The 140481-nt window shown below is 56.4% G+C and overlaps 2 protein-coding genes across 5 annotated transcripts; one reads left to right on the plus strand and one right to left on the minus strand.

The window, feature by feature from the left end:
- Window positions 1–62170: 62170 nt before the first annotated feature.
- BCAR1 (BCAR1 scaffold protein, Cas family member) lies at window positions 62171–105078 on the plus strand. 4 transcript variants are annotated; one of them, XM_005313781.4, is made up of 7 exons: window positions 62171–62328; window positions 81091–81672; window positions 95999–96160; window positions 96982–97095; window positions 97982–99115; window positions 102254–102343; window positions 103657–105078. In XM_005313781.4, exons 1-7 carry the CDS (start codon window positions 62317–62319, stop codon window positions 104170–104172), a joined length of 2610 nt encoding a protein of 869 aa, XP_005313838.2. In that variant the 5' UTR covers window positions 62171–62316; the 3' UTR covers window positions 104173–105078. The 4 variants fall into 4 exon arrangements, with proteins under 4 accessions (XP_005313838.2, XP_042702878.2, XP_023969589.2 ...); XM_042846944.2 differs by lacking the exon at window positions 102254–102343; XM_024113821.3 differs by lacking the exon at window positions 96982–97095.
- A 4878-nt stretch (window positions 105079–109956) lies between these two features.
- On the minus strand, window positions 109957–117264 carry LOC101937265 (chymotrypsinogen A). The gene is made up of 7 exons (XM_042846945.2): window positions 117058–117264; window positions 114603–114706; window positions 113824–113909; window positions 113119–113197; window positions 112209–112389; window positions 110897–111030; window positions 109957–110255 (listed from the first exon to the last, which is right to left on the minus strand). The coding sequence occupies exons 1-7, from the start codon at window positions 117107–117109 to the stop codon at window positions 110094–110096; spliced, it is 798 nt and encodes a 265-aa protein (XP_042702879.1). The 5' UTR covers window positions 117110–117264; the 3' UTR covers window positions 109957–110093.
- Window positions 117265–140481: the final 23217 nt, after the last annotated feature.

Below are 140481 nucleotides of genomic sequence, written 5' to 3' on the forward strand. Positions count from 1 at the left end.
TGCTCCCCCTGGCTCCACCTGCAGGGGGGCAGCACCCCATGTTGCTGGTGGTGGTGCATTCCCCAGCTCTCTCCACGGCTTGGGAGGTATAAAGCCCACTGGCCGAGGTGGCTGGGGGCAATCTAAAGCCGTGGTCAAGTGTGTGCAAATAGTTGGGTAGCCAGGTGGTGTGGGGGCACTGCTGCCCGGCACACCGGGGCTGGTGACGCTGCCGCCCTGTGCACCTGGGCTGGCTGCACCACTAGGAGCACCCGGGCTGGGGCCTCGCCGCCCGGCCACCCAGTGCTGGGTACCTGTCAAGGCTGCTTCCCCACTTTGAACTTTAGGGTACAGATGTGGGGGCCTGCATGAAAACTTCTAAGCTTAACTACCAGCTTAGATCTGTTCCACTGCCACCACTCCCAATGGTGATTCCCTTCCCTGGGTAGCCTTGAGAGACCTTCACCAATTCCGTAGTGAATACAGATCCAAACCCCTTGGATCTTAAAACAAGGAGAAATTAACCATCCCCCCTCCTTCCTCCCACCAACTCCTGGTGGATCAAGATCCAATCCCCTTGGATCTAAAAACAAGGAAAAATCAATCAGGTTCTTAAAAAGAAGGCTTTTAATTAAAGAAAAAGGTAAAAAACATCTCTGTAAAATCAGGATGGAAAAATAACTTTACAGGGTAATCAAACTTAAAGAGCTCAGAGGACCCCCCTCTAGCCTTAGGTTCAAAGTACAGCAAACAGAGATAAACACTCTAGCAAAAGGTACATTTACAAGTTGAGAAAACAAAGATAAACTAACACGCCTTGCCTGGCTGTTTACTTACAAGTTTGAAATAGGAGAGACTTGTTCAGAAAGATTTGGAGAACCTGGATTGATGTCTGGTCCCTCTCAGTCCCAAGAGTGAACAACTTCCCAAACAAAGAGCACAAACAAAAGCCTCCCCCCACCCCCCAAGATTTGAAAGTATCTTGTCCCCTTATTGGTCCTTTGGGTCAGGTGTCAGCCAGGTTATCCGAGCTTCTTAACCCTTTACAGGGAAAAGAATTTTGGAGTCTCTGGCCAGGAGGGATTTTATAGTACTGTACACAGGACAGCTGTTACCCTTCCCTTTATAGTTATGACAGGACCGCAGTGGGGGTGCTCTGGGCGCCTGTGGGGGAGGTGGGCTATAGAGGGTGGGGGAGGCCTTGGGCACAAGGGGAGGGGCTGGGAGCTAGTCTCCCCTAACAGCCGGGTCACCCTTGGGAACTGGTCATGGTTCACACCCAGTTTGCATGGATGTAAGTGAGGGCAACAAGGAGCAGATCCTGGTGAACTAGACCTAGGTTAAACTATGGCAGGCTATTAACATTCACAGCCTGGAGATCCCAGCACAGCTTTTCTGTGCGTCGGGCGTAGTGAAGAGGAAAACAAGGCCAGATTTTGCCATGCCCTGTGGATCCCCTGTGCTGCTCTAATAAGGAACAGGTGTCCATCTTTATTCTTCATTGTTTTCCATGTGCATGAGCAGAGCGGGCAATCTCTGCAGAGTATGGTGGTATTTAAAGGCTCACTACCAGCGATTCTCCCTCTGCTACAGCTCAGAGACTCTCTTTGGCTTGTTTTATTTGGGAACTGTCAGCACGTCTGGAATTGAGGTTCTAACAGCATGGGCTGGATCTAGGCAGAAAGCAACGTTTCCCCCCTACAGCTCCCCTAACAGCGCCCCGCACCGTGTGACCTAGAGCAGCCACTGCTATTCCAGTCCTGAGCGTCCCCTCTCACCCAGGTCTGCTGATGCACCTCAGTCCTGACCCATAGTCCACTCTGCTGTGCCCGCCCTGGGCTCCTCACACGCACACAGCCCTCCTGATGCTCCTCAATTCCACCCCATGACGCACTTTGCTATTCCAGCCATGGCACCCCTATGCCCGCAGCCCCTCTGCTAATGTAGTCCTGGGTGCCCCACTGGTGCATGGGAATACAGAAACAGGCCACCTGGCATCACTCCGAGGTTTTTTGCCGCCCCAAGCAAAAAAATGTTCAGCTGCCCCCCACCCCAGCCCTGGTCTACCCCCCACAGCCCTCTGCCACCCCAGCCCTGGGCTCTCCCCCCCCCACCCACACCCCTCTGCCGCCCCAGCCCTGGGCTCCTCCCTTCCCCCCCAACAGTGCCCCCCACCCACATACATCCTGCCGCCCCAGCCCTGGGCTCTCCCCCCTCCACCCGCACCCCCTGCTGCCCCAGCCCTGGGCTCTCCCCTGCCAACTGCACCCTCCTTCCGCCCCACCCCTGGGTCACTGGTAACTCGCTCCCAGGGCGGGTCATTCAGCAGGAATTTTAGATGTGCACAGAACACAGACAGGATCGGTTCCCATATGGTTACAGAACTGCAGGAAAGTGGAACAATTTTCAGCTTGTGTGATTGGAGGATATCTGGATGCATATTATAAGACTGTCCTCCATAAATGAGGAAAAGTTGAGGTGCCTTTATTATTCTTTTGGTCCACTCTTTCTTTCTATGGGGAATTTGCCAATGCAATATCACTGTCTTCCTTTTAAACAAATAAAACTAAAAAAAAAAAAAAAATGGCAATGGCTGTTGAAAATAGCAATTCCAGTCCTAATAACCACTGGGAAGTATTTCTTGCTCAATTTTACCCTACTTTTTCTACAGCAAGTTCCAGTGGATCAGTATATTTGATTTGGGAGAAATGAAGTAACAGCTGCCCAAATTGAGCTTGAGCACTCCTGAATTTTGAGGTGTTCAAATCTGGAAGGCAGGTGCTAGATTCCCTTTCTGAATATTAGCTATATCTGGAAAGGAAAAGTCAATTTCTGCTTCCATGGCTCAGAAGTAGAAATCCTCCTACGTGCCTGGTACTGTATCTAAAGCTGCCCAGGTCCAGAACCTCCCCTCCCTTCCTTTTCATTTTAAATTCTAGTGGGATCCACATACCCCCCTTGCTAGGCTTCAGATAGAGAGGGGCACTGTCCATTTAGTCCACCCAATTCCTTCTTTGGGGGCTGCAAAGTGAGGTCACACCAGTATCCCTAATCCAGGCTGGGGATGTCTTCTGAAGGGGATATCTGGGGAAAAGCCTTCTACTCCTTGGGCATATTTGTTCCCCATTCTAGCAGTGAGCTCTCCATTCACAGCAAGCTGCAGCATGGCTCAGCTACCTCACTCCCTCCCCCTCCCTTTCCTGTTGATAGCGGCCAAGGGAATGCTGGGAAATGTAGTTCTTTCCCTGCTCCAGGGCTGGCTCTATAGGCAGGGAGCTAACCAAGGAACTACAGCTCCCAAGGCCCCCTGTTGGTTCTCAGCTCCCATGCTGGCTCTCTGCCGGTTGCCGCCCCTGCAAATGGGCTGCCTTGCTGGTGCCTAGAGCCGCCCCTGCTGAGGGCCACTTGCTGCTGTAAATCCGGGGTGACCCTGCTGAAGCAGCTGGCTTTGTGCTGGTTACTGGACATCCTGCAGAGGGGACTGGGGGCACTGCCACACTGCATTCTCATTCAGAGAGCCCCTGTGGATGAAATGAATGGGCCTAGGCTGGTACCGCAGAGCCTCCGAAAACAATTAGGGCCAAAGTAACATAGCAGCAGTTGCTTCCCGTGCAGGCTGACGTGGCAGCTGGTGGCGCACATTAGGTATTGATTAAATAAATCCCTCTGGCGGGCAGTGACAGTGGGAAATATGCTGGAGTCACCTGCAGCCCCGGCAGAAGTCGCACTAAATCTTCCTGCAAAGTGGCAGTAAATCTACCCCTGAAGTACAGCGGCTGCCCTGTGCTGGCAGAGCGGGCATGGTGCGGGCATAGCCAAGAGCCCCATGAAGGCATAGTGGGCACAGCCCAGATGCACTGGAAGCCACATGAAGGTAGAGCAGGCATGGCCCTGGAGCCCTGCGCTGGCCAAGCAGGCACCATGCTGGGACAGCCTGGGTATGCCAGGAGCCCCGCGCTGGCAGAGCAGGTACAGTCCCCATGCGCCAGGAGCCCTGCACTGGCAGAGTGGGTACAGCTAGCATGCTCTGCGCAGAGCTGGCATGCTCTGCATTACAGGCCGCAAACGAGGGGGGTTGTTTGGTGCCACACCATGAGTGTTCAGTTAAACCCACCTCCACGCTGCTGCCAACTGGGGGGAGCAGGGCAGGGATTCCCTTGGAGGCCGGCAGCCCTGATCTTAGACAGGGCAGAGCTGCTGGCTTAGACATGTGCCTGGTACAAGAGCCGGGGCGCCAATGCTCTAGGCCCTCCCGCCATGACTGGGAACCGGACGCACGCCTTCTAGGAGGTAGGGCAGAGCAATGGGCACTAGGCTGTGGGCCAGATGCCTGGCTGGTGGAAATCACACAAGCAGCAGAGCTGGCCCTTCAATTCCAGTCTGGCCTGGCAGCATTGAAGGGGCTTTTAGCTGCCGGCCTCCCCTTGCCCTCAGCAGAGCAGGCTCAAGGTCCCCAGGCCAACCCTGCCAAGCGCCCAGTGCAGACTGGCTGTGGATGGGATGCAGGAGAGTCAGGGGCCTGTCCCCAGGCAGGACCAGCAGCAGGAGCGGCTCTGTCTTGCCCTGGTCGGACAGACATAGAGCTCTGGCATGCTCACTCCTCTAGGGTTCTTCTGTCAGTGACCGGGCTGTGGACAGTCAGGGCTAGTGGCTAGAGCCAGAGTCAGGACCAGGAGTCAAGCCAAGCTCACTGTGCGCAGAGGTCCCCCTGGAGACTGAGCTAACTCATCCCACGCTCAGTGCTGAGACCCCGGGGACGTTGTCTGCTCTGCTCCCTCCTCGAGGCAGGGCAGTCCTGGCCCCACCCCCTCGGGTTCCCACATACCGAAGCAGGCCCTCGCGGCCCATTAACCCCACCACTATCGGAGAATGCTTTGGCACCCAAGAGACATTAGCAGGGTGAAGGCAGCAGGAGGTGGGGGGCGAGATGCCAGCTCCGTTCCTGCTCATCAGTGGTGCGGACACTGTCTGTTCTTCTCCTTTAAGCTGTCAGCTGGCACCAGCATCCAATGGCTTGAGCAAGCTCCTGGAGGGGCATACAGGATGGCCAGGGAGCCCCAAGACCAAGGGGAGAGATGATGGCCAGCCAGGAACATCCTGGGGGCTGCTGGCCTAGACCCCTCAGCCTTGGCCAAGCCCAGTCTGATAGCCATGAGTGATGATGCCCCTGGGAGGAGAGTGCTAGACGCTGGTGCTAACGAAGATACATGTTTGAAGAGTCACTGCATTGGCGTCTCCGCTGGGTGGGCCTGGAGACAGAGGGCCAGCGTCCCAGCGGAGGGAAGCAGGCGAGATGCAGTGGCCCATCTCACAGGCGGCACCTCTGCTATCTGAATGGGACAGCAGGACCAAGAACACACCTGCTCCAGCTATACTCTCCCCCGCCATCAGCAGTGCCGGGGCATCCCATTACGGCGCCGAGCTCCAGTGCGGTAGGGGCCATGCGGTTGCTAAGCCAGGATTGCTCAGCAGAGGTGCGGGCTGGAGGCAGAGCCCGAGCCGTGTTCCCAGCTGCATCCCTGCGACCAGATCGGGAAGCAGCATCGCACGGCTGCCTTTGTGCAGGGGATAATTATAATCAAGGCACTCAGCAGGCTGCCACTGCAGCAATTAGCTCCTAGCCACTGTGGAGTGGGGGGGCTGGGTCAGAGGGCAGCCCCCACCTTTGGACTATCATTGGCATCGGACAATCGGCAGCTGCCATGGCCCCCCTCCCCCATCCCTACCCCTGCAACCTGGCCTGGGTCAGAGTATTAGGGTGACCAGATGTCCCGATTTTATAGGGACAGTCCCGATTTTGGGGTCTTTTTCTTATATAGGATCCTATTACCCCCACCCCCTGTCCCGATTTTTCACACTTGCTGTCTGGTCACCCTACAGAGTATGCGCATCCAAGCCGCTAAGCCCTGTCTGAGCCTTGGGGCTGATTATCATCTAACTGACCCCAGCTTCAGCCTGGCATAATTCTATGAGCATCAAGGGAGTGACTCTTGATTGCCACCGGGGCAGACTAGGATCAGCCTTCCCCACGCTGAGATGCTGCTGCTGACTCCCATCAGTTAGAATGGTAGAATTATATGACTGGAAGGGACCTCGAGAGGTCATCTAGTCTAGTCCCTGCACTCATGGCAGGACTAAGTATTATCTAGACCAGGGGTCGGCAACCTTTCAGAAGGAGTGTGCCGAGTCTTCATTTATTCACTTTAATTTAAGGTTTCACATGCCAGTAATACATTTTAATGCTTTTAGAAGGTCTCTCTATAAGTCTATATATTATATAAGTAAACTATTGTTGTATTGTAAAATAAACAAGGTTTTCAAAATGTTTAAGAAGCTTCATTTAAAATTAAATTAAAATATTGATCTACGCCGCCGGCCCGCTCAGCCCGCTGCTGGTCTGGGGTTCTGTTCACCTAGGCCGGCAGTGGGCTGAGCGGGGACTGCGTCCGGGAAGCCTGGCTGGCAAGGGTCCGGCAGCCACAACCCCAGACCGGCAGTGGGCTGTGCAGGGCTCAGCTCGCTGCTGTTCAGGGGTTCCATCTGCCGGCTTCTGCCGGCTCCTGCCAGCCGGGATCCCGGCTGCTGGACCTGCTCAGCCTGCTGCCGGTCTGGGGTCCTGGCCCTGCCCACATACAGTGGGTACCTACCTTCTCCCTGGTTCTGGCCCATTCTCTTCCTCTCTCTCTGCACTGAGCTGAGGGTGGGAGTGCACTGAGCACAGGGCTGGGGGTGAAGGAGCAGGCTGGGAGTTGGGGTGTAGGCCAGGAGCTAAAATGAGGGAGTAGGCTCAGGGTTGGGGCAGGAGGTTTGGGTGTGGAGCGCTTGCCTGGGCAGCTCCCATTTGGTGCAAGGGGTGCAGGTGGGAATGTGGGTGGTGGTGCAGGAGCTCCCGTTTGGTGCTCAGGGTGGGGGTGGGGGGTGCAAGAGTCAGGATGTGGATGTGGGGGGTGCAAGGGTTAGGGCAGAGGGCTGGGGGCATATGATGGGGGTGCAGGTGTCAGGGCCTCGGGGGCCTGGGTATGTGTGGGGGTGCCAGAGTCAGGGCTGGGGTTGTAGGGGATTGAAGGAGTCAAGCAGAGGGCTGGGTGTATGTGAGGGGGTACAGGGCTCAGGACAGGGGCCTGGGGTGTGTGCAGGGCGCAGGCCTGGGGGGGGAGGGGGCTTCAGGACTCAGGGCAGAGGGCTGGGTGTGTGTGGGGGGGAATACAGGACTGGAGGGGGGGAGGGGAGCGCATGAAGAAAAGCGGGCCAGGCCAGGCTGGGCAAGATTTTTAATGGCATGCTGCTGCCTGCCGGGACTCCGGCAGGCAGCAGCGTGCCATTAAAAATCGGCTCCCGTGCTGGCTATGGAACGTGTGCCATTGGTTGCCGACCCCTGATCTAGACCATCCCTGACAGGTGTTTGTCCAATCTGCTCTTAAAAATTTCTAATGATGGCGATTCCACAGCCTCCCTAGGCAATTTATTCCAGTGCTTAACCACCCTGACAGTTAGGAAGTTTTTCCTAATGTCCAACCTAAATTGCCCTTGCTGCAATTTAAGCACATTGCTTCTTGTCCTATCCTCAGAGGTTAAGAACAACAGTTTTTCTCCCTCCTCCTTGTAACAACCTTTTATGTACTTGAAAACTGTTAGGTCCCCTCTCAGTCTTCTCTTCTCCAGACTAAGGGCTTACATTTTACTTACATTTACTTTACTTACATTTTATAGCGCTCTAACTTGAAAAATCACCTCCCTGAGTGCAGCAAGTCTGAGCGCTTTAAAGCACTAGTGTAGACAGGCTCTCAGCGCTTGGAGATAGTCCCCTCATGGAGGTGGATTACCAGGAGCGCTGGGTTCATAGCACTGCTATGGGAGCGTTCCTGCGGCAGCGCTTTGAAGTTTCCAGTGTAGACATACCCTAAACAAACCCAATTTTGTGGCGCCCAGAAATGGATATAATACTCCAGCTGAGGCCTATCAGCGTAGAGTAGAGCGGAAGAATTACTTCTCACGTCTTGCTTGCAACATTCCTGCTAATATCTCTCAGAATGATGTTTGCTTTTTTTGCAACACTGTTCACTCATATTTAGCTTGTTATCCACAACAGTCCCCAGATCCCTTTCTGCTGTACTCCTTCCTAGGCAGCCACTTCCCATTTTGTATGTGTGCAACTGATTGTTCCTTCCTAAATGGAGTACGTTGCATTTGTCCTTAGTGAATTTCATCTTATTTACTTCAGACCATTTCAACCATTTCCAAAAGGTTCCCCCCCCCTCCATTCCCCATCTCATCCGAGCCACAAGGGAACATGAATGATGTGAATATAGCCACAGCTGTGTCTCTATCAATATGGGCTGGAGGCAGACCCCTCCCATTTATTGCCACCGCTTTGCTCATTTGAAAACAAAGAAGTAACCAACATGGCCCAAAGAGAAGCCACTGAAATCCCTGATGGGAAGGATGGCCAGGCACAAATGGGACCTCTCCTGGAGCAGCACAAAGTGAGCTGATGAATTATTAGAGTTCGAGTTAAGACCTATTGATTTTGTATTGTTCTAATTTCTCAAGCAACAGGGCACAGGCTAAAGGGATTAAACCCAGGCTAACTGACAGGTCTCCACATATAATTGGAAAGGAGGAAGCAGCATCCAGCAGGTGTTTTTCTAGTGGGATCCCGCAGGAGCCTTCCACTATTTAATGATTATCAACTACCTTGAGAAAAAAAAAAAAACACATAAAATGATCAGTGGTAAAGTCTGCAGATGACACACAGATTGTGGGGAGTGGTAATTAATGGAAAGGACAGGCCACTGGTGCAGAGCGATCTGGTTCATTCAGTAAGCTGGGTGCACGCTGGATTTTAAGGTAAGGTTGTGCATCTAGGAACAAAGGAGTAGGCCATACTTACAGGGCGGGGGACTCTACCCTGGGAAGCAGTGACTCTGAAAAAGATTTGGGGGTCATGGTGGATAATCAGCTGAACATGAGTTCCCAGTGCGATGGTGTGGCCAAAAGAGCTCATGCCATCCTAGGATGGCTAAACAGGGGAATCTCAAACAGGAGTAGAACACCTCTATATTTGGTGCGGGTGCAACCGCTGCTGGAATCCTTTGTCCAGTTCTGGTGCCCACAATTCAAGAAGGATGTTGATAAACTGGAGAGGGGCCAGAGAAGAGCCACGAGAATGCTTAAAGGATCAGAAAACCTGCCATATAGTGAGAGACTCAGGGAATCTATATAATATAACAAGGGAAGGTGAAGGAGTGACTTGATCCTGCCTATAAGGGTATGCCTTCACTACCCGCCGTATCGGCGGGTAGCAATCGATTTATCCGGGATCGAAATATCGTGTCTCATTAAGACACAATATATCAATCACCGAACGCGCTCACCGTCGACTCCGGAACTCCACCAGAGCGAGCGGCGGTAGCGCAGTTGACAGGGGAGCCGCGGCCATCGATCCCGCGCCGTGTGGACCCCAGGTAATTCGATCGAAGATACTTAGACTTTAGCTATGCTATTAGCGTAGCTGAAGTTGCGTATCTTAGATCAATTCCCCCCCCCCCCAGTGTAGACCAGCCCTAAGTATCTACATGGGGAACAGAAATTTTATACTAGAGGGCTCTTCAATCTAGCAGAGAAAGGTCCAACCCAGGGGTCTCAAACACGGGGGTGCGGCCCGCGGGGCTATTTCCTGCGGCCCGCACGCCCCCACGGCCTACCTCCAGGCCAGGGGTGGGCAAACTACACCCGCGGGATTGCCCCCCCTCGAGCCCTGTGCCGCTCCCTGAAGCGGTTGGCATCACATCCCTGCGGCGGGGGGGGGGGGGGGGGGCGGGAGGAGGGAGCAGCAGAGGGCTCCCTGTGTTGCCCTGGTTTCCAGGCACCGCCCCCCCCCCCCCCCGCAGCTCCCATTGGCTGGGAACAGGGAACCGCGGCCAATGGGAGCTTCGGGGGAGATACCTGGAGGAGCGGCAAGCAGCGCAGGGAGCCCTGCGTCCTCCCTCCCCCAGGGGCTGCAGGGACATGGTTCCAGCTGCTTTGCGGAGCAGGGCCAGGGCCAGGGCAGGCAGCCAGCCTGTCCTGGCCCCAGTGTGCGCCGCTGCCACCCTGGAGCCCTGCCACCCTGGAGCCAGAGCCCGAACCCCTCCTGCACTCCCTGCCCTGAGCCCCCTGCCTGCTGCACCCCAACCCCCTGCCCTGAGCCCCCTGCCTGCACCCCAATCCCCTGCCCTGAGCCCCTGCCACACCCCACATCCCTCCTGCACCCTGCCTCCTAACTCCCTGCTCTGAGCCCCCTGCCTTGAGCCCCCTGCCTGCTGCACCCCAACCCCCTGCCTCACCCCAACCCCCTGCCCTGAGCCCCCTGCTTCACCCTGACCCCCTGCCACACCCCTCACCCCTCCTGCACCCCAAACTACAACCCCCTGCCCTGAGCCCCCTGCACCCCATACCCCAACTCCTGCCCTGAGCCCTCTGTCGCACCCTGCACCTCAACTCCCTGCCCTGAGCCCCCACCACACCTCTGGGGGCAGGGAGGGGGCAGGGCTGGGGGCAGCGAGGGGGGGTGTCAGTGATGCAGCCCTTGGGCCAATGAACTCGTTCTCATGTGGCCCTCCTGGTCATTTGAGTTTGAGACCCCTGGTCTAACCTAAGCCAATGGCTGGAAGTTGAAGTGACAAATTCAGCATGGAAATACGGTGCAAATTTTGAACAGTGAGAGTTAACCACTATTGGAACAACTTACCAGGGGTCATGGTGGATTCTCCATCGCTGGCCATTTTTAAAATCAAGAGAGAAGGTTTCTCTAAAAGATCTGCTCAAGTTTACCCACAGCTAGTGCTGCAAGAATTACACCAGGGCAGCCCCATGGTCTGTGCTCTGCAGGAGATCAGATGAGTTGATCACACTTGTCCCATCCAGCCTTGGGGTCTCTGAATTGTTATTTTGGCAGTGCCTAGAGACCACCCAAGAGCAGACCCCATTGTGCTGGGTGCTGTACAAACACTGAGCAGAAGCCAGACCCTGCTTTATAAGCCTGAATTTAGAGACACAACATTTCTCAGAGTGTAGAAAGACATGAATGACTCTTGGGAAACAATCACCACCACCAAGGAGATCTTTTCATCCTGAAGGATTCCAAAGAGATTTTTAAATGTTCGACATCCAGGAATCATTTCCCCCACTGAAATGCAGCCACCTCTGAGGTGCGTGGGGCAGCTGTTGAACAACACCCAGTCACCAGCACAAGACTTTGGGGATGGAAGGTCACCTGCCTGACTCAGTTTTGCTGAGATCTTTAACAGCAGCAGGCCCCAACTCTGCAGCTCCTCTGATGGACACTGCCTCCAGCAGTGCTTGGGCATCCCTGACTGAGCAAGCTCCCTACCACACCCCCATGGCCCCATTTTGCAGCTCCTGGACTTTACCATCCATACGCAGACCAGCCTGCCCCTGTGCATGACAGTGAAATGTTCAGAACTGAGCCAACCTTGCTGCACTCCCCTGGGGGGTTTGTACCTACAGGGCCGGGGATGACAGAGGGGTAATGAGAGCCACCAGCTGGCTGCAGCCCTCCCAGTGAGCTGGCTCATCCCTAACCCAGGGAGAATCAGTGGGGAATGACAGACCCATGGCCCAGCCAAGATACTTCCCTCCCCATGCCGAGGGCGCTCTCCCATCCTGCCCTGCGGCATGGCACTGGGGCTGAGCTGTGAGGCCCCAGAGATGGAGGGGCTTGGCAAAGGATTGGAGTACAACACTCACTGTGCCAGAGCGCCCCCTGGGGGCGAGGGCTGGTGCTGCAGCACCTCTGCCTCAATTTCCCCACAGTGATCCTCTGCCTCTTCCCACCGTAGAGATGACTCTGCCCCCAGTTGAGTCCCTTTAAAGCATCCAACCCTTTCCGAGCTAACAGTGCCCTTCAGACAATGGCCAAGGAAAGCACAGAACAGACCAGTCTCCGGCCCCACGGGGCTCAGCCTGCCGCACCCTTCCCTGCAGAAAGGCTCTCAGCGGCAGGGAAGTTGCTGGGCCAGAGCTGGGAGGCCCGTGCAGGGCACAGGCTGACCTGTACCAGGCAGGGAGGATGTGGGAGCATGGCTGGAACTGTGGATGGAACCTGGTGTCAGGCATCTTCTCCAACTGGTTTCTCCTCTGGCGGTGGCTCCATTTCCTTCCTGGCTCAGATCAGCACCGGGGCAGATGGTGCTGGAGCGAGGGATGGGCAGGATGGTACTGGGTGAGCCTTTGCCCCATCTGTCTGCCAACGCTCCTCAGGCTGACCTGTTGGGCCAGCCCCCAGCATCCCTGTGCCACTCGCTCACACGAACAGACTGGCACTGTGGGCCACCCTCCGGTGACTGGGTTGAGGCCAGGAAACTCATCTCACTTGGGATCCCACTTGGCCACGGTCAAAGGCTGGGTGGCTCTGCCCAATGGCAGACCACAAGCCAGGTTACCCCACCAGCCATGACAGGGCCCAGCTCCCGGTGCACAGCAGCGCCTCGAGTCCAGGCGCAATGTGGCAGCTGACACAAGGGCATGCAGACCTCCACAGCGGGAGCAACGCACAGTCTGCTCCAGCGAGGGCCCCATAGTGCGGCTCTGGGAGATGTACCTCCTTAGGCCAGGCAGATCTCAGGCTGCCAGCAAAGGGATCCAGGACTGGGCATTGAGGGATCTGTGCCTGGTGGAATGGCTCCGCAAATAGTTGCGCTGCTGCAGGGAAAGCGCTGGAGCCCTTTGGCACTATGGCCGGGCAGCTTGCTGCCCAGAGAGCACTGCGAGGAGGCTGGCACATGTCATGCAGCCAGCACCATGGCATAGCGTCGCGTATGGGTGTCTGGAACCAGCGCCCCAGCTCACTGCGCAGGGAGGCCTGCGGGGAGCGCCAAGCTCAACCCATTGCTCTGGTGGGGCTCCAGGGAGCAGAACAGGGATGCTGCCAAGAGGGGGAGCCGCACGGGGGGTGAGGGCGCAGCAGCTGCAGGTACATAAGCAAATTACAGGGACCAGAGGGCTGGTACCTGGGGGGGATGGATAGGGACCTGGGCATGGGAAGGAGATGGGAGCCAGGGCGGGGGGATGGGCAGGGGATACAGGCCAGGGCAGGGAGCTGGTACCAAGGGTGAGACCATCAGGAAGCCCCACAGTAAGCTGGCATGGAGGCGTGATACAGTGCCCTGGGCCCCCCATGTCAGTGCAGCTCCCGGCATAGAGGAAGTGAGGCTGACAGCACTGGCATGACTCACCTCAGTCCCTGGAAAAAAAATCAAGGAAACCATTTTGAAGCACTTTGAGGAGAGGAAGGTGATCAGGAAGAGTCAAAATGGATTCACCAAGGACAAGTCGTGCCTTACCATCCTGATTGGCTCTGTGGATATGGGGAAAGCCGTGGATGTGACTTTAGGAAAGCTTTTGATACAGTCTCCCGCAGTATTCTTGCCAGTGTAAGCAGAGTCAGGATGAGCTCTACCCTCCAAGTTACAAAAGTATGGATTGGATGAATGGACCATAAGGTGGATAGAAAGCTGGCTAGATTTTCGGGCTCAACGGGTAGTGATCAATGGCTCCATGTCTAGTTGGCAGCCGATCAAGCGGAGTGCCCCAGGGTCGGTCCTGGGGGCTGGGGCTGGTTTTGTTCAACATAGAATCATAGAAGATTAGGGTTGGAAGAGACCTCAGGTGGTCATCTAGTCCAACCCCCTGCTCAAAGCAGAAGCAACCCCAACTAAATTATCCCAGCCAGGGCTTTGTCAAGCCAGGCCTTAAAAACCTCTCAGGAAGGAGATTCGACCACCTCCCTAGGGAACCCATTCCAGTGCTTCACCACCCTCCTAGTGAAATAGTGTTTCCTGATATCCAACCTAAACCTCCCCAACTGCAACTTGAGACTATTGCTCCTTGTTCTGTCATCTGCAACCACTGAGAACAGCCGAGCTACATCCTCTTTGGAACCCCCTTTCAGGTAGTTGATCATCCAGATCTTTATTAATAATCTGGATGGCGTGGACTGTACCCTCAGCAAGTTTGCAGATGACACTAAGCTGTGGGGAGAGGTAGGTACACTGGAGGGTAGGGATAGGGTCCAGAGTGATCTAGACAAATTGGAGGATTGGGCCAAAAGAAATCTGGTTCAACAAAGACAAGTGCAGAATCCTTAGGACGGAAGAATCCCATGCAGCACTACAGGCTGGGGACCAACTAGCTAAGCAGTGGATGAGAAGCTGGATATGAGTCAGCAGGGTGCCCTTGTTGCTAAGAAGGCTAACAGCATATTAGGCTGCATTAGTAGAAGCATTGCCAGCAGAGAGAGGGAAGTGATTATTCCCCTCTATTCGGCACTGGTGAGGCCACAGCTGGATTATTGCATCCAGTTTTGGGCACCCCACTACAGAAGGGATGTGGACAAATTGGAGAGAGTCCAGCAGAGAGCAACAAAAATGATTAGGGGGCTGGGTCACATGACTTACAAGGAGAGGCTGAGGGAACTGGGCTTGTTTAGTCTGCAGAAGAGAAAAGTGAGGGGTGATTTGATAGCAGCCTTCAACTTCCTTGTGTCACCCAGAGAAGCCAGCATTAGCTGATGAATTCTATCTGTTACGGGGTTTATTCCTTCTCACATGAACAGAGAGCAACAATACCCGAACTTCAAAGGCGCAAACAATTCAATGTTTATTGGGGGTGAACTTCTAGCAAGCATGATTCCAGTTTCCTTCCTCAGTGTCCCCCTTCCCAGCTCTGACACCACAGAGCCTTGCCTATCTCTCTGTTCCCATTTCCCCCCCTCCACTTAGCAAAACATGATTCCAGTTCCCCCACGCGCAGTCCCTGTTCCCATCCCCCCCTTACTTCCTGATTGACTGCAGACTATATAGTAAAACTTGAGTTCTGCTTAGCTATACCTTAACCAATCATTTTACTGAAATGTAACTAACCAATCCTGACACATTGTAACATGGTTATTTAACCAATTATATCCCACCAACTTAATTGGTTTACACCCAACAAAATTAATTATACAGCAGACAGAAACAATCACAGAACCAGACAGAGATTATACAGACAAACAATAGGGAAGTGGAGACTACAGTGATAGAACAATACAGAAATGAGGATTTCACATCCCAGTTATTGATAAATGAGTTCTTGCCAGCCAGGATGCTATAAAACTAAGTTTCCTTTTACATCTTCTAGGCTCTTCCCTTTCTCTGGAGGTGATAGATCGGATCACCTTCCTAACAGCCCCAGAGCACCTTATTTCCATGGGACTAGTTGGAATGTGAGGATGTGACCGTACACTTCCCAGCTTATGGCTGCCTCTGCTGCTTAGCGGAAGGCCTTAGCCTAAGAACAGGGCCTCCGACTGTCCCTTACACATACAGAGAGTGATTTTGATTCTCTTTTATACCTCTATAACTAGCTAAGTGATAAGAATACACCTAAATTCTTAAAGTATAGGCCTTTGCAGACAGGCCTGAATATCTATATCCTAAAACCATCCCCACTGGGAAGAAGTTTCCATGTACAGGTGGGAAACTGAGGCACGGACCCTGCCCAGTGACTTGGCCAATGTCACCCAGGCTCCCACCCATTAATCACTGGGTACCACTTTGCTCCCAAAGCCAGGACAAGAACCCAGGAGTTCTGACTCCCTGCCCCCACCTGCTCTACCCACTAGACCCCTGCCTCCTGGTTTCACAGGGGCCACGTGGTTGGGTTTGTGGTGCTGAGGAAGGGGAAAGCTCTTGTTCGTAGCCAGCCGGGTGTCAGTGGAGCCGCTCCCAGCAGGGCCCAGCGGTGGCTGGGTGCATGTGCCTGCCAGGGTGCCAAGGAGCAGGCTGCAGCTGGGGGGGTGGGGCAGAGGGTGTGTGGCATGACAGCCCTGGGAGAGGGCACCCGGTGCTGGTGTCAATCACCCCCCTGCAGAGCTGGCAGGGGGGTGATTACAGATCTCGGCAGGCTCCCCTTTACCTGGGCAGCGGGGGCCGTATGGGCCATTCCCAGGCCCAGGGTAGTAATTTATGGAGTGGTGCAGTGGGCTCTGGGCTCCATTGCTCTGGAAACGATCCTCCCTGGGCCCAGCCTCGCTGGTAATGACTATGCTGGATTCCAGAGCACTGGCTCGTCGCTGAGCCGCAACAGCGGGGGCGGGAGGAGGCAGCGCTTCCCCACAGTGCCAGGCTACTGCCCTGCTGGGGAGGGGAGGGCAGCCCCAAAAGGACGTGCTGGGGACTGGGGGAGATGTGGCTGCCTCCCCTTGGTGCAGCTTGGGGGGGGGGTGTCTCTGAGCCCCCACACTATTCCCTTCTCATGCAGGCTCCGGGAGACCCAAGCTAATCCATCCTCTGGCCAGGGCAGGCCCCGATCATACACCTGGATACCACTGAGCACCCAACTTGCCCCATTGGCTCCAGGAAGCTGCTGCTGAAGCAGGGTCCCTGTGGGTCTGGCCAAAGCCCGCGGGAGCCCAGTCCCAGCCTCGGTAGGTGACCAGAGAGCAAGTGTGAAAAATCGGGACGGGGGTGGGGGGTAATAGGCACCCATAGAAGACAAAGCCTCAAATATCAGGAATGTCCTTATAAAATTGGGATATCTGGTCACCCTACAGCCTTGGTGACAGCTGGGCTTCCCTGCCTCACCCCAGTGGCTTTGGCATTAACCCCTCTTAATATAGCCAGTAGCTACTCTGAGACGTAGAACAAGATGGGTTTGTCCCTGGGGCGTGGCCTCCTGCTGGCCAGTTCGCTATAATGGCTACTGCGGCCCAGGATAGGGGGCAGGGAAGGGGACGGCAGCTTGTGGGAACAGGCCAGGGCCTGGCTCATCACTCATGCCTGCACGGCGACTCCCGCGGAGCGCTGGAGCTCTGCTGATGCGCTCAGCTCGCCAGCAGGCATGTGGCACAAAGGGGTCCAGCCCCTTGCCATGGAGTTTCTCTGCTCCACGGAGCCTGGCGCCACACAACAGCCCCTGAGCCAGCAGCCCCAGCTGCTCTGGCCCATTTCCCGCCCCCCAGCTGCCAGGACTGCAGGGTTGGGATTCACCACTTCCCCAAGCCCCCCTGCTCATCTCCCCAGTGTGGGGAAATGCAGAGCCCTCTCGGGTGGCGGCTGTCATGGCGCATTGCCCCTGGGGCTGCTCTCCGGGCCAGCGGGTGTTTCCTTAGGAACCCAGCTTTGGGGGCGGGGGGCCATGGTCCCTGCACACTATTCCGCCTATCCAGGCCATGCCGGGGGCAGGGGAAAACAGGAGCCAGGGAGCTGCCTCTTTGGGGTGATGTCCCAGCTCCCCCAGGTCCAGGGTATGGGGCTCCAAGCTGTGCCATAGGAGGGCAAGCCAGCTGTCAGCTGCTGATGCCAGGGATCAAACAGGGACCTCCACAGCTAACAGCATAAGGCAGCTGCAGCTAGAGAGCCAAGCTGCGGGCACACCAGGCTGGAACGGCGCAGACCCTCCATGGACTGGCACGGGGTGGTGGTGTCTGTAATGCATGCTCACCAGTGAACTACGTCAGCACTGCTGCTGCACCGCAGCCAGAGCCAGGCTCCCACTCCCTCACGGTGCCTCCCCTGGCTCCCTGTGCCCGCCCTCCAGAGGGGCACCGCTGAAACAGCACTGACACCGCTGGGCACCAATGCTGCTGTCCCTCCCACTGTACTGGATTGTTTAGCATGGGGAGCATGTCCCTGCCCCCAGTGCCACAGTGTGGGGGATGTAATGAGAAGATGCCAGCAGCAGAGTGGGCGGTGCCCACTGTGAATGGAGAACCCCACTTGGAAATCTTCAGTCCCTGGTTGCCAGCAGCTCGCATTACCCTGACTACCTTAGTCTGTGACTGTTTGATTCCCCCCCACCCCTGGTCAGTGGAGTTGGGGCCCCTCTGCATCCCCTTGGTGTTGCCCCCCTCCAGCACTGCCCCTCCTGCTGAGACACTCTGGAGCAAATGGGGCCCAGCAAACGGGCTGTCTGGAACTTGTGGGCACTGTATGCATTAGGCAGTGACATGCAGCGTCTGCTCACACATCTGGGACCACATCACCCCTGGCAGAACTGGCACAGCCATGCCACGTGCTCAGCCCAGGAAGTTGAGCCTGCGGCTGCTCCCTGGTACCAGGGGACAATCCCGGGCTGCCTCCATCCCAGAGTTTTCTGTGCACCTGGGTGACTCCATTTTCAGGGGGGCCTTAGCCAGGCCAGCTTCCACATGCGGGTGGAGCATGAACTCCAAGCCCCAGGCCTGGGCGCTGCCTGCACATTGTTTGTGCTTCCCATACAGGGACAGTGGGACCCAGCCGGCCAGAGGCCAGGAATTGTTTCCCTCTGTGCCTGCCAGGGGCAAAGGCCATTTCCACAGTATTTAGTCATGATGTGGGAATGATTTCCAGATGTTAGCACAGTAATAAGCATTGCCATGATCACCCCTCACAGAGACGCCCCCCCCCACCTAGCCAGAACCAGACGCTCACAGTAACGCTCCGAACTGGGTCTTTGGCGACCTGCGTTCTAGACCCAGCTTTGCCTCTCAGCTGCTGGGTGACCTGGGGAAAGTCACTTCCTAGCTCCATGCCTTAGTTCCCCCTACCAGCTGCAAAGGGAGCCTGAATGAAGCTTGTCAAGTGCTGTGAGCCAGAGATGTGCAAAGCGTCACAAGGACATTTAAAAGACTTGAAGCTCCCAGTTCACTAGAAGCTTCCTACATCTGATTTCATTTGCTTTTCAGTTTTTCTTTTGATATTCTGCTTGGTTAGGGGACCCCCCGCCCTTTGTCTTCTTTCTAAAGCCCTGTGAATCTTCATCCAAGAGGTTAAATAGCATTACGAGGAGAGCTGGTTGGATATTTTCCAACAGAGCAGTTCTCCAGCGGAAAACGCTGATTTGACTACATTGAAATTTTTCGTGGCAACAGGTCAATTGTGTTTAAAAACATTTTGTTAATTTCCCACAAAAATTTCTAGTTTCAACTTTTAGCTTTAATGTAATATAAAATAATACAAATACTGTGTCCCAGTTTGGTTAAACTCTGCCCACACTAGAGAAGTAGACACACAGCTTAATCCGGTGTTGCCTACTCTCATGATAATTATTGTTTTCCTTAAAGCCCCAGCTCCTGGAGTCAAGTGATGAGTTCAGCCTTCATTCTTAAAGAAAAATAAGTTTCTAGCCCTCATGGCTGTGGAGGCTTCAAAATGCAACCCCAGTGCACCCAAAAGGTTAAAAAAGCAGAAGGCAAATAAAAAGATCCCCAAATCTTTTATTTGTACATAATCATAGAATCATAGAATATCAGAGTTGGAAGGGACCTCAAGAGGTCATCTAGTCCAACCCCCTGCACCACCTCCCTAGGTAACGCATTCCAGTGTTTCACCACCCTCCTAGTGAAATAGTTTTTCCTGATATCCAACCTGGACCTCCCCCACCGCAACTTGAGACCATTGCTCCTTGTTCTGTCATCTGCCACCACTGAGAACAGCCGAGCTCCATCCTCTTTGGAACCCCCCTTCAGGTAGTTGAAGGCTGCTATCAAATCCCCCCTCATTCTTCTCTTCTGGAGACTAAACAATCCCAGTTCTCTCAGCCTCTCCTCATAAGTCATGTGCTCCAGAGACCCCTAATCATTTTTGTTGCCCTCCGCTGGACTCTTTCCAATTTTTCCACATCCTTCTTGTAGTGTGGGGCCCAAAACTGGACACAGTATTCCAGATGAGGCCTCACCAATGTCGAATAAAGGGGAACGATCACGTTCCTCGATCTGCTGGCAATGCCCCTACTTATACAGCCCAAAATGCCGTTAGCCTTCTTGGCAACAAGAGCACACTGTTGACTCATATCCAGCTTCTCGTCCACTGTGACCCCTAGGTCCTTTTCAGCAGAACTGCTACCTAGCCATTCGGTCCCTAGTCTGTAGCAGTGCATGGGATTCTTCCGTCCTAAGTGCAGGACTCTGCACTTGTCCTTGTTGAACCTCATCAGGTTTTTTTCTGCCCAATCCTCTAATTTGTCTAGGTCCCTCTGTATCCGATCCCTACCCTCTAGTGTATCTACCACGCCTCCTAGTTTAGTGTCATCTGCAAACTTGCTGAGAGTGCAGTCCACACCATCCTCCAGATCATTAATAAAGATATTAAACAAAACCGGCCCCAGGACCGACCCTTGGGGCACTCCACTTGAAACCGGCTGCCAACTAGACATGGAGCCATTGATCACTACCCATTGAGCCCGACGATCTAGCCAGCTTTCTATCCACCTTACAGTCCATTCATCCAGCCCATACTTCTTTAACTTGGTGGCAAGAATACTGTGGGAGACAGTATCAAAAGCTTTGCTAAAGTCAAGAAATAACACATCCACTGCTTTCCCCTCATCCACAGAGCCAGTTATCTCATCATAGAAGGCAATTAGGTTAGTCAGGCACGACTTCCCCTTCGTGAATCCATGCTGACTGTTCCTGATCACTTTCCTTTCCTCTAAATGTTTCATAATTGATTCCTTGAGGACCTGCTCCATAATTTTTCCAGGGACTGAGGTGAGGCTGACTGGCCTGTAGTTCCCCGGATCCTCCTTCTTCCCTTTTTTAAAGATGGGCACTACATTAGCCTTTTTCCAGTCATCTGGGACCTCCCCCGATCGCCATGAGTTTTCAAAAATAATGGCTAATGGCTCTGCAATCTCACCCGCCAACTCCTTTAGCACCCTCGGATGCAGCGCATCCGGCCCCATGGACTTGTGCACGTCCAGTTTTTCTAAATAGTCCCGAACCACTTCTTTCTCCACAGAGGGCTGGTCACCTTCTCCCCATGCTGTACTGCCCAGTGCAGCAATCTGGGAGCTGACCTTGTGCGTGAAGACAGAGGCAAAAAAATCATTGAGTACATTAGCTTTTTCCATATCCTCGGTCACTAGGTTGCCTCCCTCATTCAGTAAGGGGCCCACACTTTCCTTGATTTTCTTCTTGTTGCTAACATACCTGAAGAAACCCTTCTTGTTACTCTTAACATCTCTTGCTAACTGCAACTCCAAGTGTGATTTGGCCTTCCTGATTTCACTCCTGCACGCCTGAGCAATATTTTTATACTCCTCCCTGGTCATTTGTCCAATCTTCCACTTCTTATAAGCCTCTTTTTTGCGTTTAAGATCAGCAAGGATTTCACTGTTTAGCCAAGCTGGTCGCCTGCCATATTTACTATTCTTTCTACACATCGGGATGGTTTGTTCCTGCAACCTCAATAAGGATTCTTTAAAATACAGCCAGCTCTCCTGGACCCCTTTGCCCTTCATGTTATTCTCCCAGGGGATCCTGCCCATCTGTTCCCTGAGGGAGTCAAAGTCTGCTTTTCTGAAGTCCAGGGTCCGTATTCTGCTGCTCTCCTTTCTTCCTTGTGTCAGGATCCTGAACTCGACCATCTCATGGTCACTGCCTCCCAGGTTCCCATCCACTTTTGCTTCCCCTACTAGTTCTTCCCTGTTTGTGAGCAGCAGGTCAAGAAAAGCTTTGCCCCTAGTTGGTTCCTCCAGCACTTGCACCAGGAAATTGTCCCCTACACTTTCCAAAAATTTCCTGGATTGCCTGTGCACCGCTGTATTGCTCTCCCAGCAGATATCAGGGTGATTAAAGTCTCCCATGAGAACCAGGGCCTGCGATCTAGCAACTTCTGCTAGTTGCCAGAAGAAAGCCTCGTCCACCTCATCCCCCTGGTCTGGTGGTCTATAGCAGACTCCAACCACGACATCACCCTTGTTGCTCCCACTTCTCAACTTTATCCAGAGACTCTCAGGTTTTTCTGCAGTTTCATACCGGAGCTCTGAGCAGTCATACTCCTCTCTTACATACAACGCAACTCCCCCACCTTTTCTGCCCTGCCTGTCCTTCCTGAACAGTTTATATCCATCCATGACAGTACTCTAGTCATGTGAGTTATCCCACCAAGTCTCTGTTATTCCAATCACATCATAGTTCCCTGACTGTGCCAGGACTTCCAGTTCTCCCTGCTTGTTTCCCAGGCTTCTTGCATTTGTGTATAGGCACTTAAGATAACTCAATGATCGTCCCTCTTTCTCAGCATGAGACAGGAGTCCTCCCCTCTTGCGCTCTCCTGTTTGTGCTTCCTCCCAGGATCCCATTTCCCCACTTACCTCAGGGCTTTGGTCTCCTTCCCCCGGTGAACCTAGTTTAAAGCCCTCCTCACTAGGTTAGCCAGCCTGCTGGCGAAGATGCTCTTCCCTCTCTTCGTTAGGTGGAGCCCGTCTCTGCCTAGCACTCCTTCTTCTTGGAACACCATCCCATGGTCGAAGAATCCAAAGCCTTCTCTCCGACACCACCTGCGTAGCCATTTGTTGACTTCCACGATTCGACGGTCTCTACCCCGGCCTTTTCCTTGCACAGGGAGGATGGACGAGAACACCACTTGCGCCTCAAACTCCTTTATCCTTCTTCCCAGAGCCACGTAGTCTGCAGTGATCCGCTCAAGGTCATTCTTGGCAGTATCATTGGTGCCCACATGGAGAAGCAGGAAGGGGTAGCGATCCGAGGGCTTGATGAGTCTCGGCAGTCTCTCCGTCACATCGTGTATCCTAGCTCCTGGCAAGCAGCAGACCTCTCGGTTTTCCCGGTCAGGGCGGCAGATAGATGACTCAGTCCCCCTGAGGAGGGAGTCCCCGACCACCACCACCCTCCTCCTCCTCTTGGGAGTGGTGGTCGTGGAACCCCCATCCCTAGGACAGTGCATCTTTTGCCTTCCAATCGGTGGAGTCTCCTTCTGCTCCCTTCCCTCAGATGGGCCATCTAGTCCACTCTCCGCATTAGCACCTGTAGAGAGAACATGGAAACGATTGCTCACCTGTATCTCCATTACTGGTACATGGACGCTCCTCTTTCTTCTTCTGGAGGTCACATACTGCCAAACCTCCTCACAATCCTTCTGTCCCTGCTGCGCCTGCTCTGAATCTTCAGAACATTGTGGCCGTAGAAGCATCTCCTGACGTCTGTCCAGGAAATCTTCATTTTCCCTTATGCAACGCAGAGTCTTGTTTCTCCAGCCCTCGAACCTTCTCCTCCAATATGGAGACCAGCTTGCACTTTGTACAGACAAAGTCACTTCTGTCCTGCGGAAGAAAGACAAACATGGCACAACCTGTGCAGGTTACAACAGCTGATCGCTCACCTTCCATATCACCATCCTCTTAGGAGCTTCCTCAACTGTTGCAGGAACTACTCGGAGAAACCTGCAGATGAAAGCCTCAGTGCGCTCTCCCCACGCGAACTCCCAGGCAAACTCCCGCTGTTAGCCTCTGCTGTTCGCCGCTCCTCATGATTTTAAAGCTAATCTCATGATTTGGTTGAGTCAGACACATGATTTGTGAACATTTGCTGTTGGCAATGCTGTTAATCATACCATGAGAATTATCCCGCTGTTAGCCTCTGCTGTTCGCCGCTCCTCATGATTTTAACGCTAATCTCATGATTTGGTTGAGTCAGACACATGATTTGTGAACATTTGCTGTTGGCAATGCTGTTAATCATACCATGAGAATTATCCCAAGCACACTGAAGCCTACAAAACTATGGTTACATGATAGGGGGGTGCTCTACTCACCACTGGATGGCGCTGCCTCCTGGCACTTCTGGGGATGTGCTGACGCCCCTTCCAGCAGCTACACCCCATCCGTTTCTCCTCTGCAGCCCTTCCCTTGCTCTCAGGAGCCACAGCACCCTCTTTGTGACACACCGCCCTGGGCAGGTCACTAGTGTGGTTCCCCTTACGGGGGGGCAGTGCATCAAGGTTCCTGCTCTTCAGTCATCTGTCTGGTACGCGGTCTCACCAGTGCCCCTTCCCCAGTGGCAGGTAGGGGAACCTGGGCACACGCCCTCTACTCTGGGTTCTAGCCCAGGGACACTCAGCCCAGCAGTTCTGGGCTTTCCTCTCCCAGCCCCCATGGCTCCTTCCCTGGACTGCTTCCAGTTCCTACCACTCCTAGTTTCCCCCCTTTTGCTGGGTGTACCAGCCCAAGTGCCCACCACACAGTGAGCAACAGCCCTGTCCCAGGGATGGCCCCTTCTGGCTTATATAGGCCCTGCCTGTTCCTGCCTTTCTCCAGCCTAAAGCTCTTCTGTTTGCAGCCTAATTGGCTGATTGGGCCCACCTGGCCTAATTCAGCTCTTGCAGGGCCAGGTGGGAAGCTCACCCCATCACAGATTGGGGCGGCCGGAGCGCAGGTGCAGGGGGACTCCCTGCGCTGCAGACGTGCCCCAGCTAGCGGGGGGGGGGGGGGGAGGGAGAGAGAGAAGGGGGGCGGCCAGGGCTTCAGCGGGGCGCTCACCATGCGGCCTTGACTGCTGCACCGCCTGCCGGGAGGGCTCCGCGCCGCTCCGGTCGGCGGGCAGGTAAGGACGTGGACTGCCCTGCCGGGCTTGCTGCAGACCTGGCACCGGTTGGGGCAGACAGAGCACGCAGCCCGCTCCCAGCAGGGTGCTCCCCTCCTCCGCGCCACCGCCCCCTACAGGGCGGCCAGATCGGCGAACGGAAAAAAAAAAGTGGCCGTGCCGCCCTAGGATTGGGTGGAATGCTGCTCCGTAGAATCTGCCGCCCCAAGCCTGAGCTTGCTCGGCTGGTGCCTGGAGCCGGCCCTGGGGGCCCTGGCCTGCAGCTCTAAAGCCCCTTTCGGAAAATCTTGGTTTAATTATTAATAATATTTTTAGTGAGAGCAATGTGATTGAATATGCTTCATTATTTTCAGAAATAAGCAAAAAGCAAAAAGGTTTTTTGTACCGTTAATAAATAAAATAAAAAAATATTTTAAAAATATTGTTTATTTCATCTTTATCTCATCCTTTTTTAATTTCTATTTTTTTTGTATGTTTTATAATGTACATAACATATTAGTACAGTATATGAATATAATTTATACATAAATAAATATACATATATTGGGGGGGTGCTCAAAAATTTTTTACTGATAGGGGTGCACGATCAGAAAAGTTTGGAGACCACTGATCTAGCGATTACAGCACAGGATGGGAGCTGGGTGATTTGGATTCTGCTCCCGGCTCTGCACTATGGGCACTGGAGATGGGGGCCCCGCTTCTGAGTAATGGTAGTGCAGGGCCTCCCACCATCCGGAGCTGGGTGGCATAACAGCTGAGCCCCTTCCCTTGGCCTGGCTGCCTCTCCATCATGATGGAGGGGTGATCGGGCCAAAGCTGAGTGATATTGTGGCCCTGTGCACCCGGTCGCAGCACCACTCCCTCAGAGCCATCTCCAGCCTGGCAGCCCCTCTGCTCAAGGCTGGATTACAAGCCAGGGAGGTGGCCGTAGGTGTACACCTCCAGACCTCAGGTGTGTGGGGCCAGGTGCAGAACAGTTGTGCTGGGTAACAATGCAGCTGAAATTTGCCCTGCGCATAACAGAGTTGCGGCTATGCTGCACAACTAGGCTGCAGCAGGGCTACCGCGGAGAGCCCCCGCGCTCACCCAGCCATTGGGATGCCAGAGCACTCACCAGAGAGCTGCAGATGGAGCCTTCTCAGCAGCCGGCCGTAACACAGGGTGCTGCGGCCCAGAGCAGCTGAGGAGAGCCGCAAAGCTGCCAGCCCACAGCTGCCCTCTTAGCAATGGCCCCACGCCCCCACACCACGGATTCCATCAGACACACGCCCACCCAGCATGGCCCACCTAAGCTCAGAACAGGGAGAAAATCACACTGGGGACAGGAGCTCAGATTTGGGCAACCTACGCACTCCCGAGCAGGGGCAGAAGAGAGGGGGAGGCCAGTTGTCAGGACAGGACCAGCGCTAGAGCAGGGGCAACCTGCCAAAAGCACCAGGCAGCTGGGAGGATCCCCAGCAAGGCCATGATGTTGAGCCGACTGCAGTGGCTGCTTTCATGAGGAGCCAGTAGACCTGCCTTGGGGTTACCCGGTTAGGCCCTTGGTGGATGGGCTGGGTCCTTAGGAGTCGCAGGTTGTTACCAGGGATGGCTCATCAGGTTCAGAACACCCCTCGCATCAATCCTGTGCAGACTCTCTGTCCTTCTGAGGCCTTGTCTTCCTCACGGTTACCACGTGTTATAGCTCGATGGCTGACCCGGCCCTCAGCCACACACAAACTCCTGTGCAGTGGTGGAATGACCAGGGTCAAAGGGCAGAACTTGTCAGCTGCTAACATGACTTGGACACAGGCTGGCGCCACGATACAAGGCTCAAGGGCCGCTAGTCCTCCAGGGCCTTCCCAGAACTCCCTGGGAGCCCTTTCCCAGCAGTCTTTTCTAGCCATCTTCCAGATTGGAAGTTGCCAACCCATATAATTCATATAGACCCCTTCAGTGTTTGAACCCCACATCCGCCAACTGGAGGGGCTTGAATACGGTGATCCAGCAATGGACCTGGCTCAGACAGCTACCTGGATTAGACTGGTCATGCCTCCACCCTGGGGTGTGCAAGACCCAAGCCTGGGTCTTGACCCAAACGTTGGTGTTTTGCTTTATAATGGGCCCATTCCAACTCGTCCTGGCACGTAGCAGGCACTGGGCCGAGTTACGCGCTGGAGGTAGTGAGGTCTGCCTGCCTGCCATGCTGTGGATATTGCAACAGTTCACACCCCTGCCAGCAAACAGGATGGGCCTGAGCAGCCCAGGGAGGGAACTAGATTTGCTGGAGCTGTGCCTGTTTGCACCAGCTGAGCATCTGGCCCCTCTGGCTTTCTGTGATTCCAGCTTGACCATCTACTGCCTGCAGCCTTGGGTCACAGGTTTGCAGAGCAGCAACTCGCCCCATCCTCTGAATGAGACCCTCCTCGGCATTGTCCATGTGGCTCTTTCATCTGATCCCAGACTCCAGGGGCCCTAAGTGCTCTGCCCGGGATTCGACTTTCTCCTGGCTGTTGAGGACTCTGGACTGAGGTTAGCTTAGGCGCCCGAAACAATGTGTCTGCACCCAGCTCTTTGTGATCCTGCTGTCAGAATATGCCAAGAAAAGAACAGGAGTACTTGTGGCACCTTGGAGACTAACACATTTATTAGAGCATAAGCTTTTGTGGGCTACGAAATATGCCAAGGGAGGCGAAATGCTGAAAACTAGAGATGCCCCACCCAAATCAGTCTGCCTGAATCTCCTTCCATGGTGATCTCCATCCTTGGTGTCAGATCCTGCTCCCTGCATTTCCTGCTGCTGCTGGGGGCGGGGGGGGGGGGGGGGGGGGGAAGCTGGATCAAGCCCGTCGCCTCTCATCTGCTTAGCAGCAAGTTCCATGAGGAATCTACCGTCTTTAGGGAGCACAGGGTGCGAACGCTGATGCTCAGTGCTGCCGCAGGGGGCCCCCCTATTCTCCCGGTGCTGAACAAAGCAGGGGTAGGGTCATTATCCCCCTTGCACAGCTGGGGGCCGAGGGGCAGGGGCAGGTGCCTCACCCAAGGTGACACAGCGAGCTATAGCAGAGCCAGGGCAGAGCTCACATCTCCGAACAGTCTCCAGAGGCCGATCCACCAGAGCACACAGCCAGCATGGAACATGATCACAGCACAACAGGGGACACAGCATCATGAGGGGGCTGTGACAGGCCGGAGATGCTGGGTTCTAATTTTAATTTTCAGGCCCTGCTGAGCAGTCGCAGGAGCATCTCTGAAGATCTGGACTGAAAAGGCCCTCTCAGTTTACGTCCTGGGTTTCCCCTTCCTTCTCCTCTGCAGTACAGGACTGAATTACCGAGCGGGCAGTATGGGCACGGCTAGGGAGACAGGACATGCTACTACAACTGGGCAATTCCAAAAAACGGAAACAAAGATTTGTTCCATGTTGAGCTGAAGATGAAATTGTTCAAAACTGTCAGCAAAGCAAAACATCCAACCCAATTTCATTTACGGTTGGCTGAACCATTTCTCTTCCATGCTTCATTTTGAGTTTGAGGGATTTTTTTAAAACATTTGTTTAAAAACTAAAATGGAAAGAAATTACGAAGCAAAAAAAGTCACTTTGAGTAGGAGAATCTCAACCTTTCAACTTCTCCAAAAAACAATTTGACTCAGCGAAACACACACAAACTCATGGAATGTTTCAGTGGGGCTGAAGCTGCGTTTTCCGTCCCCCAAAATTTTGGCTGAAAAATTTCACCCCACAGGATCTATCGCATCAGGGACCCGTCCAGAGGCAGTGCTCTGTATCCCCAGTGGAGCAACATCCCCTTTGAGTCTCACCCCTCTTCCCTCCCAATAGAGCATCCAGGGACCAACCAAGCTAGTGATTGTGGTTTCCTTCCCTGTACAGCGCAAATAGGGTGACTAGATGTCCCGATTTTATAGGGACAGTCCCAATTTTTGGGTCTTTTTCTTATATAGGCTCCTATTACCCCCCACCCCCGTCCCGATTTTTAACACTTGCTGTCTGGTCACTGTGACGTTATTGACATAAACTGGGACTGTATAGATCATTGTTGCAACCAAGGTCCTGTAGTGGCATGCAAATCTTGTATAAAGGGGGTCAAATGGGGTGTCTAGGACAAGGTTATGGTTTGCTGGTAATGATTATGCTGTTTATATGTGTGTATCAGTTTTGTAGTCGAAGTTATGAATATTGGCTCTATACTGTCTGTATGGCAAACTTATGCTATGCTTCTGGGTGACATCCCAGACAAGCTGAGATTAGCTCTGCCTAGCCTGCTTGATGGCCCATTAAGGACCATCAGCTAAACAATGGACCCATTGAGAGAAGGCAGATACGCCTTGTAACTCAGCAAAGTATGCAGGGACTGGCCCATGTGACTCCAGACTCCATTTTGCTGTAATTTTCCACAGTAAGAACAAAGAGGTGTTCTTACACCTGGAGAAGACTATATAAGGCTGATGCCTCATCTCCATCTGGTCTTCAATCCTGCTTCATACCTCTGGAGGAACTTTGCTACAAGCTGAAGCTTTGAACAAAGGACTGAGGACCCATCCCAGTGGGGGATGTATTCCAGAGACTTGATTTGAACCTGCAGTTTATTCCATCGCTGCTGCAAGCCTGAACCAAGAACTTTGCCATTACTGTATGTAATTGATTCCATTTAACCAATTCTAACTCTCATCTCTATCTTTTTCCTTTTATGAATAAACCTTTAGATTTTAGATTCTAAAGGATTGGCAACAGCGTGATTTGTGGGTAAGATCTGATTTGTATATTGACCTGGGTCTGGGGCTTGGTCCTTTGGGATCAGGAGAACCTTTTTCTTTTACTGGGGTATTGGTTTTCATAACCATTTGCCCCATAACGAGTGGCACTGGTGGTAATACTGGGAAACTGGAGTGTCTAAGGAGATTGCTTGTGAGACTTGCGGTTAGCCAGTGGGGTGAGACTGAAGTCCTCTTAGTCTGGCTGGTTTGGTTTGCCTTAGAGGTGGAAAAAACCCCAGCCTTGGGCTGTAACTGCCCTATTTGAGCAATTTGTTCTGAGTTGGCACTCTCAGTTGGGTTCCGCCAGAACCGCATTGTCACAGTGGCGTAGTCGTGCTTGGATCCACAGAACCAGGTCAATTAAGCTTTGGATCAGAACCCCACGTTATCCAAATTTGAATTTTGGGGTTGAGAGTTTGGTTGGTTAAAGAGCAATTGCAATGGGTGAGCAAAGAGCATATGAGGGCCTTGACAAAAAAGCCCTGAAAGATTTGTGTTCAGAAAAGGGGATAAGCTTTAGAAAGAAAGCTACAAATCAAGAACTGAGAGATCTGTTAATGGCCAGTGATCAGAAGGCAGAAGCAATTGAAAAGCAAAAGGCAGCAAGTAAACTTCAACTTGAACATGAACAAAGACTGGCAGAAATTCGATTGCAGGAACTAGAAGCTGAGGCAAAAGTGCAAAGATTTCAGCTCCAAGTCAAAAAAGCAAGGGAAGAAAAGCAGAAATTGTATCCTCTTGAAAGTCCGGTTTATAACAATGTTGGTATGTTGTATAACTCTGAGCAGTTGCCTGGGTATAACCAAATGTACCCCAATTCTGCCACCTTTTATGTAAATGCTTTTACTGTGTGTTCAGTAAAGGGTGACTCCATAACTTGTGCCAATGCTCTGTATGGGAGTGGTAATGAAAGATTCACAGAGAATGTAAAAGTCAATGGTAAAAGCTGTGTAGGGCAAATTATGGCTTCTAACATCACTCCTGTTAAAGCAGATCTTGTCAAAGAGGAAGATTATTTACCAAATCAGAGTGTGAATGTTGTAGTCCTCTATGAGTTTACTGTCCGTGTGCCTTTAGCCAGAATCCACCTTGAATGGAATGGTGCTAAGCATGAGGTTATAGCTGGTGTAAGGAAGTTATTGCCTAAGGATCTTTTGATTGGGGAAAATGTTAAAGCTTTGTTCAGTCCAGGTGGTCAGTCACAGGACAGGAATGATCTTAAACCTGTGTCTATTGTGGGCAATGATTTGCCTGGGGAGGGTTGCTCCAAAGGTTTGTCTGAGAAGAGCTATTTGTCGGTAAATGAAGTTTCTGAATGTCGGTCTAGTGTCTCAGAAGTGAATCTGGAGTTAAATCAAGAGCAGCAAAATCTTATTGGGCAGGAAAATGTTTCTCTGGAGCAGACTAAAGAGGATGGAAAGGGTGGATTTTTGATGGGTGATGCATTGGTGGCTAGTACAGCTTGTAAAAGTGAATCTGAAAAGGGTAACTGTGATTTGCTGGCAGTGGCTCAGTGTAGTAAAAAGAGCAGTTTATCTGCTGGGAGTGGCAAGGTGCCTGGTAAGGAAGCTGCCCCACTCTCCCAGTCTTTGTCTGTAATCAGCCCTGTGTGCTGGGACAAAGGAGAGGAAGGCAGGAAAAGTTTGGAGGAGCCAAGGCAGCCTTGTGAGCTGATGGCTTTGTCTAGTCAGCAGTTTGGGAAGGCAGGGATAGTGGAAGATGAATGTCCCTATACCTTACCTGTTTCCTGTGTGGAGAACAGTGACAGTGAAGGAAATGTGCCTGTGTCTGTCAGGGGTATTGACTTGCCTATGGAGGAAGCTACCCTGTTTCCCCGAAAATAAGACAGTGTCTTATATTAATTTTTGCTCCCAAAGATGCGCTAGGTCTTATTTTCAGGGGATGTCTTATTTTTCAGAAATGAAAAATGCCTTATTATCGGTGGATGCCTTATTATCGGGGAGGTCTTATTATCGGGGGGATGCCTTATATTACAACGAGAGGCAAAACTGTAAGTAGGCCTTATTTTCGGAGGATGTCTTATTTTCGGGGAAACAGGGTACCTCAGTCTCCAAGCAGTTGTCTGTGAACAGCCCTGTGTGCTGGGACAAGGGAAATGAAATCCCGAGCTATGTGTCTGGTAAAAAAGGTGTCTCCAGCTCTTCTTTGTCTGTGGAGCAGACAGAAGGTGCCTTTCGGCCTGTGATGGTTGAGGTTAATGCAGTTGTCTCAAAGTTGGTTCTGAATTCAACTAAAGCCCAGGAAGGGAATGGTCCTAAGTCTGTGTCTTCTGGGGAGAATGGCATTGTAACTAGGTTGCATCCAGTTAGTGTCTTAGCAAAATCCCAGAGACCAGACAATTCTGGTGCTTGTATTTTGCCTATTGCTAGTGTGTGGTTGGTAAAGGGTGTAGCAACTCTGTCTAATCAGGGTAATACCCTAGCCGGGGCACACGGAGAGCATGCAGGTGATTTGGTTGTGTTACCTACTGATGGTGTGGAAACTTGTAGCAAGAAGGAAAGGATTCCTAAACTTGTGTGTGGCAAAGGAAAGGGAAATGTTTCTAACCTTTCATCTAGGAAGTCTATGGGTTTGCCTGAAAGGGGATTGTGTAGAAATCTGCCTGATGGGCCAAAGGAGATCCTGGATGTAAGTAAGACCCAGAAAAAGTCTGTTGTTGCTCAGGAAAGTGTTCCTTTAGAGCAAGCCCTAGGTGAAGAGGGTAAGGGCAGAATTTCTGTGAGGGGTGATTTGCTGCTTAAAAAAGCTCCTGGGGAAAGGAATCCTCATGGTAATTTGTGCAAGCAGTTCCCTGCAAATGAAGGGTGTGAGAGTAATTTAATCAAGGAAGTTTCAGTTCCTAACAGCCAGAAATTTTCTGTTGTGAATGGATCCACTGACTTTCCTTTCGAAAGATCCAGTGTGGGTAGCTTTGAGAAGGTCTCAGATGGAGTAAGAGCTGTTAAGAAAGTTGAGCAGCCCTATAACCGAGTGGCTGTGTGTGGCCAGCTTGTTGGGAAGACAATGGTGTTGGAACAGGAATGTCTCCATTCTAATTCTTTAAGTGAGCAGTCTGTGCTTCAGGGTCTCAGGACAGATTTGGTTACTGGTGTTTCAAAGCAGAACAGTTTTATGGCTAAATGCTTGAGGATGCAGGGGAGAGCAAGCAAACTCTCACCCTCAAACTCTTTGGATTTGTGTGGTATCTCTTTAAGACAGAGTCCAGCCTTGAAAATAATAGCAGTTAAGGATATGAAAACTGGTGGACTGGCTCCTGTCTGTGATAATGCAAATTACTTGTCTAGCTGGGAGGGGAAGGACTTGCTAATAGCTGTTAGCACAGAGGGCCCACCCCATCAGCCAGTGAATTCTGTTAAGCAAGAGAAATCAGGGTTTGATGCTGCAGGACAAGGAGGAAAGAGAAAACTGAATTTTGCAAAGGGAAGCCACAGGTTAACCCTAAAATGCCCAAACTCCAATGGTATTGAGCCAAAGGTGTGGCATAACAAACATGACTGTAGATGGACACTTGCAATGAACTTGTTGTTATTGCTAAATTTTGTAATGAATGTGTTGCTATTGCCACAAACTTTAAATTGTACAATGTGCCTAATCTTTTGGAGAATCCCTTGAACATGTTAAAAGGAATACATGAGAACACACGTTATGTTAAAAGGCCTTGTTACACTGGGGTTTCACAGTTCATGCCTATAAACAATATGGGAACTTTTCACAGAGGAAAAGACATTCCAGACCTAATGTGCTGTATGAAAAGGAAAACTGAGGCACACTACCATATTGCTTTCATGGCTAAATGCCAAGATTCCTGTACTATGAAGAACATTAATATCTGCATTTATTCGATGTTAATTGGGTTCCAAACATTTGCCCGAGCTTGTATGGATAAAGTAGCGATTTTCTTTAGCTCTGGGCAAGATCACATGAGACATACAGGAACGATGCTGCCAGAGCAGATCCAATCCACTATTGTTCTAACTAAGTTTTACCTTGAGTTTGTAAAGAGGTTCAATCATGTGGTTGAACATGATTTTAATAAACCATTTCTTTGTTATGCACTGGTACGGCTTCTAACCCAATACTAGCTGTAGTGAGACAGAACCCAGGATGGGGAGCTCTTGGGATGCAGTCAGTGATGTTTGTGTCATCCCTTCCTGCATCAATTTTGCGTTGGGGTTGTGACGTTATTGACATAAACTGGGACTGTATAGATCATTGTTGCAACCAAGGTCCTGTAGTGGCATGCAAATCTTGTATAAAGGGGGTCAAATGGGGTGTCTAGGACAAGGTTATGGTTTGCTGGTTATGATTATGCTGTTTATATGTGTGTATCAGTTTTGTAGTCGAAGTTATGAATATTGGCTCTATACTGTTTGTATGGCAAACTTATGCTATGCTTCTGGGTGACATCCCAGACAAGCTGAGATTAGCTCTGCCTAGCCTGCTTGATGGCCCTTTAAGGACCATCAGCTATACAATGGACCCATTGAGAGAAGGCAGATACGCCTTGTAACTCAGCAAAGTATGCAGGGACTGGCCCATGTGACTCCAGACTCCATTTTGCTGTAATTTTCCACAGTAAGAACAAAGAGGTGTTCTTACACCTGGAAAAGACTATATAAGGCTGATGCCTCATCTCCATCTGGTCTTCAATCCTGCTTCATACCTCTGGAGGAACTTTGCTACAAGCTGAAGCTTTGAACAAAGGACTGAGGACCCATCCCAGTGGGGGATGTATTCCAGAGACTTGATTTGAACCTGCAGTTTATTCCATCGCTGCTGCAAGCCTGAACCAAGAACTTTGCCATTACTGTATGTAATTGATTCCATTTAACCAATTCTAACTCTCATCTCTATCTTTTTCCTTTTATGAATAAACCTTTAGATTTTAGATTCTAAAGGATTGGCAACAGCGTGATTTGTGGGTAAGATCTGATTTGTATATTGACCTGGGTCTGGGGCTTGGTCCTTTGGGATCAGGAGAACCTTTTTCTTTTACTGGGGTATTGGTTTTCATAACCATTTGTCCCCATAACGAGTGGCACTGGTGGTAATACTGGGAAACTGGAGTGTCTAAGGAGATTGCTTGTGAGACTTGCGGTTAGCCAGTGGGGTGAGACTGAAGTCCTCTTAGTCTGGCTGGTTTGGTTTGCCTTAGAGGTGGAAAAAACCCCAGCCTTGGGCTGTAACTGCCCTATTTGAGCAATTTGTCCTGAGTTGGCACTCTCAGTTGGGTTCCGCCAGAACCGCATTGTCACAGTCACCCTAAGCGCAAATGACCTGTTCTTTCCCTGTAGCTTCCTTTTAATCAGCGCTGGAACCTAGGGCTAAGAGGGGCCCCAGCTGGGGGCGTGTGGGGGAGATCAAATAGAGCTGCCTGCTGCTTTGAAAACCACTTTGTGCAAATTCTCTGATCCTGCTGGCGGTAAGAATTTGAGGAATCAGGCAGCTGTCGCAGGGCCTGGGAACGGCCATCCCTGCTCTGAATGAAGGGAAGTTGGTAATTCCAGCAAGGCGTAGTGTGTGCTATATGCAGCCTGCCACACCATGGGCCTGATGAACTAGGAGACTGGGCTATGATCAAATAATTGCACATTGCAGTTAAACCCCTGGCTGTCCCTGTGCAGCACAGCACGGCCATGTGAACATCACTGCAACAGCAAGGAGAGAATCCAGATGCCCTGCTTCATGAGCCCGTCTCCCTTGAACTACAGGGAGAAATTTTTCTGCCCGTTTTTTTGTTCAGAACAACAAAAAGGCAGATTCAGCTACACAGAAACGCTTCCTGAATTCATGGGGGTTTCGCCAAATCATTTGTGTCAAGAAAAAAGTGCCAAACATTTTTTTTGTTTTGAAAAAGTGAGAGCGTTTGGTTTCAACACATTTTGACTCTTCAATTCAAATGAAGAGCCCTTCAATTTATTTACATTTTAATGTAAAAAAACTGCTCAAAGTTGAAATTAAACATTTCATTTGACCCACAATTTTTTTTTTTTACTTTTGATTTGCTGAAAATTTCTGAAAAAGGTCATTTCAGATTGACCCAAAATGAGATTTCCCCCCCCCCCCTAATTTTTTGGAACTGTCAGTGAACCAAACAAATCACCTATTTGTAGAGCTATACTCTCCATCAGCTACTAGCTATATAGGGCCTATGACACACCTGTGCAGTCCAGATTCTTTTCAATGACTCCAATGAGCTCTCTCAGGACAGGACTCTCTATCTAGCTGTAGACAACAGCATCAAACCTTCATTTCCCAGGGCATACAATAAATCCCTCATACAATTTTTTAAAATTGATATATTCTCTGGAGGGGTAGGAGTGCCATTTCCTCCAGCTATTAGAAACCTGCAAGAAAATACTCAGTGGAGCGACGCTGATTGACCCTAGCTGAGGATCTGGCCTTGTTTCTCCCTTAAAGAAAATATTATTTCTCCATCGCAAGAATATATCCAGTAGGGAGATTAATACACTTTACACTGGTTATGTTAGTCACTATATTCATTGCAGCTTCACAAGGTGTGGAGAATTATGATGTGCTGAAAGGAAAATGAAATAATGGGAAGTAAAGACAGCACTGCACAGTTCCCACCTTGCACACCTCCCCAACACACATACAGAGCCGCAGCTCCATGCAGCACACGCTCAGATTTCTGGCAATGTTGCAAGCAGGTGATATTCTCTCATGACAGTGGAGATTTTAGTCCTGCACCAGCTGTGATGACTGTGGCTGTCACAGCAGATCTGTGCAGTTGCTTCCCTAGCTTCGCCAGGCCCAGGGTTCCTTGCTGCTTTAAAACCCAGTGCCGTAAATATGCCTCCAGAGAGCTGTAAATTGCTAGTGGTGTAAATCCCAGATGGGTTTCAGTGTGACAATGGGGTGAACAAAATGTTTCTATGGGGCATAACTACAGGACTCACTGCCTTTGCAGAGAGGCCTAAAATGCAACCCGCAAGCCCCTGGAGATCTACAGCCTGATCCCTGGCTGCCCTCATCTGGAATGTGGGGGTGCAGCCCTGGCACAGCACAGATCTCCCCATTCAGGGTTCTTCTTCAGCCAAGCAGCCTGAATGTTAGGCTCAAGAAGGAACACTGCATTGTGGGAATTGTAGTCTTCAGGGGCAGCACCTCCATCTCAAAGTCTGTTGCACTTTAGTTAGGGCTAGTGGCAGATTTCCTTGTTGGATGGAAAGGAGCATTTTCCATTAGGCATAAATATCCCCAAAGCATCTGCTGCCCATGGGAAATAAATTTTATTAATAAATAGATTTTATTTTTCTGGAAAATAAATGCCCCAAAACTGAAATATCAGGTCAATAGAGGGAGACTGTGGAGCATCATGGGAATGTAAAAGGCTCAGCTCCCCACTGGAGTGCCTCCTTGTGGCCAGGAATGGTATGGCAGCTCTCTTCCTGTCTGGCATCCCCTGCCAACAGCCCGCTGGACCTCTGCCTGCTATGTCTCTGAGTCACCTGTAATCCCCCTTTCTGAAGTCCGATGTCCTTGTTTTGCTGTTCTCATGTCCTCCTTTCCATAGGATCTTGAATTCTATCAGAACACGATCACTTCCTCCCAAGTTCCTGACCACCTTCACATTTGTTCATAACTAATTCATCCCTGTTGGTCAAAAATGGACAACGCCCTAATTGTTTCCTCAACTTTCTGACTCTTTAGATGATTCATAGACTCCAAGGCCAAAAAGGACCACTGTGATCATCTAGGCTGGCCTCCTATATAACACAGGCCAGAGACCTGCCCCAAAATAACTCCTAGAGCAGAGCTTTTAGAGAAACAGCCCATCTTGATTGACAAATTGTCAGTGATGGAGAATCCAACACAACTGTAAGTTGTTCCAATGGTTAATTATACTCATTGTTAAACATGGACACCTCCTCTCCGGTCTAAATTTGTCTAGCTTCAGCTGGATCATGTTAGACTTTCTCTGCTAGACTGAAGAGTCCATTGTTATATATTTGTTCCCCATGTAGGTATTTATAAACTGTAAACAAGTCACCCCAAACCTTCTCTTTGTTAGCTGAACTAGATAGACTCAAGGAGTTCAATCACTTTCAGGCAGGTTTTCTAACCTTCTAATCAGTCTCGTGGCTCTTCTCTGACCCCTCTCCAACTGATCAACAGCTGAATAGTGTTTCCCATTCTGCCAAGTGGCTGCTGTGGCCATGGATCACTGAGGGCATAAAGGGACGCGTGAGTTCAGCTGGAGGGGGGACAGGCAGAGAGAGCAGACGGGGACTGCCACCACTATGAGAGAGAAGGCTGGGAAATCCTGGTACTTAGCAGAGCTACCAGAGGAAAGGGAAGAGTTTAAATTTGTATCGTTTTGGATTTTGAGTGCCCCCAAGGGATACAACTGTGGGACCTAGCCAGAGGGCTAAGTCTCTGCAACCCAGAAGGCACTGGGGGCTGGGCAGAGCAGCAGAAGACCGGCTGGGAAACTGAGGCTGAGTGGTTGGTGCTCCACACTATGAAAGAAGGGGGCGCTCTGGAAAGGACGTGCTATAACAGAGGGTTCTCTGGAGAGAACTGCCACCTGTGTTTTCCTTAAACATTTCCAGCCTCCTCTATGGCTTTCCTGTATGAAGATTTTGCCTCTGCTGAGCTTTTTGTACAGAGCATCTTGACACTCTCTTCCCATCCTATTCCTGATGCCTTTTGGGTTCATCTTTGAATACCGTTGGGGGGAAATTTACATGCATTATCTTTTCTCATCAAAAAATGCAAATTCCAGTCAGCCGAACCAATTCACAAATCTGAGTAGACTTCAGCTAACTGTGTTGGTTAAAAAACCCCAAACTGAACCCTTGCGACATTTCCAAACCAAAATGTTTCAATGTCTTATTTCATTTGGGAATTTCCCTCCCTTGGATTTTAAAAAAAAGTTTTAAAATGTTTATAAAAAAATCCCTTGAAATGGAAACAAAATGCTTCCGTCAGCATAAAATGAATTTTTTTTGACGTTTCATTTTGTCAAAAAATTGGAAACCTTTTGATTCAGGTTGACCTAACATTATTTTTTCATCTCCCCCCATTTTGGGGTTCAGTCACTGACCTGAAAAATGGGTTATTTGCACAGCTCTGGCTCTGTGGTCTAAGTGTGTCAGCGTCGGGATTCAGAGGCTTGTTACAACCCCCCAGCTCCTGGAGTTGCTCATTCATGCTCTTGGATTTTGGGGGACTCTCAGAAGACCCTTGGAGGGTGGAAATCTATTAGCAATGTCGCCCTGTCTGATTTCCTATGCTGGTAAATCATCTCAACCTGCTTGGCTTAATGTCCTGACTTCATGAGGGCATCTGGCATGGGACACACTGCTCCTGCTTTGTAAACTCAGAGAACAGTGAGTGGAGACCCCTCCCCTAGGACAAGGCTCCCCAAATCAGCATCCCCCAGGAGGCCCACCTGGATTGATCCCCTCCTAGCTGGCAATTCCCTCCTCACCTCCCCTAGTGACATGTCCTGAGACCCCCCACCCCAATCCTTCCCCCATGCCCAGGGTCGGTGCTACCATTTAGGCAAACCAGGCGGTTGCCTAAGGCACCAAGATTTGGGGGCGCCAAAAAGCGGTGCCCCCAATTTTTTTTACAGCCCCCTCCCCGAGCGCGCTGTCGCCGCTCCACTTCTCCCGCCTCCCAGGCTTGCGGCGCCAATCAGCTGTTTGGCGCCGCAAGCCTGGGAGGGGAGGAGAATTAGAGCGGGGGCGGTGTGCTCGGGGAGGATGCGGAGCAGAGGTGAGCTGGGGTGGGGAGCTGCCGCACGGCTCCCCGGGCTGGGGGGGGTGGGGAGATGCCGCGGGGGTGCCTCAGGGCAGGGGGGGGAGCTGCCGCAGGGCTCCCCACCCCAGCTCACCTCTGCTACGCCCCCTCCCTGAGCACGCCGTCGCTGCTCCACTTCTCCCGCCTCCCAGGCTTGCAGTGCAAATCAGCTGTTTGGCGCCGCAAGCCTGATAGGGGAGGAGAATTAGAGCGGGGGCGGCGTGCTCGGGGAGGAGGCGGAGCAGAAGTGAGTTGGGGTGGGGAGCTGCCACATGGCTTCCCTGGGGGGTTGGGAGCTGCCACTGGGGGGGGGGGGCGTGTCAGGGCAGGAGGGGGAGCTGCCGCTGCGGGGGGCACCTCAGGGCGGAGGTGGTGGTGGGGAGCTGCCACAGAGCGGGGGGGCGCAAGGTGGAAGTTTCGCCTAGGGCGCAAAACTTCCTTGCACCAGCCCTGCCCATGCCCACTGTGACAACAGGGACGGTGCCCTGGTTGTCAGTTGTACCCACCCTGCTGCCATGGTCCCTAGCTGGGGAGCATCCGATGCCCCTGCAGGTGCCGTCTGGCCCTTCGGGAGTTGGGACTTAGTTGCTTCTTTATGGTGCTTTTGATCACTCATTAGCCAGATGCGTGCTCCTGCTTTCCTGTGGGTGAAGCTGCCGGCTGGGGATGGGCCAGTTGCTGAGCCCTCTCCCTGTTCTGCTCCAGTTGCCAGGCAACCCAGAGCCAAATGTGTGGGCACAAAGACTTTCTTCCCTTCAGGAGGAAATGGATGCCTGGGCTTGACATAGTATGTAGCTCAGGAGCCACGTTCTCCAAAGCGTGCATGTTACATTGCACATGCCCTGTTGTGCCTGATGTACATGAGGCAAGCCCCAGTGCACACGCCTGGCGGGATTCTCACCTGTGCAGTTTGGGGCTGGGCTTACAGAATATGCAGCTACAATGTAGGTGCCTAACGTTAGGCAGCTAAATCTGTCTTTAGGCATGTCAGGCAGTGGGCTGATTTTCGGAGGTGCTGAGGCAGTGCGACCTGCGGGTTCACTCAGCACCCTCCGATAATCCAGCTGCTCATGGTGGCGCCTAAATCTGGATTTGGCTGCCTAAATTCAGGTGCGGAAACATTGGCCCCTTAGCTGACACTTATGCCGGTTCTGATTGTGTAAAAGCCCCTGGCTGCCTGGCTGGATACTTGGAAGGAAATTAAATAAACAAGTGAATTGATTAATTGAATTCAAACTCACAGTGCCCTATAGGAAGAAGAATCAATGGGGCAAAGAGGATCTTTAAAGGGCTAGGGTCAGTGTGGCGAGGGAGTGGGGCCTCCCTCGGAGATTGACAAGGAGGGATGGCCACACCCCTCCAATGGGTGGAACCAGGAAGTCCATGCCTGCCCTGCCGGAAGCAGAGGGGTGGGATAGGAACAGGAAATATAAAAGGCAGGCCCTGCAGCTCAGCTGGGCTGGAGCCACCAAGGGAGACAGATGCATCCCTATCCACTGCTGGAGTGAGAAGCTGAAGAGAACCACTGCTGCACCGAGAACTTGCCAGGCATAGCAGAGCTGACCGGTACCGAGGAGCTGCTGGGATTACTGTTGGCGGTGTATCCCAAGCAGGGCCGGCTCCGGGCACCAGTTTACCAAGCAGGTGCTTGGGGTGGCCATTTTGGAGAGGGGTGGCATGTCCAGCTGTTCTGCGGCAATTCAGTGGATGGTCCCTCGCTCCTTTGTTTTGCTTTTTGTTTTGTTTGGCTGCTTGGGGTGACCAAAACCCTGGAGCCGGCCCTGATCCCAGGGGACAGAGGATGACCTCTGGATGCAGGTACACCCCAAGGGGAGCGGAGGAAGTAGCCCAGGGACAACTAGGGTGACCAGATGTCCCGATTTTATAGGGACAGTCCTAATTTTTGGATCTTTTTCTTATATAGGCTCCTATTACCCCCCCACCCCCTGTCCCGGTTTTTCATATTTGCTGTCTGGTCACCCTAGGGACAACTGCATTGCTACCTGAACCCAGGTCAGTGTGTTTCCCCACTGACCCAGTGGCGGAACACTCTGCCACTATTAGGGTCCTGCGCTGGGACCTGGTGGAGCCAGGTGGGCCTGGGTTCCCATACCCCCTGCCACCCTACCCCAGGGGTGGCAGCCTCCCCACCTTAGGCCAGGGGGCCTATGTTAGCCTACTGTCTGCCAGATCTAGGACACTAGACCCTTTAATGCTCTGGCCTGCTGGAAGGCTGGAGTCTTAGACTGTGTGGTGCCCTGCCCTGCCTGAGGGCCAGAGTCCCCTAAACTGTTTGGGGCTCTACCGTACCTGGGGGCTTGAGCCCCTGAGACTGATTACTGCCCAGCCCAACTCAGAGGGCCTGGACATCAGAGACCGCTAATTTCCCCTTTACCAGATTACATTTCTAGGAAGAAGCCAGCGAGAGGGCGTGGCCTCACTTTGTGATTGACAGGGAGGGACGGCCATGCACTCCTACAGTCAGCGTCTGTCTAACTGCATCTTCTCTGTCAGTACTAGCACGAGCTGTGCCCGGGATTCTGTTGCTCAGGGCATGGGGATGATATTTCCTTTCTCCAGATCTTTGATACTTGCTTGGATTTGTTTTATTTGTACTTTTCCCTCTGTGTGTCTTCTGTTCCTTGCCCAAGTGGCTCAGCTCCTCTTGGTTCTGAATGCCTGAGCCTTGTGCAGACTTGCGTAGGTTATCAGATTAGATTGGCTTGATTGCACTATCCACAAGATGAGACAAACTAGTCAGCTTTAAAGGGAATTTTGGGCCTTATTGAAAGCCCATTGGGCAAAGACAAGATAACCAAAATACAGTCACTCCCCGGGAGTGTGTTACAAGCCGTTTTTAGGATCAAAGAGGCTGAGACTGACTCATAATTTATGGGGTGTGGAGCATGCACAAGTGATCTGAATTCTCTTGCCCCCAAGATAACTCTGCAATGCTGAGAATCAGAGAGTGGCTTCACCTGTGGGTTCAGCCCGGCTTCCATACAAGGATCTCCACACAGCAGATTGTGGGGGACAGGGCTGGTCAGCAAGACCAAGTGCTGGGTCTGCACAGCTCCCTGGCCAGGCTTATGGCAATCCGGGCCTTGGTAATTGCTAGCCCAAGTTCTATTGGGGTAGCAGTGACCTTTGGGCCAGATCCCAGCTGGTATAAATGGGCACAAGATCCTCTGAAGTCCGAGGCGGGAATTGAAGTCAATGGTACTGCTGAGGCATGTCCGCCTATCACCTCCATCTTCCACAACCCGCTAGTGCGGAGCAGCAGGGCCGGATCAGCTGCTGAGCTAGGGCAATGCCAAGCCATCCCAGGGCTGCCTTGGCCAGTATCCACAGCCCACTGCAGGAGCTCATCACAGAGCCACTCAGGGTGCAGAGACCCAGCAGTCAGAGGAGGGGGGCAGAATTAATGTGGTTTTACCATCTTAAAGCTCTGGTCCTAACACTGCACTGCAAATCTCTGCTGAGGGCCTGCTTCGAAAGCAAGTCAGAGCCACCTCACCAGCCTGCAGGTCCCTCCTCCCCCTGCTGCACTGACTTCGCTGGAAGCAAACCGGCTAGGAAGTAGAGGGGGGACTCCATGCATGGACAAAAGCCACCCTCTGTAAGGGTTCGACTATGTCAGCAAGAGCAGGCTAGGTCATGGCATGTCCAGAAATCCCATAACCCTAAGGCCTGTAACATGGGCATGCATTGACAGAACCAGCTTGTGCCCATTTTCGAGGTACCTGGGGCACCTTGGTACCCCCTGCCTTGCTTGTGCCTGGCTGGGTGGGAGCTCCCTGACACCACCAGCCAGTCAGCCACTCCAGCCCTCTTCTCAGGGCTGTGCTAGCCCTTCCCTTGCCTTGCAGGTTAACAAGAGGTGCACCCTGCTCCCTGAGTCCCTTTGAAGCGTTCCCCTGTGACACCCAGCCCCTGACACCGGCTACTCACAGGACTGCCAGCTCTGCTGTTTCCAAAGGCACAGAACTACCCAGCTCAGAAGATTCAAGTGTGGTTCATGTGCACTTTGCTTAATGTCACAGCACTGAGATACATTGACAGCGACAACAAGGATACGATTCAAGAGATGGTGAGTCAGAATACTGGAAAGAAATGGTTGCATATCCAACACAACCCTAATGCACTTTCTAGAGACTAGACTTAACTATCAGGTTAACCTGCTATCTAAAGAAGCTTGTCTTACCCAAAGTTCTCACCAATATTTTCAAGCAAGGTTGGCTGAGATCCTGTTTTTATGAATGTAAACATACTGTCTGTTTACTTCCCAGGTGCAGGGCCGCCCAGAGGATTCAGGGGGCCTGGGGCAAAGCAATTTCGGGGCCCATTCCATAAAAAAAAGTTGCAATATTATAGAATACTATATTCTCGTGGGGGCCCTGCAGGGCCCGGGGCAAACTGCCCCACTTGTCCCCCGCTCTGGGTGGCCCTGCCCAGGTGCAGAATGAGAGGGTGTCTCCTTTGCCTTCCAGATATACCCCCAAAGTTCATTGTCTTTGCTCACAGACAGGATAACCACACATGGCTGGTTTGCTTGCTTGTTCTTGTTCCTTTTCTGTGTGCTGCTTCCCAGTTAACTTTCCATCTCTTCATTAATGTCTGACTTTGTATGCAAAGAGGCATCCACCGTGTTAACATACAATGCTTACCTTACCTCCCACCAGAGAGAGGGGTGAATCAATCTCTCTGGTCTGACAGAAAACATCTGATGGTGGCTCAGCCTGGGTACAGATGCTAGGAACGTATTCCCAGTATAGGTACAGAACTCCTCACGAAGTGTCTGCTTGTATGTTTCACAACAATATTAATGGCTGGTGTGACACATTGGAGGCCTCACCTGACATCCTTTGGTGAACCAGAGTGTACTTACCAGAATCAGGACAGTCATGTAACACCGTCTCCCTTGCCACTTGGCATCAGGAGGTTCCTGATCACACAGTTAGAGGTGTAGCTGTGTGTCTCGTATGTATCATGGAGAGCCCTCAGATGAGCTGGGGATAGTGCTGCGGGAGGGAGGTCTGTATCAGACAGTGCCACCAGATCACCTGGGCCTATAGAGGGGTGTGTCTGTATTAGCCTGTCTCCCCAGCTCACAGATAGCAACTCCTCTGTATCTCCTGTGGAGAATCCCACACACTTCGGGGTGCCATGAAATAAGGAGATCAGCAGAGCCCCATAGACTACCAAGGAGCAACCCCAGAAGGCTGCCAGCTCAGCTAGACTTGCCACATATTTAAACAAGTCCCAGTTCAGTCCAGAGGGCAAGAGGCCTAGTGTCAGGGCTGGACTTCTATGGAGACTTGACTTGATATTGATGTCAGTGGAGATGAACATCAAGTTTGATTGTGTTGAGAGGTTGCTATTGACCAAGCCAGAGGTGTATATTGGTCCCTGGAGGGGTACTAGATTTTGATGTTCGCTGACATAAAAACTAGGGGTCGCCCAATGAAATTAACAGACAGCAGGTTTAACACAAACGTAAGGAAATATTTCTTCCCACAGCGCACACTCAACCTGTGAAACTCATTGCCACGGCATGCTGTGAAGGCCAAAAGTATAACAGGGTTCAGAAAAGAATTAGCTAAGTTCATGGAGAATCGGTCCATCAATGACTATTAACCAGGATGGGCAGGGACACAACCCCATGCTCCAGGTGTCCCTAAACCTCTGAGCGCCAGAAACTGGGACTGGATGACAGGGGCTGGATCACTCAGTGAGTGCATGCTCTGCTAATTCCCTCTGAAGCACCTGGCCCCGGCCGCTGTCGGAAGACAGGATACTGGGCAAGATGGACCTTTGGTCTGCCCCACTGTGGCTGTTCTCATGAAGTCCATCGCCACATTATTACGTGCATTCTGGGGGTTTGCACTGGCTTGAGCTTAGTTTGGAGATCTCTGCCTTGTGGCTTGGGATTTCAAGGGTGGGACAGCCCTTCAGTGGGCTTTTGAAAAGGGAAGTGGAGCCAGGTCTAGAAATCCCTAGTCTTCTTTTCTCCAGAGGGATGTGTATTCCTTTATGCTTGTAATTACTGGCCTGCCAAGTGCCACAAACACACCAAAGGGACGGTGTCTGCCCCAAAGAGCTGCCAGTTTACGTTACAACGCAATTGCCAAGCTGACCCAGTCCCTCTCTGGGCTGATGCTGGTGCGGTCTGCTGGAGTCGATCCCGTGGGGACATCTTTAGCTCCCGGCAATGGCCCGGCACAAGGACCGTGTTTGAATTGGACCTGTGCTCTTCACACCTGCTCTCCCTGTGACCCCTCTCTGGCCTGGCTACACAACTGCAGGTGCCCCTCCCTCCTGCCAGATCTTTGCACCACTTAGTGTGGAATCCTGAATTCCATTCAGTGCCCCCCGCCCACCCTTCACCTGCCTTTTCCTGTAGAAATTACCTTTCCACCCAGAGGAGGGAAGCAGCACTTGTTGTCCCAGCCTATCCTCTCAAAGCAAGGCCCGATCCTAGCTTGAACTCCTCATATGACAGCTTCTCCATCACGCTTGGAGTGGCTGGTGGGGCCATTGCACAAAAAAGGTGCATGGCCATCATATGCCGTATAACCGCAGGCCCAGGTGCCTTTGTAGGGCCACATGGGATTGCCAGGTGTCCAGTTTACGACCAGAACGCCCGGTCGAAAAGGGATCCTGGCAGCTCCAGTCAGCACTGCTGACCGGGCCGTTAAAAGTCCGGTTGGTGGCGCTGCCGGCACAGCGGGGCTGGCAGGCTCCCTATCCAGTTCGGTGCGGCTCCCAGGAAGCAGCCATCATGACCCTCCAGCTCCTAGGCATAGGGGCGGCCACTGGGGCTCCGCACACAGCCCCTGCCTTGAGCGCCAACTCCGCAGCTCCCATGGGTTGGGAACTGCGGCCCATGGGAGTTGCAAGGGTGGTGCCTGCAGGCGGGGGCAGCATGCAGAGCCCCCTGGCCACCCCTACACCTAGGAGCTGGAGGGATGTGAAGCTGCTTCCCAGAGCTGCCTGAGGTAAGCGCTGCCTGGAGCCCGCACCCCTCACCCCCTCCCATGCCCCAACCCCCTGCCCCAGCCCTGATCCCCCTCCCGCACCCAAACTCCCTCCTAGAGCCCGCACCCCCTGCCACACCCCAACCCCCTGCTCCAGCCTTGAGCCCCCTCCCACACTCCAAACCCCTCGGCCTCCACCCAGAGCCCCCTCCTGCACCTCAAGCCCTCAACCCCACCCTGTAGCCCAGACCCCCATCCTGCACCCCAAACCCCCCTTTCCTGGCCCCCCCCAGAGCCCGCACCCCCAGCTGGAACCCTAACCCCCTCCCGCACCCCAACCCCCTGCCCCAGCCCGGTGAAAATGAGTGAGTGAGGGTTGGGGAGAGCCAGCAACGGAGGGAGGGGGAATGGAGTGAGCAGAGGCGGGGCCTCAGATAAGGGGCAAGGGCGGAGAAGGGGGTGGATGGGGCAGGGGTGTTCATTTTTCTGCAGTTAGAAAGTTGGCAACCCTAGGGCTGCATGACCTAGTGGCCTTTTCCACCCTCTGTTTACTCCCCCAGCAGTCACCAGGCTGACATATGGGGTAACAAGGCCGTACCACTGGGTAAGGTGCCTGGCACAGAAGTGATGGCAGCTGGGCCACGGGAGCTCTCCATGCCCACTCACAGCATGCGCTCTCCACTGGGTGCCAAAGGGCAGGCGAGAGGACCCTTCTGCACCATAGATACCTGAGTACAGGGGGCCTTTACGCCAAGTGCCAAGCCAGATCATCAAGGCCCTGACAAGGGCCCCTGGCACAGAGGGCATTGTGGGTTGAGCTGGGGCGGAGTGGGGCTGGGACAGAGCAGGGAGGGGTTCATACACACCCACGCCCTGGCCCATGCTCTCAGTGAGGCCGTGCAGGGCTGGCCGCTTTCCCACCGAGAGGCAGGACTAACCTTTCCCCCATTTCTGACAGGCCTGTCTGCAAGTGTTTTGCTGGAGGGGCTGCTGCCAAGTTGGCGGAGCCTTGATCCTGGCTCTATTTATTTACTCCAAATGGCCTGCCCATGTGTAAAATCCCCGTCCCCTTGGCAGCCCCCAGGTGCTGAAAACCAGCAAGACTCTGAGTCTCTCTCTGGGGTGTCCCTGTGCATTCCCTGCACAACGGATGGTGTCCTCTCCCCCGCCAGCCGGCTTCCCACTATTGTTCTCCACTGCAAACACAGATGTGAAAGCACTATGGGTCCAGATCTCCCAAAGCCCGCATTGTTCTCAGGGCAGTGGAGCCAGCCACCTTCTCCCCCCCTACCCCCCAACATTCAAACATCACAAGTCAGGGCTCAAACATCAGGAGCTTGGCTTAAAAAATTATGAGATTTTATTTCACAAATAATGCACCTCGGGGTCGTTTCCTTCGTGTTCTGCTTTTGGAGCCTTGAAGTGTCACGTTTCCAAGCGTTTATCTGAAACCACAAGGGCGGGAAGCTTTGTTTTTATTTTAAAGGCAAGCTGAGAGTCTCACATCCTCAGAGGACTCCAGGAACTTCTCAAATATTGCAAGACACATGATAAAACCCGGAGAACTGGCAGCCCTGTCAGCGGGCGTGGAGCCCATATAAAAATCTGGCCCCGAAGATCCAACTTCAAATCCTACAGTGTGTTCCCTAGCAGAGAGCAAACCTGGGGTCCCGACCTCCTTGAGGCTGTCTCTTTAAGATACACATCGCTAGCGTGTGGGTAAGAACCTTCAGACTAACATCTTAGGTCCCAGCTCTGACTGGGAGCAGCACAGCCTGCCTCTCTGGGAGAGCTCCAAGGACCGGGCAGCCTACAGGAATCCGGTTGGGATGGGCAGGGTCCAATGACAGGAGGAGCTCTGGCCACCGGGCTCCTGAAGATAAGAAGGGAAGGGACATCCCTGCAGGGCAGGGCCCTGGGAAATTAAATCCTGTCCAGAAGGAAAGCTCCAGGGAACTCAGCACGGCAAGGCACAGAGGAACACATCCTGCTTAGAGGGTCAGCTCGGCCCTGCCCAAGCTCTGTTCCTGCCCCATGATTCATGGGACCAGCCCAACTGACTCCAAGGAACGAGGGATACGAGGCTGGCCACCTGCTTTGTATGGAGCAGAGCAGATTGCTGCAGATGCCTCTCCTGTTAGGCAGCCAGGCACAATGCAGAGACCATTGTCTTATCTAGTTCTTTTCTGAACCCTGTTATAGTCTTGGCCTTCACAACATCCTGTGGCAAGGAGTTCCACAGGTTGACTGTGCATTGTGTGAAAAAATACTTCCTTTTTGTTTTAAACCTGCTGCTTATTAATTTCATTTGGTGATCCCTAGTTCTTGTGTTATGAGAAGGGGTAAATATCACTTCCTTATTTACTTTCTTCACACCAGTCATGATGTTATAGACCTCTATCATATCCCCCTTAGTCATCTCTCTTCCAAGCTAAGAAGTCCCAGTCTTATTAATCTCTCCTCATACGGCAGCCGTTCCATATCCCTAATAATTTTTGTTGCCCTTTTCTGAACCTTTTCCAATTCCAATGTATCTTTTTTGAGATGGGGCGACCACATCTGCACGCAGTATCAAGATGTGGGCATACCATGGATTTATATAGAGGCAATATGATATTTTCTGTCTCATCTATCCCTTTCTTAATGATTCCCAATATTCTATTTGCTTTTTTGACTGCCGCTGCACATTGAGTGAATGTTTTCAGAGAACTATCCACAATGACTCCAAGATCTCTTTCATGAGCATGAATAATGGGCTGGTTTCTTTGTGCCTGCAGCACGCTGGGGGTTCCAGCCGTGTGGAAAGGGCCAGCCCCTCCCTGAGGTGCTCGTGGTCTAAGGCTGGCAGACAGACAGACAGCTCTGGGAAAGGGGGCCAGCCCAGATTACCTAGGGAGGTGGTGGAGTCTCCTTCCTTGGAGGTTTTTAAGGCCCGGCTTGACAAAGCCCTGGCTGGGATGATTTAGCTGGGAATTGGTCCTGCTTTGAGCAGGGGGTTGGACTAGATGACCTCTTGAGGTCCCTTCCAACTCTGATATTCTATGATTCTATGATTCTATGATTTCTGATGCCACTCAGCCAGGTTTGCACCTTGGAGGAGGTGCCCAGCTGTTCACATTGGATGCAATGGCAGCTGGGAGCCAGAGAGTAGGGATGCCGTCCTGGGCAGGTGGGGCATCTGCATCTGCCCAAGAATGGAGCGGCGGGGAGGCCAGAAGGGAACCTTGTCCTGTCACCCCACCTCCCTTCCTGCTCCGGCCTCCCCCTCACTGCCCATCTCCATTGACCCTCCGAGCCCAAAGGGGGCCAGTTCTAGGCAAGGATGTTCCCTTCCCAGAGGCCTCCCTGTGACGGCCTGAGGGGGATCCAGCCACATCCACTGATGACGCTGGCGCAGCAGGAACACTCACTAAGGTGCACTTGGCTGCACCCCTCCCTGGTCCCTGACTAATTGCGCAGTGGGGTCAGGCTGCCCTTCCAGCCAGGGGGCAGGTGGAAGAAACCCTCCCTGAATGCAGGGATGGAAGCCGGCGCTGACAAATTCAGACTAGAAATCAGGTGCTCGCTTGGAACAACGCACCTAGGATCATGATTCCCCACTACTTTAAAGGAAGGCAGTGTTGCCTAGTATCAGGGGGTAGCCGTGTTAGTCTGTATCTACAAAAACAACAAGGAGTCTGGTGGCACCTTAAAGACTAACAGATTTATCTGGGCATAAGCTTTTGTGAGTAAAAACCTCACTTCTTCGGATGCGAAGTGTTGCCTAGTTACTAGCTCACTGGCCTGGGGCTCAGGGAACTTGGGTTCTATTTGCGGCTCTGGGTTACCTTGGGTGGGTCACTTCCCTCCCTAGCGCCTTAGTTTCCCTGCCTGTAATGGGAATAACGACACCGACCTCTTCTGTAAAGCACTTTGAGAGCCCCTCATGCTCTATTAGAGCCAGGTGGTGGTCTCATTCAATGCAAGATTGGCGTCTCTTTCACTGCTGTAGCGAGGCTCCAGGCACAAGGCAGAAATTACTGCACCAGCCAGGGCTGACCAGAGGATCGCACCAGTCCCTTCCGGCCTGGGGATCTTGGACTTGACCCACACAGGTCTGTTTTGATAAAGCGCTTGAACTCGTCAGCGAACACTCGGACCGGAGAGGAAGTTGTGGCTCACTCGGCCTGGCTTCTGCGGTTTACCAGCTTGACCGTGGGCCTGCACAGCAGGGGATGTGGGTTCTATTCTGGGACAGGAACTCGCCAGGTCATCTCAACCAAGGCCCTGTGCCTCCCTTTGCATGCTTATAGCGCAGGGAGCTCTGTGGAGGCCAAGCAGGGGCGTTTGGAAGCCACTGGGGTGAGGTTATTTTGGTCATCCCACCTTGGCCAGTTAACAGGGTGGAGCAGCACCTGGAGGCCATAAAGAAAAGGGTGGGAGAGCCAGTGAGAAGGAGCCCAGGTGACTGGGGCCTGAAAGTGAGCCAGGGAGAGGGCAGAGAGGGCAGATCTGGGGAGCAGGGAGACTGGCCAGGTGCAAGTCATCCCCTGGGAGCGACTGCCAGAGGCCGGGAGCGGGAACCTGCCGGGCAAGACCAGTGAGTCGGAGCAGACTTGGTCAGTCAGGATCAGGGGAGAGCTGCCCCATGCCAGGGAGACTGGAGGAGTCTGGGGAGGGAGCAGAAGGTGGCTCCTGGGAGAAGGCAGGAGAGCAGCACGAGGGGTTTGGTGGCTGGCGTTCCTGAGCCGGAGCCAGGCCTGCAGAGAGCTGAAGGCCGGAGGAGCGACAAAGGGAGATGTCAGCTGGCCCTGGGCCGGAGAGCGCTGAAGGCAGAGGAGCAGCAAAGAAGCTCCCCTGCTGATGGGAGCTGGCCAGGAGGACCCATGTGAGGGCTGGGGGAGCGAGGGGCGCGCCCCTGGTACAAACGATCTCCCAGGAGCCAGGCTTGTGGGAGCAGGGGAAGGGCTGTGCCCTGGTTGGAAGGGCTGGGGCAGCTGTCACGGCATGAGGACAGGAGAGGACTGACAGAGTCCGGGTGTGGGCAAAGGTGATTGGTATGTGGGGCAGCAAGGGACGAGCTGTCTTGAGTTGTAATGACTGCGCCCACTGGACTGAGCAATGGACAGTGTGTCAGACTTTCGTTAGGTGCTCTCTGGACTGGGTCGTAATACAGCAGCCCCTAGGAGGGGGAGTGTGGAGACAGGAAAGCCTGAAGTGAAGTAATGGGGTCACCTGAGAGGGGAAATTGAGGCAGACGGGCCTGTCACGCTGCGGCCTGCTGTGGGAGGGCGCTCCCAGTGGAGCATTCTGACAGCTAGTGTAAGAATCCTCCAAGCCAAGGGGAAGGCGGGCAGCGGGTGTTGATGCAGCATAGGGAATCACGGCATTGCCAAGGGCTTCCTCTCAGCCCACATGCGTGGTCCCGGCAGACTTTGCGGCCAGCAAAGTCTTCCCATGGCTGCGTTGGGCTGGAGCTGTGCCACCAGGCAGCTGAGTGCAGGAGGAGGGGTCAGGAGCCGGGTCAGGCCCTGCGTGAGGCAGTGATGTCAGCCTGGCTGTGGGGGGAGGGGAGGGGAAACCATGTGTTAGCAATTTTGCCTCTTGCTAGCAGCTGGCTGGCACATAGCAAAGGTAACCCCCAAGGGGGAGATTTCCAGAGAGGAAATGCCATTGCAGGGGAGTGCACGGCTGCAGGACAAGGGGGAAAGGGGCACATTCCTGAGATGCCTGCACCAGCGCTTCTGCTGTCACACACAGCACTCGCACACACGCAGCTTGCACACACGGATCTCACAATGGCTCTTTAACATGCGCACAGTTCTCATGCATACACATCTCTCACAGAGCTCTCACATGGCTCTTACACACACATTCACACATGCAGCTTTCATGCTCACAGAGCTCACACATGGATCTCACACACTTGGATCTCAGGCTCACATGCAGATCTCACACTCACTGCACTCACCACATGACTTTCACACACACACACACACACATACACATTAACCACACAACACACCAATTTCACACTCAGTACTCCCACACACACATGTGCTCTCTCTCTCTCTCTCACACACACACACACACGGAGCTTACACACCACAGATCCTACCCCCACACACACACAGGTCTAGGACACTTATAGCATTCATCACACATACAGATAGCTCTCACACATGTGGATCTTACACACTCAGTGCTCACTGTCCCCCCCCGCCACAACTGTCACATGTGGATCTTACACACACACACAACTCACACACCTAGTGCTAACCAAATACAGACAGCTCTCTCACATGCCCTGATCTCACTCAGCACCCCTCATGCACATGCCTGGTTCTCACACGTATACAGCACTCACCACATCCCTACCTCTCACACCCCCAGATCTTACACTGACACCCGGTGCTCGACACATGCACCCAGTACTCACAACACACATAGAGTGCGCATCCACACCCAAGTCTCTCTTGCACACAGCTCACACAGGTGGTTTGGATCCCTGGTTCATGCACAAGTTCTCACACAAACGGTTCTCGACTATGCACCCAGAGACAAAGGACTGGGTCAAGCCAATCCGGAGCCCTAGGTATGCACTCACATGTCCCTGTTCCTGTCCCTGCCCTTCCATGGGGTATCATTGGCAGGAGCTGCCCATCCACCCAAAAGCGGTATGCAGGGCTTGCCTGCAAGGACTCCCTGCATACAGAGCCCTTGTATGAGGAACTGTTGTTAGGTTTCAGAGTTAACTGCCCGATGAAACGCATGGGGCAGTGCCCCATCAGAGCTATTGCTGAGGCTCTCTGCAGACTCAGGCAGATGTCCCTGCATCAGCGACCCCCCCCCACCTCATGTTTTCATGGCTTTGTTCACAGCCATGAGGGCTAGAGCTGTATTGTTTTTCAGTGAAAGCGAAGGTTCTGTGTGATCTGGGACTCCAGGCGCTGGGCCCGAGGCACGGCTCTGTTGTGCTTAGGAGAGTGAGGAAGAGGCACCTATCTTCAGCTCCCAGCCACTAGCTCCTCTTCTACCTTGGCCTGCCAGATGAAAGAGCCCTTGGAAGCATCAGACCCCTTCTCCCCTGCAGGTACCAGCATCCCCTGAGCTTAAACCTGCTGCCAGGGGCTGCTAAGGTACAGTGACCTGCCCCTGCCATTCGCATGCCAGAGCCAAGTGCTGTTTGTAAGAGAGGCAAGTCGCAATCTCCTTTCATCCCCCAACAAGCCGCATTGGCCTTCAGCTAGGGAGCAGGTTTGCTTGGCTGGTGGTGTGAAAAATACCAAGGCAGCAGATGTGAACCTAGCATCCTAAACTCCGTGGCAGGGGTTGGCTGCCCAGCACTCCCCTAGGGTGCCATGCCCTGATGTCCAAGTACTGCCAAGGAACTGTAGTTTTTCTTTAAGGGGACAGCATGTGCAATTAGGGGAATGACCCGGCGCCAAGCCACAGGCACCACTCGGCAGGGGCAGATGTGTGGTGGGTTCTGGCAGGACCGGGGCAGGCCCTGTCTAGAGAGGAGCAAGCACTGTGCTAACCTCTGGTCCAAGCCCTCCTATGCATGCAGGAAGGTGAGGGGCCAACCAGTGTACAGTGCTGCAGCCTTTAAGAGCAACTGCTGCTCCTGGGTGTGGGCTGGAGGGTTTCTATCCTGCTTTCGTCCTGTGGAACTGGCTGATGGAGTTAGGCACCAAGGAAGGGAATTTCTCTGGCATGCACCCCAGACCTCCCTGGGGCAGTGAGGGCTTTGTGATGCACACAGACCTTGTGTGTTTGCTGGGAAAGTCAAACGCCTTCACAAGACAAGTGCTGAGCTCAGTCATGCAGGCAGGGGAAGGCTGGCCTGGCCTAGTGGGTAAGACACAGCCTGGGACCCTTGCACTGTCTTCTGGGCTCTGACCTTAGGCAAGTCACTCCGCTTCCACATACTCAGTTCTCTTGTCTGTGAAATGGGGATACCAATGCTGCTAACCAAATACAGACAACTCTCTCACACACCGTGATCTCACACACAGCCAATGCTGATGCCTGCCTTTGCCTATTTCTCCAGGATCTGCCGCTGTGCTAGTGAAATACAGTGGGCAGCTTACCCCGTTTCTCTTGAGCACAGGGATTTTCTATGCGGGTGAGAATTAACAAACTACGCTCCCAGTGGCCCCGCAGAGCCATGCTCACATGCTGCGCTTCCTCTGGGACCTAGAATCTGTGTGATCATGCAGAAAGTGCAGCGGCTGGCAGGAGCTAGACCAGCGGAAGAGAGGGAAAGTTTTGTACTCAGAGCTCTGCAAACCTAAATTGTGCTGGCACCTGAGAAGTGCAAAGTGAAACTGACTAGACACAGAAGAGTGAAACTGACCAGCCAGGCGTGACTGTCTCAGCAGAGAGCAGCCAGCAGGGAAAGGAGCTGCAGAAGCCAGGATGAGGGATGAGCCTGCTGTGTTCTATAAAACTCCGTCACGTTCCCGGGACAGAGAGAATCCGCTGCCTGGGGGAGAGCCAGCAGCTCAGGAGGAGCCCAAGTCCATTTTAACGACTTGCTGGCCCGCACTTAGCAATCCTGCCGGGATTTGTTCTGCAACAAGAAAATGAAACTTTCTTCCACTTGGGTGCCATTGTAAACACCCCTGCGCAGCACCAGCCAGTGCTGATTTACCCACTCGGCCTGCTCTGGCATGCGTTTCCTCCTTGGCCTTTACCCCCGTGGCTAAATGCAGAAGCTGTGAGACTGGGTGGTCTGTGGTGAGGACCCAGCATGCACACTAGGTACTCTGGCTAGATCCACACTGCGAATTTCTGCTGGCGCTCTGTCGGTCAGGGCTGTGATGTGGTGCCAGCTGTACCGGCAAATGCCTCTAGGGCAGAGACAACTCTACTGGCTGCACTTCTACCAACAGAGAGGCTGGTTTGACTATCCCAGTGCACAACGCACAACCTCCATCCTTAGAGGTTTTGAAGGTTAGGCTTGACAAAGCCCTGGCTGGGATGATTTAGTTGGGGTTGGTCCTGCTTTGAGCAGGAGGTTGGACTAGATACCTCCTGAGGTCTCTTCCAACCCTGATAGTCTATGATTCGAACACAGCTTTGCTGGTATAGTATACTGGTATCGCTAGCCTGGTAAAGAGCTCCCAGACATCGCCTCTGTCTCTATACAGAACCTAGCACAATAGGACCATTTTGGTTGCAGCCTCTGAGCACTGTAATAATAAAGTGGAAGGCTAGGACAGAACAGTGTGTGACCCTGTTCTCTTGGGTTGGATATGCATCTTTGAACTGCTGGACAAGTGACCTTAAAATAAAAAATGTTCCTTGTTTGTGAGATAAGTCCAGCTCTTTTAAACCCTGCGATTCCGATCTTGACAGCATCCCCTTTTGAAACCCTTTGCCAGCTGTTTCTTAACAGCGTGCAGTATTGTTAGAACACGTCTCGGCTCCAGAGATAAGAACTCTTTCTTACAGGCACCTTGTGCGTCCTCCCGACCGAGCGCCCCCTTCTCATCCGGCCCTCGCAGGATCCATTTGTTGTACAGAGCGGAGTTTAGGAGACTGTTAAAACCAGGTCTTGGGGATTTTGCTGGGAGCCAGACCTCTCGGCAGAGGTCAGGACTGCTGTGTCTCGGGGCTGTTGGCGTGGCTTGCTGCAGCCAGCTCTGGGATTTCATTCCCACTTTCCCCAGCCTTGCAGGGGGATGGTGGCATCACTGACCAAGTTCCTGGGGATCTGATTTATAGATGGCAGAGGTTCTGCGCTGGGGATGCTAGCTTCCTGCTCGGTATCCAGATATCACTCAGCCTCACCTGGTCCCCTAGCAGCGCTGAGGCCTTCTTTTTAACCGTCCCACCAACACTCTCAGCCCAAAACATGACTGTAACTGTAACCCACATTTAAACAGGCTGGGCCTGAATCTCCTCTCACTGCAGCATAACCCACATCACTGGAGATACCCACTAGTGTCAGTGACAGGAGACTGCTGCTTTCCAAGGACTTTATAGGTCCAGGGCTGTGGGGAACATCCTAGTGGAGGCTAGGCACACAGCTCCTCCTGATCTGAAAGCTGAGGCCTCTGCCACTTCAGCAATTGGTAGAAGAATCCCCAGTAACAGCCAGCAGTAGAGGACCTATGACATACAGATGAGCTGTAGGGCACAGACACACCAAGTAGGTCTTTACAACAGGAAGGAAAGAATCTCGAGCAAATTGCTCTCCCAGAGGGTTAGCCAGGGACAGGCTGCCATGGGCATTTCGCCCTGGGGAGGATCAAACAAGGAGGTTGCAGAGAGGAAGAGAGAGAGAGAGAAATGAATGCTGGATGGAGGGGGTGGTCTGTCCTACCCCAGGCTGCAGACCTCATGATCAGTACAGCAGCCCTGTGGCTGCACTCTCCCACCCCCATGGGGGAAAAGACTGGGGGAGCTTCTCCCCCACTGCTGAGGCATGTGGGGCTTTCAGAGATTTCCTCTTCGGGGGCCACAGACCTTCAAGGAGCTCCCGAGATCTCCCCCTTTCTATGCTCCAGTTCTGCTGCAAGCAGGAGGTGGCATGAGCGCAGTGCTGTGTCCGTGGCTGTAGTCAGAGATCTCCTCGAGGGTGAGACCAGGAGCTTCCACCTAGCAGGGCTGTAGCAAGACACCCAAACCAGGCCTGCTCATTCACAGGGGGCTGCCGCAGGCAGGGCCGGCTCTAGGTTTTTTGCTGCCCCAAGCAAAAAAAATGTTTGGCTGCCCCCCACCCCAGCCCTGGTCTACCCCCCACAGCCCTCTGCCACCCCAGCCCTGGGCTCTCCCCCGCCACCCGCACCCCTCTGCTGCCCCCAGCCCTGGGCTCTCCCCTCCCACCCGCACCCCCTGCTGCCCTAACTCTGGGCTCCCCCTTTCCCCCCCACCAGGGCCCCCCCACACAAACACACCCTGCCGCCCCAGCCCTGGGCTCTCCCCCCTCCCCCCGCACCCCCTGCTGCCCCAGCCCTGGGCTCTCCCCTGCCAACTGCACCCTCCTTCCGCCCCAGCCCTGGGTCACTGGTAACTCGCTCATTCAGCAGGAATTTTAGATGTGCACAGAACACAGACAGGATTGGTTCCCATATGGTTACAGAACTGCAGTAAAGTGGAACAATTTTCAGCTTGTGTGATTGGAGGATATCTGGATGCATATTATAAGACTGTCCTCTATAAATGAGGAAAAGTTGAGGTGCCTTTATTATTCTTTTGTTCCACTCTTTCTTTCTATGGGGAATTTGCCAATGCAATATCACTGTCTTCCTTTTAAACAAATAAAACTAAAAAAAAAAAAAAAATGGCAATGGCTGTTGAAAATAGCAATTCCAGTCCTAATAACCACTGGGAGGCATTTCTTGCTCAATTTTACCCTACTTTTTCTACAGCAAGTTACAGTGGATCAGTATATTTGATTTGGGAGAAATGAAGTAACAGCCGCCCAAATTGAGCTTGAGCACTCCTGAATTTTGAGGTGTTCAAATCTGGAAGGCAGGTGCTAGATTCCCTTTCTGAATATTAGCTATATCTGGAAAGGAAAAGTCAATTTCTGCTTCCATGGCTCAGAAATGGAAATCCTCCTACGTGCCTGGTACTGTATCTAAAGCTGCCCAGGTCCTCTAGCAGAGCCTCCCCTCCCTTACTTTTCATTTTAAATTCTAGTGGGATCCACATACCTCCCTTGCTAGGCTTCAGATAGAGAGGGGCACTGTCCATTTAGTCCACCCAATTCTTTCTTTGGGGGCTGCCAGGTGAGGTCACACCAGTATCCCTAATCCAGGCTGGGGAAGTCTTCTGAAGGGGATATCTGGGGCAAAGCCTTCTACTCCTTGGGCATACTTGTTCCCCGTTCTAGCAGTGAGCTCTCCATTCACAGCAAGCTGCAGCATGGCTCAGCTACCTCACTCCCTCCCCCTCCCTTTCCTGTTGACAGCGGCCAACAGAATGCTGGGAAATGTAGTTCTTTCCCTGCTCCAGGGCTGGCTCTATAGGCAGGGAGCTAACCAAGGAACTACAGCTCCCAGGGCCCCCTGTTGGTTCTCAGCTCCCATGCTGGCTCTCTGCCAGCTGCCGCCCCTACAAATGGGCTGCTCCAAGCACCTGCTTGCTTTGCTGGTGCTGAGAGCTGCCCCTGGCCGCAGGGCCAGACGAAGAAAAGCCCCTCCCAGGCACGCCCCTGGGAGACTGCAGGCAGATCACCACTAGCTGTTGCATGTGGCCTGTTGACTATGTCCTGAGGGGGGGAGTCATGGCCAAGCGCAGGGAACCTGGGCCATGTTGCTGGATGTTATCATTCTTCTCTGCTGGGACTGTCTCTGTTCACAATCCAACGCCTTGCTATCTGGGCACCAGCATATACATCTTTCATCTAAGGATCTTGGTATTCTTTACAGACATGCGTTGCTGCTGTTAAGCCTCCCACCACCCCCACAGTGTTCTTAGAGCCATAGGACAGATGGGTCGAAACTGAGCTGTGCAGAGATTTGCCCAAGGTCCCCCAGTGGCAGAGTTGTGAATAGAAAGGACCCAGAAATCCTGACTCTCAGGCGCCCTTCTCTCATCACTAGACAACGTTACAGTGTTCGCTCCTGTTCCCAGAAGCTGGATTCTCTCATGCAATTGTTTACAGCCATGCAATGTGGCTGTAGAATTACCACGGACCCAGTGGCATTTCACGCCCACATTGCACGACTGTGAATGACTGCACAAGGAGCAGGGGAGCCGTGAATGCGGCCCCCCATTCTTTAGGAAGTGGTTTGATTCAAGGAAAACCCACCAACTCTCCCCCACCCCCGCCCCAGGCTGAACACATCCTCCTGTTCGCGGAGGAATCAACTCCACGGCGTGTTTTACCCAGAGATCTCGCAGCACTGCAGGAGGGCGCAGGAGGATCGTCCCCCCATTTTACAGATGGGGAACCTGAGACACAGCTTTGCCCAGGGTCACACAGTAAGTCACAGAACCATTCTGGCCTCCTTGATGCCCACAAAGCCCCATGCCAGCTGGTGCAACGTGCAGCTGCTAAGATAAGCGCTTTGCTTTTCATACAGCCTGCGCCAACCCCTCTTTGCATCTTTATGCTGGCTCCTTCTCTTGTGCTGCACCCCATTCCAGCTTCCTGTCTTTGTCTTACAGGCCCTTCATAGCTGTGTTGTCCTTCCTTACGTGTCCTCATTTCTTTCCACATCATCCCCTCCGCTCTGCCAGTGACACTTGCTCCTCTGCTCCTCTGCACCCTTTCCTCTCTGCCGCTTGGCACACCCTTCCTGCAGTGCCCACATAGCCTCTGCCCTCTGTGCATTCAGACCTTCCTCAAGTCCCATAGCCACTGGGATGCCTACAAGGAACTAGCCATCAAAGCTTGGGGAGGTGGAGGCAGTGCTGGAGGACTGCATATAATTCTAATATAAATTAAAAACCAACGGAACTGTCAAGCATTGAGTGGTCTCGCCCAGTATTATTTCTTACAGATGGTCAAAAAAATTTCCATTAGAACATTTCTCCCCTTCTCCCCTGAAAATGTTTGTGGACAAAAAATCTGGTTTCATCAACAAAAAAAAATCAGATTTTTGTTTTAAAAAAAGCAGCATCAGCACACATTTTTTTCTTCTGGTTTCAGTTGCCATCCCTCCCTCCCCCTCCCCCCCCGCCTCCAAAGTCAGCTTTGGGAGTGGCGGGGGGACAAAAACCCAAATAATTTTGACAAATGTGAAAATAGTTTCATTTACATCACAAATTTTCATGGAGAAAAAAGATTCCCAGAGGGCTGCATTATGTATATTCTGGTAGCACCTAGAATCAGGGCCCAGGAGGAACACGCAATAAGACAGTCCCTGCCCCAAAGAAATCAATCAAAACAGCCGAGACAGACAAAGCATAGGCGGGAAAAGAACTTGCCCAGGGTCACACAGCAGGAAGAGAAGCCAGGTCTCCTGATGCCAGTCCAGAGCACTATTCTGTCTGCCGGGCGACCTTCCCTTTCTTGATTGTACCCTTACCCTTACCCTTTCAAGCTCTTCAGGGCATGGGCCATGCATTCCTTCATGTTTGTACAGCACCGAGCACGCTGTAGACATGACTGTAATACAATTAATAAGAGCTAGGCGTACAGCCCACTTATCCTGTCTACTGGTTCCTCTCTCCTCTGGGCCGTGCTTTCCCACGCTCATCGTCACTCATATGCATCTTTCAATATGGTCTCAGGGCCCTAACTTAGGTCTTGATCCCATCATGCTGGGCACAAAATGTGAATAGAAAGAGCCAGTCTCTGCCCCTAAGAGACAGGGTAGACACAGGCTGGGAGAAAGAATGGATTATCCCCATTTTACGGATGGGGCAAGGATGCCAGGAGTAGCTGTAAGCACACATTGAAGCCAAGGAGATTACTCCCATGTTTCAAGTGATGCCCGTGTGTAAATGGTTTGCTGAACTGAAGCCGGACATTCAGCCTCATTCAGTTCCCAGTGAGCACCACAATAAGAGGCCAATTTTTCCTAAGAGGCATCAAATCTGTCCCCAAGTGTCCCAGTAGAAACTTTGGGAAATCCAGCTCTGATTTCAGAGCTGAGCTCTGGAAAATCCAGCCGCAGATGCCAATCTGGCCCAAAGGGCTTACATGCACCAGAAAGTACAAACTCCAACTAATGTGGCCACAATTAGACTGGTATACAGGTGAGCGATTCCTGTATGAATCACACTGGTATAAGGCCCCTTATATGGGTAAAACTGGGTCCACCCCAGGGGCTTTTACCAGTCTTATTATTGCTGTAACCCACCTCTGACATTGTTATAGCAGTAAAACTTTGTGAGCCAACGAGGCCAGAATGACTTGCCCAGGGTTACACAGGCAGTGTGTATCAGATCCAAGAATCAAAGACAGATCTCCTGAGTCCTAGTCATAGAATCATAGAATCATAGAATATCAGGGTTGGAAGGGACCTCAAGAGGTTATCTAGTCCAACCCCCTACTCAAAGCAGGACCAATTCCCAGCTAAATCATCCCAGCCAGGGCTTTGTCAAGCCGGGCCTTAAAAACCTCCAAGGAAGGAGACTCCACCACCTCCCTAGGTAACGCATTCCAGTGCTTCACCACCCTCCTAGTGAAATAGTGTTTCCTGATATCCAACCTGGACCTCCCCCACTGCAACTTGAGACCATTGCTCCTTGTTCTGTCATCTGCCAACAACACTGAGAACAACCAAGCTCCATCCTCTTTGGAACCCCCCTTCAGGTAGTTGAAGGCTGCTATCAAATCCCCCCTCATTCTTCTTTTTTGCAGACTAAACAATCCCAGTTCCCTCAGCCTCTCCTCATAAGTCATGTGCTCCAGACCCCTAATCATTTTTGTTGCCCTCCGCTGGACTCTTTCCAATTTTTCCACATACTTCTTGTCGTGTGGGGCCCAAAACTGGACACAGTATTCCAGATGAGGCCTCACCAATGTCGAATAAAGGGGAACGATCACGTTCCTCGATCTGCTGGCAATGCCCCTACTTATACAGCCCAAAATGCCGTTAGCCTTCTTGGCAACAAGAGCACACTGTTGACTCATATCCAGCTTCTCGTCCACTGTGACCCCTAGGTCCTTTTCTGCAGAACTGCTACCTAGCCATTCGGTCCCTAGTCTGTAGCAGTGCATGGGATTCTTCCGTCCTAAGTGCAGGACTCTGCACTTGTCCTTGTTGAACCTCATCAGATTTCTTTTGGCCCAATCCTCTAATTTGTCTAGGTCCCTCTGTATCCGATACCTATCCTCTAGTGTATCTACCACGCCTCCTAGTTTAGTGTCATCTGCAAACTTGCTGAGAGTGCAGTCCACACCATCCTCCAGATCATTAATAAAGATATTAAACAATATCCCTGTCACACACACATCCTACCTATCTCACACACACAGCCCGTCTCGCTCTCTCACACACACACACAGAGTCCATCTCTCTCTCGCACATACAACCCGTCTCACACACACACACATACACACCACGCATCACTCCACACACACAGCCCATCTTTCTCTCTCTCTCTCTCTCACACACACACACACACATACACAGCCCGTCTCTCTCTCGCTCACCCATACACCACCCATCACTCACACTCACACACAGCCCATGTAAATCATATACACACAAACCCCGCCCCGTCACACACACACCCAGCCGGTCCCTCTCTCACACACACACGCTTGCTCCCCCCGCGTTCTCTCCCCGGGCCGGCTCCCCGCTCTGGGCTCGGCCCGGCTCGGCACCGCCCCCTGCTGTCCCGGCCGCGGCCGGCGGTGGGCGGTGCTGGAGGCGGGCTGTTCCCTAGCCAGCCCGGCGCTAGCGGCCAGTCGGCCGAGGGAGCGCTGGGGTGCGGAGTTGCCGAGCCGTGCCGTGCCGTGCCGCCTGGGCCCGCGGGACGATGCGTTGACGGACAGCTTGCGCCGGGATCGCGGCTGTGCAGCCGGCGGGGCCCTGCTGGGGCCTCCCGAGGAAGATGAACTACCTGGTAAGTGCCTGGGCCGGCCGGAGCCCCCCGCTTTGCAGCCGGGGGGAGCAGACCGGAGCCCGGCTGGAGCTGGCTCTGGGGTCAGTGGCGGGGGGTGCCTGGAGTGGGGAGCTGGGCCCCTCTGCCCGCCCGCCGGGCCCATCCCCGCCGCCTCCCGGCGCCACCAGAGCGTCCGCGGCGGCCCGAGGGGTGTCGTTCCCGGGGGCGCTCCACGGAGCCGGGCGGCTGGAGCTCGGTCCGGGAACGCCGCCCGGCGGTGGCGGATTCCCAGCCCCCTCCCGCCCCAGGGAGCCGGACCCAGCTGGCAGGGACGTGCCCGGGCCTGGGAGTTGCCGGGCGCCGCCCCCTGCGCCCCCAGCGGAGACAATGCGGAGCCCTCCCGGCGCTGGGAAGCCCGAGGCCGCGGCGAGTTTCCTGCTCCCGGCTCGCCCGCTGGCCGGGGTCCCCAGGCTGTGTCCGGGGAGCCGAGCGCCCCGTGCCCGCGGGGCCGGCCGGGCTGTGCCGCCGGGGTTAGGCGCATGTCCCCAGCCCGCTGCGATCCGGGACCTTCCCGGGCTCTGCCGGCCCGGGATCATGCCCCTCTCGACGTGGCACAAACCGTTCCGCGTGGCTCCTGGGGATCCTGATCTGGCCCCGGGCCGCGCCCCTGGTGAAGCCAGGGACCAGGGCGGGCGCCTGGGTGGCAGCCATCTATAGCTGGTACTAGCCCGGGCGTGCGGGTGGCTGGGTTTTTCTCGGGAGCTCTGAGGGGCAGGGCTGCGGTGTAGTTGTCACAGCTACGGACAGTGGCTGGTTTCTGTGCCCGGGTCAGGATCTGACCCAGCAGTCCCGGAGGGATGGGGGACAGTGTTTCCAAGGTGTGGAGCAGTGCCTTTGTCCTTTGAAGGAGATCTGAAACAGAAACCAGTGGCTAAATCCCCTGGGTCAGGCTGTTGAGCGCCCTGTGGCTGCTCACAGACCCCCCTGTAACGAGTTTGTTGGGTCTTAGGCCAGTTCCTGGAGGGCCGGGCATGGCCTGCTATAGAGCCCACCAGCGCTCTTGGCGCTCCCTTTGCTGGCAGGAGAGGCTGCGGCGGTGAGCTCCTCTCCGCCCAGTGTCAGGGCAGGCGCGCTGGAGTTACCTGTTGCTCTGCGCTAGGATCCTCTGAGCTGGCTACCGTGGCAGCAGTGGGTGCAGGCTTGCCTGGCGCTGCCCCTGCCCTAGGGGTGTGCTGGGAAGGGAAGCCCCAGGGCTATCTGCACAACATTGCAGTTCCCTTCTGTGGATGTGGGTTTAGAGCCTGAGTGCCTGTCGCAGGGGAAGGTGACCTGGCTGTGACATGGGCGATTAGTTGGGCTAAGGTGGGAGGCTAGAGGGCTTATTTCCCACATAGGATCCGCTCCCCCAGCAGCAGCATGGATCATTGCCCTGCCCCAGGCTAACATTGGCACCTAGCACCTGCCAGCCCAGGATCTCAAAGCTCTTAACGAGGTGATGGCCGCCATCTTGGCTGACAGGTCAGGGCTCGATCTGGTCACCTCCAGGGCTAACTGCATGAGGTAGCCCATGGCACGTGTTCGCCTGTGACACTCGGTACCTTCGTCTCCCCCATAGGGAGGGTCAGGGTTGGCATCCCTGGTTTACAGATTGGGAACTGGGGCTCTGAGAGGAAGTGATCTGCCCGGAGGTTGTGCAGCACACCCGGCTGAGTGCCTTACTTCCAGGCCCTGCTCCCTCCCTGACTCGGCCCCATCTGGGATGGCACAAGACTCTAAGCAGGGGGCATTGCTCCCTCCTCCCACCCTGCTGGCATGGTCCTGAGTCACCCTTCAAACTCTGCCCCCCCCTTTTCTCTCTGCCCCCGAGGAGCCATTGATGCCCTCCGCACCACTGTCAGCACCCTGTCATTGGGCTGCGAGTGCCCTCTGGTGCTCAGCACCACCCCATAATCAGCCAGGAGTGGGCGCCACGAGGCACTCCCAGCCCCTTCTGTTGCTGGCCAGGAGCAAGGGCCCAGGCCCAGCAGCACCCAGACCCTCACAGGGCCACCCAGGCTGGCTTCCCTCAGGGACCGAGCAGGCGGGCCTAGAACCAGGCAAGCTGAGCTGGGAGTCTGGGCTCTAGAAGCATTTTACCATCTAAAACTGGGTGTAGCGGTGGCCTGGGACTGTCAAGGAGGCGTGCTGGATTTCCCCCTCCCCAGGCGGGGTTTGCCATTGGTAACTGAAGGAGGAGGGAGGGAGCTGCTCCTGGGAGGAGGCTACATGGTGCCATGAGGCTGGCTGGGGTGAATAACTGGCATGGCTGGTGGTTAGTGTGCGAGCGTAAGTGCCCTGGGGCTGGCCCCAGAGCATGTTGTTAATGATTCACCCAGCGATAATCAGCAATCTCCAGGTCTGGCTAATCCGGCTGTGTGAGTACAGTACAGGGCCGGGGGAGGGGAGCGACTCCTTTCATGTCAGATTACAGCATAGTGGCAGTGCTGGGTGGGGCAGCCAGAGCAGGGACCCCCGGCGTGAAGGCAAGCTGTAAGCACGCCCCATGCGGCGCTAGCAACCCAAGAGAGGAGATGTGCCCCTGCGTCTCCCCTGGTATTCAGGCAGCACACCCCTTGGGGCAGCGCCTGGACCTCTGGCTGGTGCTGAGCCATGCAAACCCACATGGGTCAGGGCTCCTGAGGGGGCTCTTCCCCCAGGGCGGTGGGTGGTATTTACGCTCCCTTGTCAATCGCGCTCTTGTGACAGTGCACGCTGGGGGATCTCACCCATTCTGCGCTCTGGGAGTTCGTGGCTAATACACTGGCTGGTCCCCTTGCTCTATTTAGCAGTTCTCTGTTTAATCCTTTCACACCCAGATTTGCCCAAGATTTGCTTGAGCAAGAAGGATCAAACGAGTAGCACCTAGTGAGTGGAAAGGTGGGGTGGGCTGGTGGAGGGGGTGGGAGCCTGGGTCTGCTCCTGGCTCTGCCAGCGGCCTTGGGTGGCTATGTGCCCTCTCTGGGCCCGTTTCTCCTCCCATGTTTTGCCTTGTTCAGATTGCAGGCTCTGTGGGGCCGGGACTGTCTGTCACCAGGGGTACGCCCAGCGCGACCGAGCCCCGAATGCGATTGTTACTGTAATACACACCAATAATGAAGGGGGAGTTTGGGGCCTGTTGAGTTGATGGTGGCGGTCCCCCAAATGGCATCCATTCTCCTACCTTGGCAGAGGGCACGTGTTGGCTGCTTAGAACATAAGAGCTGCCAGACTGGGGAAGACCAATGGCCCACCTAGCTCAGTTTCCTGTCGTCTGACAGTGGACAGTGCCAGGTGCTTCAGAGGGCATGAACAGAACAGGGCCATTGAGTGATCTGTTGTCCAGTCCCACCATCTGGTAGTCGGAGATTTAGGCACACCCAGAGCATGGGGTACAGTACAGGGGATGGGAGGGACTCCTTTCATGTCAGATGACCATCTTGGCTAAAAGCCATTGCTGGACGCATCCTCCGTGCTGTACTAGCCCGCTCCAGCTGCCGGCAGCCGCGTGTGAAGTGAGCCTGTAAAAGCAGGTGGCGTGTGGGGTAGTTCCAGGAACAGGACATGGCGAGTGTGCGAAGCTGAGCTTATCTGTCTCTTTACCTTTCGCTTTCTGGGAAAGTGTTGCTCCCAGGACCTGGCTCTCCTGGCTGCCCTAAGGGAGGGTGAGGCGATGCTGGGCGTGGGGCTGAAGCACAGCGCAGGCTGGGGAGGGACCTGCCGTTTATATGCCCCCAGGGTCCAGCTGCTGCACAAGAGCCTAAAATTGCTGGCGTGGGGCCCTGGGCAGGTCCTGACTGGTGGCTGAACAGCACCGGCTTGGTTGCATTGGTTCCCCTGCGCAGCTCCTGGTGGGGCTTGCTTCCAATCCCTGGGCAGGGTTCATGGCAGACCCCTCCGAGAAGGCAATCAGTGTGGCTAGTCTTCACCAGATGGCCGGAGAGAGCCAGTCTTGGTGAGGAAGAACAGCACGGTGGCTTAGGGCCCCAGACAGGGACTTGGAAGACCCGGGTTGAAATCCCTACTCTGCTACAGACTACCTGGATGACCCTGGTCAAGTCACTTAGCTGCTCTGTGCCTCAGTTTCCCCATCTGGACAATGAGAGTAATGGCATGGCCCTGCCTTCCAGGGCTTTGGGAGATTAAATATGGGCTTGGGTGCTGTGGTAGTAGGGACCAGATAAATACCATAGATAAGTGAGCACTTGAGGGTTTATGTGCTGTGTTGGACCCTCACCCGGTCGCTTACCAGAGGTGGTGGAGCACAGCTGAGCTGAGGCCATCGCGGGGTACTTTGGGCCAGTCTCATAAGGCAGGAGGTCACCTGATGAGGGCAGGCTCTGCTGTGGTCTGGGGGGGAGGGGCAATGGCTGAAGGGCAGGTGTGGGGAGGCGGAGCTCAGTGTCTGCCATGGTGCGGGATGGGACACCCAGGCTAGTGCGAGATGGGCCTTAGTGGACCCAGTGCTGGGGGCAGAGGGTGAAGAGACCCAGATACCAAGGCCTGAGAGCTGGAGAGGTGAATGAGGCTTGCACTGCCATGGAGCAAGGGGCAGAGCAGCTCCTGGGACTGCTCCATCCTCAGGGGCAGGGCGAGGGAGAGGAGGAGGAGGCAGCCCACTCAGCTCACAAGCCTCTTTGTGCAAGACCTCCACTGCAGCCTCCTTGTATGTGCTGCTTCTGCACTGACAAGCCCCAGCTGGATGGCAACATGCCTAGTTCTGGGGGGAGCACTGTGCCCCATGCATACAGCAGTTGGCTAGGGTGCCTGGAGGCTGCCCGCTCCCATCCCCAAGAGGAACATATGCTGATGGCGAGCAGACTCCAGGCCGGGTTGCCTCAGCCCTGGAGGGGGAAGGGGGGAGCAGCCTTTCCTAAACAAGTGTCCCGCCCTAGGGCAGCGGTGTCTGAACAAAGCCCAGGGCTCCTGGAGGGTTCAGCTCCAGGCGGTGAATGTGGCTGTGGGTGTGAGCAATGGGTGATCAGGGCTGTGTGCGGCAGCTGGAACTGGGTGCTGCTGAGGTGGGGGCAAATGGTACCTGGGCAAGCCGCCCCGGCAGACCCCCCACAGCCAAACTGCAGCCACGAGGGAGCAGAGAATCCAGGGGGATCCCAGAGCAGGAGCTGCCGAGGCCCTTCCCGCCTGGCGCTGGACTACACGGTGCCCATGGTGGGCACTGGGACCTGGCTGCCCAGGCTCCATGTGCTTCTAGCCTGCAGGGGCAGGGCGGGGCATGTCTGCAGGAACGGTTCCTGCCGCAGCTGGTGCGCTGAGCTCCAGGGTTGTGTCTGGGCAGGACAGGCCGCTGGAAGGGGGGGGGGGGGGCGGCGCTCCCATCCGGCTGCCTCCCCGCTTGCATCAGCTGGGCGCACCTGGAGCTGGGCAAGCTCAGCCTGCAGTGCCCACTGGATGGCGCTCTCGTGCGGGAGTCCCAGCCATGCAGATGCTCTGGGTGGGGGGCCTATGCAGGTAGTTCTGGTGGCAGGTGTTTGTATGGGGGGGGGGTGAGGAGGTGAGTGCATTAAGGAGGCGGGTTTGATGGCAGCCGAAGGGGGAAGGACAATAAATCTGCAGCAGCAGCAGCTGCTCTGCTGGACTCTTGCCGCCAGTCAGATGTAGAAAGGGCTGGGGAGGAGTGAATACAACGCTGTGTCTACATGGAGAGTGGGGCCCAGGCGGTTCTGGGAGCAAGGCGTCCGAACTTCGGCCTCCGCCTGGCTGCTGCACAGAGGCGAGGGGCCCTGCATGGGGCTGGGATGGTTCCCCAGCTGCCGTGGGAAGAGCATGTGGCTTGGCTGCTGTGATCAGCACCGTGGGGCGCTGCTGGGGCCCGTCTACCCAGGGTGGGCTGGGTTAGACAGTGAGCCCCTGAGCCAGTGGCAGATTAATGATTTTGCTGCCCCAGGCCCTGAAATAATTGCCGCCCCTGGCCCCATATGAACTTGTTTTCGTTTTTTTACAAATTCGTTTGAACTAAAATAAATCTAAATATCATTAAAATAATTGAACATTTACAAGTTTTATTATAAATAAAATTACAAGTACAGCGGACCCTCACTTGAATACACGTCTGTATAGCGCGATTTCGCTTATAGCCCGGGACCGCGCGTGGATCCAAAACTGAGAACCGCTCAATTTCTTCCTTCCAGTCATATTATTAACGTTTAGGATTCTCGCAGTATGTTTACTAAATGGCGTCGCGCCGTCATTGGTGGTTTCAATACGCGCTATGATTAGTAGAATCGCGGCCTCACTGATGCTGCAATTACAAAAATGCTGCTATTATAAATTTGCCGCCCCTGCAAATTTGCCGCCCTAGACCTAGGCCTTGTCTGCCTAGGTGATAATATGCTGCTGCCTTGAGCTGTGCGGCTGGCTTGCAGACTGCTCCTGGATCCCACTGGGTGAAACGCGGAGGCTGCCTTGCAGCAGGAGGTGGCATCGTGACTGTGGATCTCCCAGTGGACTAGCAGCTGGAGCCAGCCTGGTGTCTGGGGGGGTACCCATCCTCAGCTGCCCCCAGGGAGACAATCAGGGCTTGGAGCAACCCATGATCAGACCCAGCGCATTGTTAGATCCCATCCCTAGAGCTGAGTCAGGGGAGCTGCTTACAACACAGAGAAACACTAGTGTAGATGGGACCTGGCCACGTTGCCAGCATTAGGCCAGCTTGGTCCTCAGGACATGGTTAGGTCCACATGTATCCCCACTGTGAGCAGGCGAGGGCACCAGTGGGTGTTCACAGGAGTAATGAGGCCTGGCACCTTGCAGCGGGTAGCCCCCGGACACCAGCTCCTGAAGGGGGCAGATCAGTCACCAGGGTTTGGAATTATTTGGGCCTCACTTGTGGTCATTGCAGAGCAAGACGTGCGTGAACGAACCTGCCAATGGGCGCCCCACGCATGCACCCAACTGGGGTCCTTCAGCAGGATCGGCTCCAGGGTTTTTGCCGCCCCAAGTGGCGGGGAAAAAAAAAAGGCCACGATTGCAATTGCAGGTGCTTCCCTCCAAGCAGGACCCACCGCCGAATTGCCGCCGAACAGCCCGATGTGCCGCCCCTTCCCCTTGGTCACCCCAAACACCTGCTTGCTGGGCTGGTGCCTGGAGCCGGCCCTGTCCTTCAGCACACGTGTGGGGGCTAGGCGGGCTAAGCGCAGCCCGAGTCACCGTTTCTCTGAGTTTCCCTCCGCTCAAGCCTGCCTGTGAGATGGACCCAGAGCCTCTGCTGCCGCCCCTAGACGGCACAATAGGCTCTTCAGTCTTTCCTGCCTGCATGCTGTGAGCAGCCTGAGGGGGCAGGGACATCACCTGGGCGTGGTCAGCAAAGGGGTTCTCTTCAGCTCAGTGCCTGAAGGAAGGGACCGGCTGCAGGAGTGGTAGAGCTGGGGCGGGAGAGAAGCTCCTGGGAAGCTCCCGGATACGGCTACTGTGTTCAGGGCCTGCAGCCCTGTCCTGTGCGGGGAAGGGGATGGCAGAGGCCCTGGGTTACCCTCATTAGGTTGGGACCAGCCCAGGGGTGTTGCTTGAGTTCAGAGGTGTGTAGGGGGGTCCCCCAGCAGAGGGGCTGGCTGGCTTAGCAGGTGGAGGATTTACAGCCTGTGACATTTGTCCCTGCTCTGAGCCAGCCAGCAGTGTTCGGGTGGCCATGTGGCCCAGCCAGCCAGGAGCCCAGGGTGCAACACGCTGGCTCCTCTGAGGCAAAGGAGGTCAGGAATGAGGCTTCCCGGCCTCAGCTCTGCCTTTGACTCACCTGTGACCTTGAGCAAGTCTCTGAGCATGTGAACTGGGCCTTGCCAACACTGGCCTCCTGTGTGGCTCTGTCCCAGGGAGGGGCATGGTATTGTGCCTGCTGAGCATTGGCTGTGGGAGTGAAGGACTTGGTTCTGTGTCTGTTAGTGCTGGAATCTCTGAGAATTGGGGTGGATCCCATGGACATTGCCTCCAAACAGAGGCGAGGCTTGGGAGGCACACGGGGTCACATGCCACTGCCCCCCTTTCTGTGAGTGCAGAGCTGCCCAGCTGAAAAAAGAGGGGGCTGCTCAGCTCCGCTGACTTTGCAGCTGGACCCCACCTTCTGGAGCAGTGGAGAAGGAAGGGAGTGGGATGGGGACGGGATGGAGCAGTGGGGAAGGAAGGGGGTGGGATGGGAGGGGATGGAGCAGAGGGGAAGGGGCAGAGGGTAGAGGAAGTGGGAGCCCGGCATGCAGCATCCCCTGCAGAGTCCCACTGCCCCTGCACCTGGAACCCCCCAACAAGCCCCTGTGCATCCAGATCCCCCACTGAGCTGCCTGCACCCAGATTGCCCCACACAGAAATCTCTTGATCCCCACCTGGATCCCCCCACACTAAGTCCCCCTGCACTTGGATCCTGCTGCTGGGCTGAGTGTGTCTGTCCATATCTGGTGCAGAGGGGCAGGGCTCCAGGGTGTTTCTGGGGCAGGCCTGGCCCGTTAGCTTGGTCAGGGTCGGGTGCAGCCTCATTGCTGAGTCCCTGTCCCGGGGTGGGGATAGGCTGTAGGGTGATCTCCCACCTCCATGCAGGCAGTGGCCTGTGCTCCCCACTGCCAGGCTGTAGCTTCCACATGTATTGGCAAAAAAAATTGCGGAATTTTAAAATATGTGCATTATTTTTAATTTTTTGATGCAGAATTCCCTCATGGGGTGCTGTGCAGCTGTGAGGGGGGGGTGTTGGGCAGTGCGGGGGGCGCTGGGCAGGCAGTGTGGTGTGCAGGGCGCTGTACAGTTGTGGTCAGAGGCCAGCAGGGAAGGTCTCAGTGAGGGTGTGCTGGGCATAGGGATCTGTGGTGGAGGTCTCTGGGCGAGAGGGTGCTGGGCATAAGGGCAGAGCACTGGGCGGGGGGGCACCCTGGCAGCACAGGGCTGGGCGGGCCAGTGTGCGTCTGTGGCTGTTGGTATGTAAATGGTTCCCTCATGCTGGGCTGAGTGGAGCGGGGCCACTCCTGCCATGTGGTGGCCTGCTTCATGGCCCCCGGCTGGCCCCTCACTCTGGGGACCAAGCCCTCCCTGCCGTGCCGTGCCCTATTGCTCCCATGGGGGCCCACAAATATGTTTGGCGCCGGGTCCACAAAAAGTTGATCCAGCCCTGCAGTTGGCCCCGACTCCCTGCAGTGACTCCAAGAGTCTGGCTGCCTTCGGCCCGGCTATGTCTGGGAGTGACACCAGTTCGGTTTGGGTCGGCAACATGGGGAATCATCAAAACTGCTTAGCAAACAGCCCCGTGGGGCTCAGACGTGCCGTGGGCCTCGCCTGATGCAGCGATCCGTCAGAGCTTGCAGCTTCTCTGAGACCTGAGCTTCAGCCCAGCGGCGTTCTGCACCAGGCTTGTACTGGGCCAGGGAATGAATGCACCTCCAAGCAAGGAGGAAGGGGTGGGGGATTTCCCTGTAGGACTGCTGATGCTCCTCTCTTGAGAGCTACTGGACGATCCCTGTGGCACAAACAGACCAGCTGGCTGAAGCAGGCTGGTTGCTGGTCCAGCTTGCCATGGAGAGGGGTTTCTATGGGGCCAGCCAAGGGCTGGGGAGTTGAGCTGCGTAGTGAACATCTGGCACTGCCCCAGGTGGAGCTCCGCACCCAGTTTTGCTGGGTGCTGTCTCTGGGTCAGGTAGGACCATCCCTGTCAGAACTGGCCAGACCTCTGGGGCAGGCTGACTTGGCGGGATTGGGATTCCGGACGTAAAGAGCGGCTGGCTGGGCCAGAGCTGCAGAAAGGTGTTGAATTGCCCGCGTCCCCCCCGCTTCCTCTGGACAGCAGCATGCACCCCTCCAAGGTGCCCCATGGGTCAGGCCTCACCCACTCCAATTGCTGTTGAGGAGCAGACGTGTGCTCCCCTCCCTGGGGCTCATGCAGCAGGGAGGCGACAGGCCCAGGCTTGTGCCCTGCTGTGCCTGGCGCCTGGGGGCGGCTGGCTTGTTGCAGGGCGGTGAGGCCCTAAAGAAGCCGTGATGGGGAGCTTTAATAACACGCACATGGGTCCTGCGCCTGGAGGCCCCCGCAATGACATATGGGGGACATGATGGGCAGTGGGGTGCAATTAGCGGGGGGAGAGCTCCGGCGTGACCCCGGCGTTGGCAGCGCCAGGGCTGGTGTTAGGGGCGTGCCAGTGGTGTCAGTCTCCGCAGGGCTCTAATGCCAGCAGTGCCACTCCGCGTGGCGACTGCACTGCTGGCTCCGGGGAACAGTCTCGGAGCTGATCCCCGGCACAAACGGGCATTGTTCCACGGGGCTGCGAGCAGGAGGGTCCCCCCCACCTGGGCTTGGGCCTTGTGCCAGCAAAATGCCCTCAATTAATCCTGGGCTGGATTTTTTCCTTTCCAAGGGACCTGTGAATGGTCAGGGGGAAGCTGAAGGACTGGCAGGTTGGGGGTACCATCGCCGAGGCTGGTGTCATGCCAACAGCCTCCACCACAGAGGGCAGCGTGGGGTGTGTTTGAGTCTTCCAGTCCGGTAACCCTGGCGCAAATCCAGGGGTTTGGCTGATGTGCTGCATTCCAGCAGCCTTTAGGAGTGGTTGCCTTTGCTGTGTGGGATGCCAGCAGGATCGGGCAGGGGTGCGGTGGCCGTGGGGAACGGAGGGGGACATGCTTCGGACAGCTGGTGGGGGGGGAGGATGAAATTCCGCCCATGCGGCACCTGGAGACCGCTCTGGGCAGCCATGGGAAGTCCAATTCCACTGGGAAACCGTTGTCCTCTGTGACCTCGACCAAGTCGCTTTCCCTTGCCGTGCCTCAGTTTCTCCGTCTGTTACATAGAGGTATGACTCTTTCCTGGGGCCCAGCAGTGAACGTGAGGCTGGATTCAGTGATGGCTGAGTGGTGCTTTGAGATAACTGGGGCTCATCCCTTCCCCCCTCTCCCACCGTCTCCTTGGCAGAGCATCAGGTCATCCAGTTGGACATGGATTTCTGTTTCCATCTGTTTTCATACCAGGATGCACCCAGGGCAAGCTGCTGCTGCTGGTGACCACCGGCTGGCATGGAGCCTGCTGCGGGTCCTAGCTCCGGCTCTGGCGGGTGCGCTGCTGGGAAGTCAGGCTGAGCAGTGGTGGGGGAGCTGGCGAGGCGCGGGATGCCCTCCTGGTGAGTGGCTTGCTCATTGTGAAATGCCTGAGTGGGGGACAGACGGGGCGTCTAGCAGGTTCCTTCGCAGCTGCCTCTTCCCAGTTTTCCGTCTCGTGCCTGCCATTCTCCAGAGAGGTTCTAGCCCAGCTGTCACTGGCTTTTCCAGCGATCAGGGCTGGTACTGAGCCATACTGTGCTATCGGTCTTTGGGGGGGTCTTAAAGCCCCAGCTCGCGGGAGCATGTGATTCCGAGAGGCCATTAACTGTCCCATCTTCGTGGTGACAGAGAGAGTGGGAGCTGTGACGGCTCCGAGACAAGACAAATGAAAAGAACCCGGCATTTCTTATAGTCTAAAATGGAATGATTTGTATGCCTGGTTTGGGGGGCCAATTTGTGGATTTTGGTTGGTGATACAGTGACCCCAGGGGCGAAAGGTGTTTCTGTATGGGGATGAACGCTGGCCTGCACACCCTGCTCAGGTTCCTGGGTTGCCATCAAAAGCCAGCTGGACTAGTTCTGGGAGACTCCAGTGCCCCAAGCGCTACTCCCACTCGGCCACCCGCCCTACCTCCCTTGCCCACCATGCTGCCATCCCTGCTGACCAGCTTTCCGGCTGCCCCTCCCACTGTACTGTGCCGTGCTGTCCGTGGGGGAAGCGCTTGGCACCTGTACAGGCCACCTTGCCAGGAGGTTCCCAAGGTGCTTTGCCAGCATGAGTGAAGCCTCTGTATCTGTGCAGTCTATAGACAGGGAAACTAAGGGGCGGCGTGAAGCAGTGTCCTGTCCAGGGTCCCAGAGAGTTGGCAGCAGAGCCCAGGAGTCCCAGCCCCTTGTTCTCTGCTCTAACCATTAGACACCAGTGCCTAGAGCTGTGCGCTGCTAGTGAATACAGTGCAGTCAGCCTTAGAGAGTTACTGGGGAAGATATTGGAGACACCCCCACCCCAAAGGGCACAGGACAGGGGCAAGCAGCCAGGGGCCAGGTAGGGTCCATCAGCTAGGACCTCTGTTCTGCTCTCAATCACATGGGCACAATGCCTTGGAGAGTCAGTAAGACCAACACCAGAATCGGGCCCTTCCAACAGGAAGTCATGGGGACTGGGAGTCAGGATTCTGGGGCTCTATGATTCTGGGGCTCAAGTGCTCCCCCAGTGCCTCAGTTTCCCCATCTGTAGCAGAGGAAGAATTATCCCAGCCTGGTTTTCTCAAGTGCCTCCTGTTTGAGGGGATTGAGAGGTCAGTGTTGCCAGTGGCCCCCCCATCCATGACCCGCCCCAGCCCCTGCTCTTCCTGCCTGTGCCCCGTTCCCAGGGCAAGTGGCTGCTTTCTGCCCCCAGCAGGGAGGCTGCTTCATGGCTCTGTGGGTCTGCAGTCTCCCCAAAGCTGCCACCAGTCCCCGATGCTGTCTGCCCCCCTCTCAGGTGACTCGGGCGATGTACGGCCTGGCACAGGGGCTACTCCCAGCAAGTTGTCAGTACCATGGCCTTTGTGCCCCCCAGCCCTGGGGATGGCATTGCTGGGGGAAAGGGGGAGCTGGCAGGGTGCTCCAGTGGTCCCCACGGCTGCTGGCAGCTGGTGTGATTCTCAGCAGCCTTCAGGAGGTTGGCACGACCCAGCCAGCCTCGGGTCTGGGGCATGAAATGGGCTTGGAGCCTCCTTCTCCCCCCTTTCCCCCCCATGGGCCGTGCCCAGGCTGCTAACGCAAGGAGCAAGGTAGTGGAAATCGAGCCCCAATTCTCAAAGGGCCAGGCCCAGTGCACATGCTGCCAGCCCCGGCCTTTGACCACGTTTGATCTTCCCTCAGGATGCTGAGGCATTGCCCCCCCCCCCCCCCCCACCGCACCCCTTCTGGCACCATGGGCGGATGGCAGCCTAATGGGTCCCAGACGGGGTGAGCCGCGGGCCCCATTCCCGACCAGAGCCTGGCTTGGTGCGAGCAGGCTGTGTTCTCTGGGGATGCTTAACCAAGGGTCAGCTTGCTGGCTGGGCTGGAGCCGGGGACGCTGACTCACTGCGCTGGCACTTCCTGTCCAGCGGGCAGGGGGAGGGGGAGGGGGAGCCAGGCACCTGAAATGGAAGCACAAGCCGGGTGGGAGCGTGACGCGAGGGGCCCAGCCTGCCGCCGGGCAGCCCAGCCCCTTCCCCTTCCCAGCTCCCTTCTCCGCAGGCAGATCTGGGCAGGATGCGAGCTCTTCCGAGCAGGAAAAGCAGGCGAAAGGCCATATTAGGGAAAGCTCTGTCCTGGCCCACTCCCCTGAGCCAGGCCCCCGGCTCCCACGGCAGCCACTGTGGGGGGAGCTCAGCAGCGCTGTAATGACTCAGTTCTCCCCAGCGGGCTGGGATCGAAGTTTACACCTTCACCCCGGGGCAAATGAGCGACTCTGTCTCCATACGGTCCCCCCAACCCAACGCAGCATTGGCAGCCCTGGGCTCGGAGCCTCCCGGGGATCACGAGATGGGCTTTCCAATGGGGAATTTCGGTTGGTTTGTTGCCTGGGGTTTTTTGTGGTTAAGCATCTGGCTTTGACGGCCGGCTATGTGTGGGTCACGTTTCCGAGCTTTTCTCCGCCGTGATAGATAGAGACCGGCTGGAAATAAACCAGAGCTGAGATCCTGTCATCGTCACAGAACTCCTGGAGCCGGGGCTTGGGGACTTATATCCCAAACGGCGCTAAATGTGTGAGAGCCAGGCCCACCTGCCTTTGCTCTCCCTCTTCGGGGCCCGTTGGGCCTGGCTCTGGGGGTGGGTTTGAAGCCAGTGGGAATGGGATGTCCCAGCTGTCGGCTTTGCTTCGGTCGTCACTTCCCATTGGCTTTACACCAGTGTCATTCCAGTGGGGTCACACCTGACGGGCCCGTCCCGCTAGGTGCTCAGCTGCCGGGGGAGGCGCTCAGCAGGGTAGGACCCTCGGTCCGGTGTCGATTCTGATCTCGCGCTAGCCGCTCCCACGTGGGGATGGGGCCTGCAGTTCACCACACTCAACGCCCGCCCAGCCATACATGGTGCCAGGGGTGGGCTCAGCGCCTTGCGGGGAGTGAGAGCAGTATCAGACCCCTCTCTGGGCAGCCCTGGAGTGAAGGGGCCTTTTCCTGGCTCACTTCAAATGCTGTGAACTAGCCATGCTGCAGGAGGTGGTTGGCCACGGCTGGGCGCTGTCCCTGCTGCTTCCTCTGCTGTGTGCCTGGGCCTCTCCCTGCCCCCCTCAACGGGCCTTCGCAGCAGGAGGAATGGCTGACCCCTGGCGTCTGGCTTCCTCTGGGACTGGCTGGAGCTGCCCACCGGTCCCTGATTCCCAGCATGGCTGAGCCCTATCATTCCTGCTCTGGGGGGGAGCCCTCGGCTGCTGGGAACCCCCCTCTGTCTGGGGCAGGTGGGAAATAGAGCTGGAGAGTCCAGTGCTGAGCAGTTGGGCTCTCAGGAGAGTGCAGGGAAACCACCCGCTTCCAGCCTGGACAGGGCAGAAAGGAGCTGGGTGCCACAGACAGCCCTGCCAGTGCCCCCCAATCCCAACCCACAGCCCCCTGCTCTCTCAGCCCCGGGCTCCCCCCAGAGAGCCCGGCCAGTGCCCCCCGATCCTAGCCCACAGCCCCTGGCTCCCCCCAGACAGCCCGGCCAGTGCCCCCCGATCCTAGCCCTCAGCCCCTGGCTCCCCCCAGACAGCCCGGCCAGTGCCCCCCGATCCTAGCCCACAGCTCCGGGCTCCCCCCAGACAGCCCTGCCAGTGCCCCCCGATCCCAACCCTCAGCCCCTGGCTCCCCCCAGACAGCCAGGCCAGTGCCCCCCAATCCTAGCCCACAGCCCCCCATCCCAGCTCCGGGCTCCCCCCAGACAGCTCTGCCAGTGCCCCCCAATCCCAGCTCCGGGCTCCCCCCAGACGGCTCTGCCAGTGCCCCCCAATCCCAGCTCCAGGCTCCCCCCAGACGGCTCGGCCAGTGCCCCTCAATCCTGACCCACAACCCCCTGCTCTCCCATCTCCGGGCTCCCCCCAGATAGCTCTGACAGTGCCCCCCGATCCCAGCTCCTGGCTCCCCCCAGACAGCCCTGCCAGTGCCCCTCAATCCTGACCCACAGCCCCCTGCTCTCCCAGCCCCGGGCTCCCCCCAGACGGCTCTGCCGGTGCCCCTCAATCCTGACCCAGACCCCTGCTCTCCCAGCCCCGGGCTCCGCCCAGATAGCTCTGACAGTGCCCCCCGATCCCAGCCCCTGGCTCCCCCCAGACAGCTCTGCCGATGCCCCTCAATCCTGACCCACACCCCCTGCTCTCCCAGCCCTGGGCTCCCTCCTGTTCTGCCAGGGCTCCCTCCTGTTCTGCCAGTGCCCCACTCCTGACCCACAGCACCCTGCTCTCCCAGCCCCTGGTTCCCCCCAGACAGCCCTGCCAGTGCCCCCCAATCCCAGCTCCAGGCTCCCCCCAGACGGCTCTGCCAGTGCCCCCCAATCCCAGCTCCGGGCTCCCCCCAGACGGCTCTGCCAGTGCCCCTCAATCCTGACCCACACCCCCTGCTCTCCCAGCCCTGGGCTCCCTCCTGTTCTGCCAGTGCCCCACTCCTGACCCACAGCCCCATGGCGTCCCAGCCCTGGGCTCCCCCCACACAGCTCTGCTGGTGCCCCTCAATACCGCCCCACAGCCCCAGCTATCCCAGCCCTAGACTCCTCTCTGCTCCTGCCCCCAGCTCTGCTGGTGCTCCCCAGTCCCACTTGGAACAGTCCGCTTTGCAGTATCACAGATGGAGGTGTGGCCCTTGGTGAGACGGGCAGATGGGACGTGCCCCCCCTTTGACCCAGTCGAGTCATTCTGGCTTTACCCCATGAGGTCTGAAGGCAGGTGGGTTTGGGGGGAGGAGGGTGTCGGGGGGAGTCCCTTGTATCTCAGGGCAGTGGAGGGGCCGTGTGACAGGTGCAGCTGTGCCCCCGGGGGGCCATGTGGAGGGAGCTGTGTATGGGCTCAGTGCCTTGCGTTCCTCTTCCCGCCTGGATCCCAGCCCCGGGCCAGGCGCTGTTTGTAGCAGCAGCAAGTAGGGGCTGGCCAGGAAGCTGAGCGCCTGCCTGCAGTGCGGTGTGGGGATGACTAATCCCCAGCTGGCGTCTGCCTGCGAACGGCTGGGAGCAGAGTGACTGTGCGTGGCCGAACGCTAAAGATTCTTTCCGTCGCTCGGCCCCTGGGCCGGGCTGGGTTATATTTGGAAGCGTGACCAATGTGTCATGGTCCTGAGGAGCGCTGGTGAGTATTGACTATCAGCGCCCCTGGACCAGGGAGGGAGCAGGAAATGGTGGCTGTCTGTGCCTGGGGCCTGATCCGGGGCACTACCAGCCCTGCAGGAGCCCTGGCACAGGGCAGCCAGGCATCCCCATCCGCACCGCCAGGTGACTTTATGCCTCTCGCGAAGCCTGTTCTCTCCAGCACAAGCTGCAGTTGTCACATTCTCACCTGACTCCAGGAGCTGGGGCTTTAAGGAAATCACCAAAGACCAGGAGCCTTGCTGTAAAACCATGCAAGCAGGCCACATCGGTTGTGCTCTTGCAATTGCTTTCTCTCTTTGGACCCTTTCCCCGGGTACCCTTTGGTACAAGGACATTCCCTGAGCTAGCGTGGCCCATGGGGAAGGATGGGAGTGGAGATAAAGCACTGCAGTGGGGCCCTGGCTTCCAGGCCCAGATCTGCCTTGGACTCCATGCAGGACCCTGAACAAGTCATGTTGTGCTGGGGTTCGAAACACGCCCAGCTCCCATCCCCACCCCTATGCACGAGCCAGATTGCCAGAAGCTCCTGCCATGCCAGGCGGGCTGCAAAAGCTGGCCCTAGCTTCTCATGCCTCAGTTCCCTGTTTGCAAAATGTTCCTCCTCTATTCTTCCTGTCTTGGGTCCTTATTGTAGGCTCCCTGGGGCGGGGACTCCCCCTCCAGGTGTCTGGGCAGCGCCTGTGCACTAGCTGAGGATGAAAAATCCAACAGCAGCCAGGCTAATGATTTGGGTTTGTTCTGTGGGTGAGAGCAGCACCCACTGTGGGCCTGCCCCTGTCCAGCCCCCACAGGGATGGGCTGTGCCCCAAAGGGTTTGCACTCCGGGGTGCAAATCATCGCAGCTCCTGTGTAGCCAATAGGCCAGATTCTGCAGTGGCATGACTGTGCTTAGCTCCGTGATGGCTAGCGAGGCTCTGATCTGACCCTTAATGTCCGATTCCCCTGCGGGAGGAGCTCTAAGTTGGTGGGGCTGGGATGGGGAGAACACAGCATCTGTGTCAATGGGACCTGGGTGTCCAACCACTGTGGTTTGTAAGCTAGGGTTACCATATTTTGTGCCTCCAAATGGAGGACACTCCACGGCCCCCGGCCCCGCCCCCAGCCCCGCCCACACCCCCGCCCAACCCCTCCCCCTCCCCAAAGTCTCCGCCCCCTCCCCTGCTTCCCGCGAATATTTGATTCGCGGGAAGCCTGAAGCAGATAAAGGGGGTGTGGGGGGAGGAGGCGCGGCCCAGGCTGGCCCCCCGGCGTTTCCAGCCTGGGTCGGCTCGGGCCCTGGGATGCCGGCCCCCGCCGACCACCCCCGGCCCGCCCAGCACTGCCGGCCCCCGGCGGCCCGGCGCACCCCCCGGCCCCGCGGGCCCGGCTTCCCGCGGGCCCGGCTGACCCGGCTCCCCGCGGGCCCGGCTCCCGGCTGACCCGGCTCCCCACCGGCCCGGCTGACCCGGCTCCCCACCGGCCCGGCTGACCCGGCCCGGCACCGCGCCCCCGGCTCCCCGTCCGGCACCGCGCCCGGCCCGGCACTGTGACCCTGGCCCGGCACTGCGCCCCTGGTTCCCGGCCCGGCACCATGCCCCCGGCCCCGCACCGCCGGCCCCGGCCGAGCACCACCGAGCCCTCCCGATTTTCCCGGACATGCCCGGCTTTTGGGGATTTCCCCCCGGACGGGGATTTGAGCCCCCAAAAGCCGGACATGTCCGGGAAAATCCGGACGTATGGTAACCCTATTGTAAGCTGGCAGTGTCCCGTTAAGGGGCAGGCACGACACACGCCTTGCTTGTCTCCCAGCAGATCTCTGGCACCCGCTGCATCGCGCCCGGTGGGGGTTTAGTAGAGCGCAGGGCAGGGTGGGGGGACGCAGGCAGGTGCTGGGAGATGCTGACGGAGCCCAGCCAGTAGGTTTCTGACCAGGGTCGCTCATCCACAGGGGCAGCCCTACAGCCTGAGCACTAGCCCGTCTCTGTCCTGCTGGGGTGTGGCTGGACTGTGTGCACGGGATTCTGGACCGGGGCTGCTGGCTGGGGGCTGACCCTGCAGTTCCCGCGGGCCACCCAGTGTCACCATGCCGGGTCCTCTCGCGAAGGGCTGCCACAAAGGCCTTTTGCCGGCCGCATGGGCTCTGAGGATATCGCTCAGGGCGGGAATCACCCGGGGACCTTCCAGCTCTCAGGGGAGCCTGGTAGCAGTGGACACCTGTGGCCGCTTTGCAGGCGCTGGGGTGGGAAGCTGTAGCTGGGGATCCTTCCGTCCCAGCCTCACTGCTTTGGGAGGGGCAGGCTCAGTCCATACAGCACTGGGGGAGAGAAGGCCAAGGTCTCTCGGTGTCCCGCACCCACCTCCCCCAGCAACAGCCTTGAGCGGTACAGGTGGCATGGGGGCCAAGAGGCAGAAGGGTAGGGTCCCCGTGCGGCTGACTCACCCTCCCTCGTCTGTCCCCCCCCCCAGAACGTGCTGGCCAAGGCGCTGTACGACAACGTGTCCGAGTCCCCGGATGAGCTCTCCTTCCGTAAGGGTGACATCATGACAGTGCTGGAGCGCAACACGCAGGGCCTGGATGGCTGGTGGCTCTGCTCGCTGCATGGGCGCCAGGGCATTGTGCCCGGCAACCGCCTGAAGATCCTGGTGGGCATGTATGACAAAAAGCAGCAGGCAGGGCCTGGCCAAGGGCAGCCACCCTCCCACCAGCACCCGCTGCACCCCACCGCCCGGCCGCCAGGGGACAGCATCTACCTGATCCCAGCCCCAAGCAAGGGGCAGCCGGGCCTCTACCCAGGCTCTGCGCCAGGGGCGCCCTTCCCCTCACCTCCGGCCAAGCAGCCGCTGACGTATCCAAAGCAGCCGCCGCCCCACACCTGCCAGGACATCTACCAGGTGCCTCCGTCGCTGAGCCACACCCCGGATATCTCCACCAGCCCCCCGCAGGAGATCTACCAGGTGCCCCCAGCTGCGGGGCTGGGCCAGGACATCTACCAGGTGCCACCGTCCTTGGACATGAGGAGCTGGGAAGGGCCGAAGCCCCAGGGAAAGGTAGGACGCATCCCCACATGGTCCGGGGCCCAACTCTGCCCTGAGAATTGCCCAAGGACCCCGCGGGGGGATCCAGGCAGCTCTCCCAGTGCTGGGGCAGGAGCTGGAGGCGGGCATGATGGGTGGGGGATGTTTCTATTCTGGATACCCCTGGGATGGGGGGAGCTCCCCCAGCCTTTGCTTTCTGGAGAGTTTGGGGGCAATCCTTCCCTTCTGGGGCACTCGGGGTAACATCACCACAGCCAGGCCCCCACCCCTTTCAGGCTGGGTTTGAGCGCCGTGCCCCTCACCAGGGCATCTGGGTTCCCGGCATGGGAGGGCACAAGTCTCTGTTCCCCTGTGCCTGGGGCTGGGGGGGGAGGGGGCCAAAGTGGGCATTAACCCCCTGCCGCCCGTCTGGCCTCCATGCATGTTGCAGCAGCCTGAGGGCTGCCCTACCTTGGGCTTATTCTGTGGCCTCCGAGGGCACAGAATAGCCGCAGGACACTCTGGGCACCTCCCTGCATGCCCCCTATGCCAGCGGTAGGGGCAGTATGCCAGCTCCCTGACACTGGGGGCTCTCGGGGGCAGGGCCAGCCCACAACATTTTGGCACCTGAGGCGGGAGTTCAAATGATGCCCCCATGCCCCCTCGCTTGGGCCAAAACTTTGAAAGGTCTCAGTTCTGCCTTCTTCCTGTTCTACCTGAGGGTCCACAGTCTGGGCCAGCTCATGCTCTATTGAGATGGTTGCGAGGCCGACCAGCCTCTCCTGTGTCATTGTGGAGCGTAGATGTGTTTTTATTAACTTCAGCTTGGAAAAGCTGCGTTCTCCACTGGCAACTGTTACAGGAAGTGTTAGAAGTATGTGCAGAGCAACAAAAGCATTTGGAAAGAGGGAGGTCGTCTTATTTGTGCATGTATATTCCAGAACAGCCTTCGGAGTTGATCCTGCTGAAATGTATCTTGAAAGGGCTTTCAGTTCATCACCTAAATCACTTGCATCAATATCACGCATGTCATCATGTGTCACTACTGTCTCTAGTGCCCGGCATTGCTGGTGTAGGTCTTCTTCAGGTATAGTGAGGAGTTTTGGAATATCATACAACATCCCAAATATACTACTGTGTTCCTTGAGCTGCATGAAACGTTCTTCAACTGACTGTATCACACAATCTATCACCTGGTTAAAGAATTCAACTTTGAATTGTTGCATGGGATAATCTCATCAGAGACCCCAAACCTCGTAATCAAAATGTCTTCTTCAGTGACTCTTGTATTCTTGAATGGGTGGGAGAATAGCTTCAGTATGGATTTCCTCTGCCAACTTCTGTGCACTCTTCAGAATGTTTTGAAATCCCTCATCTGACCGGTAAGACTGTAGACTTTGCTTTGTCCAGTTGTTCCATTGCTCCAGACATATCAAGATCAATACCTTGGAGTCTCTTGATTACAACATTTATTTCAAACAGTATGTCATGCCACAACACTAAGCCACACAGAAATTTGAAGTTATGTATGTTTCTGGTGATTCATCATAGAATCATAGAATATCAGGGTTGGAAGGGATCTCAGGAGGTCATCTAGTCCAACCCCCTGCTCAAAGCAGGACCAATTCCCAACTAAATCATCCCAGCCAGGGCTTTGTCAAACCTGACCTTAAAAACCTCTAAGAAGGAGATTCCACCGCCTCCCTAGGTAACCCATTCCAGTGCTTCACCACCCTCCTAGTGAAAAAGTTCTTCCTAATATCCAACCTAAACCTCCCCCCACTGCAACTTGAGACCTGTAGTGTGTGGCCCAAAACTGGACACAGTGCTCCAGATGAGGCCTCACCAATGTCGAATAGAGGGGAATGATCATGTCCCTCGATCTGCTGGCAATGCCCCTACTTATACAGCCCAAAATGCCGTTAGCCTTCTTCGCAACAAGGGCACACAGTTGACTCATATCCAGCTTCTCATCCACTGTAACCCCTAGGTCCTTTTCAGCAGAACTGCTTACTAGGTCCCTAGGCTGTAACCGTGCATGGGATTCTTCGGTCCTAAGTGCAGGACTCTGTACTTGTCCTTGTTGAACCTCTTCAGATTTCTTTTGGCCCAATCCTCTAATTTGTCTAGGTCCCTCTGTGTCCTATCCCTACCCAGCGGCGGCTCCAGGCACCAGCGCTCCAAGCACGTGCCTGGGGCAGCAAGCCGTGGGGGGCACCCTGCCAACCCTTGTGAGGCCGGCAGTCAGGCAGCCTTCAACGGCATGCCTGCGGGAGGTCCGCTGGTCCCACGGATTTGGTGGCAATTCGGCAGCGGGTACGCTGAAGCCACGGGACTGACAGACCTCTTGCAGGCATGCCGCCAAAGCTGCGGGAGCGGGGACCTCCCGCAGGTGTGCCGCCGAAGGCAGCCTGCCTGCCATGCTTGGGGTGGCAAAAAAGCGAGAGCCGCCCCTGTCCCTACCCTCCAGCGTATCTACCACTTCTCCCAGTTTAGTGTCCTCTGCAAACTTGCTGAGGGTGCAGTCCACGCCATCCTCCAGATCATTAATGAAGATATTGAACAAAACCAGCCCCAGGACTGACTCTTGGGGCACTCCGCTTGATACCGGCTGCCAACTAGACATGGAGCCATTGATCACTACCCATTGAGCCCGACGATCTAGCCAGCTTTCCATTCCCTCTGCCACTGTTTTCCCAAGAACGGTTCCTGTCATAGCATTAGCCTCCATAATGGCAACTATGGCATCATCTATCTTCCCAATTTGGTGTTTGATAGGCTTTGTCGTCTCCACTCGACTCATGTGGCACTCAGTGGTTTCAGTGTCAGAGAGGATGTTCCCAGATGTTGCTTCAAAATTTGCCATCGGTGAGTTGATGCAGAGAAAAATACATAGATGCTTTGAATTACATTAAAAAATTCAGCAGCCTCACTAGAAGGTGATGCTCCATCACTGAACACCAAGTTCAATGAATGAGAACTGCATGGGACAAAAAAAGCTCAAGGGTTTAACTCGGATCCGTGTCTGCACTCCTCTGTTCTTTCCTCTCATGTTGGCACCATTATCGTAGCCCTGACCTCTCATGTCAGCTATCGCAATTTCCATATCTTCCAGCTTTTTAAGAAGCACATTTGTCATACCAGCTCCTGTAATATCATTAATGTCAATAAATTCTAGAAAATGCTCTGACAGTCACCATTGCAGGGACATTTTCACTAGGTTCTGTTGTTGTTATAAAACGCACTATTAAAGTCATTTGTTCCCTATGGCTGATGTCAGGTGTGCAGTCCAGAATAACAGAGTAATATCTTGCTGACTTCAGATCTGCAACAATCTTCTGTTTGACTTTTGCTGCCAGTTACTGTATGATCTCATTTTGAATTGTTTTTCCAAGGTAGTGTTGGGTGGACATTTCTTGGGTGGTGACTCTTCTTAGATGCTCCTGGAGTACAGCATCAAACTCAGCCATCAGCTCCACAATTTTAAGGAAGTTTCCATTGTTTGGCACATACAGCTGATCTGCAGTGCTAGGTTTTGGGTAGCAAGCATTCTCACAATGGCAATGAGCCTTTTCAGAACGTTTTGCCAGTAAAGAGACTCTGATGCAATCTTCTCTTGATGCTGATGATCTATGGTGGCCTTTAACCTTAGTCTCATCTCAAGCTCTTTCCACCTATGGAATGTTCTCTGGTGATTTGCTGCCTTCTCATAGCATGCCAGATTTCGAGCCAGATTTTTCCAGTCCTTTGTTCCTGTAGAACCCAATGTGGCTGGAACATTAGACTGGAAGAGTTTGCAACAAAAACAGTATGTAGCATTCTGGGTTTTTGAGTACATAAGCCATGGCCTCTCCACTTTGTCATCATTGGGGATTTCACGCCAGTAATTTGTTGGATGGAAACTTCTATTTTCATTGTCTTTGGGGAACATGAAGTTTTTCACTTGCTGTGGCCCATGCAGTACAAGGAAGTCCCTCAGGCTACTGTTCAAGTGGATCCACAGTCCTGGATCATCTAGACTTAAGGAACTAAACTCAGCAGCAGCCATTTCTTGCACCTCCATCACACTCTTCTCTGATCTACACTTTTCTTCAGGAATGTGCATGGTTACATCCATTTGAGATGGAGATATGGATGCTGCAGTAGCTGCCAGGTCCCCTGCACTCTGACTAACTGGAAGATCAGGATAGCTCAGTGGTTTGAGCATTGGCCTGCTAAACCCAGGGTTGTGAGTTCAATCCTTGAGGGGGCCATTTAGGGAATTGGGGTAAAAATCTGTCTGGGGATTGGTTCAGGGGGTTGGACTAGATAGATGACTTCCTGAGGTCCCTTCCAACCCTAATATTCTATGAGTCTATGATCAGGCATCTCCTCACTGGGGCCAGAAGGCTCACCATGAACATTTGTGTCTATGTATCTCAGGAGAGCTCCTTCCTGCTTAGATAGAAAAGCTTCCTTTGCTTGCTTGCTTTTTTCTGAATGCTGCCCCAGAGGGGCGCTTTCTTCTTTCACTCATGACTGCTGTTCTGTGCCAGCTAGAGTGGCTCTCAACACTCAGTTGAAGGGGACAAATAAGCAGGCTGGTAGCAGGGCCTGAGTGAGGGAAGATACCAGCGTCTTAAGGGCCTAACTGGCTCCTACTACTTCAGTTGACTGCCTGTTCTCCTCAAGTGGGTTCAGAGAAGCAGCAGGAAACAGGAAGCTCCCTGAGAAGCTGGTGTGAATCAGTCCAGGCTCCTGGGGGTGCTGGAGAGGTACATAAGAGGCTCCTCCTCCTCTCTCTACCTGCAGCTCCTGCTGCTTTCTGTTATTCCCTCTCCCCTTTTCTCCTGCCTGCCTGTTATGTCTCTTGTGCCCTCCTTCCTCCAGCACAGCACTCCACCATCTCTGTGCATCTAGAGCAGAGAGAATACATATGCACCTGCAGTAGACACAATGTTCTACACTCTGGGTCCTAGTGGTGCCCCCCCCACAGTCTGGCGTCTGCCTCAGTTCGCCTTATGGTAAGGCCAGCCCTGCTTGGGAGCACATCTCCACCCCATGGGGCATTGCCCTGGACAGACACACCGTGGTGCAGAGGCCCGAGGGCGCCATCTGGCGGTTAGAGCTGGGCACGAGGAGTGCAGCGTGGCATGGCTGGGTTAACAGCGCACCAGGCTGTGCTGGATCCCAGCTCCGGGTCATGATGGGGGTGGGGCCATGCTCTGATGTCACCTGACTTTGTTAGACCCACTAACGAGCTGGGCAGGGACATGTGCCCCTCCCCCCCACACCCCCGCCCAGCGTCTCTGCCCATAGCACCGCCAGCACCCACCAGGGGGCACCTCTTTGCCCAGTGTTATCTAGCCGGGGTCATTTACCACAGGATGCCCAGCAGCTGGGCAGGTCTTGGACGCTGCTGGCAGAGGCTGGCACACCTGGGCACAGGAGCCCTGACACGGTGTTTCCTTGGGCTGTTTTCCAGGCTGTCGTCCTGCCCAGTGCCCCCTGGGGATGCAGCCGGGAGGCTGGCTCCAGGTCTTTTTGGAAGGGGGGTGGGCAGCGTGGCAGCTCTGGGGAGAGAGATCACCGCCTGGGCATGCAGCACTCTCCCCGGCTGCAGGGCAGGGGGCCTGGCCTAGGAGGTGGGTCTCCTGTGGCCCGTGCTATGAGGCTGGGGGGACAGGATAGGCACTGGGAGGCTCCAGGAGGCAGAGGGTCCAGACCAAGCCGCTGGGGCAGCAGGAGGGTCTGTGTTTGGGGGCCCACTGGTTCCAGAAGTGGGTTTGAGTCCCATCCAGTCCATGGATGCAGCTGTAGGGGGCGAGAGGCTCTCACTGGGCTGGGCCCATCCCTCCTGCCTGGTTGTGCCAGCCTCAGGGAAGGATTCGCGGGCAATATGCTACAGAGGGAGTGAGGTAAAACCAGGGGCCCAAGCTTGCATCTCTGCTCCCAGCAGAGGCCTGGTGGGCGCTGCTGCCAGGTGCCCAGTATGCCCTTTGCTCACAAGGTCGCAGGGTGAGAGTCACGGCTCCCAAGCCCCGTGGGCAGAGTGCTGGTGGCTGGATACAGGGCCTGCCATGCCCCACCTGGAGGTTCAGAGGGGCACAGCTCAGTGGGTGCTTTGCTCCTTGGGAAATTCAGCCCCCTGGGCGCTGAGTCACCTGGCCCCAGGCAAGGCAGAGCCCCATCTGTTGTGAGCTTTGTGGGAAGCCCTAAAGAGGGGCCAGATTAATGTTGGGGTGTTACAGACCCAGGACGTCCTCCCAGATGGGCAAGGGGAGCATGTGGGCCTTGTGGACTGACCGTAGCACTGGGGAAACCTGCTGATGCCCCAGGGCCTAGCCAAGCGCAGCTGGCACCAAGCGACCCAGGTGGCCTGGGGGAGGGAAGAAGGCAGGAGAGCTCGCATGGGTCAGGGAACTAGGTGCCTCTCTGCCGTACACTGGCCATGTTGGGGTGCAGGATATCTCACATCTGTGCTCGGGACAAGGCCCTCAGCCAGCATCCCAGCAGTGACAAGCAACGGCTGTCTTGGGGTTGCTGGCAGCTGAGGTCTGGCCTACTGCGTCTCGGGTCTGAGCCGGGTCTGCAGTGAACACCCGGCCCTGGGGGTGGGGAGCTCCAGGTTCTGTTCCAGGCTCTGCTGATGACTTCAGCTGCCACCCTGCCTCAGTTTCTCTACCTGTCAAATGGAGGCAGTGACACTTGTCCTGTCAAGCTCTGCAATGGGGAGTGGCCGCGCCAGCCTCCTGGTCTGGGTTTACATGCCGGATGTAGATGCATGTCATAAAATCTCTGGCCGTTTCTGTACAAGCGAGCGTGCCCCAGGCCTGGGCGGGCAGGAAAAGCCCGTAAGTTAGCAAGCTTTTTGCAGGGCCCGTTAATGCGAATCCCTAGCTGGTGATCTCAAAGCGCTTTCCAGTGCAGGGTCAGTGTTGTCATCTGTAAGATGGGGAAACTGAGGTACAGAGGGAGGGACATGACTTGCCCAAGGTCCCCCAGCCGGCTAGTGGCCCAGGTCTTCTGAGTCATAGGCTGGGGCTCTGGCCACCAAGCCTCACTGCCTACCCTTAAAGCACCTCTTCCTTCCACCCCATGAGTTCAGCTGTCTGTGCATTGTCAAGGGCCGTGTGCCGAGGCTGCCCTAGGATGGCTGGGTAGCTGACAAGCGGGGGCTGCAGCCCCCCAGCAAGCGCTGGAAACATGGGGGAGCCAGGAGGAGGTCCAGGGAGCGGCAGGGAGGCTGTGTCCACGCCTGAGAGCTGTTGGAAGGGCTCGCGCTTCAGGGTGAAGCCAACCTCTGCTGGGAGTGGACGGGAGCCTGGCACAGCTTGTGCCATGGCTGCCTTGGGCAGGGCCTGGCACCTTCCTCTGCTGCAAGCCCCTGCCCTGGGCTGGGCTGAACCTCGGCTTGGTTGGGGCTGATCCCTGAGAGGTTCTGCCGGGGACAGGCGGGTTTAGACCCCTCAGAGCTGAGGAACATCCTGGAACCCCCTCCTGTGACCCCAGGCAGTGGGCGCTGGAGGGGCTCTGGTGGGACAGGAACCGTCCGTGTGAGGGGGCTGGATCTCAATGAGACAGAGTGGGGTGGTTCTGCTGGGCCCGTTACCGGCAGGCGCCCTGGGTGCTGAGCTCCCGCCACCCTCACCCACTGCAACTTGTGCTTCTGGAACTCAGGCACTGTGCAAATCTGGCCTCCTGTCCGGGGGCTAGCTAGGGTGCAGCTTACCTGGGGGTGGGTGGTCTCAGGACTGGGCTGAGCCAGTGCCGCCTCCTCCGGCTTCTCCCGAGAAGATGCCCGCGCTGGCTGTGCCCATGGCTGGGTTCTGCTGGCCGTCCTGCCAACTCACTTGCCCGGGGGCTCCGTGCCAAGGCCGCGTACCCAGGGCCCCCACCAGGGCTCTCCAGCACCTGGCAGAGGGTGTCTCGGTGGGATCGGATGGTGTCAGCACAGCCGTGCCTGGGGGCCTGATCCCGCTCTGCTCTGGGGTCCATGTGTTCGGGGGGGGGGAAGGGCTCAGCCATGGGCAAGATCAGGCCCTGGATCCTGGTCCCTAGCTGTGGTGGAGCCCAGGCCATCCCCCACCTGCCCTTCCCTGGCGGCCTCACCTTGAGGCTGGGCCTGACGACGCAGCTGCCAAGGCTGAGCACGTGGTGCTGCAGCTTGGCCTGTGGCCAGCCGAGCCCACAGTCCAGAGTCTGTTAGCTTCCCGGCCCGCTCCCAGCAAGCACCTGCTGTAGTGGGAGCCGGAGGGGGCCTCCTCTTCCCCCGGCTCACACCGCAGTGGGGTGCCGTGGCGGGGAGCTGGCGTAAGGCCTGGCTGTGCCCGGTGGCTCCACCTGGCTGGACCACAGCCGGCACTGGGCGGAAAGGTGGGGGCACTGTCACCCCCCCCATTGGAGATTCTCAGTCCCCAATCCCTGCCCTGGGGGTGGGGGGACACCACCCTGCACTGCCCAGCCCCCAGGTACATTAGAGCAGACTCAGGGCTGTTCCAGCTTGTGCTCTGCTTCCTGGGGGGCCCAGAATGGATAGATCGGGGGATAGAGGGCTGGGGATAGATGGCGGGAGAAAGTGGAGAGTGGCTGGAGGGGTGTGGATGGTTAGAGAGGGATGGGGGGGTGGATTCAGGTGTAGTGTGATGTGTCTGGGTAGCTAGAAGTGTGTGTACGGAGGGCTGGGGGTGTGCAGTGGGGGAGGGGAACAAAGGGGTATTTATGGGACTGGAGGGGGTGCGGCAGCGGAGGGGGACGGGGGGTGGTATGGGGCTGGAGGGGCTGTGGCGACGGAGGGGGACAGAGGGGTGTGTGCGGGGCTGGAGGGGCTGCGGCGACGGAGGGGGACAGAGGGGTGTGCGCGGGGCTGGAGGGGCTGTGGCGACGGAGGGGGACAGAGGGGTGTGCGCGGGGCTGGAGGGGCTGTGGCGACGGAGGGGGACTGGGGTGTGTGCGGGGCTAGAGGGGCTGTGGCGACGGAGGGGGACGGGTGTGCGCGGGGCTGGAGGGGCTGCGGCGACGGAGGGGGACAGAGGGGTGTGCGCGGGGCTGGAGGGGCTGTGGCGACGGAGGGGGACAGAGGGGTGTGCGTGGGGCTGGAGGGGCTGTGGCGACGGAGGGGGACTGGGGTGTGTGCGGGGCTGGAGGGGCTGCGGCGGCGGAGGGGGACTGGGGTGTGTGCGGGGCTGGAGGGGCTGTGGCGACGGAGGGGGACAGAGGGGTGTGTGCGGGGCTGGAGGGGCTGTGGCGACGGAGGGGGACAGAGGGGTGTGTGCGGGGCTGGAGGGGCTGCGGCGACGGAGGGGGACAGAGGGGTGTGCGTGGGGCTGGAGTGGGGGCGAAGGGGGACAGAGGGGTGTGCGCGGGGCTGGAGGGGCTGCGGCGGCGGAGGGGGACAGAGGGATGTGTGCGGGGCTGGAGGGGCTGTGGCGACGGAGGGGGACAGAGGGGTGTGTGCGGGGCTGGAGGGGCTGTGGCGACGGAGGGGGACAGAGGGGTGTGTGCGGGGCTGGAGGGGCTGTGGCGACGGAGGGGGACAGAGGGGTGTGCGCGGGGCTGGAGGGGCTGTGGCGACGGAGGGGGACAGAGGGGTGTGTGCGGGGCTGGAGGGGCTGCGGCAGCGGAGGGGGACAGAGGGGTGTGCGCGGGGCTGGAGGGGCTGCGGCGGCGGAGGGGGACAGAGGGGTGTGTGCGGGCCTGGAGGGGCTGTGGCGACGGAGGGGGACAGAGGGGTGTGCGTGGGGCTGGAGGGGCTGTGGCGACGGAGGGGGACTGGGGTGTGTGCGGGGCTAGAGGGGCTGTGGCGACGGAGGGGGACGGGTGTGCGCGGGGCTGGAGGGGCTGCGGCGGCGGAGGGGGACGGGTGTGTGCGGGCCTGGAGGGGCTGTGGCGACGGAGGGGGACAGAGGGGTGTGCGCGGGGCTGGAGGGGCTGCGGCGACGGAGGGGGACAGAGGGGTGTGCGTGGGGCTGGAGTGGGGGCGAAGGGGGACAGAGGGGTGTGCGTGGGGCTGGAGGGGCTGTGGCGGCAGAGGGGGACAGAGGGGTGTGCACGGGGCTGGAGGGGCTGTGGTGACGGAGGGGGACAGAGGGGTGTGTGCGGGGCTGGAGGGGCTGTGGCGACGGAGGGAAACAGAGGGGTGTGCGTGGGGATGGAGTGGGGGCGGAGGGGGACAGAGGGGTGTGTGCGGGGCTGGAGGGGCTGTGGCGACGGAGGGGGACGGGTGTGCGCGGGGCTGGAGGGGCTGCGGCGGCGGAGGGGGACAGAGGGGTGTGCGTGGGGCTGGAGTGGGGGCGAAGGGGGACAGAGGGGTGTGCGTGGGGCTGGAGGGGCTGTGGCGGCGGAGGGGGACGGGTGTGCGCGGGGCTGGAGGGGCTGCGGCGGCGGAGGGGGACGGGTGTGCGCGGGGCTGGAGGGGCTGCGGCGGCAGAGGGGGACAGAGGGGTGTGCGTGGGGCTGGAGGGGCTGTGGCGGCGGAGGGGGACAGAGGGGTGTGCGTGGGGCTGGAGTGGGGGCGAAGGGGGACAGAGGGGTGTGTGCGGGGCTGGAGGGGCTGTGGCGACGGAGGGGGACGGGTGTGCGCGGGGCTGGAGGGGCTGCGGCGGCGACGGAGGGGGACAGAGGGGTGTGTGCGGGGCTGGAGGGGCTGCGGCGGCGGAGGGGGACAGAGGGGTGTGTGCGGGGCTGGAGTGGGGGCGAAGGGGGACAGAGGGGTGTGTGCGGGGCTGGAGGGGCTGTGGCGACGGAGGGGGATGGGTGTGTGCGGGGCTGGAGGGGCTGTGGCGACGGAGGGGGACAGAGGGGTGTGTGCGGGGCTGGAGGGGCTGCGGAGGGGGACAGAGGGGTGTGTGCGGGGCTGGAGGGGCTGCGGCGGCGGAGGGGGACAGAGGGGTGTGTTCAGTGTGCCAGGGCATGAGCCAGCCAGAGAGGGTGAGGAGATTCTTATGCACACCCAGACACACGCAGACAGACGGCCGCAGACGTGCCCACGCCCAGAAGCAGGCAGGCGCGCACAGACACGCTCAGACAGACACACGTACACACAGGCACACAGACACGTACATACAGACGCATGCGCATACCCACACAGACACATGTACATACAGACATGCACACACGTGCAGACGCATGTGCGCACCCAGACAGACGGCTGCGGACATGCCCACACCCAGAAGCAGGCAAGCGCGCACGCAAACACGCACAGCGGGGTACACGGGAGGTGGGCTGGGAACACCGGCTGCTACAGGGACGCTGACACCAGGACCAAAGGCTCGAGTGCAGGGGCACACCAGGCATAACTCTCCTTCCTCCAGCCTGGGGCGGGCAGACTCTTCCCTGGGGTTGCCCTGGGAGCCAGCCTGGCCCATGCTTCCCAGAGCAGGTGCACCAAGGCAGCAGCTACTGTGCCAGGTGCCAGCATGGGCTTATCGTCCATGGCAAAGCTCCCTGGGATGGGGGAGCCCTAGCAGCTCTGGGGCAGAGGCTGGCTCCAGCGCCAAGCTAACAGCCCATGCCAGGGATGGCCCTGGCAGCACCCTTGGCACAGGCACTGGGGAGGAGACACGACCTGGCTCCACCTGGCACTCCAGCTGGGCACGCTGGGAGCAGGGCAATTCTGCCGCCTCGCTAAGGCCATGAAGGCGAAGGGCAATCGGGATAAAATAAAGCCCAGTTTTACAGCAGGTCGATCACCAGTGAGGTGCCAGACAGCGCCCGGGGGGGCTGTTAGTCACACGGAAGGAGCTGGGGATGAATTGGGGAACCGAACGGTGGGCAAGGAGCGAATATCCCCAGTGACCGGGGCAGGCTCTGAGTCGCTACAGAGAATTCTTTCCCGGCTGTCTGGCTGCTGGGTCTTGCCCACATGCTCAGGGTCTGACTGATTGCTGTATTTGGGTGGGGAAGGAATTTTCCCTGGGTCAGATTGACAGCGTGGGGCAGAGTCACTTGCTGGGTTGAGTAAATGGTGGATTCTCTGTAACTTTAAGTCTTTAAATCAAGATTTGGGGATGTCCGTAACTCAGCCAGATGTTAGGGGTCTGTTACAGGAGTGGGCAGGTGAGGTTCTGTGGCCTGCGATGTGCAGGTCAGACTCGATAGCCCTTCTGGCTTTAAAATTGGTGAGGAGCAAAGCGGGCTGCTGGCGCTGGGATTGCACCTGGCACGCTTCAACCTGCAAGCCGGCCCAGGGGTGCTGCAGGGCTCGCTCCCCACGGCCCAGGCCCTAGAAATAGGGCTGCAATCCCTCAGCCCAAACTGGCTATGGCCAGCATGCAGTAATGCAGGGCAAGGGGTACAGACAGCAGGCAGGAGGAGCCACTCCAGGGCTTTGCCTGCCCAGCATGGGGCCAGGCGCTCAGCTGTGCAAACACTGTCCAGGGGAAGCTATGCCAAGCAAGCTGCCTCCTGCAGGCCTACGCCCCAGCCCCCCCATTGCTCGCATCAGGGGCCGACCCATGGGCAGGGAGCACATTGCAGTGGAGGGTGCATAGGGGTGTTATCAGCCCCAAACCACTGTGGTTTCACACAGCGCCACAGACACACATACTGTCCTATCCCAGCCCTGGGCTCTCCCTAGCTCTGCTGGTGCCCCGTGCTGCTGCCCCATTGCTATTCCAGCCCCAGGCCCGGCTCTGCTACTGCCCCTCTACCCACAGGTTAATGTTCTTGTCACTTGGGCCCTGAGGTGCCCAACTCCCCTGGGTAGGCTGTAGGCCAGTGTGGGGCTCAGGCTGCACGGCTGGTAGAACCCTGGCAGCACCTGCCTCAGTGGTGTGTGCAGGGGACGGCAGCCCTGGCTGCCCCTTCACCAGCGGCTGGCTGCTCCTGCCTGGGGCTTGGCTACGCCCACTGAGCCGCACTCCCTGTGGCATGGGAGCACCTAGCTCTCTTCAGTAGAGTTCTCCTCACAGCCCCTGGCAGGCTGGGCAGGGCTAGTGCTCCCACTCAGCAGTAGGGGAAACTGAGGCACATCTTCAGGGTCATCAGGGCACGTCTGTGGTCAATTTGGGGTTCGAACCTGGGTCTGCCAAGTCCCAGTTTTCAGCCTAACCACTGGGCTGTCTCTCCTTCTCTGGCAGCCCGCTCCTCACAAGCTGGGCTGGGCCTGGGCGTGTCAACCACGTGCTCCCAAATGCACAGCCCCATCTCCCCTCCCCCTCACGTACCCCTTCCCCAACACAGCCCCGTCTCCCCCTCCCCTGCACCTCTTCCCACATGCAGCCCCCTTCTCCACCTCCTGCCCACCCAGGGAGGCTCCCCGAGGAGCTGGCTCCCATCTGCCATACACTGTCCCATTCCATGGGGAGTGTCGCGGCCCACCCCCACCCTAGCTCCAGCTGGCTCCGATCAGCAGCTCAATGATTGGACCCCACTGGCACGTAAATGTGGACCATGTGTGGACCCTGCCGTGGTACCAGCTGGCCCGAGTTGTGTGGCGCATGGCTGGGTGCACTCGGACCCCCCCGCCGGTGCATTCCTCACCCTGCCGCAGGCAGACTCCGGAGGGCTACATGAGCCTGTGCGTGCCCAGCCATGGAGAGCAACACAGACGGGCACGGAGCCCTTTGCTCTCACGCCCTTCTCTCCTCCTGCCGGCTCATGGGGCTGGGGTGGATAGCAGGAGAAGCTGGGCTGGCTCTGCCTTGGGCTGATAGTGAGTCCCTCCCATGGCCTCCAGGGAGGCTGGGCTTGCGGCCATGGCCCTCGGGCTGCCTGGGTTCCTGGCTTCGGCACAGTCTCTCTGTGTCACCCAGGACGTGCCCCGTGGTCTCTCTGAGCCTCGGTCCCCCCAAACCGGAGCGGCGCTCCTCCCTTCGCCAGCCTGGCACGTGAGCTCTTGGGGAGGGGCTCTCCCGCCAGCCCTGGGCTGCCAACTGGGGCCCTGGCCTCGTGTGAGGCCAGTGGTGCCAGCTGCTGCTCGCCATGTGCCCAACTGCATTGGAGGAGTGCTGCCCCCCGGCCCCAGCTCCCACCTGCTATTGACACGGCCAGGGAGCTCAGCTGTGGGCTCTGGCATTGCTGCGAGCAGGACAGGGAGGGGGAGAGGTTCAGGAGGCAGAGCTGGCTGCAGAACACCAATGTGAACGGGCGACACCCGGCGTTCCCATCAGTCTGTAGTTGGGATGGGGCACTTACTCCGGGCACTGCCCCCCCCCCATTCAGTGCCTAAGCAGGAACTGCTGAGACCCCCGACAATTTCTCTTCTCTGCTCCCCACAGCTGCCGCCCACTCATACCGGGGGAGACTCTGCTCTCCCCCTCCCCCATCCCCCCCGGCCATAGCGCCTGTGCCACGTGGCAGCGCCCTGCTCCCCCTCGGGACGGGGGGCACCTGTATCGCAAGGCAGCGCCCTGCTTACCTACCCCGTTCTCTCTTCCAGGTAGTGGTGCCCACCCGCGTGGGGCAGGTCTACATCTACGACTCACCCAAAGGCGAGCAGGACGAGTATGACATCCCACGGCACCTCCTCGCCTCCGGGCCCCAGGAGATCTACGACGTGCCCCCCATCCGGGGCATGCTTTCCAGCCAGTACAGCCAGGAGGTGAGGCCCTGCGCCAGCAGGTGGGCCAGCTAAGAGGCCTGTGTGTGTGTGGCCTGGTATGGCTAGCTAGCTGCCCCTCCCACTCCCTCATCCCATAGGTGCTCTCCTTTCCATCTGGGTCAGGGGAAAGAGCTTCTTCTGGGGTACTCTGGATCTTGTCTCCTTGCTCGTCCAGCAGGGGGTGATGGGCAGGGTCTCTCTCCTCCCGGCTTTGGTCTGAGGGACAGTCTCCAGTGCGAGAACAAGGGATGCCCAATGATGCTGAAAAGAGGGCAGATTCCAGTATGATTAGCCTGTGGAACTCCCTACTACATGAAGTGTCCAGGGGAGGGAGGGATAGCTCAAACCACTGAGCATTGGCCTGCTAAACCCAGGGTTGAGAGTTCAATCCTTGAGGGGGCCACTTAGGGATCTGGGGTAAAAATCTGTCTAGGGATTGGTCCTGCTTTGAGCAGGGGGTTGGACTAGATGACCTCCTGAGGTCCCTTCCAACCCTGATATTCTATGACCCAGATTGTAGCAAGCTTCAAAGAGATTCGTGGTTAGTGCTAGCAAAGGCAGAAGGGATACTAACCAATTAGGCTCAACTGGAGGCCATCTATAGGATGAGAGTGATGTGGGGGACAGATGACCCCCTCCACCCCATCTCTCTGTTGTGGGGTTCATGCACCTTCCTTCCTGGCCACTGTCAGTCAGGCTCCTGAGCTCAGGGCAGTGGGGCTTGGCCGTCCTAGTATCCCTAGGGATCGACATGGCTACGGGCAGGTGCCTGGGCATGTGCTAGCCGCTGGAACCAATGCCATTGCTCGCTGCGCTCGCAGGTCTATGACACCCCCCCAATGGCAGTGAAGGGCCCCACCGGCCGGGAGCCCGGCCAGGAGATCTACGACGTGCCCCCCAGCGTGGAGAAGGCCCTGCACCAGGCTCCCCAAACTGTGAGTGGTGCCGGGGGGGGCAGGAAATGCGGGCAGGGGGGCATGGGAATTCCTTTGCCTGCCCCAGGGCTGGTATCCAAGCCTGCACTCCCTGGCATGTCCCAGCACTAAGTCTTGGCTGGTTCTGCAGCGCAGTGACACCATGCCAGGCGGGGCGCAGAGCAGGATTTCCTCCAGCCGAGCTCCCAGGTGGGGTCAGCGCAGCATTGGAGAGCTCAGACGGTGCCATAGGCAAGCAGGGGTGGGTGCCTGGGATTGCTAGAGCAGGGGGCTCAGCGGGAACTGGGGGCAGGTCCCAGCCCCCCCAGCCTCCAAGAAGCACCAGACGGGCCCCACAACCACCAGAGCAGCTTCAAAGCCACCAGACTTTGAAAAATAATCAATATTGGGCAGTTTTCTGACCCATTGGGGCTCCCCCACAGTGTCTGCTCAGACACGAAGGAGAGCAGGCAGGGCCGGGCATGGATGGTAGGAAGGGGCGTGGGCAGGGCCAGGTGTTATATGCAGGAAGGGGCACGGGCAGGGCCGGGCACAGGCAATAGGAAGTGGGGCGGGCAGGGCCAGGAGCAGGTGGAGGAAGGGGCTGGGGTGTGGGCAGGGCCGGGCATTATATGCAGGAAGGGGCACGGGCAGGGCCGGGCACAGGCAATAGGAAGTGGGGCGGGCAGGGCCAGGAGCAGGTGGAGGAAGGGGCTGGGGTGTGGGCAGGGCCGGGCATTATATGCAGGAAGGGGCACGGGCAGGGCCGGGCACAGGCAATAGGAAGTGGGGCGGGCAGGGCCAGGAGCAGGTGGAGGAAGGGGCTGGGGTGTGGGCAGGGCCGGGCATTATATGCAGGAAGGGGAACGGGCAGGGCCGGGTGCTCACAGCTGCTGTCTCCCCCCAGGTGTATGACGTCCCCCCATCCGTGAGCAAGGACGTCCCGGACGGCCCCTTCCAAGAGGAGACCTATGACGTGCCCCCTGCCTTTGCCAAGCCAAAGGCGCTGGACCTGCCCCGGCACCCAGCGGAGCCGGCCCTGCCCGAGGACGTGTACGACGTGCCACCGGCGGCGGGGAAGGGCGCCCCCGAGGCCCCCTTCCCACAGGAGATCTATGACGTGCTGCCCGGCCTGCGGAAGCTGGTGGGGCCCGCGCAGGATGTGTACGATGTGCCCCGGGAGCTGCACGCTGGCAGCCTGGATGCTGAGGGCGAGTACATCTATGACGTGCCGCCGCAGGTGGACCGGGAGGCCAGGGCTGGCGATGCCAAGCGCCTCTCAGCCTCCAGCACGGGCAGCACCCGCAGCAACGTCTCCAGCTCCTCGCTGGACGTGGGGCCGGGCAAGGATGCGCCCAAGGAGCTGGGCCTGGGCCTGGACCTGGACGCGGCCATGGAGCTGTTGGCCCGGCTGCAGCACCACATCAGCGGTTCCGTCTCCTACCTCATGTCCTTCATCAGCACTGGCTGGCGCAGCCCGGAGCAGCTGGAGCAACATGCGCCCAGCCTCCGGGCGGCGGCCGAGGGCATCAAGGGGGCGCTGCGGGACCTGCTGGAGTTCGCCCGCGGGGCCGTGGGCAACGCGGCCCAGGCCTCCGACCGCGCCCTGCACACCAAGCTTAGCAAGCAGCTGCAGAAGATGGAGGACGTGTATCAGGCCCTGCTGCGGCACAGCCAGGCGCTGGATGGCTGTGGCTGGGCCCCTGGTGCCCTGGCGGCCGGCAAGCCGGGCGGCACCGACGACCTGGACCGCCTGGTGATGTATTCACGGGGCATCCCTGACGACACCAAGCAGCTGGCATCCTTCCTGCACGGCAACGCCTCCCTGCTTTTCAGACGGGGTAAGCTGCCGGCGGACGGCCCGGACACTAGTCTGCTCCTTGCCAGCCACCTCCCGCCGGTGCCCGCCGACAAGGCCAGTAGCATCCAGTCACGGCCCCTGCCCTCCCCACCCAAGTTCCTGGCGCAGGACTCGCCCGACGGGCCGTACGAGAACAGTGAAAGCGGCTGGATGGAAGACTACGACTACGTGCACCTGCAGGTGGGCAGCGGGGAGGGAGAGAGGAGGCGGAGGGGGCACCCCAGGGCAGAGCAGGAGCTGGGCTTGCTCTGGAGGGGGGCACATCTCTCTGGGGGCACCCCAGCCCCTCCCCCCGCCGACTGAGAGAGTCCTCCTCCATTCACCCCTCCCCCTCACCTGAGGCCTCTCTTCCTCCTGCTTCTCTCTCCAGCATTGCCTCCACCGGCCCCTGCCCCAGGCACAGAGCTGGTGCCCCTGGGCGGGGTGTGTTGAAATGTGTCTGGGCCTCATCCACTCGATGCCCCTGCGTCCAGCCCCAACAGGGAAGCAATGGGTCCAGCTGGGACTGACTCCTGGGAAGGCCATGGGGGTAGGGACTGGTGCCTGCTGCTTGCCACCCACCCACCACCTTTGCTTCCTTCCCTGGCACACTGCCCTGGCTAGAGGGTTCCCACTTCCCAAGCCGGGTGGGGGGCAGCAGGGTGCCAGGGGTGAGCCTGGGATGGGCAGGTTTCCTAAGGCCAGGATGCTGCGCACTGTGGCGGAGGTAGGGTTCCTTGCCCCTTTTTGACAGCCCAGAGACCCATGCTTGTTGGGCTCCCTCCCTCTATTTGGGGGGCTGAAGGGGGCCTTCAGTCTTCTGGGTCCTTGGGGAACCTCTTCACGTGCCCCATAACCAGCCCTGGGCGCCTCCCAGGTTGCCCATGCACTGGCTGTGCTTCCTCTGCAGCAGCCGCTCCCAGGGAGCAAGCCCGGGGGGCCATGTGGACGCAGCCCCTGCCTGGCGCTAGCCAAGCCGCTCCTAGCACCAGTTACGTGGGGGGGTGAACCTGCCTCCCTCCCACCAGGCTGGGTGCCCCGGCCAGAGTCCTGTTGGGCATCTCCCCTTGGCGAGGCCACGGGACTGGGCACTTAGCCAGCCAGTGCGGTTTGACGAGCTCGGCGTGTGGCATCTGGGACCCATCTCAGCCAGCCAGCCTTCTCCAGCTGTGAGCCTGCAGCGCCACCGCCTGGCCTTCTGCAGTACTGCACCCGGGCTGCAGCACTAAAGCCAGCTGTCTCTCTACTGGGAGGGCTGGGTGTGCTGGTCCCACCTGCCCCATGCTCAGCTCCAAGGGGTGGGGCACTGCATGCTGGAGCTGCAGTGGGGCGGCTGCCTCTCTGGTTCCTCACAGCGCGTGGCTGCACTCCGCCCCCTCTCGGGAGCTCTTGGTTCCCCCCTGGGTCTCGTTGCAGACAGGCTGGGCTCGCAGCCCCCTCGTCACCACGGAGTCCAGGTCAGGGTGTAGGCAGTTGTTATGCAGACAAAACTACACAGGATCATTTCAGGGGACAAGGCAAAGATGCCACGTTTATTATGATAACGATTTGATCTAGAACCACTAACTAATACACACACACACACACACACACACACACACACTTCTATCTCACCCATCTTTTTCATAGGCTTTTAGTCTGAATCCAGACTCTATAGGACTTGCTGTGTCATGCTGCTTCTGGAGTCGGTGTGATTGATCACCCGTCAATTGCAGACTTTCAGCCTGGGACCTGGCTTTGATTTTCCTTCAATTGCATCTTCCTTCTTTTTTTTTTTTTGGGTGGACTCTTCTTACTTTGTTAGGTTTCAGAGTAGCAGCCGTGTTAGTCTGTATCCGCAAAAAGAACAGGAGTACTTGTGGCACCTTAGAGACTAACAAATTTATTAGAGCATAAGTTTTCGTGGACTACAGCCCACTTCTTCATATCCGAAGAAGTGGGCGGTAGTCCACGAAAACTTATGCTCTAATAAATTTGTTAGTCTCTAAGGTGCCACAAGTACTCCTGTTCTTCTTACTTTGTTAGGGCTCTTGTCTGCATTTTCAGCCGTTGGTGACTGGTGACGGGCTGGGGCTGGAGGTTGATTCCATCATCCATACATACCTCATTCACACATCTAAACTAATAAGATTACATTAGGGTTTTGCAAAATGAAGGTTGCAGCAGGCTTTTACAAAATGGAGTGAGCATTTTAAAATGGAGTTTGAGTTACAATATGGAGAAGTATAATGAATGGCAAACAGTGAGCAGAAGTTACAATGTTGAAACAGTGCAAGTTTCAGTGATTTAAGCAGGAATTGGATTGAAAGTGAAATTTACAAGGGCAGCTGGCAGAACAGCTATGGCTCTTAACAAGCATCTTAATGGTCAATTAGCCAGTTATTGGGTAACCAGTTTTATGAATGAATGTTACATTCATAAAACTTTACTTACGAACAATTTCACAACCCCCCCAGGGGTGAGTGGCTGGCAGCTGGAGAGCCCGTTCTGGAGGTGAGGGGCATGGGGAGGGGCTAGGAACGAGCTAAGCAGGGCCGGTGCAACCCATTAGGCGACCAAGGCGGTCGCCTAGGGTGCTAGCATTTGGGGGGCGGCATTTCGGGTTCTTCGGTGGCGACCGGAGCTTCGGCCACCCCGGTCGTCGTCGGCATTTAGGCGGAGGGAGCTGCGGCAGGGGGGCACAGGGAGGGCCGCCTGCAGCAAGTGTGGGGGGGGGGGGCGGCACACAGGGGAACTCCCTGCCCCAGCTCACCTCTGCTCCGCCTCCTCCCCTGAGCACGCCGCCCCACTCTGCTTCTCTCCCTCCCAGGCTTGCGGCGCCAATCAGCTGTTTGGCGCTGCAAGCCTGGGAGGCGGGAGAAGTGGAGTGGCAACACCGTGCTCAGGGGAGGAGGCGGAGCAGTGGTAAGCTGGGGCGGGGAGCTGCTGCATGGCTCCCCGGGCCGGGGGGGAGCTCTTGCGGGGGGGGGGGGGGGCGCCTCAGGGCGGAGGGGGTGGTGGGGAGCTGCCGCAGGGGGGCTCCTTAGGGCGGGGGGGGAGGGAGAGCTGCCACAGTGCTCGGGGGCGGGGGGCGCAAGGTGGAAGTTTCCGCGCAAAACATTCTTGCACCTGCCCTGGGGCTAAGAGCTGTCTCCCAGGGCGAGGGCTCCCCAGGCCGGGAGGGGGTGACTGTGCCAGGCCAGCCCCATTCATTGCTGTGCTCCGTGCCAGAGAGAGGGCGTCCCAGATCTCTGCCCTGGCGTGGGACGGGCTCCCACCAGGGGAAACCCCCAGTGGGCTGTGATGAAGGGACCCTCCCCCCCATGGCCAATACTCATCCTCTGGCCTCCCGTCTTCCAGGGCAAGGAGGAGTTTGAGAAAACCCAGAAGGAGCTGCTGGAAAAAGGCAACATCATGCGGCAGGGCAAGGGGCAGCTGGAGCAGCAGCAGGTACTGGGGCCCAGCCCTCGGGGGGGGGCTCCCACCCCCACAGCACTCTGACAGGAGCCTGGGGAGCACAGGCAGGGGCTTAGCTAGTGATGAGGGGAGGCTGGGAAGTGTCCTCTACTGTAGATGGCTCTCCCCAAGCAGGGCCCGGCTATCTGCCCAGGCCCCTCCTGTCCCGACATGCACAGTGCAGCCTCCGTGTCAGGCAGATCCACCCAGCTCGCCCTGTCTCCCGAAGGAGATCCTCTGGCTTTGGGGGGGGAGTCCTCCTGAAGGCAAGAGAGGCCTAAGGCTGCCCAGTCCCAGGGGCTGGGTAATACAAATAGTAAACAATAATGGGATCCGGCCCTGGGGAGCTGAAGGATGCTGTCAAGCCAAGTCCAGACTCCAGCGCACACGGCAGTTCCCTGCTCTGCTTCTTTGACTTGCTGGGGGCAGCACAGACATTCGGGAGGCAGGTTTAACCATTCTGCAATTGGAATTAATGCTGTGGACAATGCGTGAGGCAGATCAGACGCCGGCTCCCTCCCCCGTGGCCAGGCCAGGCCCCGCAGGGACAGACGCCGGCTCCCTCCCCCGTGGCCAGGCCAGGGACAGACGCCGGCTCCCTCCCCCGTGGCCAGGCCAGGGACAGACGCCGGCTCCCTCCCCCGTGGCCAGGCCAGGGACAGACGCCGGCTCCCTCCCCCGTGGCCAGGCCAGGGACAGACGCCGGCTCCCTCCCCCGTGGCCAGGCCAGGGACAGACGCCGGCTCCCTCCCCCGTGGCCAGGCCAGGGACAGACGCCGGCTCCCTCCCCCGTGGCCAGGCCAGGGACAGACGCCGGCTCCCTCCCCCGTGGCCAGGCCAGGGACAGACGCCGGCTCCCTCCCCCGTGGCCAGGCCGGGCCCCGCAGGGACAGACGCCGGCTCCCTCCCCCGTGGCCATGCTTTTATCTGAGCCTCGCTGCTCCCCTTTCCCTTGATGCCTAGGGCTGGGGCTCTGAACACACTTGCTTGCAATGGGGTGTCTGTCTGTGTCCCAGTCAGCGAGTAGAGCCAGGCCTAGGCGTGCTGACCCCACTGCCATCAGCCAGGATGGACCTGGGGCCTTTGACACTAAGGGATTTTCAAGAACAAAGGGAGTTAGTGCCTAATCCCCTCGGGCAGCATTGACAGTGCCAGACTGTGGCAGAGGTGCGTGGTATTGACTCCTCGGGCTGAGGCAGTAGCTGTTGCGGGAGCCAGCCACGGGGAGGGGGCCGCAGGGGCACTTTGTCGTACTCAGCCAGGCCTGCCCACGCCCTGCCCCTAACCTGCTGTCCGTCTCCCCCCAGCTGAAGCAGTTTGAGCGGCTGGAGCAGGAGGTCACACGCCCCATCGACAACGACCTCTCCAGCTGGACGCCGCCGCAGCACTACGCCCAGGTGCGGGGCAGCAGCACCCTGTGCCCCTCCGACCACCAGCTGCTGCTGTTCTACCTGGAGCAGTGCGAGGCCAACCTCACCACGCTCACCAACGCCGTGGACGCCTTCTTTACCGCCGTGGGCACCAACCAGCCACCCAAGATCTTCGTGGCCCACAGCAAGTTCGTCATCCTCAGCGCCCACAAGCTGGTGTTCATCGGCGACACCCTGTCACGCCAAGCCCGGGCGCAGGACGTGCGCCACAAGGTCACCCACTACAGCAACCTGCTGTGTGACATGCTCAAGGAGATCGTGGTGACCACCAAGGCCGCCGCCCTCCACTACCCGTCCCCCTCCGCTGCCAAGGACATGGTGGAGCGGGTCAGAGACCTGGCCAGCAGCACACAGCAGTTCAGGATGGTGCTGGGGCAGCTGGCGGCCATGTGACGGCCTCACCAGCACACACCACGCTGGGAACTGCTCAGAGAGATCAGTCTACTAGTAACGACTGCCTCTGCACAGCAGAGCAGGAGACGAGTGTAAATGGGCTTGTAAATATTTAAAGACTCCCATTGGGCGCGGGGGGTAGACAAGTGACAGTGCTGGGCTCCTGTTCGCTCTCCCCCTTTCCCCCGAAGAGCAAGGTAGTTTTTAGGCCGCGCTGGCAATTCGTTAAGGGCGCTTTGAGGTGAAAGGCTGGAGAGCCAGGAGAGAGGCTGTGGCCTCGGAAAGAAGAGGGGGCCCTGGGCTTCCCGTAATGAAGCCATAGAGGCAAATTGTTGTTGTCCGTGATGGATTCAGAGCGCTTTAGGCCAGTGGGCGATATTTAAAAAAAGAACTCTAATTTGAATCGGAGCAATGCAATTAGAGCGGGCGCGAGCAATCAAAGGGAAGTCCAGTAGTGTCAGCTGACAGTTAGGGGCAAGTGTGATTTCCATTGACTTTGGGGCCTGATCTAATTAATGAGCTCTCTCTCTGCTAATTGACAGCCGTTTAATTGTGCAGAACGAATCAATCCAATGGTATCTGGGTGGAGATGAAAAGGAAACTGACAGAGTCCAACGGGGGAAAGGTTTATATAAGTACAGTTAAACTGTAAGCTGGAGGAGTGTCTGTGTCCATTGCCTGGCCTAACAGACAGCCCCTGGGGCCAGCAGGATGGACGCAGGGAGGTGTGCCTCACCGTGGCATGTCATGGTTGGGTTTTGCTAAGATCGGCTGTAGCAGTAATGCGAAACGAAATTGGTGCCTTGAAATGTGGGGGTTCCCGGATCTCTGGAGTACCTCACGGCCTGTATGGATACTCGTTGCTATGGAGCCTGCTGGCATGGCAGCATAAAGGTTTGCCTAGAACCCCTCTGCCTTGTGGTTATGTTTTTGGGGGGGGGACGGGGGATGGACACTGGTGTGTGAGCGTTGCCCTGAATGCAGAGGAGATGGGATCCCATGTTCCCATGGCAGATGGAGATGTGAGAACTCATCCTCTCCCAGCGGGAGCTCCTAAGGCATGGGCTGGAGTCAGAAAGCCCCCAAGTACCTGGCTGATAAGGCCGTTATCTCAGTGCCCTCTGTGGTCCCTCGTTGCTCGCCAGCTAAGCAGTCTGGGGCTGAGTCACTATGAATGGGAGACCCACTGGCAGTGTTGGGTCCCTGGGGGTTGCCCATCCCGTGGAGTCAGTACCAAGCCCAGACCCCAGCCAGCAGGTGCTGTGCTGCTGGGTCAGCTCTCATGAGATGCAACACAGGGGCTCTGACTAAGGGGCCACTGAAGCTCCTGTTGCACCCAATAAGAGATGGGTGCATTCCACTCGCCTCTAGGATCAGCCCACTGAGGTGTGGCATTCCAGCTGCCAGGTTCCACCCCAGAGGTGGCTGCATGTCGCTAGCAGGGAAGCAGAATGCTGCATAGAGCTTGCCAAGGGTTTTGTGGTCCTATGGGGGTGAAAGACACTGTGTAAATGTCGGGTGCTGCTGTTTTCCATCCCTAACTCCTGTGCCAACAGCACTCGGCTTGGGCATCTCACTGAGGTTTGCCAGCTCCTAGCACTCTCCTCAGCTGGATTCTTTCCTGCCCATGGTTAATCAGGATGTAGCCCATACAGTGTCGCTCTGGCCTACAGGGGGTGCTCCGTGGGCACAGGATTGGCATGCTGCTGCTGCCTGACAGGGAACTGAGTGCAGCCTGCTTGTTCATGGCGCTCAGCTGAGGAAAATGGGGGTGAGCAGGAAACTCAGCGGGAAAGACTAGGGCACCCTGGGTAAAGATTTGGGGGTCGTGGTGCATAATCCACTGAAATGAGCTCCCCATGCAGCGTTGGGGCCAAAAGGGCTCATGCAGAAACGGGGGAATCTCGAGTAGGAGCAGAGAGGTTCTTTGATCTCTGCATGTGGCCCTGGTGCGACCACTGCTGGAATTCTGTGTCCAGTTGTGGTGTGCACAGTTCAAGAAAGATGTTGATAATTGGAGAGGGTCAGAGAAGAGCCACGAGAATGAATAAAGAATCAGAAAACCTGCCTGATAGTGATAGACCCTAGGACCTCAATCTGCTTATCTTTAAATAAATAGGATATCTCCATTAATTAATTAATCTCCTAGAGCTGGAAGGGACCTTGAAAGGTCATCGAGTCCCGCCCCCTGCCTTCACTAGCAGGACCAAGTACTGATTTTGCCCCAGATCCCTAAGTGGCCCTCTCAAGGTTTGAACTCACAACCCTGGGTTTAGCAGGCCAATGCTCAAACCACTGAGCCATCCCTCCACCCAAGGAGAAGGTTCAGGGGGACTTGACACAGTCTGTAAGTACCCACATGGGGAACAAATATTTAGCAATGGGCTCTTCAGTTTAGCAGACAAAGGTCTCACACAAGCCAATGGCTGGAAGTTGACACTAGACAAATTGAGACTGGAAATAAGGTGTCAGTTTTTAACGATGAGAATAATTAATCACTGGAACAATTTACTAAGGGTCCTGGGGAGTTCTCCGTCACTGACCATTTTTAAATGGAGATTTGCTGCTTTTCTAAGAGATCTGCTGTAGGAGTGATAGCGGGCAGTGGGCTGTGCAGGGGGTCAGACTAGATGATCACACTGGTCCCTTCTGGCCTTGGCTTTAGGGATCAGTGGGGACAGTCGGGCATTTTACTAATGACGGCGGTGACCACAGGATTTCGCCCCACATGGAACAACGTAGAATCATAGAATCATAGAATATCAGAGTTGGAAGGGACCTCAAGAGGTCATCTAGTCCAACCCCCTGCTCAAAGCAGGACCAATTCCCAGCTAAATCATCCCAGCCAGGGCTTTGTCAAGCTGGGCCTTAAAAACCTCCAAGGAAGGAGACTCCACCACCTCCCTAGGTAACGCATTCCAGTGCTTCACCACCCTCCTAGTGAAATAGTTTTTCCTGATATCCAACCTGGACCTCCCCCACTGCAACTTGAGACCATTGCTCCTTGTTCTGTCATCTGCCACCACTGAGAACAGCCGAGCTCCATCCTCTTTGGAACCCCCCAGTGAGCCTACCTCAAGTGGCTAGTTTTGTGTGGTCACTTTCAATAAAGCATGCAGCCTAGCGTATTGCGCCTGGGACGCAGGAAAGCCCAGCTTCATTCCCGCTTCTGCCCCTGGCCTGCAGGATGCCTGTAAGCAAGTCACTTCCCCAGTCTCTGCCTCCGTGTCCCTAGCTGTAAAATGGGGAGGATGTACGGTGCTGAGAGCTCCGGTGCCGGTAAGCACTGTGGAAGATCTGGGCCTCATTACTAAAGTGCCACTGACAATTGAACAATAGGGGTATTGTAGGGCTACCACTGTCATATTGCACAATGGGGCCTTGATCCTGACTGGGTCTCTGGCCACTAACCCCATACAAAGCCCTACTGCTAACAATCTTTGGGGCTAGACAGCCCCACTCCTTTCCTCAGTAGCTTGGCCAGCCCCGCTCAGTTTGTGTACAGTGCAAACGCCAAGGAGGCAGCAGAGTCGATCATCTGTGTTGGCCCACCAGGGTCTCGCAGGGCCAGGGCTGTTTGCAACGTTCCCCCAAAAAATTATATGAAAAGGAAACAAACTTTTATTTTTGTTGTTTATTTTTTGGGGCCGATTGTCAAAACGCTGAATTTCCTGGAAACATTCGCCCAGCCGGCCACCCAGCGCGGCACCGGAGTTGGAACGGCAGGAGGAAGGTCCTTTCCTTCCAAGGAAGCCCTACCAGGGAGCTGAAAGGGGCCCTGTCACATGCTGCCAAAACAGCCGTTTTTCCATCCAAAACCAGTAGTGCTGGGAACCAGCAGGGAAGGGGAAGCTGGGGGCCAGCGGTGCAGGCTGCTGGGGAACCGCTCTTGTTTATGGCCCTGGGTAGGGAGGGGGATAATGGGTCTGGGAGTGCATTATGGGGTTGTGTCACTGGGACGAGTGGATGGGCTCAGCAGACCAGAGGTGGAGAAGGGGCTGTGGAGGGGGTAGAGACGGTGACTCCAGGGGTGACCAGAAGCTGGATTGGTTATACATGGTGCAGCACTGGGGAAGGGAGGAAACAAGCAGCCAGCCAAGGACTTGCATTTCTAGGGGGCTGTTCCTCCAAGAGCACCGGCCGCTAGACATGGATCGTTCATCCAGCACTGAATTGCAGCCGGGGCCGGCTCCAGGCACCAGCTTAACAAGCAGGTGCTTGGGGCAGCCAAGGGAGAGGGGCGGCACCTGTGGCAATTCGGGGGCGGCAGGTCCCTCACTCCCTCTGGGAGCGAAGGACCTACCACTAAACTGCCGCCGCTGATCGCGGCTTTTTTTTTTTTTTTTGCTTGGGGCGGCAGAAATGCTGGAGCTGGCCCTGATTGCAGCCACCTCGTGTGTGGAGCGTTTTGGCTGGGTAACAGCAGACAGGAACGCTAAGTGCCGGTCCAGACAAGGAGGACCGAGCACGGTTTTCTACAGAGGGCTCTGGGCTGCTTGCAGAGCTGGGCAAACCACACAGCTTCCACTACACTAGTGTCCTGAGAGCTAGGGGAATCTCTCCAAGTGGCTGAGTGCCACAATCCTGAGCAAGATGCCCAAAAGCTGTGGGGCCTGCACTCTGGCATGCAGACCCAATCCCGTCTAGGCCACCTGCTAGCACCAGCTGAGTTCAGCCCCTGCACAGGGCTGTGGCTGGAGCCATCACGGCTCTTGGAGCATGGCTTTGTCTCCCACCAGTGGCTGCACCAGGTAAGTACATCATGAGGCTGCGACTGTAGCCATGGGGCCAGCTTTATTCGGCGATGGCTTCTCTGGGGCATCATTAGGTGCAATGACTGGGGGCATTGAACAGCCTCCACAGCCAGGTGTGACTCACCTGCTACTGGCCCTGCCAGGTACGCAGCTGAGGCGTCTGCTACCCCCAAACTGACCAGCTGGTGTTTAGCTCCGGCAGTGGAGTTGCCCAAACGCGGCCCAGCCAGCAAGCATGGCACTGGCAATGTGTGGCCCAGGCCTGAAAAGGCAGGATTGGGCTGCCGTGATCACGAGAAGGCACATGCGAGCCATGAGCTCCACACTAGAGACACGGCCAATGCCCCGAACCACTGACCTGGGTCCTGCGCTATGCAGTGAGCTACCGCCCACGCCAGAGCGAGCTAGCGGGTCAGGCTGAGCCGTGCAGACCTTGAAGCCAGCATGGGCGCACCCTGATCCTCAGTTACCCCACACACATGGCGGGGGGGAGAATCTCCCAGCATACGGTGCATGGCAGGAGCTGCGGATAGCTCCGTGTGAGGGAGGCAAACCTGGGAGAGGGCTCAAACAGCAGTTTGGCTGGTGGGGATGCACTAAGCAATGGGGGCTAAGCCTGGTTCATGTCTCTAGTCCATCCAAGACCTAGATGGCCCCTGATAACCCTGTGCCCCGCTGAGCTCTCCCTGGGGGGTAAGGGGGGTGGCCCTCCTAGCCAGGCTGGGGCTCATGCGATGCTCCTGGAAGCTTCTTCCCCCATGCCGGGGTGGAGAGGGGGGTCTTCCCTCATGGATCAGCTTCCCCAGCTCCACGCCAGCGGCCACAGCCTGGCTGGCCACGGGCACAAAGCTCAGTTGAGGGGTAGGGAACTTAAAGGCGGCTTCACCAGGTGTGGGCCCTGCCTAGGTGTGGTGGGTGTGAGCACCCCCTGCTGGGTCAGCTGCAGCTGGCATGTGGTGCCCAGGCTGTGCCCGGTCCCGTGGACACAGCGTGCTAGTGCCCCGAAGATGGCAGGAACTCAGAGGCCCAATGCTGCAGAAGGGTTTTATTGGAAGGCCGCGGGGCTGCGTCTGAGCCAGGTAGAACTAGGTCACCTGCGGCGAGAGAAGGATGCAGAGCTGCAGCCGCGGAGCTGGGGCCTAGCCATTAGGAGCCCCCCCGACAGGCTCAGTTGTTGGCCATGATGCTGTCGATCCATGGGCGGAGCAGGCTCACGCGGGCGTAGACGCCTGGCGAGGTAGTGGCGCAGCGGCTGCTACCCCAGGACACGATGCCCACCAGATACCAGACTCTGTTCTCCTGGCAGACAAGGGGGCCGCCGGAGTCACCCTGTGAAGCAGATGGAGATGCAGGCTCAGCCGCCAGGGCTTCAGAGAGCTGGGCACCAGGCCCTCCAGTGCCAGCCCCTTGCCCAGACACCCTGCCAGGGATCATCCCAAAGTGGGGCCCCTGCTAGCCTGGATCTCGCCCTCCTGTGCCACGCTGGGGAGGAGCTGCGCTGGAGAGATCAGACCAGGAGCACCCACCCCTGCCCAGGGCAGAATGCCTGCCTTTGCTGCCAGAGGGACAAGGACCCTGTCCCTGGATTGGCACATTCTCCCCGGCCTGGTGCCCCCAAGATGAGGAACCACGGCCAGCCAAGAGCTCACGCTCCCCTGCTTCCCACCCTGGGCCACAGGCACCATCCTAGCCAAGCAGCAATGACTGAGCCAGTCAGTGCTCTGGACAATGCCTCTATGGGCCCAGGCAACAGGCATGAGGGTCTCACGCCCTGTGTGGGATCACTGTGCCCTTCCCCCACACACACACAGACTGGGGAGCAGAAGACCACAGCAGGGCTCAAGCAAGGTAGCCATGTGTGGCAAGGCCGCAGGGCTAGTAGAGGCGCAGAGCGGCCAGCAGAGGGCATGAGCCTGCGCTGGAGGTGGAAGGAGGTTGGCCAGCGGGGCAGCCCCAGCCCGGGGCCATACCATGCAGGAGGAGGAGCCGGCTGCTCCAGCGCAGATCATTGAGTCCAGGATGTTGCCGTCCCAGTAGTTTTTACACTCCTCATTAGTCAGCAGGGGCAGCGCCGTCTGCTGCAGCTTGCTTGGGGTGCTTAAGGCTGGAAAGGGAGCGGAGAGAGGGCAGGGTCAGGGCTGCACCCCACGGAGCCGCCACCTGCATTCCACATGACATGGCGCATGGCCTGTGTGGCTCACATGTGCCGCACGTGGGAGCTGGGTGCGCTGCCAAACACACCCTATGGAACGGGTGAGCTGCACAGGAGCCCCCCGTGACCAGCCTGTCCTGCTACCGAGGCACAGCCCCTAGCTCCCCAGTGGGGCTGGGCGTCCCATGCACCCTGCTGAAAGCTGGGGCAGGCGGACGGGCAGCCCAAGAGCAGGCACTGGGTTCCCAGGTCCAACTCATTGCAGAGCCACAGGCCGGGCTCTCCAGGGACTGGAGATGCCAGAGGGCTCTGGCCCCAGGCGGAGGAAAAGGCTCTTTCACCAACAATCCCCCACTTGCCCTGGCTCGCGTTCCCCTGCCCACACATGGGGAGCTGGCCAGGCCTTCTCAAGCAGCATCCCACAGCAGCCTGGCAGCGGTGGGCTCCCAGGCTGGCCTGCCAGCTGGCCAGTCAGTGCTTTGCGTGCTAGGAGTTAGATCCCCCCCCGCCCACACCCCCAGGGCCAGCTCCAGCCCTGCTCTGCCAATGCCTCAATGCACAGCTGCCTCAAAGTCCGACCTGTGGATCCCCCATGCCCATGGGTGGCTCTAGGTGGGCACCAGGCGCATTGGGTCTAGACCAGACACATCATTATAGAAGGGCCACAGCCCTGGCCCTTACCACCTGCGTAGAAGGGGCTCAGTCCAGGCCAGGCTGGTGACAGGAACAGAGCCCAATGGTTTCTCACACCTTCCCTCAGGGAATGCTCTGCGCATGGGGGGGGCACCAACACGCCCCGATGCCAATGAGGGTGTGAACCCCAGGGGGCTGACAGCTCAGTACTGCCATGTGGGAAAACTCATGTACCCCTCCACCCCCGGGGCATCCCTCACTCCCCACGCTGAATGTGCTTTGCAATCACCAGAGTGCACAGCCTCTCAGCATTACTGTCCCCCGCCTACAGGTGGGGAAACTGAGGCATAAGGTGCGTAACTAACTGCCCTTGATCTCGCGATTCCTAGCCCTGGGTCCTACCCCGCAATGCGTGTGAGTGACCCAGCCAAACTGGCCATTGAAGATGGCCCTAAGGTCATGCGGGCTCCACTCCCCAAGGCGCCAGGAGGACGTACCGTTGTAGCGGGTCTTGCCCCAGCCGGTGGTGACGCAGAGCTGGCCACTCCGGTACTGCTCCCCGGCGGCTGCCAGACACACCGGGGCCACAGTGCTGCCCAGCTCCGCGGCCGTGGCCAGCTTGATGAGCGCAATGTCATTATTGATGGTGTTGGAGTTATACTGCGGGTGGGTGAAAACCTGCAGCAGAGAGACAGGTTCCTGTAGCTACCCCTCCCCAACGGCAGGGGTACTCACATGGACCCAGTTGCCATGGTGCCTGGCCAGGGTACATTCAGCGGGCACTGAGACCAGCCGGCATCACCAGGCCTGGGGCAGCCGCTGAGTCTGCTCCTTAGAGCTAGCAGGCAGCATGTGGCAGGCAACCTCCCACTGCTCCCAGTGCCTGCTGCACCCAGAGAGAGCTGCTGGGAGCTGCAATCTCTCAGGAGGGCACCGGGTCCCATGGGGCGCAGGCTGTGTGCGGAGGCAGTGGCTCTCCACGCATGGGGCACGCCCCGCATGGCTGGAGCAGGGCAGCAGTCAGATCCCTCGGGGGGCCAGGCTGTGCCCAGCAGAGGGCAGGGGAGACAGGGCCATAGCCTGACACTGCAGTGGCTGGCACAATTGGGTGGCTCTGGAGGGGAACCCCCACTGCACCCCTGCAGGGGCAGCTGCCCCAGCTGAGCTCCCTCCGCTGGCACAATGCCCCCAAGCCTGGAGCAGATACACTCACACAGGAGTTCACAGCTGTTCCCCATCTCACCCCCCGGAGAGCTCACTCTGTAGAGCGGGGCTGCACAGAGGCAGCGAGCAGACAGCAACCCTGGAGGCTCATGGCACCCACCGGGGGGTTGTACCCAGAGGCTCAGCGTCTGTGCCAGGCTCCCCCGCCTGCAGTGGGTCGGCACCGAGCAAGCACTCACTCACCTGTTGGATGGCCAGTTTCTGCACTTTCTCTTGGGAGGAGCTGCGGTCGTGTTCCCCGAGCACCACCACGTTGGATTTTCTGGGGCCAGAAGAGAGGGCAGTTAGTGTCCAGGGAGAGCTGGGATCACCCCCAGCGAAGGGCGATGTGTGGGGCACTGTGGGATGGGGAGCTAGCAGCCAGTGGTGCCAAGCTAGCCCCATCCCTGCTGATCCTGTCAGCGCTCACTGACGTGCCATTGGGCCCGTGAGTTGTAGCTGGTGCATTTGGCCATGCAGCGGGGGTTCCTGCCTGACTGGGGCTAGTACCCAGGTGCACCCGGGGCTGTTCACCCGTGCAGAGGGAGCCTTCCCCTGCACGTAGCTGGGGCCTTCCATGCGGGCAGCGACCTGGCTGGATCAGGCACAGTTTTCCCCTTGGTCTGTTTGATGGGTTAGCCCATGCAGCCTGGCATGCTGGGGGCAGCCCAGCATTACGGGGTGGGGGGCTGGAACAATCGTCCGGGCGCTAGGTGTGATCTCGAAGGGCAAGGGGAAGTGACATCTTCATGGCTGGGGCTGGAGCCTGACCCTGGGCTAGCAGCACTCAGCTGCCCCACAGGGCCCATCACCCCCTTCAAGCGGCATCAGACAGGCTGCTAAGCCATGTGTCTTATCTACCCTCCTCCCCTCCCCCCCCAGCCCATCCCCAGGGCGGTCCCCACTCACGTCACTCCGCAGTGCGCAGCTGTCACCACCCAACGCTCGCTGACCAGGGAGCCGCCACAGAAGTGCCAGCTGTTCGTCTGCGACTGCTGCAATTGCCAACCATGGGGAGACTGTAAGGCCCTAGAAAGGCCCCCCGCCCCAGGGCCCATGCCCCCCGGATATTGCCAGCAAGGTCGAACCACACTGAAAACAATTGCAGTGTCCAGCTAAGGCATGGCCCTCGGCAGCTAGGAGGGCACCTTCCCTTGGCCTCAGCCACAAGCTCTCTGCAGCCTCCCCAGAGGGTCACGGGCAGCAGGGACTGAATCTGGCACCTCTGCTTCTATGAGCAGGAGCCACACGGGCCTGTGCTTGTCATACACCATGGGGTGGGGTAGGAGTGCCCTATTGGGTGGGGGTAGTGCCCAAGAGCCGCCCTTCCCACGACTTCATCCCCAGCGTCTGCGCTGCAGGAGTACGGCTTCTGGGAGCTGAAAGGGGGGCCAGGGCCGGCTCTACCATTTTTGCCGCCCCAAGAATGGACGGAATGCCGCCCCTTAGCATGTGCCGCCCCTTAGCATGTGCCGCCCCTTAGCATGTGCCACCCCAGGCACGTGCTTCCTCCGCTGGTGCCTGGAGCCGGCCCTGGTGGGGGCAGGGCTTGGAGATGGGACAGAGCCATGGGGGCGGAGCCAAGCAAGGAAAGAGTTCGGGTCACCACTGGGGCGGGGCGGGGCGGGGCATGAAGGGAGTAGACAGGGCACCCGGCACCAACAGAGAGACATCCCCACCCTTCTTACCTGCAGGGAGACCTGCCAGGGCCAGGATCTGGGAACCGCCTCCTCACCATTCACAATGCGGGCGTAGCCGCTGATGATGGGCTGGATTTCCTGCACACCACAGCCTGGCAGGGAAAGGGAGTCAGCCTGGGTCTCCACCCGCTGCCCACTGGCACCCTGGGGCCACAGCGCCAGCTACCCAGAGACAGCTCCAGCCCATCTCCCTCCTGCAGCCTGGTGAGAGCATGGGCAGTGCCTGGCGGAACAATTGCCAGAGCCTGGCCCAGAAGGGGTTACGCGGAGGAGTCTGAGATTGTGGAACCTTCCTATTCAGAATGAAAACCCAGAGACACTGTCTGGGAGTCATGGCCCTGGGGCAGCCTGCCTGGCACCCTGCAGCATCACCAACCCCTGTGGCAGCCGTGCATTTAGTGTATATACATACACAATGATGGGGTCTAACTTAGCTGGTCCACTCATGAACGAGATCTTGAAGTCACTGTGGATAGTTCTCTGAAATCATCCACTCAATGTGCAGCAGCAGTCAAAAAAGCAAACAGAATGTTGGGAGTCATTAAGAAAGGGATAGATAACACAGAAAATATCGTGTTGCCTCTATATAAATCCACGGTACGCCCACACCTTGAATACTGCGTGCAGATGTGGTCGCCCCATCTCAAAAAAGCTATAGTAGAGTTGGAAGAGATACAGAGAAGAGCAACAAAAATGATTAGGGGTATGGAACATTCCGGATAAGGCTTGGAAAACAGATGACTGGGGTGGGGGGGATATGCTAGAGGTCTATACAATCATGACTGGTGTGGAGAAAGTGAATAAGGAAGTGTTATTTACCCCTTCATTTAACATACGAACCGGGGTCACCAAGTGAAATTAATAGGCAGCAGATTTAAAACAAACAAAAGGAAGTATTTCTTCACACAGCACACAGTCAACTTGTGGAACTCCTTTCCAGGGGATGTTGTGAAGGTCAACAGCCCCAGAGCACCCTGTGCCAAGTGCCTGGGGGTCAGCCAGAGCAGTCCCTCTCCTGGCATCCGAAGGAGCTTGACTGGCCCAGCTGCAGAGCAACTAAGAGCACAGCTCCGGTGACAAAGCCCAGCAGCCCCCACGCCACAGCCGAGCAGCAGGTAGCTGGGCCCCGGGAGGCCCTGCTCAACTCAGCAGGCCCAGGCACTCCTGCCTTAGCACTTTTTAATAGTTCAGCGGGGAAAGTAATCTCTGGCACACGCTCAGTGCCGGCCGGTGTCCACCAGCCTCATGTGCAGCACAGGCTCCCCTGTGCACATGGCTGCCTCCCAGCTGCATTCACGCACTTGAGCGCAGTATTTGGGCATCGGGGCCACACAGCTGATGAAAGGGGAGCGGGACCCGGTCGCCTGGGACTCACACACAATCATGATTGGCTCCACGCCAAGCCCATTCCCAGCCTGAGTGCTCTCAGCCACGCTAGAATCATTCCCGCTGGTCCACTCCCACCACTGCTGCGTCAGCAATAGCAGCGCTGGAGGAGCCTGGATGGTGGCATTTTAACCCTCGGCCAGGTATTAAGCACGATGCGAGTGCAGACACAGCCAGTGGGGAATATTTCACCTGCCAGCTCCCAGCCATTCGTGCTGGTCACACAGAAAGAACCTTGTATTTATACCCCACTCTTCACGCCTGAAAACAGCTGAGCCACTTTCCCACAATTCACCACTAGGCAGAGGCCAAACCTAGACTATTCCAGCTGCCCAGAGTGAGCTCCAGAGAGTTACTGCACCAGACTGCAGGCAGGTGGTGAGAGCGGCAACCTTATCTACAGCACTCGCTGCCGCTGTTACAGCAGACATTATCCATTGCTTGGCCTGCTGCTGAAATGCAGCCAGCTCTGGTGTGGAACGTAGCAGCTGCTTAACAGCCCACAGCAACACCCCCCCACAACATTTTAGAGACGACACTGAAGACTATTGTCTCTCTTAAGCACACGGAGGGGCACTGAAGGAGGCACAAAGTAACTAGCCAAACTGGCCTGGATTAAACCACCCTGGTCTGGCAACTGGTGCAGCATTTTGGCTGCTGGCAAGTGCAATAGCAGCAGATTCAAGACTCAAGGGCTTTTAATCAAGCAAGATCAAAGCCCTTTACAAGGAGATCAGGATCATTAGCCCCATTTTACAGAGGGGAAACTGAGGCACAGAGCAGGGCAGTGCAATGCCCAAGGTCACCCAGCAGCACAGTCAGGAATAGAACACAGATCTCCTAGGTCCCAATAGAGTTCCCTGTCCCCTATGCCACACTGCTGATGAAGCTAAAGGGGATTCCTGGACACAGCCAGCCCCAGGCATCTCTCTCTAGTTTCCAGCCTGACCAGCACAGTCTGCGCTGCTATGTCCCCACACAGGGCCTCCGGAGCCCGGATGAGGCTGTCGCTTAATGGATTATGCAGCCCAAGCAGAGAAGGGCCCGCCTGGCTTACCATGAGCCGTGCCGAGGAGCGCCAGGCAGGAGAGCAGCCACAGAGCAGCCATGCTAGCAACGAGGCTGAGGCGTGCAGACAGGGCAGACGAGACGAGGCTGCAGGTCTTTTATCCCCAGTGCCAGTGTGGGTCAGAGTAGGGCCAGTGAGGGGACTGGAGGCCATGGGAACATCCGCTGCAAGGCAAACATGCCACCCCACGCTCCCGTGATACCGCGATTGATTACTGTATTGGCAGGAGTTGTGGGCACTTTTTTCGTGAAGTGGATGTATTTTTAGAAGCAGGGCAGCTGGTTTGCTTTCCAGGCTGGCTCCCGTGGCGAAGAGAGGGGTTAGCCGCCATCAGGAAGGGCGTCAGATGTGGCCCATTTCCAGGAGGAAAATGGGCTTTTCCTCTGCATTGGTATGAGACACTCTGCATGTGCCCTGCTGTGCCAAAGGGGACACCAGAGCCAGGGGTTAGTACAGCCGCCACCCATTCCTTTCCCCCCTGCCATTCCATTGAGCATCACAATCAGCTGCTTCTGGGGCCCAGGCAAGGCCTGGACTCATCTGGGTGGGCAGGATTCTCACAGCAGGAAACTAGACGCCCTGACCCGTGCCTGGAGAGAACGGGGGTCGGAGCCGAGGAGCCCCCTTGCATTCTGTTTACAGCACTGCCCCTCTAGCAGGCTGCATTGCACGGGGATGCCAGCGGGCAGTGCATCCCCCAGCGCCTCTGACAGGGGCAGGCCTGGGCCAGCCCCAGGAACCTTTTGGGGAGCTCTGCCCAGCCTTCATAGCGCCCAGAAGGGGAAATGGTTCCGGTTGATATCACAGCCCTGGCCAGCAAGGTCAGTTCTGCAGGGCTAGGCCAGGATGCCAATGCCCCAGGACTGTGGCTTGGGCCTGTCCCTGATGGGGGGCGTTTGGGGGAGGGGGACTCTCCTCCTTTCCATGCCAAAGGCCGTCATCTCCAGCAGCGCCCTTCCATAGCTGGTGGCACCTCTGTCATCCCAGCCCCCCCACTCCCTGTGCTTGGGTCACCAAATTACCATGGCCGATAAACTCTTCTCCTGGGCTGACCCCGCTGCTGTCGGAAGCAGCTGCCTTTCCCAGCCTTATCGAGCGTGAAGTGCACACCTGTGGTCCACAGGCAGCAGGGATGAGATACCGCTTCCGGCCTTCACACCAACACCTGCCTCCCTGCACAGTGCTTCTCACACCCAGCGGGCCTGGCACAACAGCTCCCCGCCAGCGGGAATTAGCCAGCAGCCCTCAGGCTGGGCCTTCCCCTGGCCCAGACATGCTCCCTCCCAGCTTTCAATGGGGCAGCCGTGGGCACTGCCCGGACGCCGCAGACTTGGGATCTATCCCTGCTCAGCCACCCACCTGCTGCATGGCAGTCCCTTCCCCTCGCTGGGTCTCCCTTTCCCCTCCCACCCTTTGTCTTGTCTAGTGAGACCCGTAACGCTTCTGGCTCTCAGTGCATCTGGCCTGCACCCAGCACAATGGTCCGGGCAAGATTCTACTGTAATCTAACTGACAATGCTCGCAGGTATCACAACACGCCACTTACACAGTCTGTTCCTGGCTACTGCCACCCTGCGTGCAGGCCTCTAGGCTGGGAGGACGCGGGAGGAGGCATTTTACCAAAGGCTGTGGGTTTTTTTCCTATCCTGAAATAGCCGGATGATCTCAGAGGGTGACGCTATGGCAGCTTTCTGGGGCAGAGACTGGCTTTTTTTTCTGTGTTTGTACCTAGCGCAACAGTGCCATGGGCCATGGCTGGGCTCCTAGGAAGTACACCTCGTAAATAATGTACAGCTCCCAGCACAGCGGGCACCCAGCCCATGGCTGGTCTCCCAGGCTCTACTGTAATACAACTAATAAATAATGTACAGCACCCAGCACAATAGGTGCCTGGCCCTTGGCTGGGCTCCTAGACACTACTGTACCACACCTAATAAACGAGGCTGCGAGTTTGTCACGGAAGTCATGGATTCTGTGACTTTCCGTGACCTCTGTGACTTCTGCAGCAGCTGGTGTGCCTGGCCTGGGGGCAGCTCAGGCAGGAGTCAGTCGCACTGGCCGCTGCTGGGGCAGTCTTGGGCCACTGTGTCCCTCTCCCCCAGCAGCAGCAGGAGTTTGGGCGTAGGAGGGGGCAGGGGATTAGGGCACGGGACGGGGTGAGGAAGGCTCTGGCAATACCAGGTTAACAATGGTGTCAGTGGCGCAATGGAGCCAGGCCCATGCTCAGAAGGGGCCTCAGCCTGCCCTGTTTGCCCTGCGCACCGAGACCCCACCACCCTGCTCACCGCTAGCTCCTCTTAGCCAGCCTGCCGGCCGGCCAAGACTAGCCCCTGGCCCCACCCGCCGGCTCCTCTCTGCCCCCTGGCTGGATCCCAGTGCACCTCTGGCTCTGGGGAGTCTCTGCTTCCAACCACCTGTGCGGCCCTGCCTGGGACTGGGGCAGAAGCCTGGCCAGTCTCAGCCAGTTGCAGGGAGGACAGTGTGGGGGGCTTGGCTGGGCCCATCCAGGCAAGTGGGTCCTGAGGGAGCCCGGCTGGGGCAGGACCTGGCCTGGCTGATGGCGCCGCTCCTGGGGGGCCAGAGCGATTCTCCGCCTGGCAGACACAGTCTGCAATGGTGTTGTGCAGGGCACTGGGCATTATTGGGGGAGTCTGGAGGGGCATTGGGCATAATGGGTCTGGGGAAGGCTCTGGCCCGGGGGGGGGCAGAGGTGCTGAATTTCTGATTTCCCCAGGGGTGCTTGACCCCACTCTGCCCCAGGTCCTGCCCCCACTCCACCCTTTCCCAAGCCCCATCCCTGCCCCACCTCTTCCTGCCCCCATTCTTCACCCTCCCCAGAGCGCCCCCAACCTCACTCTGCTTCTTCCTGCCCTTGCTCCTCCCCCTCCCCTCCAGACTTCCTACCAGCCGCTGAACAGCTGATCAGCGGCGGGCGGGAGGTGCTGGGGGCGAGGGGGAGGAGCTGATCAGCGGGCCTGTCAGGGGTGTTCAGCACACACTATTTTTTTTCTGTGGGTGCTCCCAGAGCACCCATGGAGTCGGCGCCTATGGGGTGTTGTGGGGGGGGGAGCTGTGTGGTGCGGCATGGGCCCGCCCCCGAGACGAAGGGGCATGCTGGCAGCACAGGGCTGGCAGCCCACTGTGTGTCTGACAACTGCCAGTTTGTAAATAGTGCCCTGCACTGGACCGAGCAGAGCGGGGCTGCTCCTGCCATGCTATGCCCCATTGCCCTTGGCTGACCCCTCACGCTGCGGACCGACCTCCCCGCGCCATGCTCTATTGCCGCGGTTCTCAGCCAATGGGAGCTGCAAAGCTGGCATTCTGGGTGGAGGCAGCGTGCAGAGCTGCCTGGCCACGCCTCCGCCTAGAAGCTGAGCGAGAGGGGTGTCCCCACTTCCCGGAGAGGCATGGAGCCATGTAGGGAGCCGACTGGCCCTACCAACCGCCGCCCCCTCCCCACCACCAGCACCAGTGGGGTCCCGGGTCACCCCCCCTCCCCGAGCACCCACAGCACCCCTGGGCTGCCCCTCCCCCCAGTTTTAGATGGGGGTATATAGTAGAAGTCATGGACAGGTCACGGGCCGTGAATTTTTGTTTACTGCCCATGACCTGTCCATGACTTTTACTAAAAATACCTGTGACTAAAACGTAGCCTTACTAATAAATAATGTACAGCACCCAGGACAGCGGCCCAAATAATGTACCCACCTGGCCCATGGCTGAGCTCCTAGGCACTACCGTAATACAGGTAATAAATAATATTAGCAATAATAAATGGTCCATCCCGAAGTATTTTCCCTCCTTGCAAACTATCTCGCTGGAAAGGACAGATAGGAAGACTAGTAAGATGCCACGGAGCTCTTTAATGACCTGAGGAAAAAAGGAATCCTACAGAAAGTGGGAACATGGACCAATTGCTGGCTGAAAGGCTGTATTCAAAGGGTAGTTATCAATGGTTTGCTGCCAAACTGGGCCAATGTATATAATGGTCCTGCAGGAGTCAGTCCTGGGTCCGGTACTAGTCAATCTTTTCATTAATAACGCGGAGAGGGGTCGCAATACGCTGAAGGACAGGGTTAGAATTCAAAATGACCTCAACAAATTGGAGAATTGGTGTGAAATCACCAAGATGAAATTCAATAAAAACAAATGCAAAGTGCTACACTTAGGAAGAAAAAAAATCAAATGCACAACTACAAAATGGGGAACAACTGGCTATATGGTGGTACTGCTGAAAAGGCTCTGGGGTTCTAGCAGATCACAAATGACATAGGAGTCAGCAGTGTGATGCAGTTGCAAAAAAGGCAAATATGGTTCTGGGGTCTGTTAACAGGAGTGTCGTATGTACGGCACGGGAGGCCATTGTCTCACTCGGCACTGGGGAGGCCTCAGCTGGATACTGGGTGCCGTTCTGGGCACCACACTTTGGCAAAGATGTGAACAAACTGGAGCTAGTCCAGAAGAGAGCAACAAAACTGATCCAAGGTTTAGAAAAACTGACCTGTGAGGAAAGGATAATAAAACCTGGCCAAGTTTAATCTGGAGAAAAGACGACTGAAGGTGGGGACCGGATAACAGCCTTCAAATATGTTACAGGCTGTTACAAAGAGAACGGTGATCAATGGTTCTCCAAGGCCACTGAAGGTAGGACAAGACGTAATAGGCTTGATCTGCAGCAAGGGCTTGTGACGTTATTGACATAAACTATGACCATATAGATAATTGTTGCAACCATTGTTATATATTTGCAGCAAATATTATACAAAGGTTGTCGTGTAAGGTGTCTATAAAAAGGTTATGCTTTGCTGGTTATGATTATGCTATCTGTATGTGTGTATCATTTTTGTAGTACCACCATATAGCCAGTTGTTCCCCATTTTGTAGTTGTGCATTTGATTTTTTTTCTTCCTAAGTGTAGCACTTTGCATTTGTTTTTATTGAATTTCATCTTGTTGATTTCACACCAATTCTCCAATTTGTTGAGGTCATTTTGAATTCTAACCCTGTCCTTCAGCGTGCTTGCGACCCCTCTCCGCATGATGTTACCTGCAGATTTTATAAACATACTCGCCATTCCATTGTCCGCGTTATTAATGAAAAGACTGACTAGTACCGGACCCAGGACTGACTCCCGCAGGACCATTATATACACTGGCCCAGTTTGGCAGCAAACCATTGATAACTACCCTTTGAATACAGCCTTTCAGCCAGCAGTTGGTCCATGTTCCCACTTTCTGTAGGATTCCTATTGGCCATGTACTTGTATTTCAGTGTGTTTTGATTCTAAGTAGCCTCAGTGAAGCATTTGGTCAGATTCTTGAGAAGAGACTATTCTCAGTAAGTGCCCAGTCAAGAAACACTTAACTGACAATGGACTTTGGGAGATTCCAATCCACATAAGAAGTCTTCCTGGGAACGTTCAAGATAGCATGTGAGCAATGGCTGCCGCCTGTAAAGAACTGAGTCATGCATGGACATGTGATTTGCCCATGTGACTCCAGACTCCATCTTGCTGCTGTGATTTTCCACAGTAAGAACAAAGTGTGTCCTTCCACGGGCAGAGGATATAAAAGGCCCTGAAAACTCCTCCAGTTTGTCTTCAATCCTGCTTCATACCTCTGGAGGGACTTGGCTACAAACTGAAGCTCTGAACAAAGGACTGAGTGACCCATCCCAGCTGGGGATGTACTTCAGAGACTTGATTTGAACCTGCAGCTTATTCCATCACTGCTACAAGCCTAAACCAAGAACTTTGCCATTACTGTATGTAATTGATTCCATTTCACCAATTTTAGCTATCATCTATATCTTTTTCCTTTTATGAATAGACCTTTAGATTTTAGATTCTAAAGGATTGGCAACAGCGTGATTTGTGGGTAAGATCTGATTTGTATATTGATCTGGGTCTGGGGCTTGGTCATTTGGGATTGGGAGAACCTTTTTTCTTTTACTGGGGTATTGGTTTTCATAACCATTTGTCCCCATAATGAGTGGCACTGGTGGTGATACTGGGAAACTGGAGTGTCTAAGGGTATGTCTACACTACGGGATTAACCCGAATTTATATAATTCGAATTTTGGAAACAGATTGTATAAAGTCGAATGTATGCGGCCACACTAAGCACATTAATGCGGCGGTGTGCGTCCATTGACCGAGGCTAGCGTCAATTTCTGGAGCATTGCACTGTGGGTAGCTATCCCATAGCTATCCCATAGTTCCTGCAATCTCCTCCACCCATTGGAATTCTGGGTTGAGATCCCAATGCCTGATGGGGCCAAAAACATTGTCGCGGATGGTTCTGGGTATATCCTCCCCCCTCTCCAGGGAAGCAACGGCAGACAACTGTTTCGCACCTTTTTCCTGGGTGAACAGTGCAGACGCCATACCACGGCAAGCATGGAGCCCGCTCAGCTCAAGACAGCAGTCATGAACATTGTAAACACCTCGCGCGTTATCGTACAGTTTATGCTGAACCAGAACCTGCAAAACCAGGCGGCGAGGAGTAGGCTACGGCAGCGCAGCGGCGAGAGTGATGAGGACATGGACATGGAATTCTATCAAACCGCGGGCCCCGGTGCTTTGGAGATCATGCTGTTAATGGGGCAGGTTATAGCCGTGGAACGCCGATTCTGGGCCTGGGAAACAAGCACAGACTGGTGGGACTGGTGTTGCAGGTGTGGGACGATTCCCAGTGGCTGCGAAACTTTCACATGCGTAAGGGCACTTTCTTGGAACTTTGTGACTTGCTTTCCCCTGCCCTGAAGCGCCAGAATACCAAGATGAGAGCAGCCCTCACAGTTGAGAAGCGCGTGGCGATAGCTCTGTGGAAGCTTGCAACGCCAGACAGTGACTGGTCAGTCAGGAATCAATTTGGAATGGGCAAATCTACTGTGGGGGCTGCTGTGATGCAAGTAGCCAAAGCAATCACTGAGATGCTGCTACGAAAGGTAGTGACTCTGGGAAATGTGCAGGTCATAGTGGATGGCTTTGCTGCAATGGGATTCCCTAACTGTGGTGGGGCGACAGATGGAACCCATATCCCTATCTTGGCACCGGAGCACCAGGGTACCCAGTACATAAACCGCAAGGGGTACTTTTTAATGCTGCTGCAAGCATCTATTGATCACAAGGGACGTTTGACCAACATCAATGTGGGCTGGCCAGGAAGGGTTCATGACACTCGCGTCTTCAGGAACACTAATCTGTTTAAACGGCTGCAGCAAGGGACTTACTTCCCGGACCAGAAAATAACCGTTGGGGATGTTGAAATGCCAATAGTTATTCTTGGGGACCCAGCCTACCCCTTAATGCCATGGCTCATGAAGCCATACACAGGCAGCCTGGACAGGAGTCAGGAGCTGTTCAACTACAGGCTGAGCAAGTGCAGAATGGTGGTAGAATGTGCATTTGGCCGTTTAAAAGGTCGCTGGCGATTGTTACTGACTCGCTCAGACCTCAGCCAAACCAATATCCCCATTGTTATTTCTGCTTGCTGTGTGCTCCACAATCTCTGTGAGAGTAAGGGGGAGACCTTTATGGCGGGGTGGGAGGCTGAGGCAAATCGTCTGGCTGCTGATTACGTGCAGCCAGACACCAGGGCGATTAGAAGAGCACACCAGGAAGCGCTGTGCATCAGAGAAGCTTTGAAAACCAGTTTCATGACTGGCCAGGCTACAGTGTGAAATTTCTGTTTGTTTCTCCTTCATGAAAACCCGCCCCCTTTATTGACTCAGTCTCTGTAAGGAACCCACCCTCCCCCTTCCCCCAACTTGCTTTCAAAGGAAATAAAGTCACTATCGTTTAAAAATCATGTATTCTTTATTAATTGATTATAAACATAGGGAGAGAACCGACAAGGTAATCTGGGTGAGGTTTGGGAGGAGGATAGGCGGGAAGTAAAAGGCCACTGAAAAAATTCAATATAATGACAGCCTTTTGGTTGGGCTGTCCACTGGGGTGGAGTGGGAGGATACACGGAGCCTCCCCCCACCGCGTTCTTACACATCTGGGTGAGGAGGATATGGAACATGGTGAGGGGGGAGGGAGGTTATACAGTGGCTGCAGCGGCAGTCTGTTATCCTGCTGCCGTTCCTGAAGCTCCACCAGATGCCGGAGCATGTCCGTTTGATCACGCAGCAGCCCCAGCATTGCAGCCTGCCACCTCTCATCTCGAGCATCCCTCATGACCTCACGTTCACTGGCATCTTTCCTAAATTTAGATACCGTGTCCTTCCACTCATTCAAATGAGCTCTTTCATTGTGGGTGCATTCCATTATTTCCGTGAACATCTCATCTCGCGTCCTCTTTCTCCGCTGCCTTATCTGAGATAGCCTTCGGGACGGAGGAGGGAGGCTTGAAAAATTTGCAGCTGCTGGAGGGAGGGTTGAAAAAAAGGAGAGAAGTTTTTAAAATGATACGTTTTACAGAACAATGCTTATACTCTTTCATGGTGAACAACACTATTCACATTACATAGCACATGTGATTTCAGTACAAGGTCGTATTTTCCATCTTAATATTGAGTGCCTGTGGCTTTGGTGTTAGAGATCACAGACGCAGGTCTGGGCAACAGAATTCAGCTTGCATGCGGCCATGGTAAGCCATTGTCTTTCGGCTTCTGCGCCCTCCTTTCCCACATACCAAGCAAAGCCCGTTGAGTGCTGCGGTTTTCCTGTTAACCTTCAGCAGCAGAAAACAAACTACCCCCCCCATCCAATTCTCTGGGATGAGCGCTTTATGCCTCCCCCCACCGCATGGCTAGTAACAGGGAAGATCCCTGCTAGCCAAACGTGAAAAGCTCAGGGCCAATTCCCCCCCCCCCCCCCCCAACTGCAGGGAAGGATTTCTTTTCAGCCACAGGCAAACAGCCCAGTAGAAATGGCCACTTCTGTCCCCTTAATTAAATTCCCGTATTTCAACCAGGTTACCATGAGTGATACCACTCTCCTGAGGATTACACAGCGAGATAAAGAACGGATGTTGCTTGAATGCCAGCAAACACCAGGACCATACGCTGCCAGGCTTTGTCATGCAATGATACCAGATTACTTGCTACCAGCATGGCGTGGTCAAGTGTCCTACCATGGAGGACGGAATAAGGCTGCACTGCCCAGAAACCTTGTGGCAAGGCTTTTAGAGTACCTCCAGGAGAGCTTCATGGAGATGTCCCTGGAGGATTTCCACTCCATCCCCAGACACGTTAACAGACTTTTCCAGTAGCTGTACTGGCCGCGAATGCATCCCAAGTCCTCAGGGCAAAGTAATCATTAAAAAACGTTTGCTTTTAAAACAAGTTTTATATTTTAAAAGGTAAACTCACCTGCGGTCCCTTCCATGGGGTCATGGTCTTGGGAGGGTTGGGAGGGTACTTCAGTCAGGCTGAGAAAAAGATCCTGGCTGTTGGGAAGAACGGAGTGCTGGGTGCTCTCCGCAAGCTCGTCCTCCTCCTCCTCCTCTGCAGAATCCTCAGGTGTAGCTGATGAGATTATCCCCACCTCGGAATCCACGGTCAGAGGTGGGGTAGTGGTGGCAGCCCCCCTAGAAACTTTTGGATCTTAAAACAATGAAAAATCAATTAGGTTCTTAAAGGAAGAATTTTATTAAAAGAAAAGGCAAAAATCATCTCTGTAAAATCAGGATGGAAAATAACTTTACAGGGTAATCAAATTCAAAGAGCCCAAAGGAACCCCCTCTAGCCCTAGGTTCAAAGTTACAGCAAACCGAGATAAACCCTCTAGCAAAAGGAACATTTACAAGTTGAGAAAACAAAGATAAAACTAATACGCCTTGCCTGGCTGTTACTTACAAGTTTGAAAATATGAGACTATAAGAACATAAGAACAGCCGTACTGGGTCAGACCAAAGGTCCATCTAGCCCAGTATTCTGTCTACCGACAGTGGCCAATGCCAGGTGCCCCAGAGGGAGTGAACCTAACAGGTAATGATCAAATGATCTCTCTCCTGCCATCCATCTCCACCCTCTGACAAACAGAGTCTAGGGACACTTGTGCAGAAAGATTTGGAGAACATGGATTGCTGTCCGGTCCCTCTTAGTCCTAGGAGCGAACACACCCAAAAACAAAGAGCACACAAACAAAAGCCCCCCCCCCAAGGTTTGAAAGTATCTTGTCCCCTTATTGGTCCTTTGGGTCAGATGTCAGCCAGGTTACCTGAGCTTCTTAACCCTTTACAGGTAAAAGGATTTTGGTGCCTCTGGCCAGGAGGGATTTTATAGTATTGATATAGGAGGGTTGTTACCCTTCCCTTTCTAGTTATGACACCATGGGTAGTCACTTGGCTCTTGGTTCCTGGACAATGGCCCTGTGTGCATTCCCCAGGTCAGAGGGATGCAGGGGGAGGCATTTTACCAAAGGCTGGATAATAAAGAACAATAATAACTAGCCCATCCCCCAAATTTTTCCCTCCTCACTGGACAACCGGCTCAAGCCTTTTGGCACTGGCATAAAGAGACTCTACTTGTGTATAATAGACTTTGGTGCCAGGGGATTTCACTGGTTATTTGGCAAAACGGTTGCAAAGAAACCATTTTTCAGGCATTTAATCTCCAAAAAACAAAAACCCCAGACCCCTTCCTTGCTGCACGTTTGGGGGAGAACTTGTCCCTACTGAGATGTTTGATTTAAAAAAAAGGTTCTTTCCAAAGCTCTGATGGGGGCAGCAAACTGGGCTAAAATGGGAGGGCCCCTCTGCCCAGCCCAGCTGGCTTGAGAATTGATGTATTTCAGAGAAGCTGAGAGTGCTATTGACTGTCCAGAAAACAGACCCCAGAAACTGGGCCAAGAGTCCTGAGCCCTGCCCCAGAGACGCTAAGAGACAATGGGATGACCCTGTTCATCATTGGATAACAGTTGCATTGGGGCTCTAGGACTTCACACCTGATGCTAAAATGGACCTTGGAGGGACCTAGCCTCTGCCCAGCGTGGCAGGGAAAGGAGGGGTGTTCTGAGTCAGAGCAATGAGGAGAGGCAGAGGCAATCTAGAGACTGTATTATGTTCTTTCAATCAGGTGGGGGTAAAGCAGAAATCAATTAAATGGGGACAAATCACAAGGAAATCAGAGTTAGTTGTTTTAGCAGGAACTACTCCTTAAGCTTACACCATAAACTATTACTGTTATCGACTATGTATTAATGATTGTCTTCATTAAATTCACTTCATAGGTAATGTGATAAAAGAAGTGGGGGGTAGCTCCCTTTTATGGACACCCAGCCAGCCAGTAGCTATAAAATCCCTCTTAATAGCTGTTCTCTAATTGCTCTACCTGTAAAGGGTTAAAAAGTCTCACTGCTATGCATAGGAAAAAGGAAGGGAGCAGGCACCTGGCCAAAAGAGCCAATTGGAAGGCTAGAACTTTTAAAAATTGAAACAAAGACTCTCCTTTTGTCTGGCTGTTGTCCTCCCCGGGAGAGGCGAACAGGACAGAGCTATACTGTGAGAAGCTTGGGCCAGGAATGAAAAAAATCAACCGCATCATACTTAGAAACTACTAATTTAAAACCCCAGGTATGTAAGTAGATCAGGAAATGTCTAGGAAGACGTGATTAGGCTTCTCTCTTTTTATTTCTTTATGTCTTGTGTCCTCCCCTGTGCTAACCCCAGATGCTTTTGTTTTGCTTGTAACCTTTAAGCTGGACCTCAAAAAAGCGATTCTTGGTGCTTATTTCGTGTAGTTGCTCTTTTAAAATCTAGCAATAGCCTGAGTTCCCAGCTGTATTTTCTTTCTTTTTTTATTAATAAATACCTTTTTTGGATTGGATTTTTGTGTCTTAAGAGGTTTGTGCACATGCTTAATTAGCTGGTGGCGACAGCTGATTTCCTTTTTTTTTTTTCTTTCTCAGCTCTTCCCCGGAGGGGGGTGAAAGGGCTTGAGGGTACCCCACAGGAAGGAATTCCCAAGTGCGCTGTCCTGGGCTCTCAAAGGGGTTCTGCACTTGGGCGGTGGCAGCATCTACCAATCCAAGGTCAGAGAGAAGCTGTAACCTTGGAAGTTTAATACCAGCCTGGAGTGGCCAGTATTAATTTTTAGAATCCTTGCGGGCCCCCAGAGTGGGGAATTAGCTTTATCAGGTAACAATTTTCATGTATAAAACAACAGCATTTTGAATTAGTGAATACAATGCATTAAAACAGTGGTTTTCAAACTTTTTTTCTGGCGACCCAGTTGAAGAAAATTGTTGATGCCCACAACCCAACGGAGCTGGGGATGAGGGGTTTGAGGTGTGGGGGGGCTCATAGCTTGGGCAGAGGGTAGGGGTGCAGGGGTGATGGCTGTGGGGTGGGGCCAGGAATGAGGGGTTCAGGGTGTGGGAGGGGGCTCTGGGCTGGGGCAGGGGGTTGGGGTTTGGAGGGGGTCATGGCTCTGGGCTGGGGGTACAGGCTTTGGAGTGGGGCTGGGAATGAGGAGTTTGGGGTGCAGGAAGGGGCTCTGGGTTTGGGGGGGGCTCAGGGCTGGGGCAGGGGTTCCCAATCAGTGGTGCAGCAGCGATGCTAAAGCAGGCTTCCTGGCACCGCAGACCATACTGTGCCCCGGAAGTGGCCAGCAGTAGGTCCGGCTCCTAGGTGGAGGCATGCAAGCAGCTCTGCCAATGGGAGTGCAGAGCTGGTGCTCGGGACAGGGGCAGTGCGCAGTGCCCTGTGGACACCCCGCCCCCGCCCCAGCCTAGGAGCCAGACCTGCTGCTCGCTGCTTCCAGTGCTGGGTCACAACCCACAGTTTGAAAACCACTGCACTAGAACACAAATCCCATGGTTCCACATCCCCTTGTCAATTTTTCGGTTTTCAGCCTCCATAAGCCCAGAGGTCGGAGAAAAAGTTCTTAAGCTGTTTAGTTATCTTGGGCAATCCTCTTGGGCAACCTTGGTTTACTGGTTTGAGTTCCAACCTAAATTCTTTGATGTGATTCTTTGGCTGAACTGTTATCCCTCTGCTCCTTTCTAGCTTACAGCCCCTTTGCTCCCTGACAATTTGCGGTTCTTGAAAACCTGCCACGCGAGACAGAGGAGCCGGAGACCACATCCAGCCCCCATACGAGACCCCACCGAAATCACGTCCACCCCTTAGCAGGACTCTTGTAGGCCACGTCCACACCCCCTCCAGCAGGACTCCCCGGAAACCGCGTCCGCCCCCTGCAGGACCCTGTGGAGCTCTGCCCGTGAGACATGACACAGGCTGACCTGTGAGTGTACCGGGGTTTGAGGTGGGCACGAACGGTCACTGGGGGACCGGTGTTCCAGGCCCATGGAGGGAGGACATGTGCAGCCCCCGAGGGGACCCCGCGCCAGCCAGCCCCCTACCTTGGCAATCTGCAGGACTTGCACATCCTCAGCCGGAGAGCGTTGGTTAAATTCCCCCAGAACCACATGGTGACTTGTGCTGCGGGGGGGAGAAAAGGAAGCCCCGAGTACAGGGAATGGTGGGGCAGGCCTGGCTCCCTGCAGCTCCTTCTGTCCCCTCCACTGGGCCCTGTGCCCAGGAAGTGTGGCAGGGGAAGTGCGAGCCCCTGGAGCCAGCTCAAGGCCCAGGTGGCTGAAGAAAGCAACCAGGGCCATGCGAGCCGAGTGGAGCTCTCTGTGTCAGGGCACTGATGCCCGGGCCCCGGGCCTAACAGTATCTGCCAGGACAACTCAGTGCAGGTGGCACATCCATCCCCTCTGTGTCCCATCGCCCACTCCAGTGCCTGCACCACGGCGCTCCACAGCTCCTGTCCCAGTTCCTACCTGACACCGCAGTGAGCAGCGGTCACCACCCAGTTCTCGCTGATCAGGGAGCCACCGCAGAAATGGAAGCCGGTGTTGTCCTGTGGGGAGGGGGAGAACAGGTGGTGACTGAGCCAGCCCACGACAGCCACGTGCCGGGGACCCCCCCACTCTGCCTGGCAGGGGCTGCCAGGAACCAGGGGAGGGGAATTGGGGCCAGAGCATCAAACTAAGGAGGAGCAGATGGCTGAGACCCATCCCTGGGAAGTGGGCACCCCTCTGGGCATCCAGTGCCCTCTGCCCCATCTGCCAGCCCCTGCTGGGCACAGACTGCAGCAGGGGCAGGCCTGCCCCACCCCGCAGGGATCTCTGCTGAACCTGTGTGCTTGGAGGGGAGCCAGGGCCTGTGATGCCCAGCAGGGGCTGGGAGTAGCAGGAGAGAAGGCAACTTGGAGATTCCCACCAGGTCCGTGCGCCGGAGCTGAGGCTCTCTGGGGGCAGGGCTGGGGGAAGGCTCCTGGCAGGTGCCCTTGGAGCCAGGGCCGGCTTTAGGAAGGGCGGGGCCCAATTCGAACATTTTTGTCGGGGCCCCGGCAGGGATGACTAATCAAAAAAAAATGTAAAAAAAAGCCTTTCATTTCTTCCATGTATTATTTACTTTCCATAACTATATAAATAATAAAATTATATATTATGTCCATTGCATCATATATGCTGTTGATCGGTTATTAATGAGCTCTGTTTCACGTGTGTGGGTCCCCGCCACTCCCTGGGGGTGTGCTAGGGTGACCAGATGTCCTGATTTTATAGGGACAGTCCCGATGTTTGGGTCTTTTTCTTATAGGATCCTATTATCCCCCACCCCCTGTCCCGATTTTTCACACTTGCTGTCTGGTCACCCTAGTGGTGTGCACATGTGTGGGTCCCAGCTGCTTCCTGCCCCCCTCATTGAAGCAGGTGTGCAGGGTTACTGCCCTGGGAACTGCAGGGCACCAGTGGACATGGGGCTGGCTGGAGGCAGGGCAGGGGCTCACTGGAGGTAGGGTCTGGCTGCAGGCAGGGCAAGGGGTGCGGGGCTGGCTGGAGACAGGGGTGTGTGGGGCTGGCTGGCTTTGGGCAGGGCCGCAGGGGCGTGCGGCAGGGGTTGCCTGGAGACAGGGCAGGGGGTGCGGCAGAGGCTGGCTGTGGGCAGGGGGTGCAGGGCTGGCTGCAGGCAGGGCAGGGGGGCGGGGCTGGTGCGGGCAGAACAGGGGAGGCGGGGCTGGAGATAGGGCAGGGGTGCAGCAGGGGCTGGCTGCGGACAGGGGGTGCAGGGCTGGCTGGAGACGGGGCTGGCTGCGGGCAGGACAGCGGGTGCGGGGCTGGTGCGGGGACGGGGTGCAGCAGAGGCAGCTTTAAATAGCCCCCGAGTCCCCCGCTATCCCAGGGCTCTGGGGGCTATTAAAAGGGCGCAGGGCTGCCCTGCTTCTACCGTTCCGGCCCTTTAAATAGCCGCGGGAGCCCTGGGGAAGCAGCAGGGCTCCAGTGGCTATTTAAAGGGCCGGGGCGGTACAGGCAGTGGGAGCCCCGGACTTTTTAAATAGCTCCCAGAGCCCCGCAGCCCTACCCCAGGGCTCCAGCAGTGGGGATCTGGTAGCAATTTAAAGGGCCTGGGGCTCCAACCCCTGCTGGGAGCCCTAGGTCCTTTAAATTGCCCCCTGGGGAAGCCGGGCCACCCTGGTACAGCGCACCGGCTCTTGCCGGTACACCGTACCGGGGCTTGGGCCCGGGGCCCGATTCAGGGGAATTGGTTGAATTGGCCTAAAGCCGGCCCTGGTGGGGGTATGGCCACAGAGCCGCAGGGAGGGGAACCCTGAGGTGTGGGGGCTGGGTGGGTACTGGGAGTTCCTCCTGAAGGGACGGGGGTTGGCCAAGGTCACTCAGCCCCGGGGTGTGGGAGGGGGACTGGCTGAGGGCACTCAGAGCCCCAGGAAGTGGGGGGGGGGCTGAGGGGAGGGACTGGCCAGGGGCACTCAGAGCTCGGGGGAGGGGCTGTCCGGGGGGGCACTCACAGCCCCAGGAAGTGGCGGGGGGGGGGAGGGGCGCACAGGATTTCAGGAATTCCCTGGCAGTGAAAAGCTGCTGGCGGCAGGGAGGAGCCAGCCGTGACAATCCCCACTTGGGATCCCTGGCTGGGCTAGTGGCTATGGGGGCCCGTGGCCAAGCTGCAGCGGAAGGTGACCTGAAGGAAATGCCTCGGCCTCGGCCTCCGGCTAGGAAGGGCCTGGGCCAGACAATGACCCACCGCGCAGTGTCCCAGCTCCCTGCCCCACACCTGCGGGGCACGGCCCCTCCTCTGTAGGGAGGTTGGCATGTACCTTAGTGCTGCTTCCTCCATCCCCAAAGGCCTCTCCCAGCCAGTCTGTGGCAACCCCTGCCGTTCAATACGCACATTACCCTGCTGTGACATACCGGGGGGGGGTGAGCCTCGGGGATGGGGGGGCTGTCACACAGCTGGGCAATTTAACCCAGCTGGGCTGGGGTGACTGTCTCCCTGGAGCTGGGGTCTCAGCCCAGGTGTCTCTCTGCCATTCCCCCCAGTTGCCCCCGGGCGAGGTGGGAGCGCCCCACGTTGAGTTCCAGCTCCACATTCGCACCCACAAATGCTGGTGGGTTCCAATCCCAGCTGAACACGCCCACCCGTCCTAGTGCGGAGCAGAAGGGCCCAGCGCTGCCCCACAGAACCCTCTGGTCTCCGAGCCCGCTCTTACCCATCACCGCAGCACGTCTGGCCCAGGCTGAACGCTGCTGCTCTGTGCAGAGAGGCTGGCACTTCTCGCTCCTGCCGTACGAGGGGCAGGTGCTGCTACCAACTGCTCCCCCTAATCCCCGCCCTGCTGCGCTCTGGGGATGCTGCCCTGCTGTGGAGCTCTCAGGTGTCTTGAACTGGAATTTGTTTGGAGAGAAACTGCTAAGGAGCCTTATCAGCCCCGAGCAGAGAGTACCTGGGAGCCTGCCTGGGTCGGGCGGGTCTGGTACAGCCTCCCCCCAGATAAGGCTCTTCCCTGGACCTGCCACCCATTGGAATCTGGAACGATTCCCTCCGAGGTAACACCCGGGGCAGCCAGGGCAGGGCAGGGCACGGCCTGCTCCCCTGGAGCGTTAGGGCTTTCAGGAGTCAGAGGTGTCAGCGGAGCAGGTTGTACGTTAAAGCAGCGAAGGCAGTTGGGGGGCAGAGGAATTGGGTGCTCTGCCATTGCACTTGATCAGCTCAATTTGAAAATTCTTTCAAAGGAAATCCAGATGTATAGATCTGACTGGGGTACATGTACACACATACACACGCACACTCACATGTGCACACACTCATGTGCACATACACGTACACACATACATACACACATGTACACATACACATATGTACAGACGTACACATACACGCACACACGCTGTCCCTGGAGCGCCCCAGGATGCGACTGACGGGGTGGCTGGCTATTATGGAGGCAGAAGGGGGTTGGGAGAAAATAATCAAGAAGAACTTTTGCTGAAAATGCAAACCTAAACTGGAAATCTGTGCAGGGCTGGGCTCAGAGAAAATGATCTTTTTAGCTGTTCTTATTAACCGTGGTCCTGTACTTCCTGGTTTGCGTCGGACCCAGGCAGGAGACTGGGCTGCTCTCAGCTGTAGAAGCCATTGGAATGAGCCAGGTCGGAATGAGCCAGGCCCTCAGAGCCTTCTGCCACCAATCGCCCCAGCAGTCACTGATCCACACCAAACCACGTCCTTCCAGTCAGGCAGTTTCATATGCACACGTCAAACCCTTGGTTTGCCACTCAGACACCACGGTGATGGGCACAGTAAGGACTGAGAGACGCTAAACAGGCAGAGAAGGAAATAGTGGCCCTGCCTACAGGTGTGTGTGTGGTGCAAACGGATGAACACCAGTTGCTGGCTGAAGGCACAACCTTAATTCCCGCATCTCCTGTCTGTCAGCTATAGTTCGCTTGGCAGCCTGAGCTCCGATTTCTAACGCAGCGTTTTGCTCTGGCCTATTGTGGTTCTCATGTCCGGGGGCGCCTTGGCCCCTGGTATCAGGAGCGGTGCTAAGGATGCTGCTTTTCAAAGGTCCTTAAGTAGAGTTGCCAACTTTCTACTTGCACAAAACCAAACGCCCTTGACCCAACCCCTTTCATGCCCTTCCCCAAGGCCCCACCCCCACTCACTCCAGCCCAGCCCACCTCCCTCAGTCGCTCGCTCTCACACCCTCACTCACTTTCACTGGGCTGGGGCTGGGGGTTGGAGTGCAGCGAGGGGTGAGGGCTCCGGTGGGGATGCGGGCTCTGGGATTGGGCTGGAGATTAGGGGTTTGGGATGCCAGAGGGGGATCCGGGCTGGGGCAGAGGGTTGGGGTGCGGACTCTGGGAGGGAGTTTGGGTGTGGGAGGGGGCTCAGGGCTGGGGTAGGGGATTGGGGGGCGGGTGGGGGTGTGGGGTCCGGGAGAGATTAGGGTACAGGACGGGGTTCCGACCTGGGGCAGGGGGTTGGGGTGCCGGGTGTGAGGTCTGGGAGGGAATTTGGGTGTGGGAGGGGGTTCCGACCTGGGGCAGGGTTTCTGGGTGCGAGCTCCGGCCAGGCAGCGCTTACCTCAGCCAGATCCTGGTCAATGGCACACCAGCGCTAAGGCAGGCTCCCTGCCTGCCCTAGCTCCGTAGGGCTCCCAGAAGCGGCCAGCACGTCCCTGCAGCCCCTAGGAGGAGGCATGGCCAGGCAGCATTGTGTGCCTAGGGGCTGCAGGGACGTGCCGGCCGCTTCCGGGAGCCCCGCGGAGCCAGGGCAGGAAGGGAGCCTGCCTTAGCCCCGCTGTGCCGCCGACCGGCCAGACTTTTAATGGCCCGGTGGGCGGTGCTGACTTGAGCTGCCAGGGTCCCTTTTCCAGCAGGCGTTCCGGTCGAAAACCCGACACCTGCCAACCCTGTGTCGAAGGCCCTGATTTGTGAGTGAGCTAAGCCTCCAGCCTCCTGCGCTAAATGAGCTCCCTTAACCTTTTCCTGCACCCCATCCCCACCCCACCCCCTTTACCTGCTTCATCTGCCCGGTGTGGGGTGTTGTGACCCTAGAGCGTGAGTTCCCTGCCACAGGGCCTGTCCTCTTGTCCCTGGGGTGTCTCCAACACCTTCAGTTGGCACCTTGCAGGGGAGGGGCCCAGGCCATCAGTTACCAGGAGACATGGTGTCGGCCATTCTCTGTGGAGACCCCTGCACACCCCCGCCCTCTCGGGCTCTACAACAATCACACCCTTATCCCATCACCTAGATACTTAAGAAATGCATAGGGGAAACTGAGGCACCCACAGTATTCAGAGAAAACATTAAGACCATTCCCACTTTGTCACACCCAGTCTGTAGGCAGGGTGCCTGGGACTGGACACTGCAACCCCAGTGTGCATATGAAACTGCCTGACTGGAAGGACGTGGTTTGGTGTGGATCAGTGACTGCTGGGGCGATTGGTGGCAGAAGGTTCTGAGGGCCTGGCTCATTCCGACCTGGCTCATTCCAATGGCTTCTACAGCTGAGAGCAGCCCAGTCTCCTGCCTGGGTCCGACGCAAACCAGGAAGTACAGGACCACGGTTAATAAGAACAGCTAAAAAGATCATTTTCTCTGAGCCCAGCCCCGCACAGATTTCCAGCTTAGGTTTGCATTTTCAGCAAAAGTTCTTCTTGATTATTTTCTCCCAACCCCCTTCTGCCTCCATAATAGCCAGCCACCCCGTCAGTCGCATCCTGGGGCGCTCCAGGGACAGCGTGTGTGCGTGTATGTGTACGTCTGTACATATGTGTATGTGTACATGTGTGTATGTATGTGTGTACGTGTATGTGCGCATGAGTGTGTGCACATGTGAGTGTGCGTGTGTATGTGTGTACATGTACCCCAGTCAGATGTATACATCTGGATTTCCTTTGAAAGAATTTTCAAATTGAGCTGATCAAGTGCAATGGCAAAGCACCCAATTCCTCTGCCCCCCAACTGCCCCCCAACTGCCTTCGCTGCTTTAACGTTCAACCTGCTCCGCTGACACCTCTGACTCCTGAAAGCCCTAACGCTCCAGAGGAGCAGGCCGTGCCCTGCCCTGCCCTGGCTGTCCCGGGTGTTACCTTGGAAGGAATCGTTCCAGATTCCAATGGGTGGCAGGTCCAGGGAAGAGCCTTATCTGGGGGGAGGCTGTACCAGACCCGCCCGACCCAGGCAGGCTCCCAGGTACTCTCTGCTCGGGGCTGATAAGGCTCCTTAGCAGTTTCTCTCCAAACAAATTCCAGTTCAAGACACCTGAGAGCTCCACAGCAGGGCAGCATCCCCAGAGCGCAGCAGGGCGGGGGTTAGGGGGAGCAGTCGGTAGCAGCACCTGCCCCTCGTACGGCAGGAGCAAGAAGTGCCAGCCTCTCTGCACAGAGCAGCAGCGTTCAGCCTGGGCCAGACGTGCTGCGGTGATGGGTAAGAGCGGGCTCGGAGAGCCAGAGGGTCTGTGGGGCAGCGCTGGGCCCTTTTGCTCCGCACTAGGGCTGGGTGGGCGTGTTCAGCTGGGATTGGAACCCACCAGCACTTGTGGGTGCGAATGTGGGGCTGGAACGCAACGTGGGGCACTCCCACCTCGCCCGGGGGCGACTGGGGGGAAGGGCAGAGAGACACCTGGGCTGAGACCCCAGCTCCAGGGAGACAGTCACCCCAGCCCAGCTGGGTTAAATTGCCCAGCTGTGTGACAGCCCCCCCATCCCCGAGGCTCACCCCCCCCCGGTATGTCACAGCAGGGTAATGTGCGTATTGAACGGCAGCGGTTGCCACAGACTGGCTGGGAGAGGCCTTTGGGGATGGAGGAAGCAGCACTAAGGTACATGCCAACCTCCCTACAGAGGAGGGGCCGTGCCCCGCAGGTGTGGGGCAGGGAGCTGGGACACTGCGCGGTGGGTCATTGTCTGGCCCAGGCCCTTCCTAGCCGGAGGCCGAGGCCGAGGCATTTCCTTCAGGTCACCTTCCGCTGCAGCTTGGCCACGGGCCCCCATAGCCACTAGCCCAGCCAGGGATCCCAAGTGGGGATTGTCACGGCTGGCTCCTCCCTGCCGCCAGCAGCTTTTCACTGCCAGGGAATTCCTGAAATCCTGTGCGCCCCTCCCCCCCCCCGCCACTTCCTGGGGCTCTGAGTGCCCCCCCGGACAGCCCCTCCCCCGAGCTCTGAGTGCCCCTGGCCAGTCCCTCCCCTCAGCCCCCCCCCCCCCCACTTCCTGGGGCTCTGAGTGCCCTCAGCCAGTCCCCCTCCCACACCCCGGGGCTGAGTGACCTTGGCCAACCCCCGTCCCTTCAGGAGGAACTCCCAGTACCCACCCAGCCCCCACACCTCAGGGTTCCCCTCCCTGCGGCTCTGTGGCCATACCCCCCACCAGGGCCGGCTTTAGGCCAATTCAACCAATTCCCCTGAATCGGGCCCCGGGCCCAAGCCCCGGTACGGTGTACCGGCAAGAGCCGGTGCGCTGTACCAGGGTGGCCCGGCTTCCCCAGGGGGCAATTTAAAGGACCTAGGGCTCCCAGCAGGGGTTGGAGCCCCAGGCCCTTTAAATTGCTACCAGATCCCCACTGCTGGAGCCCTGGGGTAGGGCTGCGGGGCTCTGGGAGCTATTTAAAAAGTCCGGGGCTCCCGCTGCCTGTACCGCCCCGGCCCTTTAAATAGCCACTGGAGACCCGCTGCTTCCCCAGGGCTCCCGCGGCTATTTAAAGGGCCGGAACGGTAGAAGCAGGGCAGCCCTGGGCCCTTTAAATAGTCCCCAGAGCCCTGGGATAGCGGGGGACTCGGGGGCTATTTAAAGCTGCCTCTGCTGCATCCCGTCCCCGCACCAGCCCCGCACCCGCTGTCCTGCCCGCAGCCAGCCCCGTCTCCAGCCAGCCCTGCACCCCCTGTCCGCAGCCAGCCCCTGCTGCACCCCTGCCCTACCTCCAGCCTCGCCGCCCCTGTTCTGCCCGCACCAGCCCCGCCCCCCTGCCCTGCCTGCAGCCAGCCCTGCACCCCCTGCCCACAGCCAGCCTCTGCCGCACCCCCTGCCCTGTCTCCAGGCAACCCCTGCCGCACCCCCCTGCGGCCCTGCCCAAAGCCAGCCAGCCCCACACACCCCTGTCTCCAGCCAGCCCCGCACCCCTTGCCCTGCCTGCAGCCAGACCCTACCTCCAGTGAGCCCCTGCCCTGCCTCCAGCCAGCCCCATGTCCACTGGTGCCCTGCAGTTCCCAGGGCAGTAACACTGCACACCTGCTTCAATGAGGGGGGCAGGGAGCAGCTGGGACCCACACATGTGCACACCACTAGGGTGACCAGACAGCAAGTGTGAAAAATCGGGACAGGGGGTGGGGGATAATAGGATCCTATAAGAAAAAGACCCAAAAATCGGGACTGTCCCTATAAAATCAGGACATCTGGTCACCCTAGCACACCCCCAGGGAGTGGCGGGGACCCACACACGTGAAACGGAGCTCATTAATAACCGATCAACAGCATATATGATGCAATGGACATAATATATAATTTTATTATTTATATAGTTATGGAAAGTAAATAATACATGGAAGAAATGAAAGGCTTTTTTTTACATTTTTTTTTTTTGTTAGTCATCCCTGCCGGGGCCCCGACAAAAATGTTCGAATTGGGCCCCGCCCTTCCTAAAGCCGGCCCTGCTGGAGAGAACAGGAGGATTCAGTCAGCAGGGGCTGCCGATCCGTCCCATTCACCAGGGCTGCCATCCTGCGGCTTCAGCATTAGTGGCTGGGGTGACTTGGGGAAAGGTCTCAACCTCCTCACATCCCACTTCACTGCTGCCAGAATCCCTCCTGCCCCGCCCCGCTACAGTCCCCTCCCTACCCAACCTGGGTGGGGCTGGAGGAGAGGGGTCTGAGAACATGAGCTGTGGATTGGAGGTGGAACAGCTGTCAGGGGCACTGAGGGGGAAATGGCAGGAGCTCCCCGTACAAGGAGGGGGTTTCCACTGGAGGTCACTAGGAAGGACAACAGGACTCCATCCTGGGGGTCAGGAGGGGGAATCCATCCCTCAGAGGTGGGCAGGGGCTGGGTGGAAATGCTGCTGGTTCCAGGGGCCGTTAATCCCCCCCGATTCCTCGGAGGCGTCTGAGTCTCAGACAGGTTCTCGTTCCCTTGCAGCATGAGGACGTCACGGCCAATGTGATGCGCCAGCTCCGTATCATGCGGCACTTGCGCCAGGTGCCCGAGGCGCTGCAGGGCCTGTGCCTCTGAGGCCACCAGCAACTCCCGCTCCCTGCTGCAGGTACTGCTCTGGCTCTCTGTAAATGGGGAGCTAGTGGAAGGGGAAATGGAGCCCCCTCGCACTCACAGAAAGCTGATTACAGAATGAGCCCGAACTGAGAGGCACCATATCCGCCCCCCTAAAGAGCCAGATTTCAGTGGTGATACTCCCCAGCTGGGGTAGCAACAGGATTGAGAACGAGGTAGGAAGTTCAGAGCAGCAAGGAAAGCCTGGAGGGGAACTTGAGAAGAGAGGTTGGAAAAGTGCAGCAAAGAGAAAGGTGCAGACCTAGCTGTTGGGTCCAGGGCCCTGAGCTGCTATCAATGTCAGGGTGGGACTGGGTTCCCCTACCGGCCCCAGAGGAGGCGGCGTACACGCACCTGGAGAGGGTTCTCAAGCCCAGCAAGGGGGCTACAGGC

Source organism: Chrysemys picta, chromosome 14 (assembly GCF_011386835.1).
Source record: "Chrysemys picta bellii isolate R12L10 chromosome 14, ASM1138683v2, whole genome shotgun sequence".
NCBI classification, from domain to species: Eukaryota; Metazoa; Chordata; order Testudines; family Emydidae; genus Chrysemys; species Chrysemys picta.

Excerpts from the sequence above, each read along its gene's own strand:
- BCAR1 (XM_005313781.4), top strand. Across the intron at positions 97,096-97,981 it reads TGCACCAGGCTCCCCAAACT|GTGTATGACGTCCCCCCATC; the intron begins GTGAGTGGTGCC and ends GTCTCCCCCCAG. Across the intron at positions 102,344-103,656 it reads GGCAGCTGGAGCAGCAGCAG|CTGAAGCAGTTTGAGCGGCT; the intron begins GTACTGGGGCCC and ends GTCTCCCCCCAG.
- LOC101937265 (XM_042846945.2), bottom strand. The coding sequence starts at position 117,109 with ATGGCTGCTCTGTGGCTGCTCTCCTGCCTGGCGCTCCTCGGCACGGCT. Across the intron at positions 114,707-117,057 it reads GCTCCTCGGCACGGCTCATG|GCTGTGGTGTGCAGGAAATC; the intron begins GTAAGCCAGGCG and ends TTTCCCTGCCAG. Across the intron at positions 113,198-113,823 it reads GCTGCGCACTGCGGAGTGAC|AAAATCCAACGTGGTGGTGC; the intron begins GTGAGTGGGGAC and ends TTCTGGCCCCAG.